The 144,179-nt window shown below is 35.4% G+C and overlaps 8 protein-coding genes, 2 long non-coding RNA genes and 3 pseudogenes across 17 annotated transcripts; 7 read left to right on the top strand and 6 right to left on the bottom strand.

Moving 5' to 3' along the window:
• Nucleotides 1-6,047: 6,047 nt before the first annotated feature.
• LOC146929188 (alanine decarboxylase-like) lies at nt 6,048-10,053 on the bottom strand (annotated as a pseudogene). The gene is made up of 5 exons (XR_015005971.1): nt 9,774-10,053; nt 8,156-8,387; nt 7,859-8,052; nt 7,572-7,708; nt 6,048-7,105 (listed from the first exon to the last, which is right to left on the bottom strand). The product of XR_015005971.1 is annotated as an alanine decarboxylase-like (transcript).
• Nucleotides 10,054-31,515: 21,462 nt separating this feature from the next.
• Nucleotides 31,516-44,058, top strand: LOC146929187 (putative disease resistance protein At3g14460). Its single transcript, XM_085701227.1, has 2 exons — nt 31,516-32,442; nt 40,100-44,058. Exons 1-2 carry the CDS (start codon nt 31,601-31,603, stop codon nt 43,461-43,463), a joined length of 4,206 nt encoding a protein of 1,401 aa, XP_085557353.1. The 5' UTR covers nt 31,516-31,600; the 3' UTR covers nt 43,464-44,058.
• On the bottom strand, nt 34,337-56,292 carry LOC146929184 (pyruvate kinase 1, cytosolic-like). Of its 4 annotated transcripts, XM_085701231.1 has the most exons (15): nt 56,119-56,269; nt 55,885-56,018; nt 43,996-44,162; nt 38,445-38,598; nt 38,126-38,206; nt 37,969-38,040; nt 37,782-37,871; nt 37,244-37,388; nt 36,924-37,012; nt 36,655-36,750; nt 36,442-36,509; nt 36,316-36,375; nt 35,071-35,252; nt 34,901-34,926; nt 34,337-34,763 (listed from the first exon to the last, which is right to left on the bottom strand). In XM_085701231.1, the coding sequence occupies exons 7-9, from the start codon at nt 37,845-37,847 to the stop codon at nt 36,984-36,986; spliced, it is 240 nt and encodes a 79-aa protein (XP_085557357.1). In that variant the 5' UTR covers nt 37,848-37,871; nt 37,969-38,040; nt 38,126-38,206; nt 38,445-38,598; nt 43,996-44,162; nt 55,885-56,018; nt 56,119-56,269; the 3' UTR covers nt 34,337-34,763; nt 34,901-34,926; nt 35,071-35,252; nt 36,316-36,375; nt 36,442-36,509; nt 36,655-36,750; nt 36,924-36,983. The 4 variants fall into 4 exon arrangements, with proteins under 4 accessions (XP_085557357.1, XP_085557355.1, XP_085557358.1 ...); XM_085701229.1 differs by having other exon boundaries at nt 34,901-35,252; XM_085701232.1 differs by lacking the exon at nt 43,996-44,162.
• Nucleotides 45,821-48,843, bottom strand: LOC146929186 (putative disease resistance RPP13-like protein 1). The gene has a single exon (XM_085701228.1). It carries the CDS (start codon nt 48,078-48,080, stop codon nt 45,948-45,950), a length of 2,133 nt encoding a protein of 710 aa, XP_085557354.1. The 5' UTR covers nt 48,081-48,843; the 3' UTR covers nt 45,821-45,947.
• On the top strand, nt 50,031-50,447 carry LOC146929185 (uncharacterized). Its single transcript, XM_085707237.1, has one exon. It carries the CDS (start codon nt 50,031-50,033, stop codon nt 50,445-50,447), a length of 417 nt encoding a protein of 138 aa, XP_085563363.1.
• Nucleotides 56,293-87,507: 31,215 nt separating the features above from the next.
• LOC146929180 (uncharacterized) lies at nt 87,508-111,143 on the top strand. 3 transcript variants are annotated; one of them, XR_015005970.1, is made up of 3 exons: nt 89,161-89,330; nt 89,425-89,563; nt 111,125-111,143. It is a non-coding gene; the product is annotated as an uncharacterized LOC146929180 (long non-coding RNA). The 3 variants fall into 3 exon arrangements; XR_015005969.1 differs by lacking the exon at nt 111,125-111,143 and adding an exon at nt 89,653-89,723 and having other exon boundaries at nt 89,162-89,330; XR_015005968.1 differs by lacking the exon at nt 111,125-111,143 and having other exon boundaries at nt 87,508-89,330; nt 89,425-89,723.
• LOC146929183 (uncharacterized) lies at nt 92,930-95,043 on the top strand. 2 transcript variants are annotated; one of them, XM_085701226.1, is made up of 3 exons: nt 92,930-93,290; nt 93,409-93,567; nt 94,443-95,043. In XM_085701226.1, exons 1-3 carry the CDS (start codon nt 92,961-92,963, stop codon nt 94,458-94,460), a joined length of 507 nt encoding a protein of 168 aa, XP_085557352.1. In that variant the 5' UTR covers nt 92,930-92,960; the 3' UTR covers nt 94,461-95,043. The 2 variants fall into 2 exon arrangements, with proteins under 2 accessions (XP_085557352.1, XP_085557351.1); XM_085701225.1 differs by having other exon boundaries at nt 93,409-95,043.
• On the top strand, nt 98,360-104,804 carry LOC146929182 (uncharacterized). The gene is made up of 2 exons (XM_085708219.1): nt 98,360-99,430; nt 104,550-104,804. Exons 1-2 carry the CDS (start codon nt 98,365-98,367, stop codon nt 104,561-104,563), a joined length of 1,080 nt encoding a protein of 359 aa, XP_085564345.1. The 5' UTR covers nt 98,360-98,364; the 3' UTR covers nt 104,564-104,804.
• Nucleotides 105,365-107,743, bottom strand: LOC146929181 (uncharacterized). The gene is made up of 3 exons (XR_015005967.1): nt 107,321-107,743; nt 106,525-106,711; nt 105,365-105,788 (listed from the first exon to the last, which is right to left on the bottom strand). It is a non-coding gene; the product is annotated as an uncharacterized LOC146929181 (long non-coding RNA).
• A 4,292-nt stretch (nt 111,144-115,435) lies between the features above and the next one.
• Nucleotides 115,436-126,801, bottom strand: LOC146929179 (uncharacterized; annotated as a pseudogene).
• A 2,875-nt stretch (nt 126,802-129,676) lies between these two features.
• Nucleotides 129,677-133,781, top strand: LOC146929178 (structural maintenance of chromosomes protein 1-like). The gene is made up of 2 exons (XM_085701223.1): nt 129,677-133,117; nt 133,356-133,781. The coding sequence occupies exons 1-2, from the start codon at nt 129,759-129,761 to the stop codon at nt 133,630-133,632; spliced, it is 3,636 nt and encodes a 1,211-aa protein (XP_085557349.1). The 5' UTR covers nt 129,677-129,758; the 3' UTR covers nt 133,633-133,781.
• Nucleotides 133,782-135,346: 1,565 nt separating this feature from the next.
• On the bottom strand, nt 135,347-138,368 carry LOC146929177 (equilibrative nucleotide transporter 1-like). Its single transcript, XM_085701222.1, has 2 exons — nt 137,754-138,368; nt 135,347-136,253 (listed from the first exon to the last, which is right to left on the bottom strand). Exons 1-2 carry the CDS (start codon nt 138,268-138,270, stop codon nt 135,526-135,528), a joined length of 1,245 nt encoding a protein of 414 aa, XP_085557348.1. The 5' UTR covers nt 138,271-138,368; the 3' UTR covers nt 135,347-135,525.
• Nucleotides 138,369-139,800: 1,432 nt separating this feature from the next.
• Nucleotides 139,801-142,005, top strand: LOC146929176 (uncharacterized; annotated as a pseudogene).
• Nucleotides 142,006-144,179: the final 2,174 nt, after the last annotated feature.

Here is a 144,179-nt window from a genome sequence, read left to right as displayed (position 1 = left end):
CCGGCGCGGTTGCCGGTGGTAGCACCACCGCGCCGGAGTTTGCAACTCCGCCAATTTAGAAACAAAACACATCGCCTGAATTCCTTTTTTACGCTCGTTTCGAAAATCACACAAGTTTTCACAAACAAACACCGCATAAACTTAGATCTACACATTAAGATTCGATGTTTTTAGCAAAGATGAACAGCAAGCAACAACAACACGCGTCAAAGAAAGAGAAAAGAACGAGTTACCTCTAATTTCGAATCGAAGGAGGAAAACATTGAATGGAAAACTTCTAAAATCTTTTAGCTCCGGTTCTAATCCTTCTCGTTTTCACTCGATCCTGCTTCTTCTTCCTTATTATGCTTCGGCTTTGGATCTTCGCTTGAAACGGTTTGCTTCACTCTTCAGATCGGTTTGTTTCTGTTTGAAAGCGGTTTGTATGTGTTGGACCGAGTTAGGAACGAGTTTGCAGCTGTTTGACCGATTCAGATTGTTGTGGTTTATATGAACACGAAAATGATGGCTCGGTGTTTCGAGTTTGTATGTTGTTATTGATGTGTCCTTGTTGAAATCAAACAAACTTCATTTTGGTTTGAAAAAAAAGTTGTGTTGTTTATGCATGAATCGGTTGTGTGGATGTGTATGAATCTCTGGAAAATAGTGTTGTTGTAACGAACAAAAGAAAATAAACAGTGATGATTTATTATGATTTTTTGTGATTTTTTTGATGAATGGTTTTGGTTATGATGATCAGATCAGTTTTGTGAATGGATTTCGAAAATCAAAGTGAGTTTGTATTGTTGATGATTGTTCTTAGTGGATCTGGAAAAAAGGTCGAATGTGTTCTTGAGGAAACAGTGAGAAGAAAAGAGTTTTGATCCATTTCTTTGTACAGCCGAAATTGGATAGTGTTTTTATGGAATTCAGTGCTGCCCCCTCCAATGATTGGAACAGTACTATATATAGTGATTAATTAGGGTAAAATGAAATTTCACTGGACCAAAGTGCCCCTAACTTGGGCAGCAACAACCTTGAGGACAAAATGACTAAAATGACCAATTAACTAAAAAAAGAGAATTAAAATAAATTAAACACTAAAACTAAATAATAAACAAAATAAAAAAATAACAACTAAATAAGATAAAAACTACAAACATAAAATACAATTAAAAAATAAATAAATAACTGCTTAAATTGCGACTAGAAAAGTTCTAACTAACTAATCAAATTAAATGATAAAATATTTAATTGCTTGAATAAAAGATGTTTTAACCAACTAGAATACGAATAAAAAAAGTTTAACTATTTAAGATACGACTAAAAATATTTTAACGAGCTAAAATACGAATAGAAATGTTCAACTGACTTAAAATACGAGTAAAAACAAAATGACCGATTTAAAAAGCGGAAAAACCTTAACTGGTCAAAATTTGGGGTATGACACGGTGTTTCAAGATAATCCTAGATTTTGAGGAGAATTTCAGGACTAAGAGGATCATATTCGATAATATGTGGATTAAGCCAGGATGTGTTACTTGTTATTGATGAGAGAAGTATACTTCAAACTCTTTTGGTCAGGTATAATCGGACGCCATAGAACTAGAACCGGAGATGTTAAGTATTTGTCGCGGCAATTATTGAGGAATCTCTAAATTTCGAGGACGAAATTTCTTTTAAGGGGGTAGAGTGTAATATCCCACTCGTCAATATTGGAACTGTATCAGAGCAATGTGTGTCAGAGAATAAATGTCCGTGAAAGATTATCCAACGCACAATGTGATCATGTAGTGACGATCAAACACACGTCCAATTACCGGTATCGAATTATGCGTGTTTAAGAATAAGGGTGTTTTGGGTACTTTCGCGGGAAGAATATATAAATGTGTTTGGAGTGGAAACCTTCATTTTTCAAGTTGCTCTCTCTCTCTCTCTCTCTTAAACTCCTAAGATCAGAATTCCTCCCTCTTCTCTCTAGGAAGCTCAGCCCTAACCCTCTTTCATTCTTTCCAATCTTCAAGTTTCACAAGTTTAGCAAGAGCAAGGCATGAATGACGGATGTACATGAAGATTATGGCAAGTGAAACTAGTTAGAACTTCTCAAGTTGAGAGATCATCATCATTGGAGATCATTGCATGTTCTAAGGTTTGGTTGTAGATGCTTAGGAGCTTGAAGTTCCCAGAAATCTATGTGAGTTCTCTAGATAGAACCCTTACCCCATGGTTGGTTGTGTTGTGTGAGAAATCATTGATGAATGTTAGTTTATATATGCTCATGCTACTACCCTTTTATGTAAATTGTTGTTGGAAACATGTTTGTTGAGCCATGCATTTCATTTGCTTTAGTTTTCATGTGTCCTGGATGATTATGGTGCATTAGGTTGCTTAGGATTGAGGTGAAATGTTGAAAATTGCATTTTCTGTACTTCTGCAATGAAGAAACTCGCTATTAGCGAAATTAGCTAATAGCCAAATTATTTGGCTAATAGCCAAATTTCCAGATAACCATCACAGAGCCATTTCGCTGATAGCAAAATTTTGGCAAAAATGGCATACCAAGTTCCACTATTAGCTTGCTTTGGGGCCTTGTATGCCATCTGAAACCACTTGTTTAACGCTAATTAACCTAAAGAAAACCCTCCATTTCTAAGAATCTAATTCACCATCACAAATGAGTTTTTAATAGAAATTGCATGAGACATATGAACATGTTTTCAAACAATAATGGCACTCATGAGAGAATATGGTTATATCGGGTAGCAATGTATGTCTAGGCATGGTGAATACTTAGAACCTCGACTTAGTTAGCCGAGAACATAAATTAGCACGTCATATAGGGCGTATGAAGGTAAGATTAAGGTAATGACTAAGTAAGCAAATACTAAGACAAGTTATCATATATAGTCAAGACTATAAAGTAAGATGTAGGTGTCGTGCCTTTACGTTATCCACATCAAGGGGGATACGAGAGGTTCTCGCCAGGGAAACGGGATACGCTCCGCAAGGTAGGCCCACACGTCACTAAGGGAGTCCAATGTACCTTAGCTAGGTTTTCATCGGTCAAGTAAGGGAATGTACTCGGGGTTACTCCACTCGATGCACTCTGTAAAATGAACCAAGATAATGTTGTTTGTTACATGCTAACTTCTAACATAAAGTTGAATATGATATGGTTACGATATGTTTCGAGATAAGAATAAGCTTATGCAATAGGACAAGTTATGAAGATATACTGTCGACGGTCTTAGTAACTCCCCGATCGTCCAGTTTAAGATCGTGTCATGAATGACTTATGTTTCCGTCTTGATACGTTTATCGTATCTCGACAAAGCGGTCCTATGTTCCCTTGACCGCCATGACATGTATAGTACAAGACTTATGAACTAAGATACAAAAGGCCTATGACGGATCTAGTATGCACGACCGTCTAGGTAAGCATGATCCACACACGTATAATAAACCGACAGGTTGTATAGTAGACACGTGGTGACCTTAGGTTTTCCCCTAGGTTACCTATAGCATAGGATTAGGTAGAACTCACTGAGACATTATCTCTCATCCCAATCCTTATTTGTTTCAAATCAGCAGGTTGGTATAGCAGGATTTAGCAAGCTTGTAGCCGGATGGATAATCAGCAAGTGCTCGTTCGTACCCGCTTCTGGATGTTATGGACTTTAAGGATGTATTTTTCTATGTTTTGGACGAGTAGTATTGTATTGATGATTGTACGAACGCGTATTGTTGTATATGATATTCATTCGAAGTCTTTATGTTGTAAATTTTAATGTATCCAGTACTAAAGATAATGCACATGCTAAACTTTCTAGATACGTTTAGTGTGGACGTTATAGGTCTGGTGAGTTATAGTGAGTATATGAGATATAAGTAAATTGTAGCCATGAATTTATGTTACAAAGGTTAATGACTTGCACAGCAGTCGTGAATTTAGCATTTTTAATTTTTCATCAAGTGTGCATTAGTTTTCTTTCGAGTTATCTTTATTATAAGCATTTGGCTTCCATAGAAACAATAGTACACATGGCACTTTAAAATGCAATCACTCATTTAATGCTTTTCTAACGTGCGTTTGGTCACTCTTCACACCATTAGTAGAATCTTTCAAGCTAGAAATGGAAGAAAAAGGTATGTCGGGTTTAGACATGGAAGAAAGAATTTTTTTTGGAAGGATTGATAGAAAGAAAAAGTGATTCAATTAAAATTGACGATAAAAAATCTCAAGAATCCAATAGATAAATAGAATAGATCAATGAAGCTTTAAACAAAATCTTCTTAAAAAATTTTGAGAAACAAATTAGCGGAATAATCATCTCTAATATCATATTTTTATTGAAGCTATTGAATCCAATAGATAAATAGAATAGATCAATGAAGCTTTAAACAAAATCTTCTTAAAAAATTTTGAGAAACAAATTAGCGGAATAATCATCTCTAATATCATATTTTTATTGAAGCTATTGACAAGTAAAAAGTAGAGAATAAGTTGTATGCAACACTTATATATAGTCTATGAGAAAACAATTAGTTTAACTAGTTAGTATAACTATTTTTATTTTTTAAAACGAAAACAACAAAATTAGTGTGTAATATACATCATATCATGTGGTAAAAAAGTCATCTCAACTTTGTTACCACCCTAAACTCACAATACACCATATGCAACATCCCAATAATATTATTAAAACTAGCGTTCAATGTCCATCTGTCCGCTTTTTCTATTGCGCTAATGTGTATAAATCATACACGATATGTTTTTTTCAAGTGGTTTACTTTTTCATGATATATATTGGACAAAATTATTAGAATTAAAAGAAATAGCATACACCTACTTGATAAATAAAATTGAACCTGGTAAAAAAAAATAAGAGATGATATATGTCCACTTTTAATACGTTGTAGCAATCCACTACTGAATTTTGATTAATCAACACTAAAAAAATCATGCTTGCCAAATTTTTTATCAATGTAAAGTCTATATTGTGATATTTAATCAATACTTTCAATATGTTGTAGTAATGTTAATCATATTGTTGCCACACATGATTGTGCCATAATACTACACCACCACTCACATCTCCATCTCATCACTTCTAAGCCTTTATCGTTCACCAGGTGTTTGTTTTCCATGTTATCTGCACATTCTCTTGAAAATTTCAACTATCTAATATCTTCTTTCTCGAGTTTGCTCTGATTCAAGAAAACTAAATCTCTCGAATTAATGAAATTAAAAAACTTCAATACATTCAAGAAAGAAGAAGACAATTATCAAAGAATAATCAATATCTGACCATGCCTGGCCACTATTGTTGCCACTTCATATTGTCTATTCCAGATCCATACAAAAATATTATTTATTTAGTGTTCCATGCAAAAATGGAAAGAAAACAAAGTTTAAGAATTTTTTTCAAATTGCTCTGTCAAGAAGCGTATAATCTTTTAAGAGGAGAAACATATAATCCACCTGGTTATCATGTTATTATATGACACAATGTGTGAATATTATAATGATACAATATATAAGCAAAAAATAAAAAAAATGTAGAAAGAAATATAAAATTTGAATCTATCAAATAGAAGAAAACCAAAGAACATTGAGAAATGACAAATTTTATTCCTCGTGAGCTTAGCTCAGTTGGTACGGACAATGCATAATCGTTATTGGCATATGATGTTTACTAGCTCTTCAACGGTTTTGAATTGTAATTGGCATGATTTCAACTCACATTAAATTGATGCAGCTGATATATTAATGGTTGAATTCATTTGAATATATAGAAGGCAAATATAAACTAGCGGTTATGGAATTTTGAAGCAACCAGCATTCAACATTTTAAGACTAATCAATTTTGGCTATTCATTGGTGTTGCTTGGCTGGTTCTTTGGATTGGAAAGCACTACAGAAACTCCTAATAAAATGTTACGTGTGCTTTTGTTTAGTTCTTTCTATTTTTAATAAATGTAAGGCTAATCAGCCATTTATTTATTTTCTTTAGATTAATATTAGGTATATTTTAATTTATTAGTGTCCTTTGAGTTCATGCAAGAGCTCTATAAATTGTAAGTTTTATTATGAAATAAGATATGTAGAATTTTGATAAAAATTACACTATGTGTGTTTTGAGTGAGAGTTTTCTCCTCTTTGAGTTCTTGGATTAGAACTTGTCTATCGAATCTTATCAATGGCTTCCTTACCATTGTGGCGATTCCTCCTAGCTTAGCATTCCTTCTTGGATTGGAAGTGAGTGTGACGCCTTCTTTCACCATTTCTTTCCCCAAATCCATCTTTTTATTTTACTTTTATTCCTATACAATTTCTGTCCTTCATCAGAGTGTAACAACAAACAAATAGTAACAAATCAAATCATTATAAAAAATAAAAAAAAACGATAATATGGGTGACCTAGTCTATTTCTAAGAAAACAGTCCCCACTCCCCAATACAAGAACTAATTATTTTTATGCAATATTACAGGACCGATGACCCTGTTAGCTGAGTCAATTATTTATTGAACATCACATAAATTTTAGCTAATGTGATAAGTTGTGCATCAAACAAGCACAATTTTTGGAACCAACATCATTTGCAATGCATAGAGGCCGAAATTGTTCATCTTTTGACCAAATGGATCGTTTTTCAATAAATTCATGAACAAAGGTGTCCAACATTTCAATAGAAATGTGCTGTAACACTACCACATGTGCAATATTCCCACTGCATGCCAAATTCCAGCTACGAATGAAGTCGTCATCAAGGGGCCTCTCAAATACAACTATATGTTGCCAAACTCGTTTAACATTGCACCAATTCCAGCATCACGTAGTTGATCAAATAAGTATCGTGCATTCATTATGCATTTATGCACTTCATTCCTAAGTCCTATTAAACCCTTTTTTTTCAGAGCATACCAAAGGAAGATTGGAGTATGCCCACAACGGCTTCCTGTGATTGTGGCATCCCTTGAAGCAATAATGCCAACATCTCTAGATAGTGCATTGATGTATTTCAAACGAGTTATCAGAACACCACAAGGAGGTGGGCATCCCAAAAACTTGTGACCTGAAATAGTTACACTGCCAATAGGTTTCTGGAAGCTAACCCTTAGAGCCTGTAAAATCATTAAAACAATATTTTAGATGAGATCAAGTAATCATTTATATGGGGTATATCCTTAAATTAAACATGAAGCCTTGCTTGAGTTAAGAATTCTACATAATAATAGTTTTCAAGTAAATTTGAATAATTTTCATTCAATTAGTTGTGTTAATACTTTTTCCTATATGAAAATGTTTGTTGTCAGTAATGTAAAGGATGACACTCTTCACCTTAAAAATTGATTTTGTAAGGTTGAGTTAGACTCAACCCAATATTTTAAAAACAACAAATATTTTGTTAAAATAGAAGAATTAATACATTGGTATCCTAGAATTTTGTTGGATATGATACCTAACATTCAATCGTTTAATGTCATATCATTTTTTTATATTTAATTATTTTGAAATAAATTTTCTTACAGGATACCAAAGAATTTAAAAAAAAAAAAAAAAAAGTTTGTGTAAATAATTTAAACTCACTTGTTTTATAAAAGGCAACATGATTCCAAATAGAGCTCCATCACAGTGAATGTAGAATCGATCACGAGTAAAACCACATTTCTTTAGTGTTTGTATTACAAGATCAAGATCATCAATACCTCCTTTCATAGTTGTCCCTGCAATAAAAAATATACGTTAGCCCAAGTCAATTTTTTGGTGGGGTCTAAGCTTAAGTTTATTAAGTGTGTTAAAAACTTTATTCAATTATGCAAGCATAAATGGTGCAGTGCGAATATATAGTTAGACATGGATAATAGACAAGAGACCTATGTTTAGATTTATGATGGCTGGTTTGTCCTTGTGGGCAAGTAGACTGGCCTCAAGTTCAACACAATCAATTTCACCTGAGAATAAAGAACCAACCTTCACACAGTGCATTCTATACATTCTTGCTATTTTGAATATCGAATAATGTGACTCTTGTGAAGTATATAGAATTCCATCTGGAAATTGTTCTCTCCTGTATACAAATGTATAAATCAATAATTATGCTTGTGTACTATACATGTTGTATATACTAATTATTTTAGATATATGAACAAGTTGTACGTAGAAAAACTGACCCAATTAAAATTCCATGAAGATTGCCTTCAGTTCCACCGGTTGTGACATATCCCCAATACTCACTTTTGTCTATGTTCCAAAGATTTGCAAACCAATCAAGCACGCTAACTTCAAATGTAGTTGAATTCAGAGAGAAACTACTTCCAACAAATGGATCACCCGCATTGTTCAAGTGAAAATGACATAATGATGTTAATTTGTCGTAGTTGAAGTCTTGATTAGTGGGATAGCCTTCAATATAATTTTTTTTCACGTTAGTAAGTGAAGAACAGTTATCCTCATAAAAAAAAGTAAGTGAATAGTTTTAGATAGGTAGATACTGATTCTGTTATGTTTTAACTGTCACTTATATATTTTATAATAATACATTTAAATATTTCAAAAATTGATGTGAATTAATACACTTCAGTTAAAGAAATTTTTTTCGTCAAATAAAATGAAAATAATTTAATACAATGCATAAAATCCAATATAATAATAAATATTATCACTACTAGTGTTCAGATTAACACTTTGTGTTCGTCTGTTCGCTCTTTTTATTGCGCTAATGCGTAAAAATTATGAGCAATATATTTTATGAAATTCTGATCAAAATTATAGACATAGATAATATATATTTTGCACTTCCATATTGTAACAAGTTATACTTATCTTTTTCGTTGGTATCAACAATATAACAAATATAGTATAAATTTTTATCTCTTTTAATAAACCAACAAAATAGCATTTTCCTCTAAAAGTAAAATAAAATAGCATTTTAATAGTCAAATTTGTTTAAGGGTATAATTAGACGTAAAAAAGTCAACCTAAATCTATGTATTCTCTTTTTATATAGTATAGATTCATACTTATTTGAATAAAATGGTCTGATAAATCTTTTTTGTAGTCTAAAGTCTAGTCTTCTTAATTAGCAAAATAGACTTCTAAAATACTTTTAGTAGTGTCTATTTAAAAGAAATTTGTCTATCTAGAGTCGGGTCAAGGGTAAGGCCATCAAAGCCCTCGCTTTAAGCCCCCAACAAAAAATTAAATTATATTTTAATACATTTTACAAGCAAAATGACCTTATATTCTAATAAAAAGACCCATATATATTCAACCTTGTTTTAGGCCCCACTTACTTTTAAAAATTATTGGGCCGATCCTCTGTCTATCTCGTGCTTGATGTAGTTTAGGTTATAAGCTTTTGTTGGCCAGTCTAGTCATATTGTCCCTAATCGTATCCAATTGCTGTAACTTTTAATTATTTGAAATTGGGTACCTCTTGTAGTCTTATTAATGCATTTTGATTATCTATAAAAATAGATAACTTAATAACTTTTTCAGGTTTGGGAAAGCGGGGGATTTGAAACCCGCCAAGGCAAAAGCCTCAAAACAAGGCAGATAGATCAAATAAAAAAGGAGAACTTCCCCTCAAACCTTTCTCTAACAAAATCGATCCCTGCTACTATCAATTAGAAGAAGTAGGGTTAAAGTAAAGCGGATATAGAGTTTTGGAAAGGAAAATGTGAAGAAAACAAAGAATTTAAACATCCAAGGGAAACAATATACCATACAGATCTAGTGAATAGAATGAAAAAAATTAATGAAGAAGAAAATGAAGCACCAAAATCCTACCTAAGTTACGTAAGTTGTACTTTTTTAAAGTCTCCGCATAGCGAGCAATTGTTGCATCTAAATCGGCATCTTTTTCGCCCATGCACTTGTTGATAGCAAGGTCCTTTCGTCTATTCTCTTCATCAGCATTTTCACGTCTCTCTTCTTCTCTTGAAAGCTTGGCATTGTCATTAACCATCAGCAACAACTCTGAATCAGGAATGAAAGCCATTGCCATGGTGTTTCCACCTAGGTTTTCCATTAACTATTATATACTTGTAATTTTTTAGTTAATTAATATGCGTGACCATTGTATATATTATTTATATATGGCGAAAGAAGGTGAATTAGTTAAGTATTTTGTGGATTGGATGTATTCTTGTGTACTTGAATCAATTATGTCCACAATTCATTTTGGTGTATATACTTGGTATTTTCCTATCACACACAAACGGATATTGGTCATAATGTCTTCTTACTATATCTGATAGTTTGTTTTGTTTGATGGTGATTGGGCTGAAAAAGAAAAATACCTAAGTTGGCATGACATATATAAAGAAAACCTAAACTACCAAAAAGAAAGACCTACCAAATATTAGAAATCAATGGAAAATATTGAAGTGGACAGACAAGACATTGACTTGCATGAAGAAAACTTTATATTACTTCCTTCAAGATAAAAACTTTAACGTTTTATAGATTGGACCATATCGGCAGATTCAGTTGTGAATTAGTCAATCCGTCGTCGATTGGGTTGATCCAAACTTTACCTTAGTCTTGTTAAACCAATTGAATTGTGCTTGATTCAATTGTTCAACCACAGTCAAATCATGATCCGAAAGTATCACTGATTTGATTTTCAATGCATCTTTTAAAGATTATTTAAATTGTTAAGAAAATACTAGTACTAGTGAAAATATATTTTATCGTGATTTTCTTACATCGTCGTCTCAATCTTGCCCGTTAGTTTAATAGACAGTTAAGGATTATGGTAGGGACCTAAATATGGTATCGGTCAAATAGTGAGCCTGCATTTGGGCATCCTCACCTTATTTTTTTTTTTTTTTTTATCAAATCCACAGTGCATGTGGAATAACTCCTCACCTCATGTTAGTGTCTTGAATTTGTAAGGTAAGAAAATATCTAAATTCTGCAACATGCGTACATATCATAAAATTCTTTAAAAAAAAAAATGAATCTACACAAAATCCTTTTTTTTTAGTTGTAAAATAAGATTGGTTTTACCTATATAAATTTCAGAAAGATATAGTTTTCTCTAAAAAAGTAGCAATATTTTTAAAAATATACTAACGTCAAACTTCAAAGTAGTATATATAAGTTTGAGTTTTTCCCTTAAAAAAAGTTTGAGTTTATACGTAAAAGATTATTGAGAATAATAAAATATAGAAGAAGATTTGATATAAAATAGAGTAATTGGCATGTAGTGCGACACATAACCAAGTGATGCAAGTAGCACCACACAAAATATATAATCAAAAGGAGAAATACAAGAAAGAAAGGGGGAACAGACCAATGACCTGTTCAAAAGTTAATAAATTTGAATTGGGGGGGACTAGAACAATGACCTGTTCAAAAGTTAAAATGAGTTCAATCTATTATCTTTCTCTAATTATGAAAATTAATGACATATCAAAACACAATTTTGCCCCGTCTTAATATATTGAAACCTCAACATATATTTATCTTTTTGTGTCTTTTGTAACAAAAGATCCTATTTAGCTAAGAGAGAAAATAACTTTCAAAAGATTGGTGTTATTTTGTAACGAAAAAAACTAAATTATTTTTTTAAAAAAATAATTTTAGTACGATAAACAAACACAAAATAGATTACGATTTTTTTTTTTTTTTTTTTTTTTGTAAATGAGTGACATTAATATTTCTCCAGAACCAATGAGGGATAGAATCATATGGCACTATGGGTTCAGCAATGACATCAAAGAAGGTTTATTTAAATTACACATATCAGGAAAAGCAATTCAGGAATCGTTGTTACCAATTCCTCGAATGTTCCAAAATATAATATTCATTTAGAAGACGGAGGAGGACCCAGAGAACGAGTCTGATAAGCAGCCTTACGCATTTTGTTCACTTTCTTTTTTGCGACTTGGAAATAACCGGCAAAAATGGTGTGTCGTTCTCTGCTGCCTTGGCCAACCAATTATTCATAAAGTTCAAATCATTTTGCAACGTAGGATCAACAGTAGCATCAGGTGCAACAACAATGCTACTAACATCTAAAGATTTGTCTGCTACCGGATATAAAATAGAATCATGTTCAGCCCCCAAGTTATTTCTAACCACTTTATCTGTAACATTCATGAGTTGCAAAGAAAATGAGTTTTGAGTTATATCATTGTTACGGTTTACCATAATATCCTGCTGATAAGTCAATAATTACTGATTTTAAGTGTTTATTTTAGTTCGTTTTATTTAGATTTTATGCATTTTTATTTGCTTTTAGAATTATTTTACTTCAAAATATTGTTTTATTATATTTCAGGATCAGATGGTGAAAGATTGTGTCTTGGAACAAAAGAAAGGGATTTTTAGCATGATTTAAGGAAACAAGAATCTGAAATATGATTTGGAGCTGATTTGGGCTAAAAATATGAAGATTATGTGCAAAAATACAGACACAGCCCGTGCCTTGAAGAGATAGCTCGTGCCTCCAACATTTTAAATCCAAAACACAAGTCAAAGACTTGGCACGACCCGTGCCACCAGCCACACGGTCGTGCCAACTCCACAACATCTCCTTTTGCTGCTTCTTGCTTCCTGGACGAGCTGCCTTCTAGTTTATTTCTGACCTAAAGCACATGGTTTCTTGTGGAACATTCTAGTGATGTATTTCTTGGGGCTTAAGTAGTTATAGACTATAACTAGAGCGGCTAGCAAACATATTGAATCATCTTTTGTTCTTGAAAATAAAAAGTGACAATTGTTTTGGAAAGAAAAATTCAGCCCAAAAGTGCTAAAAGGGGTAGTTTTTCTATATATATAATATAGAATAGTAAAGATATATACTCCCTCCATTCTTTTTTAAGTGTCGTTTTGAAATATTGACTCCAAAATAACGAAGTGTATTTTTGCACATTTTCTTTCTATTGTACCCTCATTTTAATCCATTGATATATTCCTATTTTTTTACACATTTTCTCTTTTCAATAAATTTAATATATTATCTTTCTCTCATATCAAACATTTGTTAGTTACTAACTTTTTCTCCAACAATTTGTAACAATTACTACTCATCTTATTTATAGAATTTTATTAACTATTCATGGAACCATTATTATAGACTAGCGAAAAGACGGGCACTCATGTGCCCGTCTTTCCGCTCTTTTTATTGCGCTAACGTTTGAAAATTATTAACCGTGTTTTTTTTATGAAATTTTGATTTGGATTAAAACTAAAAATATAAATTTTTGTTGATTTCAAGTTATAACAAACCAAACTAATCATGATTATTTATTTCAATGACACCAACAATATAACAAAAAAAATATAATCTAAATTCTTTTTTTTAATGACACCAACAATGATCTTTATTATAGAAAAAGTTACTTCCTCCGTTCCTTTTTAAGTGTTTTTTTAGAAAATTAACACCAAAATAGCAATGTGTATTTTGTTGGAACAAAATATGTTTAACAATGAACCTTAAAGAGTTTTGATGATAACAAGGTATTAAAAATTGTAAATTGGACTAGCTAATATTTGTTCAAGTGTACAGGACCACAGTTAAAAAGTTACATCATTAATTGGTTCTGAATGAGCAAATAAAGAGCAAAAGAAAATGAAGCTTAGGTGATTCTGAAGGCAATACGCTCCTGAAGTCAAGCTGCTCCTGAAGAAATAGCGCTTCTGAAGAATAGTGCTCCTGAAGACGTACAAGAGGTCCAGAAGCCACATTATCAGAAGCTGCATCATCAGAAGCTGAAGAAGCTGCACCATCAGAAGTTGCAGTAGTTGCTTCATCAGAAGCTGCATCATCAGAAGCTGCCTCATCAGAAGTCATTTCACCAGAAGCTGAAGATCAACTAGATTTGCAAAAGATTCAAAGATTGAAGAATCTACATTGCAAAAGCTGTCCATTGGATTCGAAAACACAGCAGAAAATTAGTGGAACATTGCAACGGTCATTTCAAAGGTGTTTGAAGGCATGTGCTTGCAATTTGGACGAAAGCGTTGACATTGTACTTTGTACGAATTGTACAACCACGTTCTCCACTACTCTGTTTTGTGTCCACGCTACAAGACAAGAAAACAGCTCCAGAATACAGCTTCGCCTGCATAGATGTTCCTTTGGATAAGGAATGGATTTCAAATTGGTTCTTCATAGGACAACAACCAAATCAGGCAAAATATCATTGGTGAAAGATCAAGCTTCAACAACGACTCTTTGGTGCGCTGGCAATTTCACAACGCCTCTTTCACATCTCTATATAAAGGAGTGAAGACTTAGAGTTTTGGTAATGCAAGAACGCTGAACGAAAGACTCACAACATTTTTACAAGTGCCAAACCTCTGCTGAAATTGTTCTGCATTCACTTAGAATTTCTGTGTCTCAAGTCATATCTTAGAAATTCTTAAGTCCATTGAGTCTGTATCTGATTTGTATTGTGAGCACCTCTGATTGTATATCAAGTGTTCAACCTTAAACAATTTTCTGTGTAATATTGTTTAGTTAGGAAGTCTCTTGCAATTGTGCTTGAGCAGGAAGTCTCTTGATTGTGTTCTTGAGCAAAGGAAGTCTCTTGCTTGTGTGCTTGAGCAAAGGAAATCTCTTGCTTGTGTGCTTGAGCAATTGTAATCAGATATTACTCTTAGTGAAATCTCCTTGGAAGTGCAAGGGGGACTGGACTACTTCCGGATTGTGGAAGGAACCAGTATAATTGCTTTGTGTCGTTCTTCTTCTCTCTCTCTGTTTTATTCCGCTGCATTTAGATTCTGATCATCACTTCAGAAGCCGTCTCACTTAGCTTCTGATCAGTGTTTTCAGTTGTTTAGGAGAAACGAAGAATTTTTCAAAACACAATTCAACCCCCCTTCTTGTGTTTTCTCACCTTCAATTGGTATCTAGAGCCTTGGTCTGTTGTGTAACACTTAACCGTGCAACAGTCAAAGATCTGAGAAAAACATGTCTATTCCTCCTCCTACTGGTTCTGGTGATACTAGCTATAAAAATGTCTCACATGATTATAGTGATAGTAAGAAATCCAGTGTTGGAAAAATTCCAAAGTTTAATGGAGATGCTGAAGAGTTCTCTTGGTGGAAGACCAACTTTTACAGTTACATCATGAGCCTAGATGAAGAATTATGGGATATTCTGGAAGATGGTGTTGGTGATTTAGTCCTTGATGAAGAAGGAGCTGCTGTGGATAGAAAGAAACATACTCCAGAACTGAGGAAACTTTACAAGAAGCATCATATTATCAGAGGAGCCCTTGTCACTGCCATACCCAAAGCAGAATACATGAAGATGAGTGACAAATCCACTGCTAAAGCTATGTTTGCTTCTCTCTGTTCAAATTATGAAGGGAGCAAGAAGGTCAAAGAAGCAAAGGCTCTCGTGCTTGTACATCAGTATGAGTTATTCAAGATTAAGGATGATGAAACTATTGAGGAGATGTACTCAAGGTTTCAAACCTTAGTTTCTGGGCTACAGATTCTAAAGAAGAGCTATGTTGCTTCTGATCATGTAAGCAAGATACTCAGAAGCTTACCTGCCAGATGGAGACCAAAAGTGACTGCCATTGAGGAAGCTAAAGATTTAAACACTTTAAGTGTCGAAGATCTTGTTAGTTCTCTCAAAGTTCATGAGTTAAGTCTTAATGAACATGAGTCTACTAAGAAGAGTAAATCAATAGCTCTTCCATCCAAAGGCAAGTCATCAAAAGCTCTCAAAGTGGTTGAATCTGAAGAGGAAGAACAGTCAAGTTCAGATTCTGAACCAGATGCTGCTGAAATGGCCATGCTCTCAAACAGACTTCAATATCTGGCCAAGAAGAACAGAAAGTTTCTCGCCAAAAGGGGTAACTCCAGAAGCTCAAGGAAAGAAGATCAGAAGGGATGCTTCAACTGTAAGAAGCCGGGACACTTCATTGCTGAATGCCCTGATCTTCAAAGAGAAAAGTCAAAGGACAAGTCAAAGAGGTCTACATTCAAACCAAGCAAATTCAAGAAGCAGATTAAGCAGAGTTTAATGGCAACCTGGGATGATTTGGGTAGTGAATCTGGATCTGATAAAGAGGAAGCTGATGAAGATGCAAAGGCAGCTGTTGGGTTGGTAGCAACAACAACTTCAGAAGCTGGATCAGATTCAGACTCAGAAGATGAAAACGAGGTATATTCCAAAATTCCCAGAGATGAACTTGTTGAGTCACTTAAAGAACTTCTTACACATTTTGAAGTAAGAACCAATGAGTTGAAGGATTTAAAAGAAAAATATGCTGATTTGGTACAACAGCAAAAATCAACTCTATTGGATCTGAAAGCTTCTGAACAAGGACTTAGGGGCTTTGACTTCATGTGTAAAACATATGAAGATCAGCTCAGGTTCTTATGTCAGAAGCTACAAGAAAAGTGTAATGAAAAACCTTTAAGTAATCATGAAATTGCTCTTGAAGATTTCATTATATCTGGCATTGACAGAAGCAGAGTAGCTTCTATGATTTATAGCATTTACAAGAACAATGGCAGAGGAATTGGTTTTCCAGAAGTGAAACTTGAGAAAACCAATCTAAAGTCTTGTTGTGAATGCATCAAGGAAGGTCTGAAAACATTCTTTGTACCAGAAGGGGCTGAGTTGGAAACTGTTGTTCAATCAGAACCTGAAGCTTCTAGTTCTAAGGCTAAGATTACTTCAAAGCCAAAGAACTCTAAGTCAAAGGCTATGATCAAATCTGATTCCAAGACTTCAAAGGTTAGGATCCTGAAAAGATCAGAACCTATTCCTCAGAGTCTGGTGAAACCAAAATCTGGGGTTCTGAAGTCTAAGTTTCAAAAGAAGACAGTTACTGCTTCTGAAGTACCAAAACCTAAGGTGATGGTTAATCAGAAGCAACCCAACTCACAGCACAAGGTACAAGAAGTGAAGAGTAAAGCCTTAAGTACTAACCTTCCAGGACCCATAGAACAATGGGTACCTAAATCTAAAAATGTCAATGATGCAGGTATGTCTAAGAGCAGTGCCAAAGCAAAGATCATGGTACCTAGACAGCGGTTGCTCAAGACACATGACAGGAGACAAGTCCATGTTCCTCAGCCTAACAATGAAAGAGGGAGGAAATGTGAAATTTGGAGGCAACCAGTCAGGCAAGATCATAGGTACAGGAACTATTGGTAATTCCTCTACCTCAATTAATAATGTATGGTTGGTAGATGGTCTTGAACATAACCTTTTGAGCATTAGTCAATTTTGTGATAATGGTTATGATGTGCTTTTTGAAAAACCCAACTGTACAGTAATCAACAAGGAAGACAAATCCATTGTGTTCAAGGGAAAGAGAGTTGACAATGTCTATAAAATCAATTTTTCTGAACTGGCTGATCAGAAGGTGATTTGCCTACTATCAGTGAATGATAAGAAATGGATGTGGCACAGAAGGTTGGGACATGCTAACTGGAGGTTAATCTCTAAGCTTAGTAAGTTACAACTTGTGAAAGGGCTACCAGACATTGACTATCATTCAGATGCACTCTGTGGTGCATGTCAGAGAGGGAAAATTGTGAAATCATCTTTTAAAACCAAAGACATTGTTTCAACCTCAAGACCTTTAGAATTACTCCATATTAATTTATTTGGACCAGTGAGTACTGCATCCTTATATGGAAGTAAATATGGATTAGTCATTGTTGATGATTACAGCAGATGGACTTGGGTGAAATTCATAAAGAGTAAAGATGTTGCGTGTGATGTATTCAGTAGCTTCTGCACTCAAATTCAATCTGAAAAAGAATCAAAAATTTTGAAAGTCAGAAGTGATCATGGTGGAGAATTTGAAAATGAGCCATTTGAAGCTTTTTGTGAAAAACATGGAATTTTCCATGAATTCTCTTCTCCTAGAACACCACAACAAAATGGGGTTGTAGAGAGAAAGAACAGGACTTTACAAGAAATGGCCAGAACCATGATTCATGAAAACAATTTACCAAAACATTTTTGGGCAGAAGCAGTGAATACAGCATGCTATGTTCAAAACAGGATCTATATTAGACCTATTTTGGAGAAAACAGCATATGAACTCTTTAAAGGAAGAAAACCCAATATCTCTTACTTTCATCAATTTGGATGTACATGTTACATTCTGAACAACAAGCTCTACCTAAAGAAATTTGATGCCAAGGCCCAAAGAGGAATCTTTTTAGGTTACTCTGAAAGGTCAAAGGCATACAGAGTGTATAATTCAGAAACACTCTGTGTTGAAGAATCTATGCACGTTAAATTTGATGACAAGGAGCTTGAAGATAAAACTTCAAAGCAAGGTGAAAGTTTTGCAGAGATACAGGTTCCTGAAGCTACTCCAGAACCTGATCAGATAGCTGAGTCTGAAGATAGTCCAGAAGCTGAACCCACATCAGAAGCGCAAGATGAAGCTGCCTCTGATGAAGCACAAGATGGCTCACATCAAGAAGATCCTCCCAGAAACACATTCAAACACAAGTCTTCACATCCTGAGGAGCTAATCATTGGAAACAAAGATAGTCCAAGAAGAACAAGATCACATTTCAGACAAGTGGAGTCAATGATTGGACTAATCTCAATGATTGAACCTACAACAGTTGCTGAAGCACTTTCAGATGATGGATGGATCCTAGCTATGCAAGAAGAGTTGAATCAATTTCAAAGAAATGATGTGTGGGATCTGGTACCCAAACCTCAGCACAAGAACATTATTGGAACAAAATGGGTATTCAGAAACAAGCTGAATGAGCAAGGTGAAGTAACAAGAAACAAAGTCAGGCTTGTTGCACAAGGGTATAGTCAACAAGAAGGCATTGATTACACTAAAACGTTTGCTCCAGTTGCAAGATTGGAAGCAATCAGGTTACTTCTTTCCTATGCAGTTAATCATGGCATAATATTATATCAAATGGATGTCAAGAGTGCATTTCTAAATGGTGTCATAGAAGAAGAAGTGTATGTCAAGCAACCTCCTGGATTTGAGGATATTAAATATCCTGACCATGTTTTTAAACTGAAGAAATCACTATATGGCTTGAAACAAGCTCCCAGAGCTTGGTATGATAGACTAAGTAATTTCTTAATCAAGAATGATTTTAAAAGAGGACAGGTTGATACTACACTCTTCAGAAGGACCCTTGGGAAAGATATTCTTGTTGTGCAAATATATGTGGATGATATAATATTTGGTTCTACTAATGCATCTCTTTGCAAAGAATTTTCTGAGTTAATGCAGGATGAATTTGAAATGAGTATGATGGGAGAGCTGAAGTTCTTCCTTGGCATTCAAATCAATCAATGCAAAGATGGAGTCTATGTTCATCAATCAAAGTACACAAAGGAGCTTCTGAAGAAGTTCAAACTTGAAGATTGTAAAGTGATGAACACTCCAATGCACCCTACGTGCACCTTAAGCAAAGAAGATGAAGGAGCTAAAGTGGATCAGAAGCTGTATAGAGGTATGATTGGTTCTTTGTTATACCTCACTGCATCTAGGCCTGATATTTTATTCAGTGTATGTTTGTGTGCAAGATTCCAATCAGATCCTAGAGAATCTCATATGACTGCTGTCAAGAGAATCTTCAGGTATTTGAAAGGAACAACTAATCTTGGACTCCTTTATAGGAAATCCTTAGATTATAAGCTAATTGGATTCTGTGATGCTGATTATGCTGGTGATAGGATTGAAAGAAAGTCAACCAGTGGCAATTGTCAATTTCTAGGTGATAATCTTATATCCTGGGCTAGCAAAAGACAAACTACTATTGTTATGTCTACAGCAGAAGCAGAATACATTTCAGCTGCAAGTTGTTGTACACAACTACTTTGGATGAAACATCAGTTGGAAGATTATCAGATAACTGCTAACAGTATTCCCATTTATTGTGATAATACTGCTGCTATTTGTTTGTCTAAAAATCCAATTTTGCATTCAAGAGCTAAGCACATTGAAATCAAACACCATTTTATCAGAGATTATGTTCAAAAAGGAATTTTAGATATACAATTCATTGATACTGAAAATCAATGGGCTGATATATTTACTAAGCCTTTAACTGTTGAAAGATTTGATTTTATAAAGAAAAATTTGAACATGCACTACGTGTCTGATTAGATGTTTGCTTGCTCCTGAATAGGATTTTAGGTTCTGAAGTTAGTTCAGAAGCAGTAGTCCATCAGAAGCTCTTTATTGAGGTTCTGAGGAAAACTCGCTTCTGATGATGACGTCAGCATCTGAAGTCCAGAAGCTGGATTTATTGCTTTCGAATAGTTGAATTAGTGGAAACGTTGGGAGTTACTTTTTAAAAGTAACTTCTGGCCCACTAACTTGGTAGTTACTCTGTGAACTTCTTACGTGGCCTGTATGTGTTGGTGTATAACTAAAAGGGCAATGATGATTTAATAGCTTTGAAAGTACTTTTCACGCGCCCCCAATTTTGTCATTAATGCTATGTTTGTTTGTCTCTTTTGAATTGCAATCGTTTTACTTTTAACACTTTGTCAATTCACACACTACTCACTCACAACAAACACATTTTGCTCTCAAACCTCTTGCGAAGTAAGCGCAAAAACCTTAGAACCCTAAATTCTCTAAATCTTCTTCAATCATCATCAAATGGCATCATCAAGCTCTAAAAAGAAAAGACTATGGGTCAGTCTACAAATCTACTTCAAGCAAGCAAGGCGCAACAGAATCTGGGTCAGTCTACAAAGAAAAGACTATGGATATTCCATGGAAATCCTTAATCGTCCAAGTAGAATCGCCAGTAGACTTCACTTCACTTAAGAAGTACGAAGTGGACATGGAAGGCTATGTAGAAACTCAGAAACTGTCCGGATACTTCAAGATGCTAAATGGGCCAACGTATGTGAACTTGGTCAAAGATTTCTGGTTAAGGGCTGAAATCTTCAATGGAAAGCCTGTGAAGGTAGCAGGTAAACAAGCTGGGTCAAAGAAAGGAAAGAAGGAGATTGAGTTGAATCCCACTTCCTTCAGTAGCCTTGAGATAAGGTCTGAAGTGATGGGTATTCCCGTAATCATCACAGAGGAGATAATTGCTAAAGCTTGTAGCATGAATGCAGAAGGAAGGTTTCAAGAAATAGTTAAGAAGGATGATGTCCTGCTGCAAAACTACTACAACACTCTTCTGGGTGGTAACAAAGATGCTAAGCCTTCTGAAATGGAGATTCACAACAGAATGTTGGTGAAATTCAGTAACGATTGCTTCTTTCAAAGAGCAGGTGGGTCTGATCAACCCAACAACCAACAGAAGCTAGCAATTTATTTCATGACCAATCTGGAAAAGATAAACTTCCCAAGATATGTATTGGATCATCTCTGCTGGGCTATTAATGAAGGCACAGTCAAAGGAAGGAAACAAGTGCCCTATGGAAGATTGCTCTCTGAGATCTTTTATCAAGGGAGAGTGCTGGATTTATTGAGAAGGACAAGGGATGCTTCTGATAAATGCTTCAAAGTTTCTACTGCAGAGAAGACTATCAGTAGCAAGACATTGCATTCTATGCACATATTCAAGACAGCCCCTAAAGATGAGAAGTGGTTGGAGATGACCACAGAAGAGTCTGAGATTATCAGGGACTTTCCTTCCATTTTTAAGGAAAGTAATCCTGAACACTTAGCTAAATTAGTAGCTGAGTACATCTTGGAGGAAGATGCGAGTTCTCAGAAGGAAGCTGCTCTTGCTAAAGGGAAAAACAAGAAGGCCAAGGCAGTTGCTGTGTCAGAAGCTGTTTCTGATGCACCTAAAGGAAAGAGAGCCAGAACTAGTTCAGAATCTGATGCTGCTCCTACTAAAGGAAAGAGGGCCAGAACTAGTGCTGAGTCAGAAGCTGCTGCTACTAAAACCGAAAAGCAAAGAGTTGCTAAGTCTAAAGCTGAAACTGTTTCTGCCAAGGATAAAGGAAAGATGCAAAAGGTTGGTGCTGCTTCTATTCCTCAGAAAAGAAGAAAGGGTAAGGCAGATTTGGTTATCACCGAAGAGCAGCTGGAGGAAGCTCTTTAAGAAATAGAGAAAGAAGAGGCTGATCCCAAGCTGAAGAAGAAGAAGGCTCCCCTTCAACTTGTGAGTCCTATGGTTGAGATGACTCCAAGAATGAAAAGGATGGCAGATGAACGTGCTTCTGATATTTTATCAAGCAAAAAGGAACGAAAAGCACAATACATTCAACAAAGAGATGACAAGCTCAAGGCTTTAGGTATGGAAGATTGTGATAGGTACTTCAAAGAGAAATTGGCCGAAGTAAGAAAAATTGCTGGTAAGACTGATGAAGACAACGAGGAAGATGAAATGATGATCATTTTTGAAGACGCTCAAGAAGATGGAACTTCAGAAGCAGTAGGTAACTCAGCAATGTTATCTAAGGTACCTCAAGTTTCTCACACATCCTCTATTCCTTCTGAAGACACTTCCCTTCTAGATCACCTAGAAAGTCATTATCTAGGTGAACTACCCCAATCTGGCTTTAACACAACCTCAGAAAAAGCCTCTGAGACAACTCCAGAAGCAGCTGCTTCTGATATCGTTGTTTCAGAAGACCCCCCACAACAAAAACCTTCACCAGTAAAAGCCTTTTCACCCCCTCAATCTTCACCCCCTATAACTTCATCACCCCCACAACAACAACCAACTGTTCCTGAACTATCTGTTCCTGAACAAATCACTCCTCAAAAGACCGTTCCTGAACATTCTGTTCCTGAACAACCAGTTACTAAACCCACTCCTGAACCTGAACCTGAAACTGCCGCTCCTGAACACATTGTTCCTGAGCTAACTTCTGAGGATGATCAAAATGATCATGTCTCTGATATGGTAGTTGACCCCACTCCTGACCAACCATCAACCAGCCAATCCGTAACTACAAATGACCAATCATCACCAAACCTACCAATTATTCACCTAGCCCCTCCAAAAACCTCTAAACAACCTTCACCTCCCACCATATACCTGGATTCTCAAGTTCTAAAGGATGTGTGGGAAGATATTGCTTCTGAAGTTCTCAGACTGATAGCAAGCAGAAATGATCTGGGTCATACAATAAGCTATCAGAAGCAATGGAGAAGGATCAAGGAAAGGGTCGTCAACCTAATATCAGCGCTGCATGATTCTTGTATTGAGGCTCAAGAGCAAGCCAAGCAGAAGCTGGAAGATTGGTTGAATGGCATAGAAGAAAATACTGGAGATGTTGAAGTTCTTGGTACTTGGGTGAAGACTCCACTCAGTATCAGAGGCAAAGCACCTAATGAATTCCTGCCTAAGGAACTGCATCTGAGTATTCCTTATGAGATCCTAGAGATGTTTGATGCACCTAACCTGGCTCTAGCTCAGGAGAACAAAGTGCTCAAAGAAGAAAATGAGAGGCTGGAAACAGAGCTAATAGAGCAGAAGCTGAAGATATCTTAGTTGGAAGCTGACATGCAAGAAGCCAAGATCAGAGAAGACAACTACAGAAGAGATATGGACAAGAAGTATGCTGATGTTCAAGAGCTTCTGAAGAAGATTTTAGAGAAATAAGCCAAACCCATAGTTGCACACTTTTAGCTTATTTTTCTGTCTTTTTAGGCTTTTGACATTCTTTGTTCAATTCTGATTCTGATTTCATTCTTTTTGCTTCTGATATTATAGGCTTCTGATATTTCCGCTCTTCCTGCTTCTGAATTTTTCCTGCTTCTGAAATTCTTTAACTGTTTATACCTTGTATGTTATTATTTGCTATGCCTGTTCATTTAATCTTTGAAGATGGTTAATATGCTTTAAAATGTTTTGAATTATGCTCTGAACCTTTAATCTTATGTTTTTCTCATCTCTTCTTTTTGTTTATGTCTTTTTGCTAATGACAAAAGGGGGAGTATATGTGATAGTATTTAAAGGCTCTGAGCCCCATTAAATAATGTTTGAAAATTTTGAAAATTTCTATCCTTTTTTATCGGTGTATCAAAAAGGGGGACTATCAAATTTCTAATAACAATTAATTGAACCATTCTTCTTATCTATAAGTCAATTCTTTCAATTTTTTTTTAGCTCTGATATTATTGTGCGAAAAATGAATTTAATTAACCTGGATAGAACTTAGGGGGAGCTTACAAACCTCACCTTAAAGACTATCAGACTCAGGGGGAGTTAGAGCTTACAAACCTCAGACTCTGAGCTTACAAACCTCAGAACCCCAAGGTCAACTTGTTAATTAGATTAACAACAATTGATCAATTTTAAATACTATTGTTTGTCATCATCAAAAAGGGGGAGATTGTTGGAACAAAATATGTTTAACAATGAACCTTAAAGAGTTTTGATGATAACAAGGTATTAAAAATTGTAAATTGGACTAGCTAATATTTGTTCAAGTGTACAGGACCACAGTTAAAAAGTTACATCATTAATTGGTTCTGAATGAGCAAATAAAGAGCAAAAGAAAATGAAGCTTAGGTGATTCTGAAGGCAATACGCTCCTGAAGTCAAGCTGCTCCTGAAGAAATAGCGCTTCTGAAGAATAGTGTTCCTGAAGACAAGAGGTCCAGAAGCCACATTATCAGAAGCTGCATCATCAGAAGCTGAAGAAGCTGCACCATCAGAAGTTGCAGTAGTTGCTTCATCAGAAGCTGCATCATCAGAAGCTGCCTCATCAGAAGTCATTTCACCAGAAGCTGAAGATCAACTAGATTTGCAAAAGATTCAAAGATTGAAGAATCTACATTGCAAAAGCTGTCCATTGGATTCGAAAACACAGCAGAAAATTAGTGGAACATTGCAACGGTCATTTCAAAGGTGTTTGAAGGCATGTGCTTGCAATTTGGACGAAAGCGTTGACATTGTACTTTGTACGAATTGTACAACCACGTTCTCCACTACTCTGTTTTGTGTCCACGCTACAAGACAAGAAAACAGCTCCAGAATACAGCTTCGCCTGCATAGATGTTCCTTTGGATAAGGAATGGATTTCAAATTGGTTCTTCATAGGACAACAACCAAATCAGGCAAAATATCATTGGTGAAAGATCAAGCTTCAACAACGACTCTTTGGTGCGCTGGCAATTTCACAACGTCTCTTTCACATCTCTATATAAAGGAGTGAAGACTTAGAGTTTTGGTAATGCAAGAACGCTGAACGAAAGACTCACAACATTTTTACAAGTGCCAAACCTCTGCTGAAATTGTTCTGCATTCACTTAGAATTTCTGTGTCTCAAGTCATATCTTAGAAATTCTTAAGTCCATTGAGTCTGTATCTGATTTGTATTGTGAGCACCTCTGATTGTATATCAAGTGTTCAACCTTAAACAATTTTCTGTGTAATATTGTTTAGTTAGGAAGTCTCTTGCAATTGTGCTTGAGCAGGAAGTCTCTTGATTGTGTTCTTGAGCAAAGGAAGTCTCTTGCTTGTGTGCTTGAGCAAAGGAAGTCTCTTGCTTGTGTGCTTGAAAAATTGTAATCAGATATTACTCTTAGTGAAATCTCCTTGGAAGTGCAAGGGGGACTGGACTACTTCCGGATTGTGGAAGGAACCAGTATAATTGCTTTGTGCCGTTCTTCTTCTCTCTCTCTGTTTTATTCCGCTGCATTTAGATTCTGATCATCACTTCAGAAGCCGTCTCACTTAGCTTCTGATCAGTGTTTTCAGTTGTTTAGGAGAAACGAAGAATTTTTCAAAACACAATTCAACCCCCCTTCTTGTGTTTTCTCACCTTCATATTTTTATACATTTTCTTTCTATTATACCCTCACTTTAATCCACCGATAAATTTCTATTTTTTTTGCAAACACTATATCTTTCAAATAAATTTACTATGTTATCTTTCTCTCGTAACAAACAATTGTCAGTTATTATCTTTTTCTCCAACAAATTCCTATTTTTTTGCGCTCTCTCTCTCATAACAAACAATTGTCAATTTTCTAAATATTGTTCACATTTTTTTAATTATTTTAAGTCGATATAAAAATTATACTGATGAAACTTCTTCTTCTTTATTGTCATCTTGTTCTTGTTCCTGTATCTTGTCAAATAAGTCTTCAACTATTGCTCCTTCTTCACCTCTCATCAACAATTTCAACGAGTCTTTCACTTTTTCTTCCTTTTGAACATTCATGGAGTCTTGTATTTTTCTTCTTTTAAATGTGTTCTTTTACTTTGCACTTAAAATTTTTAACAGTCGCTACTCATCATATTTATAGAATTTTAACTCTCCTTGAAACAATTGTTTGTTACAAAATTTTGTTTAAATTTAAAAATAACAAAAAACAAACTTTGTTTAAAAAAAAAACAAACTTTAGTTTTCCAAATAGATAGCATTAATTAGTTTTATTGAAAAAGATAAGAATAATTGACAAAGGGTATAATTGACAAATCATACCCTTAAAATATCAAAACGACAATTAAATAGGAAAGATAAATCCGCACTAAAACGACACTTAAAAAGGAACAGAGGGAGTGTGTGTGTGTGTGTGTGTGTGTGTGTGTGTGTGTCTACATATGTTTTTTTTTCTTTTATCATATAAAAAGTGTAACAAACTAGATGAGGATATTTATACTTACTTTTTCGTTATCCCAGTTATACCCTTAAACAATTTTTTCTATAATAAAATTGTTGTTGGTGTCATTAAAAAAAAGAATTTAGATTATATATATTTTGTAATATTGTATTATTGTTGGTGTCGTTGAAATAGATAATCATGGTTAGTTTGATTTTTTATAACTTGAAAGAAACAAACATTTATATTTTTTTTAGTTTTAATCAAAATCAAAATTTTATGAAAAATCACCGTTCATAATTTTCAAACGTTAGCACAATAAAAAGAGAGCAGAAAGACGAGCTCATGAATTCCCGTTTTTTCGCTAGTAAAAAATAATGAATAAGTGAAGTGTAAAATTTGAAGTAAAAAAATATTATATCAAAACTCAATATTTTTTATATTAGGTTATAATAAGGTTTTTTATAATGTCTAATATTGTTGAGGTTTGTTTCTCTTGTTGTTTTGTATTGTTCTTATATTATAATATTATACTAAAATTTTAAATTTTATTTTTTTAGGGGGAACTAAATTTTTTAATTGATAATTTAAAAAATATTATAAAAATGATAAAATAGTTTAAATGAGAGATATTAACGGAAGAAACAAAATTCAACCCAGATTTTTCACTTCTCCATATTTAAAATGTGGGAGGCTCAGTCACCAAACTACTTGACATAAAAAAAAGACCAAATACCACTTTTGGTCCTTTTAGTTTGACATAATTTCCTAGTTAGTCCTTTAAGTTTTGGAAGTTTCAATTAGGTCCTTTTAGTTTGACATAATTTGATCCTTGTATATTCAGTCTATATTTTTTTGTATTATATTAAATTGGTGATAAAAAGTTTTTTTTTTTTCCGAAGGTCAATAACTTTCTCGTTATCAATGGTTTAGACTAGGGAAATAGAAGTGTCGATTGGCTAGCTAATTTTAGCTTTACTCTTGATTCTTTTCAAATTCATGTTATGGAGACTCCTCCTACTGGCATTTAAGGTCTCCTTTTTGATGATATTTCTGGGGCTTACATGCCTAGGAATGTTGGTGTAAACATGTAGTTCTCTTTCTTTTTGGGCCTGGGTGATGAAAGTTTTAGTGTTTAGCCATAGATCAATAGATACAAGTTATATCATATCATCAATAATAAAGAGTGAATAAGGAATTGTGTACCTTGAATTAGGTTGATGAAGGATAACCACCGACAACTATGATAGGGATAACTACCGCCTCATTCCGTCAGCTTTAGGTTTTCACAATACTGTTCAGAATAATTAACCATCTAATGGGATGACGTTTAAATAGCTAAACGGCTGAGGGCTAGGACCTCTCATTGGGCTTATCTAAATGGTTCAACCCATCACGGTCCATTTAGTAACAATAGCCCAATCACTCAAATTCATCATATAATTAGTGCTTAACACAATAGACCATAATTTATATTATAAGATTAACTTATAATAATTGATTATTGTCAATCCATAATTGATTAATTAAATAATTAATCAAATAATCTCCCACTTGGATGACAATACTCAATTACTAAAAGAATATAATATTTCAATTGTCATAAAGAATTAATTTTAAAATTATATGTATGGTCAAAGCACTAATCATTCAAAAGTGAAGTGAGCTTTAATGCTGCAGAAATTGAATCCGATAGGGAAAACAAATCATACAGGTCAAAGACTCTCTTTTCAAACAAATGATGAATTTATAGTGACACAGTTGAATTAAAAGGAATGTGTCATTGAAGAATGGCCCAAGCATTTTAAAAAATGCTATAACAAACTCCCACTAACCCAAAATATCATAGACTTAATCAAATCATTATGAGTTACAATACTCGTATATATAAGTCTTTGGTTAGTGGTTCTGCCAATGAGTTTTCAATTCCATAAAAGTCATATATCCACATAGGTATAAGAATAGTAATTACTTATAGGGATAACCTATAAAGAGAGAGTAATTACATTTAGCCAAAATCGATAAATGTTCTACGACATTCAATTAATCCAAGTTTTATAAAAAAAAATGTGACTATGAAAATCCATAAAAGCAAAATAGGAAATTCAATAATCCCAAAATTGGATTAACATAGACACTTAGTTTAAAGAAAAAGATGTGGATTAATGTGGCCACTAGAATGTCAATAACAAAAGAACATTTATGATTATCTCAAATTATAAGTACCACAAGAACACAATATCATACTCGATAGGAGTATTGATATTATACATTGTACTTACTATTTATGACTTCAAAAAATGTGGAATGTTGGTAAAACAGAAGCACAATGTATATTTGCATGCCAAGAAGTTATTGTGCATATTCCAACGAAATTGACTTAAGCATCCAATTATGATGCTCATTGAGATTGATAGAATTTTAATATATATCTCAATATAATAGAATGAGACTAAAGTTTAAAGTCTCTTAAGCTATGCCATATTTTATAGTGTCCACAAGAGTATATGGAGATAACGAGAATAATATTGTGTACACATTTCTCTTGATCTCACATATATATAAACAAGAATGAGATTTCTCATTTGAGCTCATAATATATAATATTGTGTACACACTCCCACTGATCCCACATATATATAAACAAGAGTAAGTGGGATTCTCATTAGTGATCACTGATATAAAAATATTATAATAATATAATATTCAACAGTGGGATACTTAATTGCTAGTGCAAAATTATTAACATAAGTGGTTATATAATTTTAACTAACAGAGTTTCGTGAACTCAACCACATATTTTGCACATGAGCATAACAGAATTATTAACACAAGTGGTAACTCAAGGATAATATGAAACCCCCATACATACATATTTTATCAATGGCAGATATTATCATGAATTGGATTTCATAGTTAACCACATATTCTGCATTTAGAATTAAGGAGAATGTAAATTTTCATTCAATAATTTTATAACACAAGATCTCCTTTTTCACAATTAAAATTCCAAAGAATTTTATAGATATAGTAACCTTTATATGACAGAGTAAGATGATTATATAAAAAGTTTATTATTATATGAGTGAGATAAGTCTCTAATTATTATAAAATAGGATATAAGACTCTATTTACAATTTTAGTAACTCACTCAAAACTCAAATGCTACAATTATACTTCCACACATTTGAGAAAATATCAGGTTACACGCAACGGAAACACACGAGACTTATACTTTATTATTATTGAGGATATAAAAGAAAATAGTTATAAACTTCCATAAGTATTAATATAAGTGTGTGTCTGTGTGTGTGTGTGCGTGTGTCTTTTTATTTCTTTTACTGCTTTATATATCCAAAAATGCAAAAAAATTAGATTAGGGATTTTGTGGTGATCCAACGTCACTACAAAAATCCACACGCTTTTATTTTTATTGCTCCGTTAGTTTAATTTTCATTTATTATCAAAAACAACAAAAACATTCAAATAATCAAAAATCACAAAAAAAAATTTCATAATAAACCTTGATTTTCAATCAAGTGATCGTTCTTTTTATTTTCTTTCTTAATCAAATTTCAAATCAATTTTAATTCTACTTTGAGTCGTTTTTCTTTCAATATAAAAAACACAAACAAATTCTTTTTGCCACTTGGCTTTTTACTTTAAAACTTTTTCAAAACTAATAAAAAACACAAAACCAATCAAACGTCAATTTTTACCCGAACTACGTGATTTTGATCCTTCACGGGTACGTAGGCAAAGGACACTCGTCCTCTCAAATCAATAATATGTAGATAATTAGGTCTCCTTTTTTTTAATCATTTCAAAATTCCATTTTTAAAAAAAAAAAAGCAAGCAAGTTTATAGCACAAAAAGTTAAATAAAATCAAGAGGTTCTCGTAGAGTACTACGAATATTTAGGGTGCTGATACCTTCCCTAAATATAACCAACCCCCGAACCCTAAATCTTTTCAACATGGGGTGTTTGAACTTTTTTCCCCTTTTCTTAAAAAAATTAAATGTTCAGTCGTGAAATAAAAAAGTGAGTCAAAAGCTAATCAAATAGCCTTGATCTCCGAAAAATGACGCGACATATATCAAATTTGGGATGACTTAGCAATGCTAATAAGTTTATTTGTATACTTTTTAATTGTTTCAGACTCCTTCATTTTTTGCAGATTTCAAATGCCGAGTTGATGGTCATGATTCAATTGAAGATTTCTTTTGAGATAACAGCAAACAAAGAAGCTCTAGCTTTTGACTTTCTTGTTTTCCTTTCCTATTGATTTTTTTATTTGAGCCATTGTTGGATTGTTTGGCAAAGGAATAACTTCGTAGTCCTCCTCAAAAACTTCCTAGAGGTCATTTTACTTTAAATACGACTCCATTCTTGCTGCCCATATATGATAGTTTTCATCATCAAACATAGGTAATGGTAGTAGGGCTTTGTAGGATGTTTAAGAATTCATATGTTTGATGAATTGAAGAATAGATTTTATGGTGGGTTTCACTCACTTCACTCACAGGTCCCTTCAAGAAGAAGGCTCTACATACCAATCTATTGGTGATTAAATGTGACTCTTAAAATAAGGAAGAGGAAAAATTGAGCTTTATTGAATAGCAATCAGCTTTTAAATAAAAAGGTTTTTTTAGGGAACCTTTAAATGATAAGTTGTATCTTACATAAAAAATAAAAAGGTTTTTTTAGGGAACCTTTAAATGAAAAGTTGTATCTTCCATAAAAAGGAATTATTAAGTAACTAACTCCTAAACTTTAGCCACTACTTTATTAGCTAACTAGAATGCAGGGGCGGAGTTCGAACTCCGACACCCCACTTCTCCACTTTTAAATGTGTGAGCTTTAACGACTAGACTATTGGACGAAAAGAAAAACTAAAATATTGAAACAATGTCACCCAAAGACTTAGTCAATTAGTGCAGCTTCCAGTAACAATTGCTCATACACACATTCAACAATCAATGACATTCACATCATCACATGGTACCCGGTGACTCACAAAGTCAACGTAATAATCACAAATAGATATTACTACCAAATCCATTTTATCATACCTGTGTATCAATTCCATCTATTTTCTCATCTTTGAACAAAACAAAGAAGCTTTGCAATTTTGAAGTTTGAAATTTGAAATTTGAATAATGGGGAGAGCCTTACTTTCTGCTTTCCTTCATGATCAGTTAAACATCTTTCTCCTCCTCACTTCCAAACCTTTCACCATGAAACAACCCAAATATCAACGCAAACTCATCTCTACACTTCAGATGCTAGATACTCTTGTAGATGACGCTGAAGAGAAACAGTTCACATCAAAAGCCCAAGCCCATTCTATCAAGGACTGGCTTAACGCTTTACAGTTTTCTGTTTACAGTTTAGAGGAGCTTCTATGCCAGTGGCAGCAGCATGTTACCACCAAAGCGACTAACACAAATTTTTTTGGAGTATTAATCACAAAATCAAACAAGCCAAGCAAGGACTTAAAAGCTCAAATACTTGACATCATGGATAGGTTAATAGATCTTTCTAAAATGAAGGATAATCTTGGCTTAACTCGACGCGCTACATGGACGGAATCATTGCATGGATTGGTTTCATGTTCTGTTGTTTTGGATAACTATTTCTATGGAAATTATCCGAAAGATTATTTCTATGGAAGAGAACAAGAAGAAAAATATTTGTTTGATATCTTGTTATCAACAACTAGTGAACGGAATGTCAAAGTGATTAACATAGAGGGCAAAAGTGGAGCTGGTAAGACTGGCTTTACTGATGTAATTTACTTCAATCACAAGGTGAGGGAGTGTTTTGAACTTAGAGCTTGGGTCACTGTTCCTTACAAAGTCAAAGTTAGCTTTATTGCTAAGAAAATTCTTGAGGCTGTTACTGAGGAGTTTGTACCTGGAAATGATTTACATGAGTTAACTATGAAGTTAAAGGAAAGCTTTCAACGGAAGAAATTTCTACTTGTGTTGGATGATATCAGGTACTCAATTTGTCCTTAACTAGTGTGCTGCCCGTGCGACGCACGGGTGGAATCACCGTCAACCACAAACTACACAGTGCCACCATGACACATGAACAAAAACTAAAACTATGAAAGTTATAAATTTTTTGGATAAGTTCTTGCACCAATTCTTTTAGGATAACAATTACATTTATGACATTCCTTATATTATTCTTGTTCTATTTCGAGTTATGAAATTAATTTCAAGTTTTATAATGTGTTATGCGACTACTTGTAGTGAATTGAATAAGAACTATTGTTTGAAGGCGAAGTTTCACTAATGTGAAGAAAAAATTGATCGGTTTATCGATAGGCTGAACAATAATGCACACACACTACACACCACCAGTCCCCATGACACATGATTGCAAACTACAACTATGAAAGTTACAATTTTCTTGGATGAATTCTTGCACCAATTCATTTGAAATAACACAGGAAATATTTTCTTAAAAGTCATTTATGTATACGAAAGAAAACTCACAAGACAGACAACTAAATTACAAAGGAACTGTATAATATGAAATTACTAAAAGTCATTGGGGGAAAAAAACTACATTTTTTTGGCTTTTTCTTGCAAAGTCCACGCTATCCCAACATTTTAGGCTTTTGCAACCCCTGTGTCCGGTAAAACCACTTCGACCGCAAACACCATCCCATTAAAAAATAGAAGAGAATGAAACTTTGCTAGTCCTTAAGATTATTAGTTATTAATCAGTATAATTAAATTTTGATCGGGTATCGAACCAAACAAAGTAGGCATTCTCTACTTCTACTTAACAAAATTTGTGGAAGAATCGCACCAAAATAGGTATTCAATTATTTTTTTTTTTCATTTTTCTTTCTATAGACAGTTCTGCATTTCTTATATTTTTTACTTTATTTATATTATCTTTTTGCAAAATCTTGTGTCCCATATTTCTTCTTCGTTTTCCAAAATTAAGTAATTTGTTTTTTGGTTGTGTTAGATTTGAATTAGAGCACCAACTGATGTTCTCTGTTAAATTGATATGGTACATGCATTGTGTCAAATAGATGTATCCCTTGTGGAGGGAACCTAGGATAAGTATGTTAAATTGTTTTAGTGCTCTATGTTTTATTTTTCCCTCTTCGTTTATGTATTGTTCTTGAAAAATCAAAATTGAATCGACCAGACGCTTAGTTCAGTTAGTTATATAAGGACATTTTTGTTTTTTGTTTTTAATTTGAATATCTTAAGCCTTCTATTATATGAGACTACTATCGATTTGAGTTATAGAATCTAAAAACTGTGATTTTCCTCAGTTCATCTTAATGATTTTGTTTCAAATGTCCATGATAAAAATTTAGTTGTGTTGAAATGTTATATAAAATGCATTTAATCAATGCTATTGTCGACGAATGAACTAAATTTTACACTAATATTTATTGAATTCTTTTTTTCTCTAATTCTTTTTCTACTGGTGACATCTCGTAAATTAAATGATTTGTTCACTACTACAGAAATCAGTTTTCACATCAGTTGGAAACTACTTTTCACATCAGGTGGCAACTGATGTAAATTGATATGATGTGGAATGTGCATGTCATTTCACATCAGGTACGGACTGATGTAATAGCAATATTTCCACATCAGGCTTTTTTCCCATTGATGTGATACGTTGTTTTTAAAATTTAAGAACAGGGTTTTCACATCAGTTTTATGATAGAAACTGAAGTAAAATAATTATATTTATCATCAGTCTTCTATCCCACCGATGTGAAATCTACACTTTTTTTAAAAAAAAATTATGCTTTATTAATACTGCTTACAAAATCAGCTTGAGACCATGTTCTTTTCTTTTATTTATATTAGAAATATGAAAAAAAAAATGATATTTTAATGCCAAAAAGGAAGCTAAAAAGCTAACAGATACAAAATTTAATTTATAACTCGCACAACTACAAAGACATACAATTATCACTTCAAAATTGAAAAACTCCTATAAGCTAGAAGATCATCAAAATTTAATTTATAACTCGCACAACTACAAAGACATACAATTATCACTTCAAAATTGAAAAACTCCTATAAGCTAGAAGATCATCCCAACCAGGCCATAGTCTGCCACTTCAAAATCATCACTCAATAACAGAGAGGATGGAGGTGAATGTTAGATTTGTCTTGGCTTGTTCAAATATATAAAATGAGAAACTCACAGTTGGATGATAATAAGCATATATCATTCCAATTATCCATATGTATCAATCAAGCCCTGAGCGAAAATGCAATTCATGCAAGCGGGTAAAATGTGATTTAGATGGATCAGGATCAGTATAACCTGCAAGTTCAAAGAAATATTCCTGTAAGCATGATCTGCTGTGCTTTCATGTGTGCACCCAGGAAAAGACGGAAGATGTTACAGTCGGTACAAACCAAATGTGAATAGCAATGCAATAGTTCTGGGAATTGGTATACCTGAGCAAATCTTGCCATGCTAAAATCTTTACGTATATAATAATGTGAGAAGTTTCCAAATCCAGTCATCCAAACATATGCAGCAATGAACAAACGGATTGAATTGTAGATTTCAGATGCAGCAAAGTAATGGTACATCAAGAACAATACCTTTGTTTAAAAAAAAATACCTGTGTAAATTTCAAATGGTAGAAATGTGGAATGTTAGTCACATAAGAGTTGAATAATTGGGGTATATGATCTTTTTAATTAATCAAGTTGGCAGCTCTGAGGAATCTTCTGTATTTGCTCAAACTAGTCTATCTTGTATCACAAAACCTTCTCGAAATATGCTTTCCCGTGCCTTAATTGCCTGCAAACATAAACACTCAAGAAATGAGTATATTTTAATGAACGGTATATGTTCAAAACTCTTACTGAATCTTAATAAGATAGCATGGCCTAAGATGCTAGTTCTCTTTGAGTATGCATATTGACTTGAAAATGTTTAGCTGAGACACCATAATGTAATAATAATATTAATTAATATATAATATAATAAAATATTCCTAGTAAGGTTGAAGGTCAGATCAACAGCCAAATACAAAGAAAGTCACAATATAACACCCATCCATGATTCATGAGAAGAAAATAAACCTAATTAACACACAAATATAACCAAAAGGAAAATCAAACTTAATTAAACAAGCTCTACTACCATACTACTTCTAGTTACTACTAAGTACTTAGCATTAAGAAATACTAAGAACTAGTTAATAACACACACTTTTTTAACCAAGCTAGAATCACTCCCTTAGCAGCTTCAAGTTTGTTGTAATCTATGGATGTGGTGGTAAGAATCCAGCTCCAATTCCATTTCCAGTTCCAGTTCCACCAAGAGTTCCAGGGATAGTATTAGATATTTTAATCGTTAATTTTTAATCGTTAATGTTTTATATTATGTCTATGATTCAACCAAATAACATAGTATTAGATAAATTATAACTACTTATTTTTCTAAAAAAAAAACTATAACTATTTATTCAATGGTGAACACATTTTCATTTTCAATCTGTCATCTGTCATCTGCTCATATTAATATGGTGTAGACATTATGTCAAACCATCTGCGTTGGTGAAAACCATTAAGCAAATTTTATGAACATTTACTATCACCGTTGAAGTATCAATGAATGGCCCAACCAACAAATATTCAGAGAGAGGGTCCTTAAAAATCTTTATTATGTTGACAGAGGAGTTAATTACTACTCCATCCGTCCTTATATGTAAAGAATCCAAAAGAAAGTGAATTACACAAAAATGAGAAGGAATGAAGATTTTTCAGAGATTAAAACCTCCAAAGAACAATCTCAACAGAACACTAGCGAATAACTGAGGAAAGAACTACGACTGTGAATTGTGGAAAAAGAAACTTACAGGATGACGAGGATCAGCAAGCATGGGAAAGAGACCTCTTACAATAAGCGATTGACTTGCCTGTGTCACAAGTTTAATTCATTAGATGGAATTATTAAGGATATAAACAACAGTCAGGGATATTACCATGCAGCCCTTCTAGATGAAGTGAAGCAAATTATAATAGAAGCCTTCACCTTAATAGCAGCTCGTACCTAACAAGTAAAGATTTGCACGTAAGAAGCCCACTTTCAAAGATATATAGACAGGTTGGATTGACTCATTTGAAGTTATCTACTGACATAAGACAAAAGCACTAGCGAGACTATAAAAAGTAAGGAAACGTTCAGATGAAAGTACCGCAGAGGATGCAATAGGTTCCAAGTGGGTCATGGGTTCTCCAACATATTTGACTGTCCTCTTAAAATAAAGGTCTTGATTGAAAACTTTCTCAGCCTACAAGGACATGAAATGGAAGGCAGAAATATTAGTAAACAAATTCATTCACGCAACAGAGCCCATAGAGCAACATAAAAAAGAAAGTACGTGATCAGAAACCATAAAATCACAATAAAGAAATCAATACAAATTCAACATGTTAAACAAAATTAATGAGCTAATGAACTTACCTCTGAACAAATTCTACCAACGGTAGAAATAGTCTCAACAGGGTACAATCCACGTAAAGTCTAGGCACCCAGAAGAATTGCATCACTTCCTGTTTATTTATTAACAGTTAGACAAACATATCCATCCATTGAGTGGTTCTGACAAAAACACAGTACACACGCATTGGAAAAAGAAGCAACAAAAAAAATGCCAAGAAGCACAAATAGCCCGTTTTCGTCACTTCGAGAAGGTCATATCAATTAATAGGCAAGCCAAATATCAACCAGATTGCCTAGTATTCACCAACCAAAAAAGCTGCATCAGATAACCAGCAACTTACCATCTAAAACAGCATTGGCAACATCAGTGGCTTCAGCACGAGTTGGTCTTAAGTTATGAGTCATGCTGTCCACACCACGTGTAAGCACGGCAGGTTTCCCAGCCATATTACACTTGTGAAGGGCAGATTTTTGAAATAGAAAAACCTACAAACACAAATGGAAGTTTGATAAGTTATATTAACATCAATGCAACAGTAGGTCTTATAACTTTTCAGCATCCACCAATTGGAGGAGACAGTCTCTAGAATATAGTTATCATGAAGGGCAAATTCATAGGTAGCAATTTTTTAGCTGATTTGACTCAATTAAACAATCTATTCCATTAAAATTTATAAGTATGCAGCATAGATAGAGAAAAATCTCTTCTTTTATTTGGGAGCTTTTGGTCTATACCTCTAGACCCCCACCATAGATGTCTGGAATGTATTTTTTAAATGTGGAGTACTAGTTAGACCAAAATAAACTTATTTATTGTTATGAGAATGCAAGACAACAAGCACGACAAACTACAAAAAGAATTTCATCAAGAAAACTAACCTTCTCTGGTGGAAGATCAATGCCCAAATTTCCACGAGAAAGGATAATACCATCAGCTTCTTGCATAATCTCATCAAAATGGGTCAATCCCTAAGAAATAAAACAGATGTAAATGTATTTATATACAATTGACGAAGCCTAGCCAATAAGAATATAACTTAAACCAAAATGAAGATATGTAACTCACCTCAACATTTTCAATCTTCGCAAAAATTTGTGTCTGGCTAAGATCGCCTAACTTTGAAAGGAAGTCCTGAGCCTGCATTGAAATAACATATGAAGGCCTCTTAATACTTGATATAAATTGAGTATAAGGTAACCAATTCAAGTAAACAATCTGTTACCTCGCGGACATCTTTAGCATGCCTAGTATATGACAATGACAGAAAATCAATTTTGTTTTTAACTCCCCAGGTGCTTATAACCTGAAAAGATAATTACATTGACCGGGTTATTGTTCACTTTGCATGCCTCTCAAATTCACATTGATTTACCTACCCTTACGGAGAAAGACAAGGAGGTAAGTTCCATTTTTCATTCGATGTGTGAATTATAAACATTTTACGACACATGTGTTCGCTGTGTCTAGAAGTTTTGGGGTTAATAATAAATAATATCAAACTCCAACTATCTTAAAATCTGATAAAATCTGATAAAGCTTACAGATTGGTAAAGCTTCACGTCACCAAATTTCCAAGCGAGGTTTTACGTCTGTTAATGGCAGGAACGACGACGATGTTTGTTCGTGAAAGCAGGAAAACGGATATGATGACAGTTCAGCGAAAGACTACAACAAATCTCTGAAAACGGTCCAGATCTGTGAAAACACAAACACTATGAGAAAATGAATAAATTGATTAACTACAACTCCATCAACTATCACATATCTATATATGAATAATCGAGTTCAGCAAAACCATCAAAATTGTTAAAAACAAAACACAAACACCCTAAATTAGGTTTTCAGTTGCCAAATTCAGAACACGAAAATACTGAAATCGATGAATTGCAATTGAAACAAGAGCAAGAGAGAAAAAACAGATCTAGAAATTGGAAGTGAAGTTGAGAAACCTAACCAAACAATGAAGGTAAAATCGAAAAAGGAGAGGCACCGTATATGGCCGCGAGAACCACCCTAAGAGATGAAAATTGTGCCGTAAGAGTGAACATATAAAAAGGGATCTGTGAAAATGGCGATGGATCTGAGGTCAGGTTCTTGTTCGACGGCCAGTGAGAGAGGTGAGAGAGAAAAAAAAATATGAGAATTGTGTTTTAGGAGGAGAGGCCAAAGGAAAATAGTGATAAATTGGTTTTCCCCTCATGTGTTTTTCTCCACTGATGTAAAATACCAAATTTACTCAAATTACGAAAATGCCACCGCGTGTTTTTCCCTTCATCTCAATTATGCACTGATGTAAATGGTATATGCTACTAGGAATTCCCTTCATTTGCTTATGCCAACTGATGTTAAAACTCACACTGTGTATCTTTCCCTTCAGATATTTCCCCTGCTGATGTGAAAACTAAAACCCCCTTGATGTTAAATGTGTATTTTGTAGTAGTTTAAAGACTTAGTCCTGTTTAGAGTTAATTTGCATATTAATAAATATGAATATCACTTATTTGTTGGTTAACATTTAAGACTATTTGAATATCTCTCAAAAAAAAAATTTAAGACTATTTGAATAGAATGCATAGAAAGTTTTGGATAAGAAGTAAAAAATGATTTGATCATGTACATAAACCTTTGAAACCTTTGAAGCTAACCTCACGAGTTTAGCCTATTAATTTTTGTGGGACCATTAAAAAATTATAGAAAAAGAGGAATCAGGCAAAATTGAAGGCCTACAATTCATAGGCTGCAATAGGGTTTTTTGTGGGACACCCCCTATGAAAAACTTTGAGTTGAATATTTTATTCAACTTTAATTGTGGTGTCTTTGTTAGTGTATTTTCTTCAATCTACAGTGGATTTGGCTATTCTCAATTGTATAAGAGTTTGGATTACAAGATCATTAATTATAAGAATTTTTCATAATGGCTTATGAAAATAAGTTGAAACAGCTTATGGACATGTCATAAGTTATTTTCATAAGCTTTCACAAGTGATTTAATAAGTTGTTAGTAGGTAGGTAGTTAGTTTTTTTAATTCTTTACAGTATCTATGTATATATAGCATCTCATGTACTCATGTCATATGTTATCTTTTAATCAATCAATATGAAATTCTAAGGAGTTTTTATCTCTGTCAAGTTCTCAAGCTTATTTATCTTGCGAAATGAATCTTGATCTTCTTATTCCTTTCATTTGTAACATTAGGATTGAACATGATGATGAATCCGAGAATTGGAACATGCTCGTTGATTCTTTGTCTGAAGCAGCAACAGAAGGGAGTGCCATAATATTCACCTCAAATCCTGATGATTCACTGCATGTGCCACACGCTAATCATACCTTCCATCTAGGTCTGCTGTCATCAGAGAATTCATGGTCAATATTTTTGGTGCATGCTTTTGGACAGATGGATCTTAACAAGCATCCAGAGCTAGTAGCAGTTGGAAAGGAAATAGTCAACAGATTGGGAAACCTTCCCTTGGCTGCAAAAATGATTGGGAGCCTCTTACAAGATAAGGTACATCTCAGTGAATGGGTTGATGTATTGAGGAGCAAATTAATTGATGAAGGTGATTTGAATCTACCTGTTCCCGCTTTTCTTGTACTTTGTTACCTTGATCTCCCTGCAGAGCTTAAACGTTGCTTTGCTTATTTATCATTGTTTCCAAAGGGTTATGAGTTTAAGCAGAAAGAGGTGATCCTCTTGTGGATGGCACAAGGCTTTCTTCAAAACTCAAGCTCTAAATCCAATCACAAAAGCATGGAAGACATTGGTGATGAGTATTTTGGTTATCTAATAATGAGGTCATTTTTGCAACCCTTTGGTTCTGGTTTAAGTTTTACAATGCATAATCTGGTTCATGATTTGGCAACATATGTGTTTGGAGAATCATACAAGCACCATTTGTCATATTTCAGAAGCACACAGGATTTTCCAGAATCATTTGTCGATACAAAAAGAAAACTGTTAAGAACTATTTTGCCGGTATGTTTGCCTCTTGAGCGGGCTCCTAGCCATATCGACCCATTTGCATTGGAGGAAAGTATAAAGTATCAGTTGAATCCACATTTCTTCCGGACCCTTTCTTTGTCACACTATGACATTACTTACTTACCTAATTCCATTGGAAGATTAAGTCATCTTTGTTACCTTGACCTTTCTCACACTGCATTGGAGACCCTTCCAGATTCCATTTGTGATCTCTGTAATTTGCAGACACTTATGTTGACAAACTGCAGTTCTCTCACTAGTTTTCCTCCAAGAATATGCAATTTGATAAACTTGCGTTGCCTTGATGTCAGAGATAGTGGTGTGCAAGAGATGCCTTTGGAAATGAACAAAATGACAAGTCTTCGGACATTGACTGATTTCATTGTATCTAAAAAAGAAACAAGACTCGGAGGTTTAGCAACTCTTTCCAATCTCAAAACATTGACCATTTCAAAGCTCGAAAATGTGGATTTAGCTATAGATGCTTCAAATGTCAAACTCAAAGAGAAAAAGAGACTTGATGATCTTATGCTTCAATGGGGAAATGGTGAAGATTCCAACGGTCATGCAATAGAAGTACTTGAATATCTAGAACCACACAAAGGCTTAAAAAGACTAACAATTGAGTCTTATGGAAGTGAAAAATTCCCAAGTTGGTTGGGGGATCCATCTTATTGGGCATTACAATTAGTAGATCTCCGACATTGTAAAAATTGCGAGTCATTGCCAGCACTTGGGCAGCTGCCACTTCTTAAAGATCTCTTTATTGAGGGGTTTACCGAAGTTAGATCCATAGGCCATGAGTTTTATGGAACTGTGACTGCTTCACATAAGCCATTTCAATCTTTAGAGACTCTGCAATTTTGGGATATGATGGAATGGAAAGAATGGAACATATTAGAAGGTCTTGAATTCCCTTATCTCATTGAGCTTTATATAATAAGGTGTCCCAAGCTAGAGAGAAGTTTACCAAAACAACTTCCTTCTTTACAGAAGTTGGAGATATCTGGATGCCATAACCTTGTTGCTCCACTTCCAACGGTTTCAAATACATGTGAAGTGTTTGTACATGACAGTAATGAAACACTGATGAGAGATGTTGTTAATACTCATTCACAAGCATCATTGCGCCGACATGTTGTAATTTCTGAAGAAGTACAGGAAATCACCCCACAATCCTATTCTGGTTTTCCTAGCAATAAGTATACAATTGGCTCTTCTTTAGGTGAGATAGAAGAAATTGCTCACGAAGAAAGGATGGAAACTGAATTCCCACGAAGCAGACTACCTCCTAACCCTGCATCATTCGATTCAATAAGAATCCCAAAACCACGACAACTAGTTTCCTCTAGCATACGCAGTCTACAAGTTGGAACCAATGATAATTCTAGCATCCAACAACAAATAGATCCACAGTCCTCTTCATTGGCTAAAGATAAAATTCCAATGACCACTCAAGCTGATACATCAACAACGACAACAGTCAATGACCGTCCATCACAAGATATTGATGATGAACGATCGTCTTTTGAAATACTAAAAGTTACAACTGTATCACAATTGAGGTTATTGCCGTCCAATCTGCAAAGCCTAAAAATTGAAGGATGTGAATTATTAGAGTTCCTTCCAAGTGATTTGCTAGGTGGATTACCCGTTCTTCGAGAATTATATCTGATCAATTGTTCTTCTCTTAGATCCTTCCCTTACTCAGCTTCTTTAGAAACACTTTACATCCGAAACTGTAGACAATTGGAACTTATTCCATCTTTAGAATCAAGAAAGAAGCTTGCTTTTCTCCAACATTTATTCATAGGGAATAGTTGTGATTCACTCACTACCTTGAACTTAAATTTTCTCCCTAAACTCAAAATCCTTTGTATATGGAATTGTTCCAATCTTTCATCATTTGAATTTAGAGGGGAATTTAGTGGTGATCTTGCATCACTTGAGTCTATAGAAATTAGAGATTGCACGGGATTGAGGTCTTTCCCGGATGAAGGACTACATACACCAAATCTAGAATCCATGTTCCTTTACAATAGCAAAAATCTTACCAAATTGCCCAATTTCATGAACTCTCTCACATCTCTAAAGTCATTATATTTACATAGATGTCCACTAATTGAATCTTTCCCATTTGGGGGCCTGCCTTCAAGTTTAACTCTACTTTCCATTTCCTATTGTGACATACTTACTCCACAAAAGAATTGGGGGTTGGAAAATCTTGAATCTCTCACTCATTTTGAGATCGAAGGTGGATGCATAGGCATGGAGTCATTTCCAGATGAGAAAATACTTCCTAGAAATATCATTTCTCTGCGCATCAGCACATTGAAGTCTCTGAGGAAGCTTGACTACAATGGATTTCAACACCTGAATGCACTTCATACACTTGAAATTAATTGTTGTGACATACTACGGTCTTTGCCGGAACAAGGGTTTCCTTTCTCCTTAGATCATTTAAGTATCCAGGAGTGTCCAATGTTGACTCCAAGACTTAAACCCAAAGTAGGAAAGGAGTGGCACAAGGTAGCTTGTATCCCGCACATACAAATCGATGACCAAGTACTCTCTTGAGTTGAATTCTTTCTAAGCTAGGCATTTGGATTGGTTGATTAAAATGCTGCGATTAGATAAAAAATTGTTACTAGGGTCTTTTGAAAACTGTATTGCATTGTAATTTCCAAAATGAACTGATAATTCATTCCTTTAGACTTCACTTTCTCTAGATAACTCCGTAAACTAATATCTGTTTCACTCATTACTTCTAATATTTTTGTGCATTTACATAGCATAGAAGAGGACAATGAGTAGATTTGTCACTTACTATATGACAATCTGTGACCATGTATCTAACATTTCTGCATATTACATTCTGAGATTTATTAGTGTGTCATGCATAATGTTCCATGTTCATTATGATTGAAAAGGACCACATTATTGTAAACTATAAAATTGTTTTGTTACATAAATTCATTTTGTGGCTAGCTGTGAAGTTGATAAATTGTAAATGGGAGGTGCTTTTTTTAATAAACAATACCACTTTGCGCTGCAAAGCTTGAAGTATAAAGTAGAAAAATAATTCGTACAAGTGCAATTTGGTTCTAACCTGTTGTTAGTTAGAATCTCTAAGTACAAAATGAACGGGCTTCTGCTTAAGCTTCCTTCAAAATCTGATTTTTGTTTTGTTTTGTGGTCTTCATTTTGGTAGAGAGAAAGAAATGATGATCATTGTGTGACTGTAAATCGATCTTAAAAAGCTAGATTTCTCAATTCCTGCGAGTATTGGAAAGGTTAAGTTTGTGCATTTTCTTCATTTCATTTGCATCTGTTTAGTTTCTATTTATAGAGGTATTGATTTATTTTCTTTTGTTCGCCTATTTTGTTTTCATGTAGATTGTAAATAATGGTAAACAACGTTTTCTTCCTTTGCTGCTTAAAAAAAAATATTCCTCCTTAACTGAACAATAGGTCACATGAAATTTAGGCCGCGTGTACTAGATTTCTAAGCAATAAGTCATTTCAAATACATTTCATTTTCTCTTCAGCATTCTACATTTCAGCCAGTGTTTATCAGCTTTAGAATTAGGTTTATTCTATGGTCATTCATTTAAATTTCAGTTTGATCTATTTTGACATGCATCACAATAGCAAGTTTAGAATTATATATATGCTATGGTCATTCTGCATTTAATTAACCAATTTTGATGTATGCATTACAAGAATTAGCATATCATCTATATATAGAGGGTAGACGTATTTTGACCAAGAAGCGTCAGTCTGATTCATTTGTCGCATATCATAAATAGTATTAGTGGCAATTTAAGGGTGCTGCTATAGTGTTTAAAGTTAGAAGCTTCTATAGTGTTTGTGGTCATTGCACACATTGCTAGCATAGCTTAAAATGGTTAATTTTTGGTTTTTTCTGTTTTTATTAGTAATGCATTTGAGTTAGTATTAATTCACTTTTTATACACCTCATTTTTGTGCAGTTTATTTGTATGCTTAATTGATTTATTTCTACGGATCTACCGCTGTGTAACTTTCACTATCATTTCTACATTGTTATGTTAGAGAACATTGTAACAAACCATTATCACATCTAATTTTGTTACTTCAGTTTTTCAAGTCTTCAATCTATGCCTCTCGAGACAACATTTGATAGTATTGATTGAAATGTCATTGTTCTCTGTTAGTAATTTCATATGGTTTTTATGTAAATTGAGTAATGACTAATGAATGTGTTTTGATTATAACAATATTGCTGCTGTTGTTGCGCGATCTACTAGAACATGCTGATATTTAGCCTTCTATTGTTGATCGCTTTTTTATCAATGTGAATTCTACCTTCTCCTCTCACTATCAGGCTGTTGTTTTGGATATTAGTGCAACCATCAAGTCCACAATACTATAATGCCTTTGATTTATGGATATGGAAAAGACTTGCTTAAATATAGTATTATCCTTAAGCTTCTCTTAGACTTGCTGCTCTATTATCTTTTAGATTGCTTCTCTTTTACTTCTTTGACTTTTTGTAGTTTTGATTTCATCTTCGATAATGGTAAAGTTATACAAGAAAACTCGTTTCAATTTTAGTTATATTTTCAGCAATCTTGTTTTATATTTAGAATTATGAGACATTCCAGGTTTATATAACGTTGTGTTTGCAGAAACAATTCTATACTTGAACTTATGAATTGGAGTTTTCCGTTTCACATCTCCTTGTGTTTTTTCTGTAATCTTTTGATTCAAAAGATTTTTCGAATTTTAAAAATAGGGGATGTTTGTGTGACAGTATGAATGTAAACAAAACTCGTTTTAATTCTTTAATAATTTGTTCGACTTTTCTCTATTATACTCTCTTTAATTTGCTAAAATCATTTAGTTGAAGTGCTGTTAAATAGCAGCCATGAAAGAATGGCATGGCAATGATATGCAAGAAGAATTGCTTTCAATAAATTACTAAACTTTGAAGTTATTACAATACAAATATATCTTGAATATACATTGAAACATTGACAAGATACCTAAGATATCCAACTAATGCATCTGATCTAGTCTTCAATGATTCTGAAGGGTATGCGAGAGACCATACTCCAGTATTCCCGTGTCCTTTTTACATAGCAGTTTTAACAATGGACATGCTCTGATAGTAAGATGAGAAAGGGAGTTAACTAGTGTGTCTAAAGGAAGAGATCCAAGGTTAGCACAAGCTTTAATCTTCAGAGTTTTGAGAGATGTTAGGAACTGAACTCCTGTATTCTCTAGTGAAGTGAGACTAGGAAGTCCACTGATGTGAAGAGAAGTTAGAGATGTCATTGTCTGAAGACACCATGCACTCTCAGATGAGAAATCAACGCATTTGATGATAGAAAGTGACTCAAGTTTTGGAGCATGCAACCCTCCTTCAGGAAAGTGAGACAGTTTGGAGCACTGTTTCAATTTTAACTTCCGAAAATATGGGAGAGTACTGTTTGGAGCACAAGAAATAAAATTGAGATTGTTACAATTTTGTACATGTAAATCTTCAAGTTTGTGGAAAAGGGATAGCGGAAATGAGACCAGAGAATCACAACATCTTAAGTGTAATTTTTCAAGGGAAAAATAGTAGTGAGATTCCAGCATCAAACTCTGGGGATGAAATAATTGTAAATTTCTGCACTCATAGATTTCAAGTGACTTTAGCGTACTTGGTAGACCGTTCATAGCGATTGTGACAAGAGATGAGCAGTTGTTTATGGCAATGATTTGTAGACATTTATTTCCCTGCATCATTTTCTCAGATAATGATACTAATGTATCACAACCGGTCAGCGCTAATTCTCTCAGTCTTGGAACCCATGGCATTGGACTTGTTAGAGCTTGGCATCCAGTGATCACTAATTTATCTAAGGAAGGAAGGTGGTGAGGTAGCTTTTTGGTGAATTTTGGACATCTCTCTATGTAAAGCTCTAGGAGTGAAGGGAACTCCACATTCTCTTCAAATCTATGGGTTGACCATTCTTCCCAACTGGGCATGTCCTCAAATTTCATAATTTTCAATGATTTGAATGGCTCAATTGCATTCCCATAGAATTCAAGACCAACCTTTTGTAAACTTTTCATCTTTGATATACAAAGTTCTTCGAGGCAGGACAATTGTCCAAGTGATGGCAGTGACTTGCAATTTTCACAACTAGTTAGTTGTAGAGACACCATACTAGAAAATGGAGAGTTCCCTAACCAATTTGGCAATTTTTTGCCGCCAAAATTCTGGATTAGAAGTCTCTTCACATTTTCATGTGGCTCAAGCATGTCGAGTACATTAGTTTCACTCTCTTCATCATGAACTGTAGTTGACCACTTGAATTCTAGTTCATGAAGATATTTCTTACTCTTCAACTGCGCATTAGAAGCTTCTATTGCATCAATTACATTTTGTAGGCTCCCAATCGAAAGTGCTCCGTGGAGTTTTGAAAGCTTCCCTAGCTCACTAATTTTCGATCCCCTTGCATTGCCTACTGTAAAATTGGTCAAAACTTGAAGAGACTTTAATTTACCAAATTTTGGAGGCATTGATGTAACGGTGCTTCCACTAATATCAAGTTGGCGCAAGTTGATGAGGTTGGACATGTTTTGTGGTAATATAGTGAGACAACGACAACCGGATAACAACAATGTCTCCAAGTTATACAAAGTGCTAACAGAATCAGGCAAACACTCAATTCCCGTGAAAGAAAGATCCAAATACCGCATATGCATCAAAATTCCAATTGAATCTGACAAGTTTGTAATTGGATAATGAGACAAAGAGAGCACGCGCAACCGTTTCAATTTTGGTAACAAAATTGAAACCATGCTAGTAATTGAAGAGGAGTAAACAAAGTATGAGAATTTGAACGGTATGAAGGTTCTAAGCTGTTTAAATTCAGAGAAGATCTCAAACTTTTCTGGATCATCATATATGCCTTGTAAATAAGATAAATGGCGAACACTAGTCGTGATTTTTCTTGGATTGTTATCATCTAAGTTGTAACAGAATTCGCCTGCAACAAATTGTGCTACATCATGGATAAGGTCATGCATCATATAATGTGATGCATGGTAGGTTGATTGATAAAAGAACGATCTAGATAGTAATTCTTCAAAGCATTCTTCTCCTACATCTTCCATTCTCTTATCCGTTCTTTGTTGTGGTAGGATACCTTCAGCCATCCATAAATAGATCAAGTTCCACTTTTTTATTTCATATCCTTTAGGAAATATGGAACAATAAGTAAAACATCGCTTTAAATGAGAAGGTAGATGACTGTAGCTCAGTCTTAAGGCAGGAAGAATGCTACACTTATCAGTTGGTAACTCCCATATCCTACTATAACATATACTTTCCCACTCCCCAACATCTTTTGTACGTAGGAGACTTCCTAGAGCTTTTGCAGCTAGAGGGAGACCATTGCACTTTTTTACTATTTTTTGGCCAATTTGAGCCAAGATTGGATGCTCAGTCGGGTTCACTGATTTGAATGCATGACTAGCGAATAACTTTCAAGTATCTTCATGAGATAAATGTGAGAGGGGATGATTTATATCAGCACCGATCAATGTTGCAACACTTTGACTACGCGTTGTGACAATGATTCTACTACCATAGTTTCCTGATAGAAAGGGTCTTTGGAAGATATCCCAGTCAAGAAAGTTCTCATTCCAAAACCCATCAAGAACAAGTAGAAACCTTTGTCCGGCCAGTCTATCCTTAAGTTTGATTTGGAGTATATTCAAGTCTGAAATATTAGAATACAACAAAGTGAAAGACTCAAAAAAATTTCTGGTTATTTCATTCACATTTGAAGTCTCTGACACCGAGGCCCATGATCTAGATTGAAAATGGTTCGTCACCCGTTCATCATTGTACAAAATTTGAGCAAGAGTAGTCTTTCCTACCCCTCCCATTCCAACAATCGCTACTACCTGCCAACATCTCAATTATTTGATCCATAAGTTGGAAAGTCAACATGATTTTCCATTTGACAACTAGATTTGGGAGCGATCTTCCCAAACCAGGAAATTGCTTGCTTTCAATTAGTTGACTAGTTCATCTATGCAATAGAAAAAGTTAAATCTAGTTATTAGGGATTTAGGTCACTCCTCCTATGTCTAAGCGTCAAGGAAACTGATTAGATATAACCTGATCATCTTATAATTTTTTCTGGACCAGCCATTTTGCTTCAATTGTTAGGGAAATTTTTTCCAAACTTCCAACATAACTTTGAAGAACACAACCGGGAAAAAAATAACAAACATGAATTTGTGCCATCTGTGCTCTATCTTTAATTTAGCTCAGGGCAACTTAGCATTAATGAAGAAACTTTTTGGAATAATGCCAGGTAAAGGTAATAAAATTTTAAAGGAGTGATATCTCCTATGAGGCTATGAATAGGAATAATGGATGGAATGGGAAAAAAGCAATTCAGAAAAAAGGGCAGGTTTCTGTCGGCTTGTAATTCAAACCTTAATCATGTTTGTTTAGTTAGGGTTAGTTACTTGTTTCTTAAGTAATTAATTGTTTTTCCTATTTTCTAGCTAGTTTGTTACACCTTTGTTTGTTACTTGGTGTGCAAGTATTAGAGGAACACCTTTGTGTGTGTCTATATATATATATATATATATATATATATATATATATATAATTTGATTCCTCAATGAATAAAGCTAATGCAATTTCATAATTCATCTTTCCCTTAATCTCTTAATCCCTCATTCTCTCTGTCCCATAACTGTTTTCTTCATTCTCAAGTTATAAACACATAAACCCTAATCCATTTGTTTCCCCTAACAATTGGTATCCAAAGCCATACATTACTTTGATCCAAGAAGAAGAACAATCATGAATTCCAATGGGAATATTGTTGCGCACTTACCAATCCTTGATGGAAAGAAGAATTGGGACAGGTGGGTGAAACAGATGAGAGTCATCTTTAGATTTCAAGATGTTCTCGAGATTGTTAGCAATGGAATTGAAGCACTTTCAGAAAACCCCATTGATGTTCGAAGAAACGTACATAAAGAAGCTAAGAAGAAAGATTGCAAGGCTCTCTTTTACATTCATCAGTGAATGGACAACAAGGTGTTTGAGAAGATTGTTGAATCAGATAGTTTCAAGGAAGCATGGGATACTCTTGTGGAGATGACGAAGTAAAGAAGATTAGGCTACAGTCATTGAGAAGACAATATGAATTGCTTCAATTGAAGAAAGAAGAAAAGATGGAAGATTATTTCTCATATATCCTAGCAATCACAAACCAGATGAAAATATGTGGTGAGACTCTTTCTGATAAAGCAGTTATGGAGAAAATCCTGAGAACCCTTCCATTTCAATTTGATCACTTGGTGATAACCATTGAAGAAACCAAGGATTTGAACGAAGTAAAGATTGAAGAACTTCAAGGAGCATTAGAAGCTTATGAGATGAAAATTACTGGTAGGAAAGAGGAGAAAGATGAAGAACAAGCACTTCTTGCAAGATTCAAGCTAGAAGAATCCAAGAAAGAATTTTGGAAGAAGAGAGCGGGAAAGAATCATTAGAAGCTTGGTGACAAGCCTGAATTTTCAAAGAGTGGAGGTGAATATTCAAAGAATCAAGGGAAGAAATTTGACAAGAAGAATGTACAATGCTTTAATTGTGATAAGTATGGAAATTATGCTTCTGAATGCTGGTTCAACAAAGATAGAAAGGGAAAGAACAAAAAGCAAGAAGCAAATGTTTCTCAAGAAGATTCACATTTTGATGATGATACAGTCATGTTAATGGCTACTACAAGTGATAAATAATCAGAAGCAATATCAGATACTTGATATCTTGATACTAGATGCTTAAATCATATGACTGGTAAGAAGGAATGACTAAGTGAATTTGATGATAGCAAGAAAACAAGTGCGAGATTGGCTGATAGCAGAAGTATGAAAGAACAAGGTATGGGGAATGTAACCATACAAGGCAAAGATGGAAAGAATGCAGTGATAGAGAAGGTGCTCTATGTTCCTAGAATTAAGTGTAATCTCATGAGTGTACGTCAACTCATAGAGATAGGTTATTTAGTAACAATGGAGAATGATACATTGAAGCTGTACAATCAAATGAAGAAGCTTATACTGCAGTCAGATCTTACAAAGAATAGAACTTTCAAAACCAACATAGTGATTAAGGAGAAAATGTGCTATAAAGCTTCAGTGAAAGATGATGAATCTGAACTTTGGCACAAAAGGTATGGACACTTGAACTATAGAAGCTTATGTTTACTGAAAACTAAGAATATGGTGATTGGGGAGTTAAATGTGAAGATCTCTGGAAAATCATGTAGCATATGTTTAGTAGGGAAGCATTCTAGATCATCTTTCAAGTCTGAATTGAAGATGAGTGTAAAGCATGTACTGAATGTAGTGCATTCTGATATATGTGGACCTATAGAAGTTCCTACTTATAGTGGAAATAGATATTTCATCACATTTGTGGATGAATACTCAAGGATGTTATGGTTATACTTGATAAAGCTCAAGAGTGATGCTTTGGAAGTATTTCAGAAGTTCAAGGTGCTATCTGAGAAACAAAGTGGTATGAAGCTTAAGAATCTTAGAATAGATGGAGGTGGTGAATATACCTCTAGAGATTTTGAATCTTACTACACAAATTAGGGTATAATCCATGAAGTTACAGCTTCTCACACTCATCAACACAATGGTCTTGCTGAAAGGAGGAATAGAAGTCTGCTTGATATGGCCATAAGTATGTTGAACGAGAATAAGCTACCTCATGAATTTTGGGGTGAAGCAGTAAACACTGCAAACTATATTCTAAATAGATGTCCTACTAAGAAGATGAAGGATAAGGTGCCTGAAGAGATTTGGTCAGGAAGGAAACCTTCAATTAGTCACTTGAAAGTTTTTGGTTCAATTTGCTATAAACATGTTCTATATTCTAAAAGAAAGAAGCTAGAGGACAAAAGTGTAAGTTATGATTTTGGTTGGATATATATCATAACCCTGGAGCATATAGATTGCTTGATCCACACTCTAAGAAGATGCAAATAGTAGAGATGTGAAAGTGTTAGAGGAAGAATACTGGGATTGGAATTCAAATGAATGTAGTGTGTCTGAGAAGCAAGTTATCATTGAAGATAACAAAGATCCTGATGAGCTTGTCATAAATAAAGAAGCTATTATTGAAGAGGCATCAGATGAGGAGCCAACCACTATAGCCAGACCACAGAGAAACAAACAAATCCGAAAGAGATTGCAGGATTCTCAAGTAACTGGTGATGATGAGATAGGTTCTGATGGTGAGTTAGTGCATTTTGCAATGCTTGCAGACATTGACCCATTAGGTTACAAAGTTGCATTATGTGATAAAAATGGAAGGAATCTATGATAGATGAGTTGAATTCTATTGAGAAGAATCAGACATGGGAACTGATTCAACTTCCTGATGGTCAGAAAGCTATAGATGTCAAATGAGTTTTCATGTTGAAATTGAATCCTGAAGGGAAAGCTGTGAAGCACAAAGCTGGATTAGGAGCTAGAGGTTTTCTACAGAAGGAAGGTTTTGATTATACTGAAGTGTTCTCACCAGTTGTAAGACATGAAACAATCAGACTGGTTATAGCAGTAGCAACTAGCAATGCCTGGCCTCTATATCACTTCGATGCAAAGTCTGCTTTCATGAATGGTACACTAGAAGAAACTGTGTATGTCACTCAACCCTCTGGCTTCATAATCAAAGGGAAAGAAGAAGACGAAAGTATTGATTTCATTGGTTCATTCAGACACTTATGTCAAAGCAGACCAGACATAAGCTACTCAGTTGGAATTGTTAGCAGATTCATGAGTAACCCTCACAAAACTCAATTCTTAGCAGCTAAGAAGATTCTAAGATACAAAAATGGTACATTGTAGTATGGAATTATATTCCCTGAGGCACAAGAAACTGAGCAGCTTAGCATGATAGGCTACTTAGATGCAGATTGGCGTGGGGATAAAATAGATAGGAGGAGCATTACATGTTTTGGATTCATGCTACAAGGAGCACCTATTTCCTGGTCATCTAAGAAGCAGTCAATTGTTGCTCTCTCAAGATGTGAAGCTGAATATGTTGCAGGCTCATTTGCATCCTGTCAAGCCAACTGGTTGCAGAATGTGTTAGAAGAATTGATGATCAAGCTTAAGCCCCCTATTAAGCTTCTAATAGACAACAAGTCTGCTATAAATCTAGCTAAAAATCCTATTGCACATGGTAATTAAAAGCAAACACATTGAGACTAGATTCCACTACTTGAGGGATCAAGTGAACAAGTGCAAGATCAAAGTTGAATACTGCTCAACATTGAATCAAGTGGCTGATATATTCACTAAACTTGTCAAAAGGGCCCAGTTTCTGAAGCTTAGAAGAGAATTGGGAGTAGTTTGCTTTGAAAGTTTGAATTAAGGAGGAATGTTAGCTTGTAATTCAAACCTTAATCATGTTTATTTAGTTAGGGTTAGTTACTTGTTTCTTAAGTAATTAACTATTTTTCCTAATTTCTAGCCAGTTTGTTACACCTTTGTTTGTTACTCGGTGTGCAAATATTAGAGGAACACCTTTGTATGTGTGTGTGTATATTGATTCCTCAATGAATAAAGCTAATGCAATTTTACAATTCATCTTTCTCTTAGTCTCTTAATCCCTCATTCTCTCTTTCTCATAACTGTTTTCTTAATTCTCAAAGTTACAAACACATAAACCCTAATCCATTTGTTTCCCCTAACAATTTCCACCAACTTAAATTCTCAAGATTTTTTGAAAACAACTTTTGGTTAGATAATGGTATTTATACAACCTTTTTAGACAACTCTATTTCATACTTGTTGTGTTCTTATTCCTCCTCCCTCTCTCTCTCTCTCTCTCTATTGTTGTTGACCAATAAGAAGAAAGAAGAAGAAGGTTGTTTCAAAAGTTGTCACAATATGATTATGATTGTACAAATATCATTACTATTTTGTTTTATTTAGAACAGAAATTATTTTCTCCTCCATTTCTTTGTAAAGTCTCGACTCATATAAAAACTTTTTCCAAATGTTTGATATCAATGATTTTTGCCTTTACGAAAAAATTCTATCCCCACGTTGAAAAGTAGCCAGGCCATTAGCAAAAAAAATGAAGGAGAAAGTAATTTACAACTTAACAAAATTCAGACGTAGTTAAGAAAGAGATTCACTCTGATACCATCTTAAAAATCGTGTGTGGATATAAATGGTGGTTGACCCGATAGTGGAAACCTGATAGCAAGTGACCCAATGGTTTTTGGAGAAGACTCTGATATCATCTTAAGAATCGTGGTTGGATCGTACATAAGTCCACAAAACCAATTTGTGAGGTGAAGATTGTTGAAATTTATCATCATCATATTTACATACACAAGATCGAAGTGGACGGACTCTACTGTATGTTTAATGAATCTATAAATAGTTATATTACATTCATCTTATGGAAGGAAGCAATGTTTAAATACTTCTAAAAAATAAAAAATTAAAAGGTAAGAGTGAGTTAAGCCTCAATTTCAACCGTGTGAATGGTTGAAAGGACTGTGCAATCGTTTTGTTCTTTGACAGCTGAAATGCTAAAGCAAGTCCACTCTGATCTCTTAGAAGGAACTCATGTCAATTGGAATTACACACAAAAAAGCACTATTTTTAAATTCAATTAACTTTATTAATTAAAATATTAAATTTTATTCGTACAGATTTCCTCTGGTTATTATATATGTCAAAACAAATTTTTATGCCTCAATATGAAAATTAATGATTATAATCAAAATGTAAACATTAAGGTAACATTTCTATTAAAAAAATTATGCAAAACACCGTTAAATATTGCACTACTCTCTCGTTGTTGATATTATGCAATTTCAATAATATAAATATCTCTTTATTAAATTTCCACAAATTGTTCCGTTTGATGGTCAGGATAGGGAGGCATGATATGATACATTAATCATATCCTGGTTAAATCTCATGTTTGATGCACCAAAGAGATAGGATAAAATAAACCATTTCCCAATCCTATCATGACTTTCCTTTGTAATTTATATCTTGAGTATAGGCTGAGTTAGAAATTATCCTGATGGGACTAGAATATCATTCCTTATTTATTATCTTGATATTCTGTCATTTTTAAAATATTGTCATTTTTAAAATAATGATAGCATGTATTTTCTATTATAATTAATAACATACCATTTTTACAATATTTAATTAATTTTGAGAGCAAATTTTTCATTTAATTATAATGACATTCTGTTTGTTATCATGTGCGCATCAAACACATGATTGAATTAATGTTTATCATGTCCATATTATATCCTATCTTTATCCAACTCTCTATCCTATCATGCTTTTATCCTATCCTGACCATCAAACGGGCCGTCTCCATCCCATACTTCTAGTTCAATATTTAGAATTTCCACAAATTGTTTAGTCTCCATCCGATACTTCTAGTTCAATATTTAGAATGTTGTTCATATCTTAGTTTTTGATTCTACTAAAATTTTACCAATTGCAAATAGGGAAATAATATCTAGACAAGGATCTAAATAATATTATTTTATTTCTTATTTCATTTTATTACCATCATCTTCCATCATCTTAGAAAGATGAGTACAAAATCCATAACTATAACGTCTGGAAAAATAGATAGAAAAAAATATAATTAATTGTTCCCAACATAATAACAAAAGGGTTTTGCTAGAAGACACCCATGAAGGTGTCTTTTAGCAATCCACACTTCAAGGTGTGATTATCAACTTTTTAGTTATAACTTGCTAAAAGACATCTTCATAAAAGTTTTTTTGACAAACACCTTCATAAAAGTTAGTTGGTGTCTTTTAGCAAATGCCTATAGGATAACTTGCTAAAAAACACCTTCATAAAGGGTGTCTTCTAGCGAAACCTATAACAAAATTATAGGTCGTGGAATTTTTTAGTGAAAACTTACGGTCGCTCAAACACAGCTACAAGCAAGACGAAAGAATTGGGGAGCATATTCCAGCAGAATACAATCTGGTTTGAAAGGTAATTCACACGCATATGCTTGACAATCAGAATGTTGTAAGCAGTCAGTATACTCCGCTGTAATGAAAAAATAGAATAAAATGGTATAAATTAATTTACATAAAACATTATGTAGTAAGTAACGAGAGAAATTTGAAAAGGCTAGAAAACAGCTTACTGTCATTACTCAATGCAACAACAAATAGGGTAAGAAATATAAGCATAACATTAACTAACTTCGTAATTTCAACCATATTTTCTCCCCTTTACAAATAATGAATATTGTATGTTTTTATCAATTTAAAATTTATAATACATTCTTCATACATACATTATATAGATTTTAGCTCTTGTGGAGTTAGTAAAAAAATCTTATGATTAAAATAACAATTAAGTGACTGTTAAGTACATATAGGTGTTGTGTTTGTCCCTTCAGCGCACTTAGTAAAGAGGTCACACAAAAAAATTACCAATCATAATAAGTTATTCTTATTTTAACAGTTTTATAACTTTTCATGATGGAAAAGGATAATAACAAAAAGAGAAGAAATATTGTTTGATTTAATGTGAGACTTAGCCTATAGCAAATCTGTAGCTACTTTATGTTACACTTCAAATTCATTAATTATTCCTCCATAGAGCATAAAAAGTTAAGGGCTAATAATTTTTTTGTCCTTAAATGTATAAGGAGTACTCAGAATGGTCCTTGAATGTATCGAAATTGTAAAATAGTTCTTGATTGTGAACTTTGTTAGTCAAAATAGTCTCTAGCGTTAAACTATTTCGTCAATATTGTCATATCAGTCCTAAATATACTTGCTTAGTATAATATCAATCCCTAAAAATATTTACTTATTTTCGCATCAAACCATATAAAGAAAAAATTATTGTCAACATCGATGGACTATTTTAACGTCAGTGACAATTTGACTAGCAAAGTGCACAATCAATGACTATTTTGAAATTTCGATACATACAAGGAGTATTGTGGCTTTTTTTTTTTGGTTTAAATATGATATTGATCCCTGCACTTTTACCATTTTTTGACTTTGGTCCCTGCACTTTTTTTTGTTTGGCTTCAGTCCCTGCAGTTTGTAAAAATTTTGTTATTGGTCCTTATGTCAACTTTCAGTTAAAAAAAATGTTAAAACTAATGGTGTGCCACGTGGACCAGTTATTTCACGCCACATGGCACACTAAAAAACAAAAATTCTATAATTAGAATAAATAAAATAATATAATTGATTTTTAAATGGTTTTTATATTATATAGAAAGAAAAGAAAGAAATGAAGCGAAGGGGGGGAGACCCATAGAAAGAAGGAAAGAAATAAAACGCTGAAGCTTCCTGAAATGGGAAAAATGGCTTTTACAATTTCAACTTGAACCACCTCAAAACGAAAACAAGCTTCCAACGAAAAAACGCAGCTCATAGTAAACAGAAATTCAATGAAAATGCGAACGGAAACTAAAATGAGAATGCAAAATCTATCTGATAAATGATGATGGATGTCGAAATCGAAAGGTAAGGCAAGGCAACAGATCAAATTTGGTTCCGGTTGAAACCAGCGGCGAAGCTCGCAAAAAATTTATGCAGGGGCCAACTATAAAGAAGAATTTTTTTGAAAACAGACGTATTAAATTTAAGGATAAAATATATTTTTAGTCCCATAAATTATAATTTTTTAGGTTTAGTCCATAACAAAAAAAAAAAAGTGTTTTTAGTCTTGAATTTAATCTACTATAACAAAAAATTAAGGACTAAAATTAACAAATCTTAAAAACTTAACATAAAATCGCTATTTTAAAACGTTGGGCAAAATGCATTTGAAGAACTCAATTTCATCAATAACTGCATGTTTAATACTACCTCCGTCCCTAATTATAAGACCCTTTTGAGAATTTTTTTTGTCCCTTTTTATAAGACCCCTTTGCTATTTCCAATTACATTAATTATTTTTTTACATACATGCCCCTATTTATTATACATCTTTTTCTTCAATAAGCAATAAATAACATGTTGAAAACATAAACCAACCATCTCTCTTAAAGGATAAAATTGTAAAACCAATAGTAATTACAAACATATTTAATACAAATATCCACTATCTTAATTCCCGTTATTTTTTCAAAAGGGTCCTATAATTAGGGACGGAGGTAGTAATAGATTAATAATGTCTTTTCAAATGTAAATAAATAGGTTATTTGCAAGATACTCATTGTCCATTTAATTTGTATACGACTATTGTCTTGATAACTTTTATTGTTGAAAAAGGTTTGTCATTGTTGTTATTGAGACCGAAAGTATCAAACCAATACAAATAAATCTATCAATTTTGTAGTAGTTTTTTTACTTTATTATTTATACTAATTTTTGCAACTAAACTTGCTTGGGGTAGCTCAATGTTTATTATTTGGAGTAGCCGGATATAAATACATACCGACTAATTCAAGAATAATATTTTTTTTTGGGTAGCCAAGGCTACCCCTCCCATATGAAGGGCTACGCCCCTGGTTGAAACCGTACAAAGCCATTTTCCCCCATTTTATCAGAGCTTCTGCCTTTCTGCGTTTCTTTTCTTCTTTGTTTCTTTATATCTTTTTTCTTTTTAATTTTTTATTTCTAATTAATTAATAATAGTAATATAAAAACCATTTAAAAATCAATTATATTATTTTATTTATTCTAATTATAAAATTTTGTTTTTTAGTGTGCCACGTGGCGTGAAATAACTGGTCCACGTGGCACACCGTTAGTTTTAACATTTTTTTTTAACTGATAGTTAACATAAGGACCAATGACAAAAATTTTACAAACTGCAGGGACTGAAGCCAAACAAAAAAAAGTACAGGGACCAAAGCCAAAAAATGGTAAAAGTACAGGGACCAATATCATATTTAAACCTTTTTTTTTTAAGGAGAGACTATTGTGTCTATTCATTGCACATTTAGAGACCAAAATGACTATCACCCTAAAAAGTTTATGATTGACGACGATGATGTATGTAACACCCAAAAATTCTTCAATGTTTGCTTTTAGAATTTAGTGAAGGTTTTGTAGGGCTTAAGTGTATAAGTTGTACTAACATTGTGTTTACCGATGTTTTTAGTAAACAATAAGACTAGTTTTGATTATTACAAGCAGGATCAAACCATATATCTTATGACATATTGTGCAATCTTTTTCCAGAAAATATATGAATGTTCATCATATTCATAGGTTGCTTTATGAACAGGATGAAGAAAACTAATTTTTCTATGAAGATAACTGCCTTTCGACAGACGCAAATATACATCATACAAAGGATTTAGATGATACTTCTTCAATAAGTCCAAACATGCATAATTAATTTTTCAAAACATCGCAGTGGAATAATATCATAACATCTCATCAACATTAACGGATAATAAAAATCTCCAAAGTAGCCATGCAACATATATCATAATACATCATCAAATATAAATCTCAAATCTAAACATATTGAGTAATAATCTCACAAAGACATGAAAATAAACGACATAAAACTAACACCTTAATCAGAGCCATAAACTAAGACTCCCAAAGCAAATAGACGATGTAGCTCCAAAGCTAGCCTCAAACATACTCACAAGAAAAACAACTAATCCTAAAAGTCGTCTACTCAATCATACAAATAGGCAGGCGGTCAACGAAACAACCATTGGGGGTGATGACAGGTCATCTTACGTTATTCTTAGCATGTTTTTCAATTATTTTCAGTAGGTTTTAGCAGCAAAAAGGAGGAGTATTAGAGCAATTGCATATGACTTCGGAACTTTTGTAATGTTTTCTATATTTGAGTCTGTAATTCTAGTTTTCCTGAAACATAGCAATTTTAGGGGGTTTTTGAAGTAATTCACGAAGAAATCATGCAAATCGGCAAATCTAGAACATCTGAAGAATTGTGAAGACTTTGGAAGACCAAGATTGAAGATTCAAGAGGCCTTAGAAGACATACAAGAGGGAAGAATTATGTTCTCAAGTTCTGAGGCAAGTTATTTGAAGATGAAAACTTAAAATGACGGAAAATCGGAGAATTTGGGCCCAGACACCATGCGCCTAGTACATGGGAAAAATGCCTAGCACATGAAAAAAGCCTAGGGCATGGAATTCAGACACCATGCGCCTCGTGCATTTTTCATGCCCCTAGGGCATGGCACACTCACATGCGCCTCATGCATTTTCCATGCGCCCCGTGCATCCAAAAATGCAGGGAGCAAGCGTCTTTTCCGACTTCGGTTTTGGGTAAATCCCGCACTTTTAGCCCAAACTCAGTTAGAAACTCTCACTTCGGGATTTCTCGTTCGGGATTTCTCGTTCAGAACTGTAGCAATTCAAGAGGAAGGCAACTTTGGAGCTTCAGGAGAGTTTCTATCTTCTCCTTGATTTTCTAGGGTATGTTTTTACCTTTCGTAATTTGTTTTTAGTTCCATGTATAACTTTTTATTTTTTTTAACAAGCCATGTATAACTAATTCTTTTTAGGTTAAAGTTTTAAGATGAACCTCTGTTTATTTTTGTTGGATAATTATTTAATTTAATGTCGTTTTTATTTTATTTATCTTTTGTTCGCTATTAAGTTTTATTTAGGAATTATTTATTTCAAAGAAACGTAACCCTAGATTAGGTACTTAGGTTGTGACAGGGCCTAATATTGTTATTACTATCTTGCTGCTTATATCTTGATATTTATAGCATTATACTAATAATTATATGTCTAGGAAGTAATTAGTTAGTAGCTAGAGAAAGATGCCGAAAGCGAGTTGACCCTAGTAGTAAGTACTTAGGAGATGACAATATTAATATTGAGTAAAATCTGCTGAGCCTAGGAGGTAACTAGTTAGTAATTAAGGAAACAAGTGACTCCGGGGAATAAACCTAATATAACCATTCTTTTAAACCCTTGGTAAGGTAGACGAGACATGGCTGCCCATTTGTAGAACTACTGAGAGAGAGAGAGAGAGAGAGAGAGAGAGAGAGAGAGAGTGTGTGTGTGTGTGTGTGTGTGTGTGTGTACCCGCGCGCGCGTGTGCTATGAGTGTCTTAAGATTCATAGATGGGCATACCTACAGGAACCTTGGCCTTCATTTCCTTGGGAAATCTTGGAAACTCCATTTAAGTCTATGCTTTCAATTACCTCAGAGACAGTAAGACCCCACACGTAAGGATCATCATGTGATCAGCAAGTGCAACCAGACTTAGGAGGGATAGGCCTAGTTAACCAAGATTTATAGACCCCACACGTAAGGATCACTGTGTGATCAGCATGTGCAGTTTCCAACCTTCTAGGTTAGTCACGACCCAACGGCCTCATCACTTGTATAGTCTACCTAAGATAAATAAACGCGACATGACTGTTGTTTAATATCCAACAATATAAACAGAGGGGATTCGACCAATCCTAACCGCTGCTTACTTTTCTGCAACCAAAAACATGTAAACTTGCTCTTTTGCAAACAGATAAAAATTGCAACTCTCTAACCCTTATCTTTTATTATATCGTCAACTTACAAAAATAAGTAACACGGATTGTTTGGATGAATAGACAATTCATGTGGATACGATACTCTACTTATCACTTTATTACTTGGTAAACGATTTGGTATACTTGTCTAATCCGCACATCAAGTTTTTGGCGCCGCTGCCGGGGATTGTTAATATTTTTGACTAAGCAATTCAAATTACTTATTCCTATTTACTATGAGCTGGAATACACACTATTACAATACTATGGGGGATGAACCTGATCCCTTATGTTTTATCTTGGTTTTCGGGTGTCAAACATTGATTACGTTTGAACCTTTTTAACCGGTGATATCTTATTTTTTCTTGGGAAGGGAAAAAGTAAGCAAAACCCTTGAGAATCGAGGTCCGGGAGTTGTTTTCGCTACGGGAAGGTGTTAGGCACCCATAACGACTATAGTATCCTATAGGAACCGTCTTTAATTTCTACGCGCGCGCTCTATTTGTAAATGCTATTTTGAAAGTGTTTATTTAAACCTAAGAGTTTCTAAGTGAAGAATTGGAGGGAGAAGAATGTTTTTGGATTTTTATTTTAGTTGAATTGAAGGAATTTTGTTCCTTGCCTACGTACCCGTTTAAGGGATCAAATCCACCGTAGTTCTCTTCCAAAAAAATGTTTTTGTTTTTGTTGGTTGATTTTAAGTTTGAAAATTGGAGTTTGAAGAATAGAAAGAGGCCTCAAGGGCATGAGATTGTAAAAAGTGGGGTTGGATTAGTCATTTGCAAAAGAAGTCAAATATGATTATTTTCATTGGATTTTTGATTAAGAAAATAAAAGGAAAATTCAATGGGGTTTTGGACCCCAAGGTTTATTAAGAAAAAAAGCTTGAGTGATATTGTTTATACTTTTTGGAAAATGATTTTTCTAAGTATGAATCCTAGGCATTCATCTAAACATACAATCCTAAACATACATCTAAACATGCATATTCTAGCTATATACCTAAGGTGATGTGTGTGCATGTGTCGGTGCTTGTGTCGGTGTACATCATTAGAGTCCATTGTCCTTTACATCATACCCTAGATACATTCTATGGTCTTGCAAAAATTTAAATGACATGAAAGTAAAATACAAAAAGTCCTAATTATTACATTCTAATTTTTGCATGAAATTGAAACTTAAAGTGCAAGAAAAATAAAAACCAAGGATATAGAATGGAGAATGAGATGAAGATGATGAAAGATGCTCATGAAACATGGAACAAAATGGTTAGTAATATAAGGCATAGGATAGTAGAAAATTGGCAAAGAAATAAGGCATGATAACATAACAAAAAATGGCAAGAAAAGGTGACAAAATACACCTAACGAAATACCAAAATCCCAAGCACACAAAAGACTCATAACCCTCATATTATGACACTTTTCAAGGGGTTTTGGGGTCAGCCCTAATATGAGGGACACAAGAAAATCACAAGCCAAAGGGTCATGGTATACTCTTAGGTCTATTTTGCACTAATTCACACGCTAAAAATTCAAGTAACTTGCCATATAAGAAACCAATCATCACATATCACAAACAGCGCCAAATATTTCAGATCAACAACAAATAATGCCCCAAAATTGCTCTTCAAGCACCAATTATTCATAAGCCAAGATATTGGGATTAAAATGTGCGAAAGACTTCACAAAATATGATAAGAAACAACACAAATCACTCACAATTGCACATGTATTTTTTCTAACAGTTTTCAACATGTAAAAGATCACAAGAAACAAGTCTTAATCACTCAAAACAAATGTAAAAGAAATCACAAGGTTTTTTACAAGTTTTTCATCAAGATTTTCAACAAAAATTAAAGAAAAAACAATAAACCAAAGTAAAAATAATTCTCCAGTATTTCTTGATCAATCTTGACATGTAATATGTCAAAATTGATCAAAAGGTACAAAGAAAATTATAGGAATTTTTTAGGAATTTTTAAAGGACTTTTTGAACACGCAGGGGTGCAATTAGCAAAATATAACACACACACGCAGGAAAGGGGGGTGTGAAAAGCATACTGGAAAAAAAGAGCAAAAATTCGTTGGGCCTTAAGTGCTGGAGCGGGTATGGACATGGATCATGAGTATGGAGCGGTTAAGCATCATGGGTGAAGTATAAAAATTTTGGTACAAGCTTCTTCTTCCTGAGATAACTTGCAGCGCTACTTTTTCTTTCACCCTCCATGTTCAAAAAACTTTACAACAACCAAACACTCTCTTCCTACTCCTAATCTCCATTTTCTTTGAAAAAAAACAAATCAAACAAGCAAGCAAAATTCATCCAAAGCTAGATCTACAAATCAAAGAAAATATGCCATGAATCAAAGATTACCTTTTCCTCTTGCTTTTGATTTCGGACTGAATCTTCTTCCTCCCTGACTTTGATTTCGCCTGAATCTTCTTTCTCCTGGACCTTGATTCTGATCACTTCCACTTCGAACAAACAGCCACCACTTTCGGTTCTTCGAACAGCTTCGATTCGAAATTGTTTACACTTCCTTTATCTTCTTCTCTTCCGAAGTTGTTGGAATGAGCTTCCTCCTTGAAACGAAACAATTTGGTGCCGTTGCTTACTCCAAGAACAGTGGCGAATTTGAGATTGTCGTGATGGATAAAAAAGGTCACGGTTATGAAGGCTTTGGATGATGATATTGTATGATTTGGAACGTTGAATAGTGGTGATTGATGTTAATTTGTGTTGCGAAAATGGATTGAATTGGTGAGTTTGTGAGGAATTTGAGAGGTTATGGAAGTTGTTGTGGTGGTTGTTGAAGTATGAAGTGGATTGTGGTGGTGAATTGAAGGTTGAAGATGATGAGTGTTGGTGGAGTTGTGGTGGTTATGGAGGATGAGAAAGTTGGTTAGGGTGATAGAAGTGGTGGTGGAATGGGTTGTTAGAGTTTGTTAGGGTGGTTGAGGTGGTGGAGGGAAGGTTGTTATGGTGGAGGAGTGGTGGAGGAAATGTTGGTTATGGTGGTGAAAAGAAAAGGCCACGTGAGGAAGAAAAGAGGAAGAAGAGAAAAAAGATTTTTTGTGATTTTTGGATTTTTTGTGAAATAATGATTGGTAATCAAAAATTGACCAAGACTTTGACTTATATAGGTGTCATGGTAAGCTTGGACCAATGAGGAAATGTCACATGGACTTGGACTTGTAACAAACTCTTAAGGACCAATAGCATTTGGACACATGGCACTTGGACTCTAACAAACTTAAAAGGGATTAAAATGTAAATAACAAAAGTACGAGGACTAAAATGAAAATTAAACTAAAATTGAATTGAAAAAGTAAATTGAAAATTAACGTAAAGCGATACGATTAAAAACAACAAAGCAGATTAAAATGAATCAGCAATTTTATGTGAAATGACCAAAATGCCCCTAGGGGCTTAAAACGACTAAAAATGACTCAGATGAAATTTTAAAATGGATTTTTTAACAAGGGATTAAAGCAAGAGTTTATACAAGCGAATTAAAAGACTCAGAGACAATTTTTAGAATTTAAACAGGGTTTTAACACGTGAAAAGACTAAAATGCCCCTAGGGGCAAAATTGACTCGAAATGACTTTAAATGCAATTTTTGAAATGGATTCTGACATAGAATTGAAACGAAGACTTATTCACACTATTTGAAAAGACTCAAACAAATTTTTAAAAGACTGAAAGAAATTTTATCACATGAAATGACTAAAATGCCCCTAGGGGCTAAACTGACTAAAAAATGACTCAACTGATGTTTTCTGAAATGAAATTTGACATGAGGTTGAAACAAGGACCTATACAAACCAATTTAAAAGACCCAAACGATTTTCAAAGATTAAAATGAGTTGAATGCAGGAAATGACTAAAATACCCTTTTTCATGAATTTTGCAAATAAAATTGAAATAAAATGCAGAGAAAGATGCAATTGATCAGAGACAGTTCAAATGACCTATAATGCAAGAAAAGAAGAATTGAGTTAGTATTTTTAGGTCCAAAATTAGGGTATAACAGCTGCCCCTATTTAAGTTTCTTTGTCTGGGGAGTCAAGAGACGAAGTCTTAGAATTGACGGGACGAAGATACTTAAATATTAACATTTGCACTGCTTTTGGACATAAAAATACGTTTTCAGATTTTCAAAAACATGAATGCCATGCAACATTTCATTTATGAATGCAAGACAATCGAACCGGAATCTACGGGCTGTGTCACACCACCAAGGGATTTATAGACATCAAGGTAGAAAGAACGGGCAACAAATAGACAGGTACAAGCTGTTCTTTGGATCGAACCTGCCACTTGACCGAGAGATACAAACAAGAGATGGGTACAAGCTGTTCTTGGGATCGAACTTGGCACTTGACCGGAAACATAGACATATAGGCAGATACAAGCTGTTCTTTGGATCGAACTTGACACTTGATTGAAAATACAAACAGATAGGCAGACACAAACTGTTCTTTGGATCGAACTGGCCGTTTGGCCGGAGATATAGACAAAAGGGTTGATACAAACTGTTCTTTGGATCGAACTTGCCGCTGGATCATCACCTCATCATGTGGGTAGGTGCAAACTGTTCCTTCAGATCGAACTTGCCGTTTGACCGATAACAAAGCATAAGCTGGGTACAAACTGTTCTTTTAGATCGAACTTGCCGTTTGACCGATAACAAAGCATAAGCTGGGTACAAACTGTTCTTTTTAGATCGAACTTGCCGTTTGACCGATAACAAAGCATAAGCTGGGTACAAACTGTTCTTTTTAGATCGAACTTGCCGTTTGTCCGGAAGTATAAGTATGTAAGCAGGTACAAGTGGTTCTTTTTGGATCGAACCTGGCACTTGACCAGTGACAAGATACAAATTGAAAGTCTGGTTTAACAAGATACCAATTGAGGGTAAATTGTCATTGACTTGATTTGAAAATAGACATGACCATTTTTGTTGGCCCAAAAGTAAATTGACATTGATTTGAATTGAATTGAAAGTTGAATTTGACATTGACATTGACATTGGCATTTGACATTAACATTGACATTGACATTGACATTGACATTGGATATTGACATTGACATTGGCATTGGCATTTGACATTAACATTGATATTGACATTGACATTGACATTGACATTGGGTATTGACATTGACATTGGCATTTGACATTAACATTGACATTGACATTGACATTGACATTGGATATTGACATTGACATTGACATTGACATTTGACATTGACATTGACATTGGATATTGACATTGAAATCGACATTGACATTGAATATTGACATTGACATTGGAGATTGGAAATTGCTTCGAATTGACATTGAATTGAAATTGAAATTGAGATTGCTTCGAATTTGACAGTTGACATGATTTGAAATGCAACATGTATGTATGGTATAGCAAGATTATTGGATGTATGAGCACATAAAATGCATGATTATGCATGTATGAATGCTTGAAATGCATGATTGGTTTGTAACTTGACAAGAAAGTTTCACAAAGGCAGACAAGACATTGGAAGATTGGGCACGTAGTGGCTCGTGCTGCGACATATTCACAGGGGAAAACCTCTTTGGAGAGACCGTCGTTGAGACGTATCAAAACCATGGCTGAGGGCAATAAAACTTGTAAAGGAGGACCCTTGGAAGGTTCTTGGATACAGGTCGCCGTTGCTAGGCGTGTCAGTGCTGGGTAAACATTGGATGTTCGCATCTGTGGTCAATGCTTTTATATTCTTTTCATTTTTCATTTTTCAATCCCACTTTTGCCTGAACCGCCCTTTCGGGTTTTCGATTCACCGGGGAATAACATTCTTTTCATTGCCCCATTTTTGCCTGAATTGCCTTCATAGGTTGTCAATCAGCGGGGTGCTCATTTTTGCCTAAGCCGCCCTTTCGGGTTTTCGACTTAGCGAGCTTTTCATTTTCATTTTTTTCATTTTTCCATTTTCATTCTGTTTTTTCATTCTTGTCATCGACCACAGATCATCCTGGGGAGTAACCTGCTTGTAACATGTGTTGAAATAGACATTGACACTCATTTATTCATGCATGTTTCATTGAAATGTACCATGTTGCTCAGGTTTGCTTTCAAAATAGACAGGAAAAGATTTTTCAATTTTCAAAAGATGTTTGTTTCAGACATTGACATTATCAAATAGAAAAGAAATATTTTGTATATAGCATTGAAAGTAGAAAGAAAATTAGAGTTCCAAACAAATAGCACAGGCTCAAATCGATGTAGAAGAGTGAGGGTCAGCCAAAGGCATGACTTCACGGATTTACAAAGCTTGGAAAATGGTAATTTTATTGGTTGGTGATACATTGAACACGATGACCGCTACATTTCATAGAAATTTTGAATTCACAGGTACAGAAGCTTCTGATGAAGACGATCATTGACAGTTGCAGATGCCCCAAGGGGTGATGGTGATTTGCCAGATATAGTTACTTGTCTTTTATTGTCAACCTCATTTTTGCATGAACCGCCCTTTCGGGTTTTCGGCTCATCGAGGCGCTCATTCTTGCCTGAGTTGCGTACAATCTCAGCGAGCTCTTACGTATTCATTTTTTGTCCCTAACTTTTGCCTGGATCGCCCTTTCGGGTTTTCGATCCACCGGGAAGCGCATTTTTGCCTAGGCCGCCCTTTCGGGTTTTCGACCTACCACGCTGTTCTTTTCTTTTTAGACAAAGTATTTCTTGACTATATCGGCATTAACAGGATTTGGGAGTTCAACACCATCCATGTGTGTAAGAATCAAAGCACCACCAGAGAAAGCCTTCTTGACAACATAAGGACCTTCATAGTTAGGTGTCCACTTGCCCCTTGGGTCGGGTTGCTGACTTATCCTTCTTTTCAATACAAGTTCGCCTTCCTTGAATTCTCGAGGTCGGACTTTCTTGTCAAAAGCATTCTTCATTCGCACTTGATACAACTGTCCATGAGTCATAGCATCCATACGTTTCTCTTCAATCAGATTCAATTGATCATACCGACTTTGACACCATTCAGCCTCAGTTAACTTTGCCTCCATGATCACTCGAAGAGATGGAATCTCCACTTCCAGAGGGAGAACTGCTTCCATACCATATACCAGAGAGAAAGGAGTTGCCCCGGTTGAACTGCGCACCGTAGTGCGGTAACCATGCAAGGCAAATGGTAGCATCTCATGCCAGTCTTTGTAAGTAGTGACCATCTTTTGAACAATCTTCTTGATGTTCTTGTTAGCGGCCTCAACTGCACCATTCATCTGAGGTCTATACGGAGAAGAGTTGTGATGTTCGATTTTGAATTCTTCACATAAAGCTTGCATCATGCTATTGTTCAGATTGGAACCATTGTCAGTGATGATCTTGTTGGGAACACCATATCGACAGATGATGTTATTCTTGATGAACTTGACAACCACTTGCTTGGTCACATTTGCATAGGAAGCAGCTTCAACCCACTTGGTGAAATAGTCAATGGCCACTAGGATGAAACGATGTCCATTGGAAGCTTTTGGTTCAATTCTTCCGATCATGTCAATGCCCCACATAGAGAAAGGCCATGGGGAAGACATAACATTGAGAGCATGTGGAGGCACATGGATCTTATCAGCATAAATTTGACACTTATGGCATCTTTTAGCATGTTTGTGGCAATCACGCTCCATGGTGATCCAGTAATAGCCGGCTCTTAACAGTTTTCTTGACATGGTATGACCCGAAGCATGGGTTCCAAAAGTACCATCATGTACATCATGCATCAACTTCTCAGCTTCTTGTTTGTCCACACATCTCAGCAAGACCATGTCATAGTTCCTCTTGTATAGGATTTCTCCGTCCAGAAAGAATCTGCTAGCCCATCGTCTCAAGGTCTTTTTATCCCTGTTGGAAGCACCAGGTGGATATTCACGATTCTGCAAGAATTGCTTGATGTTGTAATACCAAGGCTTTTTACCATTCACATCTTCATCAGCTTGATCTGGCATATTTTCAATAGTAAACACATGAGCGGGTCTATCAAGACGCTGCACTTTGATTACGGGCACATCATTCCAGTGATTGACACGAAACATGGAAGACAAGGTAGCAAGAGCATCAGCCATCTGGTTTTCATCCCGAGGGATGTGGTGCAGCTCAACTTTTGTAAAGTATGTCAACAGACGTCTTGCATAGTCACGGTAAGGGATCAGCTTCTCATGATGAGTTTCCCATTCACCCTTTATCTGATTAATAACAAGTGCAGAATCTCCATAGATGTCAAGGTGCTTAATTCTCAGATCAAGGGCTTCTTCAATGCCCAAGATGCATGCTTCATACTCAGCTATGTTGTTTGTGCATTCAAAAGTTAATCGAGCGGTGAAAGGAATGTGGTGCCCCTGTGGAGTTACAATGATGGCCCCAATTCCTTTACCATAAACATTAACAGCACCATCGAACACTAAGCCCCATTTACTATTGGGATCTGGCCCTTCATTGATCAGTGGCTCTTCACAGTCTTTTGCCTTCAGATACATAACTTCTTCATCAGGGAAATCAAACTTAATTGGCTGGTAATCATCAAGAGGTTGACAAGCAAGATGCTCAGCAAGGATGCTTCCTTTGATTGCTTTCTGAGCTTTGTACACAATATCATATTCAGACAACAACATTTGCCAACGTGCAATCTTTCCAGTAACAGCAGGCTTCTCGAAGATGTACTTGATTGGATCCATTCGGGATATCAACCAAGTTGTATGATTCACCATATAATGACGTAGGCGTTTGGCAGCCCAGGCTAAAGTACAACAGGTCTTTTCAAGCATTGTATACCGAGTCTCGCAGTCGGTGAACTTCTTGCTCAGATAGTAGATGGCATGCTCTTTCTTACCAGTCTCATCTTGCTGACCGAGAACACAGCCCACTGAATCATCTAACACTGACAGATACATAATCAAAGGCCTTCCTTCCACTGGTGGGACAAGGATAGGTGGTTCCAACAGGTATTCTTTAATGCTATCAAAAGCTTCCTGACATTCATCATTCCATACAATAGGCTGATTCTTTCTGAGCAATTTGAAAATTGGTCCACAAGTAGTGGTCATGTGAGATATGAATCTTGAAATATAATTCAGACGTCCGAGGAAACCTCTGACTTGTTTTTCAGTTTGAGGGGCTGGCATCTCTCTGATGGCTCGGACTTTGTCAGGGTCAACTTCAATGCCTCTTTGACTGACAATGAAGCCTAGCAATTTTCCAGATCTTACACCAAATGTGCACTTGTTAGGATTCAACCGCAGCTTGTACTTTCTCAATCTTTCAAACATTTTTTCCAAATACACAACATGCTGCTCTTCATCACTTGACTTCACAATCATATCATCAACATATACTTCAATCTCTTTGTGAATCATATCATGAAACAGAGTGGTCATACCCCTTTGATAGGTAGCACCAGCATTTATCAAGCCAAACGGCATCACTTTATAACAGAACGTTCCCCACGGAGTGATGAAGGACGTCTTTTCTCTATCTTCCGGAGACATTCGTATCTGATTATAACCGGAGAAACCATCCATAAAAGAGAACACTTTAGATTGAGCAGTACTGTCAACAAGCACATCAATATGAGGCAATGGGAAGTTATCTTTTGGACTGGCTTTATTCAAATCTCTGTAATCAACACACATTCGAACTTTCCCATCTTTTTTTGGTACTGGTACGATGTTGGCAATCCACTCAGAGTATTCAGCTGTCATGAGGAAACCCGCATCAATTTGCTTTTGCACCTCAGCCTTGATCTTAAGAGCCATGTCTGGACGAGACCTTCTCAATTTCTGTTTGACAGGAGGACATTCAGGCCTTGTCGGTATCCGATGTTCCACAATCTTGGGATTTAGACCCGACATATCTTCATAAGACCATGCAAAGACATCTGGATAATCATGGAGAAGCTGAGTGATCTTCTTTTTCACTTTTGGCTCAAGTGCAGCACCGATCTTGATCTCTCGCTTGTTCTCTTCAGTACCCAGGTTGATAAGTTCAATCTCTTCCTGGTGAGGCTGAATGGCTCTTCTTTCTTGCTCAAGCAGTCGAGTGATCTCATACGGTATCTCTTCATCATCATCCTCATCTTCAGCTTCATATACAGGGAATTCAAAATTTGGAGGAACCATAGGGTCACTGTGTTCAACGGGTTTATTGTGGTTCAATCTGCATAATATGATTGGGATGATTTTTAGAAAAATGTTTTTTTTCATGCAGATTTTTAAAATTAATAAGAAAATACAGATGTTTTGGTTTTTTCTGGCATTACCATTATTTCCAAGAAAAAGGCACTAAAAAAGTAAAAAAACAAAGAGTCGTGAGAAAGACGACAACTTTTATTGATAACGGCAATGCCGAAACAAACATGCCCTTACAATGATATCACTTTCGCCTTGGGCAGAGCGAAAGGATTGTTATTTTGAAAACGAAGAAAACATGAGCAACAAGACACATTACATGGAAGCATGCATAACTAAAGGAACATCAATGGCCTCCCAATTTCTCACAGTGCCTCCTGGTACAACAAATGTAGGCACGTAACCACTTTCATCAGCATCTTCAGTAATAACATTGATGAACCCATCACTGTAGAAAGTTCCTTTTGAAACACCTGAGGTTGGGGAGAATCCAAGGCCCTCTTTACGCTTGTTTTCCAGGATCTGGATCACTTTGCTCCAGCCAGCAGCTTGCCCTGCTTGAACAGCCTTCTGGGCGTCCTTTAGTGAAGCCATGCTAGTACCAGCCCTCCGGGGTTCTGCACCCTCAACGGTCAAGCCTTGGAATGACGTCCCTTCAGCGGACCCTGCTTCAACACAAGAGAAAAATGACACTTGGCTAACCAGATATGCTTCTTCACCATGTACAGTGACAATCTTACCATTCCTCACAAACTTGAGCTTTTGGTGCAGAGTAGAAGTTACTGCCCCAGCGTCGTGAATCCACGGTCTTCCGAGGAGACAACTGTAAGAAGCATTGATGTCCATGACCTGAAAAGTAATTTGAAATGTCTCGGGACCAATGGTAATCGGTAGATCTACTTCCCCAAGAACATCTTTGCGAGATCCGTCGAAAGCCTTAACCAGATAGCTACTTCCCCTCAGAGAAATTCCATGATGACTCAACTGCCTTAGGGTAGACTCAGGCATTACGTTCAAGGATGATCCAGTGTCCACCAACACATTAGATATCATGTCAGACTTGCAGTGCACCGAGATATGTAAGAGCCAAGTTGTGGTATTTCCCTACTTCGGGGAGTTCATCATCACCAAACCCCAAGTTGTTGCAGGCAGTAATGTTACCCACTATTCCATCAAACTGATCCACAGAGACTTAATGATCAACATAAGCTTGTTCTAGTACTTTCATCAACACCTTCCTGTGAGCCTCTGAGCTCAAGAGCAGGGACAAGATGGATATCTTTGACGGAGTTTGCAGCAGCCGGTCAACAATCTTATAATCGCTCTTCTTGATGAGCCTCCAAACCTCGTCCAGATTAGACTCCTTAATGGGCTAGCCCGAGGGGCTGGCATTCTCTTCCTCAAGGTTAGCCATGTTTCTTCTGTTGTACAATCTTGTTAGATGAATTTTAGCCGGTTGGTAAACCTTACGAGCACGAGCCACCTTTCAGACTGCGGCGGAAAAACCAGGAGGCAATGAGCACGAGAAGCCGTTTGTGACCGATGAATGATGCATATGATGCATGATATGCAAATGCAAAAAGACTCTTTTTTTTTGTCAGAAGACTTTTCAAAGTGGTTGTGAACATCACGGAGAAACACAGTTTTATTTGAAGATCTTGAGCAAAACTAGAAGTTTAGTTGAGATGGTATTACTTGGTGTTCACATCCGTGATGTTCAAAAGATGACTTGTCTGAGTCCTCCGATAAATGCATGGAAAAAGTTTATGCATGTATGCATGTATGCATGAATGCATGATTATGTTCAAGTTCGGAGAAAACATGGTGGGTTTGAAGTTCAAAGTCGAGGAGTCATGGGTGGACACGGTGTCCGGTGAATCTAGGGCTTTAGGATATAGTAACTGGGTTCTAAAAAAGGTTCCCAAGTTGCAACCTCTCCGATGTATATCACGGTGTCACGAGACAACACTCGCTCCATGATTATCCGTGGAAGGTCTAACTTGAGTGTAGTATCGCGTGACGACTAAAACTCGAGACAACACTCGGTTTAGCCTCCGCACTACATCCTAGAAAATGGCCATGGATGGGTTTGGTTATCTACGGTTCATAGCGTCATAGAACAATTAGAAGTAAAGTGCCTAAACGCGACAACACGCGCCGACAACATCACCCCCAAAATGCCTCAGCTATGTGGGATTGATCGCATAATCCAAAACATGAGGCAACCCCCGGAATGAATTGTCGATTATATCCCTCCTAAATCCTAAGTTCACTCAGCCCGGGTGCAGGACTTTTGATATTCTCACCCCACACGTTTGCAAGAAATTAAACATTTATTCACATAGGAAAGCAAGTAAAAGAAACAAGTAAAAAGAGCGCAAGCGTGGAAATAAAGACTAGGCGTAACTCTCGAATCTCCCCAGTGAAGTCGCCAGCTGTTTTATCTTGGTTTTCGGGTGTCAAACATTGATTACGTTTGAACCTTTTTAACCGGTGATATCTTATTTTTTCTTGGGAAGGGAAAAAGTAAGCAAAACCCTTGAGAATCGAGGTCCGGGAGTTGTTTTCGCTACGGGAAGGTGTTAGGCACCCATAACGACTATAGTATCCTATAGGAACCGTCTTTAATTTCTACGCGCGCGCTCTATTTTTAAATGCTATTTTGAAAGTGTTTATTTAAACCTAAGAGTTTCTAAGTGAAGAATTGGAGGGAGAAGAATGTTTTTGGATTTTTATTTTAGTTGAATTGAAGGAATTTTGTTCCTTGCCTACGTACCCGTTTAAGGGATCAAATCCACCGTAGTTCTCTTCCAAAAAATGTTTTTGTTTTTGTTGGTTGATTTTAAGTTTGAAAATTGGAGTTTGAAGAATAGAAAGAGGCCTCAAGGGCATGAGATTGTAAAAAGTGGGGTTGGATTAGTCATTTGCAAAAGAAGTCAAATATGATTATTTTCATTGGATTTTTGATTAAGAAAATAAAAGGAAAATTCAATGGGGTTTTGGACCCCAAGGTTTATTAAGAAAAAAAGCTTGAGTGATATTGTTTATACTTTTTGGAAAATGATTTTTCTAAGTATGAATCCTAGGCATTCATCTAAACATACAATCCTAAACATACATCTAAACATGCATATTCTAGCTATATACCTAAGGTGATGTGTGTGCATGTGTCGGTGCTTGTGTCGGTGTACATCATTAGAGTCCATTGTCCTTTACATCATACCCTAGATACATTCTATGGTCTTGCAAAAATTTAAATGACATGAAAGTAAAATACAAAAAGTCCTAATTATTACATTCTAATTTTTGCATGAAATTGAAACTTAAAGTGCAAGAAAAATAAAAACCAAGGATATAGAATGGAGAATGAGATGAAGATGATGAAAGATGCTCATGAAACATGGAACAAAATGGTTAGTAATATAAGGCATAGGATAGTAGAAAATTGGCAAAGAAATAAGGCATGATAACATAACAAAAAATGGCAAGAAAAGGTGACAAAATACACCTAACGAAATACCAAAATCCCAAGCACACAAAAGACTCATAACCCTCATATTATGACACTTTTCAAGGGGTTTTGGGGTCAGCCCTAATATGAGGGACACAAGAAAATCACAAGCCAAAGGGTCATGGTATACTCTTAGGTCTATTTTGCACTAATTCACACGCTAAAAATTCAAGTAACTTGCCATATAAGAAACCAATCATCACATATCACAAACAGCGCCAAATATTTCAGATCAACAACAAATAATGCCCCAAAATTGCTCTTCAAGCACCAATTATTCATAAGCCAAGATATTGGGATTAAAATGTGCGAAAGACTTCACAAAATATGATAAGAAACAACACAAATCACTCACAATTGCACATGTATTTTTTCTAACAGTTTTCAACATGTAAAAGATCACAAGAAACAAGTCTTAATCACTCAAAACAAATGTAAAAGAAATCACAAGGTTTTTTACAAGTTTTTCATCAAGATTTTCAACAAAAATTAAAGAAAAAACAATAAACCAAAGTAAAAATAATTCTCCAGTATTTCTTGATCAATCTTGACATGTAATATGTCAAAATTGATCAAAAGGTACAAAGAAAATTATAGGAATTTTTTAGGAATTTTTAAAGGACTTTTTGAACACGCAGGGGTGCAATTAGCAAAATATAACACACACACGCAGGAAAGGGGGGTGTGAAAAGCATACTGGAAAAAAAGAGCAAAAATTCGTTGGGCCTTAAGTGCTGGAGCGGGTATGGACATGGATCATGAGTATGGAGCGGTTAAGCATCATGGGTGAAGTATAAAAATTTTGGTACAAGCTTCTTCTTCCTGAGATAACTTGCAGCGCTACTTTTTCTTTCACCCTCCATGTTCAAAAAACTTTACAACAACCAAACACTCTCTTCCTACTCCTAATCTCCATTTTCTTTGAAAAAAAACAAATCAAACAAGCAAGCAAAATTCATCCAAAGCTAGATCTACAAATCAAAGAAAATATGCCATGAATCAAAGATTACCTTTTCCTCTTGCTTTTGATTTCGGACTGAATCTTCTTCCTCCCTGACTTTGATTTCGCCTGAATCTTCTTTCTCCTGGACCTTGATTCTGATCACTTCCACTTCGAACAAACAGCCACCACTTTCGGTTCTTCGAACAGCTTCGATTCGAAATTGTTTACACTTCCTTTATCTTCTTCTCTTCCGAAGTTGTTGGAATGAGCTTCCTCCTTGAAACGAAACAATTTAGTGCCGTTGCTTACTCCAAGAACAGTGGCGAATTTGAGATTGTCGTGATGGATAAAAAAGGTCACGGTTATGAAGGCTTTGGATGATGATATTGTATGATTTGGAACGTTGAATAGTGGTGATTGTTGTTAATTTGTGTTGCGAAAATGGATTGAATTGGTGAGTTTGTGAGGAATTTGAGAGGTTATGGAAGTTGTTGTGGTGGTTGTTGAAGTATGAAGTGGATTGTGGTGGTGAATTGAAGGTTGAAGATGATGAGTGTTGGTGGAGTTGTGGTGGTTATGGAGGATGAGAAAGTTGGTTAGGGTGATAGAAGTGGTGGTGGAATGGGTTGTTAGAGTTTGTTAGGGTGGTTGAGGTGGTGGAGGGAAGGTTGTTATGGTGGAGGAGTGGTGGAGGAAATGTTGGTTATGGTGGTGAAAAGAAAAGGCCACGTGAGGAAGAAAAGAGGAAGAAGAGAAAAAAGATTTTTTGTGATTTTTGGATTTTTTGTGAAATAATGATTGGTGGGTGAAAAATTGACCAAGACTTTGACTTATATAGGTGATGAAAGGGATGCTTGGACCAATGAGGAAATGCCACATGGACTTGGACTTGTAACAAACTCTTAAGGACCAATAGCATTTGGACACATGGCACTTGGACTCTAACAAACTTAAAAGGGATTAAAATGTAAATAACAACAGTGCGAGGGCTAAAATGAAAATTAGAACTAAAATTGAATTGAAAAAGTAAATTGAAAATTAACGTAAAACGAGACGATTAAAAACAACAAAGCAGATTAAAACGAATCAGAAATATTATGTGAAATGACCAAAACGCCCCTAGGGACTAAAATGACGCGAAACGACTCAAATGCAATTTTAACATGATTTTTTAACAAGGGATTAAAGCAAGAGTTTATACAAGCGAATTAAAAGACTCAGAGACAATTTTTATAATTTAAACAGGGTTTTAACACATGAAAAGACTAAAATGCCCCTAGGGGCAAAACTGACTCAAAATGATTTCAAATGCAATTTTAAAATGGATTTCGACATAGAATTGAAATGACAAATTATTCAAACTATTTGAAAGGACTCAACCAAATTTTTAAAAGACTGAAAGAAATTTTAACATAGGAAATGACTAGAATGCCCCTAGGGGCTAAACTGACTAAAAAATGACTCAACTGATATTTTTGAAGTGAATTTTTGACATGGGATTGAAACAAGGACTTATACAAGCCAATTTAAAAGACTCAAACAATTTTCAAGGATTAAAATGAGTTGAATGAAGGAAATGACTAAAATACCCTTTTACGTGAATTTTGCAAATAATATTGAAATAAAATGCAGAGAAAGATGTAATTGATCAGAGACAATTCAAATGGCTTGTAATGCAAGAAAAGAAGAATTGAACAAGTATTTTTAGGTCCAAAATTAGGGTATAACACCTTAGTATAGTACGAACAGGCCAGATACTAGTTAATGAAAAAGGCTATATTAACTGTATATGCTAAAGTCAATAAACGTATTGAGGAATTCGGAAATGTCATTAGGGAAGGAGAAAAGAAAGACTTGGAGGAAATTAATCGTGTAACCAACATGGTTTGTAAAACTTGCATCTACTTCAGAGAATTCCTTGAAAGGACACAGAGTAACACGTTACAAAGTGTCGACTCAGGCGAATTGCAAGAAGACGAGTTAACAGCATCTCAAACTGAGCACTCGGTTTCCCTACATTCTATTAATCCTATTAACGACAGTATCCAAGTAATCTGGAATGAATATGACCCCTTTGAATCTGTTAATGATAAGCCTTCCTCTACAGCAAGGCCATTCTCGGTTATGACTATTAATAAAAACCCCGTTTCTGACTTCTCTAGCACTAAGGCCAATGAGCATGTGTTTACCGTGATTTTTGGTAAACAACCGCTGGTTTAAAATTAATTACTTGCAAGATTAACCAGTAAACCTTAGGACATACTGTGTTTGTTAATTTCCATAAATTGATGAATTTTCTTGATGTTCTTATTAAAACAATGAAGATAACCGTCAAATTTAACAAGGTTAAATCCGTCGAAGTTATTTTCAGTAAAAAAGGCGAAAAATATTTAAAGAAACAAGTAAATTGCAACGAAGTTTAAGAAAAAACTTAAATTGCATTGATTGAAAGTAAAATGGTACACATATTCAAACATTTTAACTTGTAACTCATTTCTCTCTGAATGCAGATAGTTTGAGTGTAAGTTTTCTGTATGTTTGAATTGTGACCCTTTTTTCCTATGAGAAACGACTATTTATACTAAAAACTATTTACACATATACATTTGAAACTAAAACTGCCACTAACGGCCCAAAACACCTCTTCAATTTTGAATTTCGAAAAACTTGCCTCAGTAGTAACAGTTATTCAATCCTATCCGGAACCAATCTTCTTGACAACTTCAATATCCGTTGAATAATGACCTTTGTAATGCCAAATTTTGCAAAGTTTATACCTTCGAAAAAACGACAAACAATCCTTCATATTCTTTGAAGTCGAACATATCAACTTTTCCTCCAAAACACAAAGTCAACTCTTTTGACTGCATTTAATTTTAGCCTGTCGAAAATATAGGCTAACAAATTGCTCCTCAAAAATGTCTTTTTCAACTGATTCCTCATAAAGGAAAGAAAAATATATTTTTGAACTTTGTTGAATATATGTCTTCTCCGTCGAACATTATGACATCACCATTGAAACTGAACAAGGCAGTTTAAAAAGCACTTTATGGCGTCATCAAATCAGAGTTAGTGGGCCACGTTCCAAGCATTGGGAACTACCATTTTCTCACTTTGCCATAATTGTCAACTTAAGATGTTGATACCTGTCAATATCTAAATGACTATAAAAGGGTCTATACCTTTTTTTTTTGTCTTCCTATTTCACTTTTCACTTTCCATTTTTCCTTCTTCTCCTTCAGAACTAAAAACGCCATTTTTATTCCTTTAAGCTTTCAAAAATCTTCACCCATAATTTTTTTTTTGAATCTTCCGTCTCAATAGCAAAGAAAAACTTCTAATTTCTTCGAAGCCTTACCAAGAATCATGACGATTGAAGCAGGAAACTCTTCAAACTCTGAACAAAACACCGCGCCGATTAATATATCAGTGCAAGTTTAACCTGGGAACTGAAAATTCATTAAAGAACTGGACCTGAAGGAAGAAAGAGCTCAAATCTGGAAATCTCAGGTATTAATTTCTGGCCCTAACTCAACGCATGCATACTTAGGACCATTTCCTGAGGGAGCTGACAACGATGAACTTAAGGAAATCTTTCCTTGTTATAGAAAACGCTCGCTCATAATCTTCACCATAGGCCCTTACGACCTTAGCTATATATTAGCCCCAGAGTTTGACAAAGAAATCTATACAAATTGGCTTAACATAGTCGAAAAGAAGAAAGGGGATTTTTGGAAAACCCTAGGAATTTTCGACTTCATCCAACTGTCGGAACATGGTCCACAATACCAAAAACACATGTTAATTGCTGCATTTCACTTTTGGAATGTGTCGACTAGCAGTCTCCGCCTGAAATGTGGAATGTTTACACCTACACTGTTGGATGTTGCTGCCATTACTAGCTTAAAACCCACTGGTGGAATTTTTGATTGTGACAACACTTCATCATATTTCCATTTCGATTTCAAAACGGCTGCTTTTGGTCATTACATCGAAGACCATCATGACACTGATTCTGAAGAAACTACAGACGAAGAACATGTAGCCTTCTTAACTTTTTGGTTGTCCATGTACATTTTTTGTACGAGATCTATCCAAGTGGATAAGAACTTCAGAATTTTAGCTATTCAAATCCATGAGGGAAGGCCAGTTTACCTAAGCAAACTCATTATGGGTTGTCTGTATTAAAGTCTTAATCAAGGAGCTACTGAGATGAAAACCCAAGGAAAAAATTTGTTAATTTCTGGTTTTATCTGGTTGCTTCAATTGTGGCTTCTTGCCACTTTTAAGTCGAAGTTCGATCTATTTCTCCCTAAGGATTTTCATGAAGAAAGTGAAAAAAGATCAACTGAAGGCATTGGACTTGCATTTCTTCGATATAGAGAGATCAATAAGACCAGTAAAGCTCTTTTCTCTTAAGCCTTTAACACCTTCTTGCATTGTGATACGTTTACATCCTCTTTAGCCCCGTTTTCAACAAGAAATTGTGAACCAGAATGGTTTACAAGGGAATTTCCTACGAAGGATGTTGAACATGAAGAAGAAACCAATGCCATTTTGAAGGCTTATCTAACACCCACTTTCCTCTCTAGTAGGATATTCCCTACTAAATCAGCAGAGTTTTGTGGGTTGTATTGTTATCAACCAAACTTAGTGGCAAGACAATTTGGTTTAGTACAACCTTGACCTTGCTCACTTTACAAAACCAAAGAGGACCTAAGGAAACCAAAGAACGAAAACACATGGCGAACACTCCTTCAACAAGTTGAAGAACAAGTTCCAGCTTTCAACTATGTTGCCTTCGACCTTTCATTTGCATGTACCGAATCAATTTTTAGATGGTGGCGAGGATATTATATCCAGCAGTCTGCCAAAGTAGATCAACCAACTTTGTTATCCAAACTGTTTTCTGCTTTTCATCCTGTGCAGACAACAACGGTAAAACAAAAAGGTACGCACATTTGAGAAATTCAAGCTTTTCAAAAGTATTTCAAAACTCTATATGACCCTTAGCATCTTAGTCGGACTGTTTGTGACGCTGAAAAAACTTTAAAGTTTAAACTTAAAGAAAATTCCAACAATGAAATTTCCTCCTTTTGTCACCAACAAATATACTTTGCTTTGCATTCTAAAATTATATTTCCACCATTTCCTTCTAGTAAACTAGCACTAGCATTTAGACCACCATATCCAAAATGGTTTGTATGTGGTTCTTGGATGGCAATAACACAAAGTCTTATTACTAATGAAGCCAAACAAATAACTCTGACTAAGCACGACATACACACGTATAGGGGTCGACTTCATTAGGTCTACACCAAGTTCAAATCACATCTCCTATGGGGATAGGTAAGATATTTACAAAAAATCTTTAGAATAAAAAATTATTATTATTTTTATGCAAAGCAATACTCACCTTTTATGTGTGTTTATAGTTGTACCTTTAGAATCTAGGCAATAGGCTGATGCAGGAGCAAAGGAAACGTCGAAGATAAAAAGCAACAAATCTTCGAAGTAAAATAAAACTTACAAATCAGAGAAAAAATAGGTAGTTATATATTTTGACTCTTTTTATATCTTTTCCCCCTTCGACATCAATATTTCTCAACCAAATGGTATTAAAACAGGATCGAAAAAGAAAAGGCAGCTCTGCTCCTGAACCTTCTTCAAGAAATCCAAACAAAATGAAGAACAGGATCTTCAAATTCTTACACACATTGGTACTTGTATTTATCTTAGAATTTGCTTATGCCAATTTTGATTTTTGGCAGCCTGATGCTCCAACCAAGACTGTCGAAACGGTCATAGCTTTTGATGTTCGACTAGAAAAAGAAAGAAAAAGGAAGCATGCTCAAGAGCCTTCAAAAAAACCATCTTGAGGACAACTCTGTCGAAATAACTTAAAGTGCAAAAGATGTCGGCAAGAACCGAGTTGATGAGGCAACCTCTGGGAAAGCTTAAAGGAAGAAAAGTCGAGGCCACAAGGATAAAAAGCCTACCAGCGCGAATTCTTGTGTGGGGGATAATGTGAAAAAGGTATTTTAAATAAGATTAAAAAAATTACTTATCCCCAACATAATTTCTTTACTAACCTCGACTATTCTTGCCTCTCATAGCGTTAAAACTAGTAATGCTGAAACAACAAGGCAACAGACGCCTCCTTCGACCATCAATCCTTCAGTCGATGCCATTCTTGAGGAAGATGTGATTGTCGAATCCCCCAAAGGACAATGAAAACATTGATCAAAAAAACTTTGATCCTCCTCAGGATTCAGGCATCAAAGAAATGGAAGATGATCAATGCCAATATGATAATGACAACCTCAATGAAAATCAAAAGAGTTCTTCTTTTGTCAAAAGTGGAGAGAACAAAACCAAGCAAAGTTCGCACTCTGGTGATGCTAGTCGTCAGTCTAATGCTGATGGGAATGGATATGAAGACAAAGATGAAGAATCTAAAGGGGAGTCTGAGCATGAATCACTAAGAATTATCACTCCTACCAAGATAACTCAATCAACAAGTGTGACTGTCAGTCAAGAAAAATTTGAAGCACTTAAAGAACAAAACCCAGTTGAAGCCTTTGAACTTATGATAAGTGGTGGCCTTCAAAGACAGATCCAGGGTCTTCAACTGTTTGTGCAAGTGAAATCTCAAAGACATCAAAGGAAGATTTGCTCGAAGAATTTCACACCAAAGTACTCGAAGTTGACCTGTTCAGTGTGATAGAACAAGATTATACCATTGTTCAAGAATAAAGAATCTGCTTCGCAAATTGAACAAAGCATCTTTTGGTCAACATTTCGTTGAATTTACTGTCAAACTGGAACCTCTCTTGGACCAAGTTGCTGTTAACCTCCAACAGAAAAAGGATGATCAGCTAAAACTCGATGGTCAAATAAAACATCGAGATGAGTCTTTGGCTGCGATCGAAGATTCTAAGAGCAAAATCCTAAACTACCAGCTGCAGATCCCAGAAGACAAGAAAAATTTGAAAGAATATGATCTTACCATTTTAAAATATCAAGAAAAGATCAAAGAATTGCAGTCGAAGAAAGAGTCTATCTTTTAGAAAGGAAATCAACATTAATCGTGAAGCAAGCCTCGCTATTAAGAATGTCGAAAAATCTAAATAATATGATGTTGAGGTTTCCAAATTGGTAGAAGAAGGGAAGCTCCACGACACCAGACTAACTGAAAAGCTTAGGACTGAATTTCATATTTAGAATTACTTTGTAATTTTGTTTTGTAATATTTCCAAACTCAGTCTTTCTTTTCTTTTGATTACAATGCTTTCAACTTTTAACGATTTTTTGGTCCGTTTTATGCCATTGTTATTTCGACCCATCGAACATTTTCAATTATCTCTATTTTGCTACAATCTCGACATCTAAGTTAAGTTTAAGAGTCCAGTTGAAACAATCGAAACTCATAAGAAGATAGAGGCAAACATTATGCATAGGTTCATTCTATTTGAAGATGTATTTGGAGCATGAAGTTATTTGAGTAATTATTGTTTTTTATTCAAAGAAGATGATGACGAATAAAAGGAAAAATATTTGGTGTTGATGGTTCACTTTAGATACAACAAACTTTCATGATCCAACGATCCTCTCTTTAAAAAATAATGATCAAATGGTTTAAATTAAATAAATTAATAATGTTTACGGTGGACCACCTACAATGTTAGTACAACTTATACACTTAAGCCCTACCAAACCTACATTAAATTCTAAAAGCAAATGTAACAGCCCGATTTTCGTTAGATTTATTTTATTATTTATTATGTGTGTTTATATATGCTTGCATGTGATTATTTGTCTATGTGTGTATTTTTGGTGGGATTTGGTGTTGGAAGGGTATTTTAGTCATTTTGGACTTAGGGGTATTTTGGTCATTTGGGAGAAAGGGAAAATTGGTAATTTTACTGTGAGGATTATTTTTAGTGTTTTAAGTGGGAATGAATATTTTTACTAAGTTACTAATGGGTTGTGGTAACTAATTAAGAGCCGGTAACTATTCGTTATTTTTATCTGTAAGTGAGTAGAAACTTTGTGGATTAGTTAATGAAAACTTTGAGCCCATTAAGACATTTTGAGGGTTGAGCCCAATTGTGTAGAGCCTATATAAACTCCAGTCTTTAGGGAAATTAGGTCATTTACACACTATGCAAACTTTTGAGAGAGGTAGAGAGAGAAAAAGCTAGAGAAGGAGAAAATGGGTTTTGAGAAGAGAGGAGCTTGGAGAGGGAGAAAATGGTAGAGATTCAAGGAGCAAAAGTGAAGCTAAGGCTAGGATTTTCATGTTGTGAGGTAAGGGGGATAGTGTTCATTCATAATCTTTAAGTAATAATCTCTTTTCTACTTAAATTCATAAATGCTTATTGTGAAAAGTGATTATTGTGAATTTAAGTGGTGAAATTCGTGATCTTCTTTCTATGCTATGTTTGGGTATGTGAATTTGATGATAATTAAGTTGTTGATGTTGAATTTACATGCTTAAGTTGTATAGAAATGGGTACTTTGTTGTTTTTGTTCAAATTGGTGAAATGTGATGTTGTTGTTGGATAAGCATGGCAACAAAACCCGTGCCCATGGGTGCCCGCCCAAACCAACCCCGATTTGACGGGTTTTCCCCAATTTGACTGGGTTTGGGTATGGGTTTGGGTTTTCCCCGATTTCAAAATACGGGTACGGGACGGGGGATATATGTATCCACCCTGAACCCATACCCAAACCCTACCCGAATGTAGAAAGGTCATATTTTTGTTTTTGTTGAGGAGGTTGATAATGATATGCCATGCTATTTGTTTTGATAATTATCATGATATAAGAACTTTCATTGATAGTTAAAGGATCAACCGAATTATTCGGTAAGGAAATGTTAAAATGAGCGCAAATTGTTGGATAATGCATTACAACATTACCATTGAAGCTTAAAAAAACTCTTTTTTTATTAAAAAAAAAATTGATTCACTGCGGGGACGGGGACGGGGACGGGATGGGAATACCCGAACCCATTAAGGACGGGGATTAGATTCAATTTCTCATCCCCGTTGGGTATGGGTAGGATAACGGGTAAGTATATGGGAGTAGGGGATGTGGATGGGTAAGGAAAAACTCGTCCCCACCCCGCCCCACTGCCATGCCTATTGTTGGATTCTGAATGGATTCATAATTATGTGATATGGTTGTTGTTGATTGTTGATGATAATGTCAATTCATGGATTGGGTGTTGATAAGTTGAGTTGTTATTGTGATTGTGTTAATTTTTAAAAGAGGTGAATTGTTGTTGTTGAAAACTTTGGTGTTTTAAGAAAATCATTTTCAATTGTTTTCATAAGTCGTTTCAAGTGTTGTGAAAAGAGCGTATTCGATGTGTTTGAACCTAGTGTTAAGTCTTTAATCATTTTGTGTAAATGGGGGATCGAAATAAGCACTTTTGGGGTAAAATTGACGCAAACCCGTGGCCGAAACACACGAGAACGCGTATTTTTGCAGTGATGCGCCTGAGGTAGGGCGCTAGGCGCCTACTTCCAGAGAGCTAGTGCTAGGCGCTACACTCCAAGCGCCAGGCGCCCATACAGGGACATCACGCGTGTTGTTCCGTGTTCAGGTGCTTGGGGGCCAACGTGTAGGGGTCCTATGCACTTGTTTAAGTGTGTTCTTTTGTTGTTTTCATTAATATAACTACTGGAACATGTTTTGCTTGCTCTCACTTTAGATTTCTTAAAGGATAAGAAACTTGAATTGAGACGAAATCGGTTTTCGAAAACAATCGGAAAATAGAATTTTTGTGAACAAAGGTGATTACATGGTTGGTCTACAGTTCTAATGGACTTATATGAAGCATGTAAGTTTGGTGCAAAGCCATAATTGTATGAAACTTGGTTTTTGATAAAAAGGTGGAATAGACGAACTTAGGATTTTCTCAAATGAGCTTTGGTGAAACTTTGAACTAAGACTTGATAGTTTTTAAGTGGCCTATGTTCATGATTATATGATTGATTAGGATTGAATTGTAGGTTTGCATGCTTGGAATAAGTCATCTTGCTTTGAAAAATGTCAATTGGTCATTTTTGTGAAAGTGAGACGAACTTTGCGAATTTTAAGATTTTGTCGTATTTGACCGGTGAAACGCACATGTATACACAACTGCACTTATATGTGATTTACGTGTGTACATAGTTGAGGCAATCGAGCTTATTTATTTAGTTTTGGAGATTTAACCGGAAGGGTGTGAGTTTTACCGAAATAGAAGAACTTGGCGTGATTTTGTGATTTCTTGGAATTGGCCTAGGATACTCATATGCCTAAGCTACTATGAACATATGTGAGTAGTGCATGTGTTTTGTTGAGGCAGTTGTATATGTTTACTTAGTTTTGGTTGAACTCCATAATAGTGACTTCCCTTGGAAATGTTAACTTTGATGACTATATATGTTAATGATGTTGAACTTGATGAGGGTGTTTATGTCATTGTTTATGTTGATAAATTATGGTATGATAATTACATTGTTGGTGGTTAGTGTGTTGCATTTATACATGCTAAATGTTGATGATTGGATGCGGTGATTGCATGTATTGAATTATGTTGTTGAATTATTACATGCTTATGAAGGTGAAAATGATGGTGTGTTTCTTGTTGAGTATGTGCATAGTGTGTCATATGTACATGCATCATAAGTCGTAGGATATTTATATACAGTTGAGGTGATCGAATACTTTGTATTCAAATGTTGGTGATATGATGTTTTTGTTGCATCATGAGGTGACGACCTTGTTGGTGATTGGTACCACATGCATATAGGTGTCGTGTCTAGGCGCATTGCATATTTTGTCTTAATTGTTGATGTGCTTGGTGATAAATGTGATTGATGAATTGTATACTTGTGATGATTGCAACTTAATTGTGTTGAGGATTAATATTGAAGTTGAATGCTCTTTTGCTTAAATCAATTGAAGTTTATTTTGATGAAAAACTTTTCAAATTGTTTATGCCCGACTATGATGATGTGAAGCTAACCTCCAGTGGTCTTTGGTGGACCGCCTACCTATTTGTATGAATGGGTGGACGGCGTGCAGGAGTAGTTTTGTTGCTTGCTTGGTGAGTGCTTGAGGATAGCGGGAGCTACCTCCGTTATCTGTTTTTGGAGTCTTTAAATTAAGGCTCTGAGTTAGGATGTCGGTCTTTTATTTTTTTTATTTTACTATGTTGTTGAGACTGGAGACTTGTTTTATGATGTATGTATTACGCTTATCATATGGCTATTTGGAGATGTAAGTTATTTATCCACTGTGACATTTTGAGAAATCTTAGTATGCATGTTTTGAGAACAATCGAAGATGTGACGTCTATTTCTTGAATATTTGTATTATTCGCGTGTTTTATCGCTTTAATAGAAGGAGTATTTATAAAGTATTTATAAATTTGCTATAGGCTAAGTTTCACATTAAATCAAACAATATTTCTCCTCTTTTTGTTATTATTCTTTTCTATCCTGAAAAGTTATAAAATTGTTAAGATAAGAATAACTTTTTTTATAAAAAAAAAAAACCAAAAATATATTAGAAAACACATCCAGACACTCTCGCACAAGGGGTGCAAAAGGGCCTAGACAAAACAGAGTTAAACAATCTGTACAATCACCTCAACGGAGGATGGAAGAAAACAGTGAAAAAAGAAACAAAAACAGAAGAAACAAGCTAAAAGACAGACATTAAGCAAGCTACAGGACTCTGCCGCCACAATTGGTAATCAAAATCGAATGTAACGTATTTCGATTTCAACCACCAAAAAGACTGAAGCTGTGCCTTTCGCTAATTGCTTGAAGTTGCTCTTCTCTGAAAAACTCTGTTATTACGCTCTTTCCAGATTGTCCAGACAACTGACATCCAAATCATGTGCATGGATTCAATTGACCTTTTCGAAGAGCCACGCAACCCTCCAAATTGATGGTGATGATGCTGAAAAGAGCCATGCAAAGCTGTTGAGAATCCTAACCAAGCCACAATATGCTGCCAGATACCTCCAAAAAAAACCTCTATTTAGAAATAAATGGTCTATGTCCTCATTTAGGCCACAGTTAGAAGGACAACTCTGATCGGACTCCCCTAACACACGCATTTGAAACAACTTGTCTCTAGTTGGTATCTGATTTAGGAACAGACGCCACGCAAATATAGATACTTTTAAAGGCACCGCTTTCAACCACATGAAGTTGTTGTTATTAATTTGATCCTACCCGATATATGTTTATGTTAAAAAAAGAATAAGCAGAACTAACAGTGTAACAGTTAGAAGTATGCAGAGGCCAAGTCCATCTATCGACCCTCCCAACCTGTAATGTAACATAAGCAAGTCTAGCTGCACACTCCCCTAACAACTCCTCCTCCCAAGCAAAAAGCCTCTGACGCCACCTTCAAGCCTCCCCCTCACCGCTCCAACCCCTCGCCATCATATTAGCTACCGACTCTAATTTATTCTCAGATAACTCAAACAATCTCACATAGACCTTACACAAGGGTTCCCCGTCAAGCCAAGGATCTGTCCAAAACAAAGTGGACTTACCATCCCCCACTTGACGGGTTATATTATCTAGCAACCACCCTAAATCAACCTGCCCCACTCCATCTCTAACACTCTGAATCATCCTCCACCACACTGATCCCTCCTCCCCTCTTGAACAACATAACCGTCCCCTTCCTCCCCATACCGGGCACATAACACCATGTACCATAAACTTCCCCTCTCATGAAGAATCTGCCACCACCATTTACCTAATAGAGCAAGATTAAACTCCTTCAACCTCCTAACACCCAAACCTCCCTCCTCCTTTCTCAAACACACTGTATCCTATTTAATCCAAGTAATTTTCCTAATATCCTCACATTCCCCCCAAAAAATGCATTAAAAATAGAATCAAGGGTAGAAATTATATCTGAGGGGGGCCTTGAAGAAGGAAAATAAGAATAACTTATTATGATTGGTAAGTTTTTTTAATGTAACCTCTTTACTAAGTGTGTTGAAGGGACAAACACAACACTTATATGTACTTAAGAGTCATTTAATTGTTATTTTAATTATAAGAATTTTTTTTTACAACTCCGTAAGGGCTAAAATCTATATAATGTATGTATGAAGAAGGTATTATAAATTTTAAATTGATAAAAACATACAATATTTATTACTTTGTAAAGGGGAGAAAATATGGTTGAAGTTACCAAGTTAGTTAATATTATGCTTATCTTTCTTACCTTACTTGTTGTTGCATTGAGCATTGACCGTAAGCTGTTTTATATCCTTTTCGAATTTCTCTCATTACTTACTACATAATGTTTTATCTAATTTAATTTATACCTTTTATATTTTCATTACAGCGGAGTATACTGACTGCTCACTACATTCTGATTGTCAAGCATATGTGTGTCAATTACCTCTTAAACCAGAGTGTATTCTGCTGGAATATGTTCCCCATTTCTATCGTCTCACTTGTAGCTGTGTTTGAGCAATGTGACCGTAAGTTTTTGCTATAAAATTCCACGACCTATAATCTTGTTATTATGTTTGGAACAATTAATTAGATTTTTTTCTTTCTATTTTAGCAGACGTTATAGTTATGAATTTTGTACTCTAAGATGATGGTGAAATGAAATAAAAAATAAAATAATATTATTTAGATCCTTGTCTAGATATTATTTTCCTATTTGCAATTGGTAAAATCTTAGGGCAATTATATGGTGCAGTCAGAAAATTGACCTTTTGGAGAAAAAAAAATTATATTGTTTAGCCAATAGTATAACTTTGATGTCATGTGCTAGTGTACTGTTGGTGGATGACTCTAAGTCTAAACTTTTCCTTATTACAAATCAGTCCTCATAGAAAACATAAATTACTTTTAATTTATTAACTTATTTTATTTAAAATAAAATCATTTATTAATTATGTACAAACTCTTTAATCATTTTTAAATTACAATTTCCCTTTCCTCTTTCTTTGTCTACTCAGAAGGAGTGTTCGCCTTCTTCATACTTTTGTGGTGTTCTTCATTCCATGGTGTTCTTTTTATCCTCCAATTCATATGCTTCATTGTTTTCGTTATGACTAGCGGTAACAACTCGGTGCCGCCACCGCCGGTGTTAGATCCAGCGTTGAACACTGTAAGTACGTACTATGTTCATCCTAACAAAATCCAACAATTTCTCTAGTTACGAAACTCTTCACTCCCAGCAATTACCATTCATGATCACGATTGATGCGCAAGGCTTTGATCGGAAAGAACAAATTCAAGTTCGTCGACGGTTCGATTCAGGCTCCTGATCCTTTTCATCCAAGTTACGATGCTTGGGAGAGGTGTCACAATCTTGTCCATTCATGGATTATCAATTTTGTGTCTTGATGACACTCTGTCATCTCTCTTTTGTTAGCTATTTTTTAGTTAGTTTTTATGACAATTCATTGTAATTTTGGAGCAAAAAGGGTCTGAAAGTGCAGGAAGCAAGAAAAGCACAAAGGAGCAAATTGGGCCCTGAATCCTCACATTTGGGCGCCGATTTTGATGCAGAATTGAGCTATCTGACTCGACATTTTTCGGGCCCCGAATTAGGCAATTCGGGCGCCGATTTGACTGGCTTGGGGAACGCGTTTTGTGTCTTCGGGCACCGATTTTGTGGGCTCGGGGGCTGTTTTTCAGAGGTCTATTTATAGAAAAGTGCGTTTTTTACCTAAGGGTTCACAATTTTAGAGAGAAAAGGCATATTTTGGAGCGGAGGCTTTGCAGATCTGGTGGAAGACCATTAAAACTCATAGTCAATCATTCAATACTCGTATGAATCCTTGTTTTTATGGTAGTTATCTTTTACTTTAGCTATGAGTAACTAATCTCTTTGTGGTTGAGACTTAGATGAATCTGATGTAATCTTATGGGAACCCTAATTTGTTGAACTTCTTTGAATATCAATGAAAATCTAGTTTTAATTCATAATACTTTATGTTTAATGCTTTTTGTATGTTTATCATCGACTACTAACCCTAGCTTTACGAATATGCAAATTGATCTTAGAGATTGAATGACCACTAACCCTGGCTTTTGACTCTGACCTAGGTAATAAGTTTAACCTACGTAATCAAGCTAGAGATAGATCATTATTAGGTTATGATATAGGGATTAACGTTCTGTTAAAACTTCCAACGGATTCGAATGCACTTAAGAGATTAAGGGGTTGTCACTTGCGAGGAGAATTCTAGGTCAAGAGATTGGGTAGAATTACTTTGTTAATCTGTCGTTGAACTAGATAATCATTGCTTGAATTAGGAGTGCAAATTACCATAAGAGAACTTCGGAGGATTCGAAGGTCTTGACCATATTTCTCTTTAATTTCCAGAACCAAGCTTTTATCTGTTTTTAATCAGTTTATGTTACAAAACAACTCAACTACCTAGGACAACCTTTGAATTTAATACATCCTTTTTGATAAAGAAATTGCTGAGTAGAAATTAACAACGGTCCTCGTGGATATGAATTTATTTATTACTTCGATAGTTTTGGTTCACTTGTCAAATCTCTATCATCTCTCCTTCAATTGCTCAGAATAATCTACAAATATCTTACATCTAAGACATGGCACAATCTCAAACAACGTTTCGCTTGCGTCGATCGCATTCGTGTTGCAAATCTGAAGTATGAACTCTATCAATTGAAGCAATATTCTCTCTCTGTGACTGATTTCTACACTGAAATGAGTGTTCTTCTTGAAGAATTGGAAAACTATCGTCCAATCCCTAATTGTTCATGTATTGTTCCTTGTTCGTCTTCCACCGTCATAGATCTCAAATGGAATTTGATTGATTTAAGATTAGCAATTTTCATGGAGGTCGCCAAGATTATTGATTTTCATCGTCTTCCAATTTCATGGAGGTCGCCCAGATCAGGGATTTTCATCGTCTTCAAATTTCAAAGTTGGTATTTTACCCAATTTTGATTTACAATTACAAAATAAAACAAAATAATAATTAAAATGTTTAACTTTGATTTAATCAGGGATACAATTGCAATAAGTAAATATATAATGACACACCTTATGTGCAAATGTGCAATACACCATATAATCTTACGTGACATGGATTAAATACACAAATACTCAATGATTGCCCATAGGGTTCACTTCCACCAAAAAAATCACATGACTTAACCATAGAATTTTCCAAAATCTTAAGGATCATTGAGTAGAATAAAAAAACTAAGATATGAATAACATCCTAAATATTGAATTACAAGTGTGGGATGCAGACTAAACAACTTATGGAAATATAATAGAGATTTATATTATTGAAATTTCATACTTGGAGATGATGAGATCGGTAAAGAATGGAAGAAAATATTTATAGTTTGAATGATTTAGGAAGAAATGTCTACCATGATAGGTTATGCTTTCTAAATTTGTGTAAGGATTTTAAATAGAATGCCTAACATTCTCATCAGAGCCTTCTATATTGGTACCTATTTTAATACCACCCCCTTGCAAGCTACTCGTGTTACGATGCAGTGGGAGCCTTTGACCTTGATTTTGTGAGTGCATGTTGCAATGAAAGCTTATTTATTTGCCTATGTTAGTTTTCATAAGCTAAAAAATAAGTCATTTCAAAGGGGGTCCTTAGAATCTGTTTGGTAATGCGTTTGGATAAGTCACTGGTCCCTCTCGAGCTATGATTTTAGAGTCCTGATAGGTATACCATCATAGGTGGCAATACCACTCCTACACCCACATAAAAAAATGACATGTGGCAATGTGGGCCCCACACTCCACTAATTGTCTCTCTTTTCCTTTTTCCTTCATCCCTCTCTTCTCTTTTCCTTTTTTCCTTCTTCCTTTGTCTCTTTTCTCAACCACCAACAATACCAACAAAACGCGTTACCATGGTTGTTAAGATGATGAAATGGCGTCCATGGCCCCCACCAATTTCCCGTAAATTCGAAGTCAAACTTCTCATCAAAACTCTCTCCGGTGGAATCGATCTATCACCGAAGAATACATTAGCCATTGAAATTCGTTGGAAAGGTCCTAAACTTGCTCTTAGTTCGCTTCGCCGGAACGCGGTTGTGAGAAATTTTACTGGTGAGGCTCATCCTAAGGGAGATGAAAACGATGTCGTTTTGTGGGATGAAGAGTTTTGTAGCTTTGTTAATCTTTCTGCTAATAAAGAGAATGGTTTTCATCCTTGGGAGATCGTTTTCACCGTTTTCAACGTATTTTTCTTATACCCTTTTTGTTCAATTTCATTGTAATATGTTCTAATTCCATAAAAATTGAATTTTTAAAATTTGGGATTTTTCTTATATCCTTGGATTTGAATTTTTGTTGCAGGGTTTGAATCAGAGGGCAAAGAACAAGATTCCCGTGGTTGGAACAGGTTCATTGAATCTAGCTGAGTATGCATCTGTTGTTGATCAGAAGGATTTTGATTTGAGCATTCCACTTACAATTCCTGGTGGTTCTGCTGTTGACCCTTCTCTTTCACTCACTGTATGTTCAACAATCTCTATCCACAATTTCATTTTGACTTATTTTAAGCTTTTTATTTCATTAATTTTTACTAGAATGGTTTTTATTTTGCTGACTCAAAATTAACACTTTCAATTGCAATTTGTTGTTGGATAAACCATCAATTTTCTCTTGAATTTAATACCTAAAATATATAAAAATTATAAGTATTGTATGTGAAATTGGTTAATTTAGTCCCTGAAGTATATGAAAATTCATTATGTTATGTTAGTCCCAAACATCTTAATAGAATAGACTAATTATATTGAAAGTGATGTTAAAGGATAGCTATTGAAATCTTCTATTGAATTGTGAGTTTGAAGTTGTCCTTCTTCCCATGAACTAGTTCCATAATCATCAGATTTTATAGCATTTACTTGGAACTGAAAAAATGGGTCCAATTTGTTCTCTGATCCATCCCAACAAAACCCTGCATTATTATTTTCCATCACAGTACTTCTCATTTGAGATGGATAAATAGTACTCATATTTGAGCTATTGCTTGAATTGCTTTCTTTCCCTTGATCATTAATGAACAATGAGCTGAATTTTGAAGCTGAATTGTTGTCTGAAAACTCTGTCATGGACACATTTGCGTGATCCGAATTTGTTAGACTCGGCATTGAAGTGAATCCATAGCTTGAATTAAGTCCGAATTGACTCTGATCACATGGTTTAAGGCTTGTGTTAAACCTTTGTAAAATTCTCGTTATTTGCTTCACCTATTATTGCTTTCACATCTCTCTATTTGTCAATTCAAGCAGCTCAATCTTCACTATAGTGCAGCCAATTTTTTTTCATCGTAACCTTGTGTTCTGGTTCAGTTTCTGGTGTTGTATTATGGGACTGTTATGCAGGTGTTAGTGTTGAAATGATGGCCTCTAATGTTGTCATATTGAGCTTGGGAGAGTTAATTGGCTAGAGTATATGGTTGGTGTTGTGATTCATTTATTTGGCCAGAGTACGATGGCCTTTTATGGCTGGATTTTTAACAGGCTAACATGCCAAAGAAAATTGATGATAACTTGAACAAGATGGGTGCAAGAATACCAAATGTGAAGCTTGGGGATTCTACAATATAATACCAAGCAAAGGTTCGGGTATCCACATGATGAAGATCATCAAATGTATCAGATGATGAAGATCACCAAGCATTAACCGTGTTCACTCGAATAAAAGACAAGTCAAGAAATCGTGTCAAGAGCGGGGTTCTTGGAACACCGTGGGTGAAGAGTGATACGAGGAAGAATAAAAATAGTGTAGTGGCGTAATCAAAATTTAATGTAAATTTTTTTATGCTCTTTTAAGCTTGTAATGTACTATTCCTTCTTTTACTAACTTTCTTGAACAATACTATAGTATGGTACTCACTAAGCTTGTAATGTACTATTCCTTCTAATCGCACTATGTATGGTTTTATGGTTCTTAAGATAGATATTGACAGAGTATGAATATGAATATGTTTTGTGTGACCACATATTTTAAGGTGCGTGACCACTATTTTTTCAGAAATTAGAACTTGTCCGTCTTTAGGTGTGATAAACTCGCAGATTGTAAAATAAGTTATTTATTGTTGGAATTGCTTTTAGTGCAGTGATCAAATTTAGATTGTTTGTTTGATTCTCCTAAAACAAGATTATTTATACCTGGTAAATATAAACTAGCCAAATAATATGGTATGTGTGACCACATTTTTTAATATGCGTGACCACTATTTTTTCAGAAATTAGAATTTGTCCGTCTTTAGGTGTGATAAACTCGTAAATTGTAAAATAAGTTATTTATTGTTGGAATTGCTTTTAGTGTAGTGATCAAATTAGATTATGTGTTTGATTCGCATAAAACAAGATTATTTATACATGGGAAATATAAACTAGCCAAATATATGGTCTGTATGACCACATTTTTACAAATACGTGACCACTATTTTATCATAAATTAGAACTTGTCCGTCTTTAGGCGTGATAAACTCGCCGATTGTAAATCAGGTTATTTATGGTTGGAAAGGCTGTTAGTGTAGTGATCAAATGAGATCATGCGTTCGATTCGCCTAAAACGATATTATTTACACCTGGGAAAGAAAAACTAGCCAAATATATGGTCTGTATGACCACATTTTTACAAATACGTGACCACTATTTTTTTCATAAATGAGAACTTGTCCGTCTTTAGGCGTGATAAACTTGCTGATTGCAAAACAGGTTATTTATGGTTGAAAATGCTTTTAGTGCAGTGATCAAATGAGATCATGCGTTCGATTCGCGTAAAACGATATTATTTACACCTGGGAAAGAAAAACTAGCCAAATATATAGTCTGTATGACCACATTTTTACAAATACGTGACCACTATTTTATCATAAATTAGAACTTGTCCGTCTTTAGGCGTGATAAACTTGCCGATTGTAAAACAGGTTATTTATGGTTGGAAATGCTTTTAGTGCAGTGATCAAATGAGATCATGCGTTCGATTTGTCTAAAACGATATTATTTACACCTGGGAAAGAAAAACTAGCCAAATATATGGTCTGTATGACCACATTTTTACATATGTGTGACCACTATTTTTTCGTAAATTAGAATGTCTCACTGACAATTGGCTTGAATTGCTTTTTTTTTTGCACATGTAAGTTGTAACGCCCGTCTTAATTATTTGATTATTTAAAAATATATTTATATATATAATTTAAGTGATTTTCATGATTGATATGTGTGAATTTTATGATTCATGAAGTTGAGTGGTTTATATGATTTATAAATGAATTATGTGGGGTATGTTGTTGTGGTGAAGTTGTTATGTTGTTATGACTTATTTTATTATTAAATAAAATAAGATATGATAAATAAAATAAAAATATTAGAAGTTGGGCTGTGATGTGTAAAGAGTAAGTTTAGAGGTGAGAAGAGTAATACGAAAAGATAAATAGGGCAAACATAAGTTAGAAACGTTTTTACGTGAAACGCTTTTGGAGAAAAGGGAGAAAAGTCAGAAAAGAGGAGAACTAGAGGGAGAGCTGCGATTTCATCATAACCAGGTAAGGGTGAGACTAATTTTCAATATTATTAAGGGTATAATTCTATAGGATGAATTTAGCATGATTAGGTTAAGTTTTGGTGAGAATTGAGAATTAGGTTTAAGATCAATTTTGATGATTGAATCATGAACAGATGTTAGATTGATGCAAAATTAGTGTACAGACCTTAGATATTACTTAAGATGATAATTAGATGCTATTTGGATGAAGGAATCATGAATATAGGTGAAAAGTTGTGATTTTTAGGTTTCTGGCCGTACTGACATTCATCGCTCGCATCTGCGAGCTAGAACCCAGAGCTCGCAACTGCGAGCAATGCAACTCGCAACTGCGAGTGACCAGTAAGCTCGCCATTGCGAGCAGAATAACTCGCCACTGCGAGTAAGGACTTAGGAACCCAGAATGCACGCTTTTCTCGCCATTGCGAGCAAAGTTACTCGCCACTGCGAGTTAGGTTGTTAGTCGCCCAAAATTGTCCCGATGCCATCCTTTCGCACTTGTAGTCTTGAGTTGACCTTAGAAGTAAGTAAGAGAGCTGTTTAGGATACTTTCATAAGCTCCAGAAGTTTGTTAGGTGACCGAGATTAGTAGTGTTGTTGCATGAATGATATTATGATGCTTTATGATACTTATGTTGATGTAATTCATTCCTTAGATGATGTTAACGCATTCAAGTGTTATTAAATGTTGTATCTTGCTGCTGTTTCCTGCTATTGACTGTTAGTGTCTTGAAGTTGCATGAGTCGGTCTATGTTGTTGGAATTTAAGAAGTTGTCCATGATTATGAGTCGTATGAGTTGTTCATGTTGTTGTCTAAGTTGTTGGAAGTTTGAGTTCATTGCATACTCATTAAAGTTGGGGGCTTTAGGCCCGGCAGCCTTTGTGCTCATTAAAGTTGGGGGCTTTAGGCCCGGCAGCCTTTGTGCTCATTAAAGTTGGGGGCTTTAGGCCCGGCAGCCTTTGTGCTCACACGTTGAAGAGCCTATTATGCTCATTTTGTTGTTGAATGGTACCACATGCATTTGCATATCAAGAAGTTTCATGTTGTTTAAGTTGTCAAGTTGATAGAGTTGCATGGTCAAAGATGAGTTGTGTTGTCAAGTTGAGTGTTAAGTTGATTATGATTTGCGATGAAAATTAGTAATGGTATTTGATGATTGTATTTGTTATGAAATGAAAAAATATGTTAATTGTTAATTGTTGATATGTTATTAATGTTTAAGTTGTTAAATGCATTTTATTGGATTATATGCTTAATGTATTGATTATGAAATCTCACCCCTTCTGCGTATATGTTGCCTCGACCGTGGGTAATGTGCAGGTAATAAAGATTTGAGGCGTTCATGAGTGGACTCTTCACTTGGTGTCTAGGTGCTCTGATACGTAACGGGATGGGGGCTTGCTTTTACTTCTATTCCTTACGTGTCTCTTTTATGAACTAATTTATGAGATTTTCCAATAAGGCCTGCGTGCCAAGACTTTTAAATGTTGAACTATTTTCCGCTGCAACAGTTTTAAGATTTTCATGATGTTGAATTTGAAGGATAATTATTATTATCTGTTTTGAGACGTTAAAGTAGTGTGTGACATTCCGTTATGAATTAAATACTCTGATTTTAAATGAAATTTTTACATTGGGAAAACGGGGTGTTACAATTGGTATCAGAGCAGGTCGGTCCGTCCGGCCAAGTAGTGATTCGAGTTGTGTCTTTAGCAGTTGGAATACCACTATTATGATATTCTAAATGTTGTGTGTTGTGCAGAGAAGAGACCTGGAGGCTGCGAATCTTATTTGCTATAAGAGGACTAGAATGGCTGGAAGAAATGATGCTGCGATTGCTGCTGCTTTGGAAGTTGTAGCCCAAGCTGTGGGACAACATCCAAATGCTGATGTGAGAATATTGGAGACCTTTCTGAGAAATCATCCTCCTACTTTCAAAGGAAGGTACGACCCTGATGGAGCACAGACGTGGCTCAAGGAGGTTGAGAGAATTTTCAGAGTTATGCAATGTACTGATGATCAGAAGGTGCGTTTTGGAATGCATATGCTGGCTGAGGAAGCTGATGACTGGTGGGTGAGCCTCCAACCTACCCTAGAGCAGGATGATGCAGTTATTACTTGGGCTGTGTTTAAGAGAGAATTCCTAAACAGATATTTTCCTGAGGATGTTCGCGGGAGAAAAGATATCGAGTTCCTTGAGCTGAAGCAAGGAAACATGTCGGTGACAGAGTATGCAGCAAAGTTTGTGGAGCTGGCTCAGTTCTATCCACACTACACGGGGGACAATGCTGAGTTCTCTAAGTGTATCAAGTTTGAGAATGGTTTGCGTGCTGATATTAAGCGAGTCATTGGTTACCAACAGATCCGTGACTTTTCTGCTTTGGTGAGCAGATGCAGAATCTATGAAGATGACAGCAAAGCTCATTATAAGATTATGAGTGAGAAGAGGGGTAAGGGCCAACAAAGTCGCCCAAAGCCTTACAGTGCTCCTGCTGACAAGGGAAAAGGAAGAGCTAATGATGAGAGGAGGTCAAATAAGAAGGATGCTGGTGCTGAGGTTGTTTGTTACACTTGTGGCGAGAAAGGCCATAAGAGTAATGCTTGTACTAAGGATATTAAATGGTGCTTTCGTTGTGGCAGTAAAGGACATACACTTGCAGAGTGTAAGCATGGGGACATTGTGTGTTTTAACTGCAAAGAAGAGGGTCATATTGGGTCTCAGTGTACGAATCCGAAGAAGACTCAGATTAGAGGGAAAATGTTTGCTTTGACTGGTACTCAGACTGAAAATGAGGATCGTTTGATCAGAGGTAATTGTTATATTAACAATACTCATTTAGTTGCTATTATTGATACTGGTGCTACACATTGTTTTGTTGCTTTTGATTGTGCTTCTAAGTTGGGTCTTGCTGTGTCTGATATGAGTGGAGAAATGGTTGTCGAAACTCCAGCTAAGGGTTCGGTGACTACTTCTCTTGTTTGTTTACGATGTCCTTTGTCTATGTTTGATCGTGATTTTGAGATTGATTTAGTTTGTCTGCCTCTGAGTGGAATGGATGTAATTCTTGGTATGAACTGGTTAGAGTACAACCATGTTCTCATTAATTGTTTTAGTAAGTCGGTGCGTTTCTCTTCTGCTGAAGAGGAAAGTGGAGCAAAATTTTTGTCTACTAAGCAGCTGAAGCAATTAGAACGCGATGGGATCTTGATGTTTTCCTTGATGGCATCCTTATCTTTGGAGAATCAAGCAGTGATTGATAAGTTGCAAGTGGTGTGTGATTTTCCTAAAGTTTTCCCTGATGAAATCCCTGATGTACCACCGGAGAGAGAGGTTGAATTTTCTATTGACCTTGTTCCGGGAACGAAGCCTATGTCTATGACACCTTACCGTTTGTCAGCTTCTGAGTTGGCTGAGTTGAAGAAACAGTTGGAAGATTTGCTAGATAAGAAGTTCATAAGACCGAGTGTTTCACCTTGGGGAGCGCCGGTATTGTTGGTTAAGAAGAAAGATGGAAGTATGAGGTTGTGCATTGATTATCGACAACTGAATAAAGTAACTATAAAGAATAGATATCCACTTCCTAGAATTGATGATTTGATGGACCAGCTAGTGGGTGCACGTGTGTTCAGCAAGATTGATTTGAGGTCGGGTTATCATCAGATTAAAGTAAAAGATGAAGATATGCAGAAGACAGCCATTAGGACGCGATATGGTCATTATGAATATAAGGTGATGCCTTTTGGTGTGAGTAATGCGCCTGGCGTGTTTATGGAGTATATGAATCGTATTTTCCATGCATTTTTGGATCGCTTCGTGGTTGTATTCATCGATGATATCTTGATTTACTCTAAGACAGAAGAAGAACATGCAGAACATTTGAAGATTGTCTTGCAAGTGCTGAAAGAGAAGAAGTTGTACGCTAAATTGTCTAAGTGTGAATTCTGGTTGAATGAGGTAAGTTTTCTTGGCCATGTTATTTCTGGTAATGGTATTGCAGTCGATCCATCTAAAGTTGAAGCAGTATCACAATGGGAGACTCCTAAGTCAGTTACAGAGATTAGAAGCTTTTTGGGTTTGGCAGGTTATTACCGAAGATTTATAGAAGGATTTTCTAAGTTAGCACTTCCGTTAACACAGTTGACGTGTAAAGGTAAAACCTATGTGTGGGATGTTCATTGTGAGAACAGTTTCAATGAATTGAAAAAGCGTCTGACGACGGCTCCAGTTTTGATTTTACCAAAACCTGATGAACCTTTTGTGGTGTATTGTGACGCGTCCAAATTATGCTAGGCGGTGTGCTTATGCAAGATGGTAAAGTTGTTGCTTATGCATCAAGACAGTTGAGAACTCATGAACAAAACTATCCTACTCATGACCTTGAATTAGCTGCAGTCGTATTTGTCCTTAAGATTTGGAGACATTACTTGTATGGTTCGAGATTTGATGTGTTTAGTGATCACAAGAGCTTGAAGTATTTGTTTGATCAGAAAGAATTGAATATGCGACAGCGGCGGTGGCTCAAATTGTTGAAGGATTATGACTTTAGTTTGAATTACCATCCGGGTAAAGCTAATGTTGTTGCGGATGCCTTAAGTAGGAAGAGTTTACATATGTCTGTTATGATGGTGAAGGAATTTGAAATGCTTGAACAGTTTAGAGATATGAGCTTAGTTTGTGAAATGTCGTCTCGGAGCGTTAAGTTAGGAATGCTGAAAATTGAGAATGATTTCTTAAAAGATATTAAGGATGCGCAGAAAGCTGATGTTAAGTTTGTGGACTTGTTGGTTGCTAGTAATCAAACTGAAGATAGTGACTTTAAGGTCGATGATCAGGGTGTGTTGAGGTTTCGAGGTAGGATTTGTATTCCAGACAATGATGAGATAAAGAAGATGATTCTTGAAGAGAGTCATAGGAGTAGCTTAAGTATTCATCTGGGAGCTACAAAGATGTATCATGACTTGAAGAAGTTGTTTTGGTGGTCAGGATTGAAACGTGATGTTGCACAATTTGTGTATTCTTGTTTGATTTGTCAGAAGTCGAAAGTAGAACATCAGAAACCTGCTGGGTTGATGACACCGTTAGATGTACCAGAATGGAAATGGGATAGTATATCCATGGATTTTGTGACGAGTTTGCCAAATACTCCTAAAGGGAATGACGCGATCTGGGTGATTGTTGACAGATTGACGAAGTCGGCACACTTCCTTCCGATTAATATTAGTTTTCCTGTGGCTCAGTTGGCAGATATTTATATTCGAGACATTGTGAAGCTGCATGGTGTTCCTTCAAGCATCGTGTCAGATAGAGATCCAAGATTTACTTCTAAATTTTGGAAGAGTTTGCAAGAGGCTTTAGGCTCTAAGTTGAGATTGAGTTTGGCTTATCATCCTCAAACAGATGGTCAGTCGGAAAGAACAATTCAGTCACTCGAAGACTTGTTAAGAGTTTGTGTACTTGAGCAAGGTGTACTTGAGCAAGGTGGAACTTGGGATAGTCATCTTCCGTTGATAGAGTTCACTTATAATAACAGCTATCATTCAAGTATTGGGATGGCACCTTTCGAGGCTTTGTATGGTCGGAGGTGTAGGACTCCGTTGTGTTGGTTTGAGAGAGGTGAAAGTGTGGTTTTAGGACCAGAAATTGTTCAACAGACTACTGAGAAGGTGAAAATGATTCAAGAAAAGATGAAAGCGTCGCAGAGTCGACAGAAGAGTTACCATGATAAGCGTAAGAAAGACCTTGAGTTCCAAGAGGGAGACCATGTGTTCTTGAGAGTTACTCTGACGACCGGCGTTGGTCGTGCATTGAAGTCAAAGAAGTTGACTCCGAAGTTTATTGGTCCTTGTCAGATATCTGAGAGAATTGGCACGGTGGCTTATAGAGTTGGCTTACCACCGCATTTATCGAATTTGCACGATTTGTTTCATGTGTCGCAGCTGAGGAAGTACGTTCCAGACCCGTCTCATGTGATTCAGAGTGATGATGTGCAAGTTAGATACAACCTTACGGTAGAGACCTTACCCTTGGGGATTGATGATCGCAAGATGAAGACGTTGAGAGGCAAGGAGATACCTCTAGTGAGAGTTGTTTGGAGTGGAACGACTGGTGAAAGCCTGACATGGGAGCTAGAGAGTAAGATGATGGAGTCTTATCCAGAGTTGTTTGCTTGAGGTAAATTTTCGAGGACGAAAATTCTATAAGTTGGGGAGAGTTGTAACGCCCGTCTTAATTATTTGATTATTTAAAAATATATTTATATATATAATTTAAGTGATTTTCATGATTGATATGTGTGAATTTTATGATTCATGAAGTTGAGTGGTTTATATGATTTATAAATGAATTATGTGGGGTATGTTGTTGTGGTGAAGTTGTTATGTTGTTATGACTTATTTTATTATTAAATAAAATAAGATATGATAAATAAAATAAAAATATTAGAAGTTGGGTTGTGATGTGTAAAGAGTAAGTTTAGAGGTGAGAAGAGTAATACGAAAAGATAAATAGGGCAAACATAAGTTAGAAACGTTTTTACGTGAAACGCTTTTGGAGAAAAGGGAGAAAAGTCAGAAAAGAGGAGAACTAGAGGGAGAGCTGCGATTTCATCATAACCAGGTAAGGGTGAGACTAATTTTCAATATTATTAAGGGTATAATTCTATAGGATGAATTTAGCATGATTAGGTTAAATTTTGGTGAGAATTGAGAATTAGGTTTAAGATCAATTTTGATGATTGAATCATGAACAGATGTTAGATTGATGCAAAATTAGTGTACAGACCTTAGATATTACTTAAGATGATAATTAGATGCTATTTGGATGAAGGAATCATGAATATAGGTGAAAAGTTGTGATTTTTAGGTTTCTGGCCGTACTGACATTCATCGCTCGCATCTGCGAGCAAGAACACTCGCAACTGCGAGCTAGAACCCAGAGCTCGCAACTGCGAGCAATGCAACTCGCAACTGCGAGTGACCAGTAAGCTCGCCATTGCGAGCAGAATAACTCGCCACTGCGAGTAAGGACTTAGGAACCCAGAATGCACGATTTGCTCGCCATTGCGAGCAAAGTTACTCGCCACTGCGAGTTAGGCTGTTAGTCGCCCAAAATTGTCCCGATGCGATCCTTTCGCACTTGTAGTCTTGAGTTGACCTTAGAAGTAAGTAAGAGAGCTGTTTAGGATACTTTCATAAGCTCCAGAAGTCTGTTACGTGACCGAGATTAGTAGTGTTGTTGCATGAATGATATTATGATGCTTTATGATACTTATGTTGATGTAATTCATTCCTTAGATGATGTTAACGCATTCAAGTGTTATTAAATGTTGTATCTTGCTGCTGTTTCCTGCTATTGACTGTTAGTGTCTTGAAGTTGCATGAGTCGGTCTATGTTGTTGGAATTTAAGAAGTTGTCCATGATTATGAGTCGTATGAGTTGTTCATGTTGTTGTCTAAGTTGTTGGAAGTTTGAGTTCATTGCATACTCATTAAAGTTGGGGGCTTTAGGCCCGGCAGCCTTTGTGCTCATTAAAGTTGGGGGCTTTAGGCCCGGAAGCCTTTGTGCTCACACGTTGAAGAGCCTATTATGCTTATTTTGTTGTTGAATGGTACCACATGCATTTGCATATCAAGAAGTTTCATGTTATTTAAGTTGTCAAGTTGTTGTTGAGTTGATAGAGTTGCATGGTCAAAGATGAGTTGTGTTGTCAAGTTGAGTGTTAAGTTGATTATGATTTGCGATGAAAATTAGTAATGGTATTTGATGATTGTATTTGTTATGAAATGAAAAATATGCTAATTGTTAATTGTTGATATGTTATTAATGTTTAAGTTGTTAAATGCATTTTATTGGATTATATGCTTAATGTATTGATTATGAAATCTCACCCCTTCTGCGTATATGTTGCCTCGACCGTGGGTAATGTGCAGGTAATAAAGATTAGAGGCGTTCATGAGTGGACTCTTCACTTGGTGTCTAGGTGCTCTGATACGTAACGGGATGGGGGCTTGCTTTTACTTCTATTCCTTACGTGTCTCTTTTATGAACTAATTTATGAGATTTTCCAATAAGGCCTGCGTGCCAAGACTTTTAAATGTTGAACTATTTTCCGCTGCAACAGTTTTAAGATTTTCATGATGTTGAATTTGAAGGATAATTATTATTATCTGTTTTGAGACGTTAAAGTAGTGTGTGACATTCCGTTATGAATTAAATACTCTGATTTTAAATGAAATTTGTACGTTGGGAAAACGGGGTGTTACATAAGTTACAGATAACCAAATAAACGAACAATATAACCATAATTTGTCAAAGGCGTAACCATTTTTTCGTAAATTAGAATGTCTCACGACTAGTTTTAAACACATGAAAGAAAAAAAACATGGTTACGCCTTTGTAAAATTGTGGTTACACACTTCAAATATTTGGTTATACATAATTTTCCTGTGAAAACAATATTATTTTAAGGCGAGTTATCACTGAAATATCAAGAGTGATAAAATGTAGTGAAAACAATATCATTTTAAGGCATTTTAAGGCGATATATGTATTCGAGTTTAAACTATTTACTCATTTTTTGATGATAATAAAGTGAGGTGAATGATCTTCATTGTTTGACAGACTTTATGAAAACTATCCAAAAATGATCTGCGTTTAACCATTTTTTAACAAAGGTGTAACCACATTTTATTTTCATGACCAAATTGTCTTTATCACTATTTCACATGATATTAAGAGTTCAAGAAACATAGAATCTATATCTTTTGATATTTCAGTGATAAATTTCCCATTGATTTACAATAAATAAGGAAAGTTTACAATACCTTAATATTACACATCCAAGTCAAAACATTACAAAGAAATCTGTCAATTATCAAAGAATCACTCATTCTTTCTTGAGCCACTATATCATGTTATGGTCCTTCCCATACACTTTTCATCTTTTCTTCTAGTACAACCAATCCCTCCTCTTTGTTAAACTGGTAATACAAGACCTTGACTTTCATGATTCCAAGATCTTTCTTATCTTTCACCTTGGGTATATCAAGTCATGACAATTGACAACAACCTAAATTGAATCTTCTTTTCAGTTTGTACTTCCAGATCAAGGGGTAATATTATAATTCCATTCCCAATCGTTTATATTGCTCAATGTCATCATTAAAAACCTGAAGTGTTAGTTATTTAGTCTTCTTGCAATCAACTAATTTGCGGAGCCCAAACAACAAACACATTACTAATCATTATCAAATGCAAAATAAAATATGCCACAAAACAACTCCAAAAATGAAAAATTACATACGGGTCCAATTTATATCAAAAACAATCACATTAATATATGTACCTTGTTCCAAGAAACTTATAGAAACTGCTATTCAATTTCATACCAATGATCATCAATTGCAGAAATAGGAAAACTGAAATCCTCTAAAACATACATGTAGTACTTATAACATGAGTTATATGTGAATAATTTTCTATATTTGACAAACTTCTTCATTCCAATTAGTCTCCTTCTCACTATTTCTACGCGTATTTTCTGCGCAATGCCTACATCTGAGGCAATTTGCGGGATCTTAACTGATATGCAGGGTTCATATGTGAACTATTGTATAACTTTCTATATCCGAGTTAGGAAAACTAACAAAAATTGTGCTAGAATTCACCATTATTTTTCAAATGAGTTACCCTGTGTGAGATGTGAATTACTAAAAAAAAAGATTGAGAATGACTGAACCATGGCAAACAAAATGCTAGGTCCTTAGATTCACTATATTCAAGCCAATCATACAAATTAAACCAATTCTTGTTAAATCGACGTCTTGTTCCACCAAAATCAGACCAAGGATAAACAAAGTTGCTAGAAGGTTGATGACGACGAATTTTTAAGTTAGCTTTACGTACCTCATCTTGGATATCAGGATGATAGCTTGAAATTGGAGGCCTAATTCCTGGATCCGTTTCCAACAATTCATAATCAACAACTTTAATACCCTCATTGGTCAAGTTGGGAGCAATATCCGTGTTCGATGCTTGACTAGCCGAAGAACTAGCTTTGTCTCTAGACAACACAGGAAAGAATTTCTTCATCCTATAAACACCATTGTACAATAATCAATTATCATAAACAAGCAATTTTTAAGAAGGTGCACTTATTTAGAACGCACAGTAGCAAAACAAACAAAGAAGGTGCACTTATTTAGAACCCACAGTAGCAAGAATTTTATAGCACTAACTGTTCTTGCTAAAAGTTTAAGTCTTTAAACATAACATTCATATATATATATATATATATATATATATATATATATATATATATATATATATATATATATATATATATATATATATATATATATATATATATATATATATATATATATATAAGCTGAGGTTGCAATTTGCAAAACATAGTGGCAAAGACAAGTAACCTTTTTAAGACATTCAATTGATTTTCCTACAGTTGTCAACAAGGAGCACTAAAATCATATCAACGGCACCAACAAGGGTGTGTGCTACTGCCTCAATACACATCAATCATCACTCACTACATTTTTAAGAATTAACAAAATACAATTCAATCCAATAACACAGAAAATCTCCAATTCAAACCCTAAAAAAAACCCCAATTCTAAAACCCTAAAAAAAGCAATTGTAGAATGAATGAGAAAGTAGAGAATCAATTGACTGTTTGACTTACCTTGCAATTTGTTTGTTAAGAGGTTGTGATTTGTTTGTGAGAAGAGAAGAAGTTGAATGTTGTTTTATTTCTGAGAGTAGAGAAGAGAAGAAAGATACGCGATTTTGTTTTGTTTGTGTGTGCTGTGTTTCCCACTTTCCCTTATGTTATGTGTATAAAAAAATAAAAAATAAAATTGGGCAGGAATCTGGTGTGGCAGCTGCCACACCATGCCTCAGTGTAGTTCCGCCCCTGAGTGTGAGCCTACGGTGGTTGTGAGGAGACAGCGGTGGGAGGAGGTCGTAGTTGTTGAGGGAAAAGGAGAGATGGAAGAATGAGCTTAGAGAGATAGAAAGAGGAGAAGATTATGTGGTTGTGAAGGAAACTACCAAACTACCCCTTATCACGTGAATTTACCAAACCACCCCTGCCACATCAGCGGGTGTACCAAAAGAGTGGTTCACCAATCTTTTTCCATGATTTTATAAGTCATTGGTACCTTAACTTGATTGTCCTCCACACACCTATGGTGTGACACGAATAAACACATGATCACCTTCTTTAAATTCCAATGGTCTACTCCCACTAGTCAACTCTTCTTACAATCTTGAGAACCCTTCATTTTTTTTCTCTCTATATTTCTTAACCTTTTCTCTAGCCTGTTGAACCGTTTTGGGTCATATGATCAAACTATCACCATCTTGTTACCAACTCAATAGTGTATGGCACATACGTCCATAAAGAGCTTCATACAATGATATTCCAATGCTCACATGAAAACTATTGTTAAAACAAACTTCATTGAAACAATGAACATATAACCCTAGCTACACTAAAATTGTAGATCACATTATACCAATGATTACATCGAGTCAACTCATCCCTTACCTTAGATTGAGTGGTGTAGCCTTTGTTTCCTCGTGTTTTTAGCCTCCGAGTCTGACTGATTTGCTTCGTGGTTGACAATTCACCTAGGATACGAAACATCGAGTAATTTAATTCTATAACAAAATATCAAGATAAAAGGGTTCAATACAAAAGACACCATTTTAATTTTTAAATGACAAGAAATATTACTCAAATTTTGGTATTCAAAGAGGAAAGGGACAATATTTACCAATGAATGGTAAGAAGTACAATAAACGTGGTGGTGCTTGATATATTTTACCATTACAAAGTCTGTCTTAGCCAATGATTAATGAGTCATTAATAGTTGTTTCATAGTGTTTCAATTATGACATATTTAGATTTAGATTTAGATTTTTTTTTTTTTGGTACAAATTTAGATTTAGATTTAGATGATATAAATTGAAGTTTTTGGGTAGAAATTAACATAGGTGATTAATGATTAAATGGTGAATTTGGGTTTTCACATGCTTCACATAGCCAAACAATGACGAGGAACTATGGTGATGTTCATTGGTTTCCAATGTATGAGTAATAATAGGGTTTGAATGAATTTCTCCCGAAATCACTTCATAAAACCTTGAACTCATAGTTTCACACACGTTGTTACTCTAATTATATATGTGAGTTGTTACTCTATTTATATATGTGAAGTGGCTTAATAAAGGTTTCTAAATTATCAATCTTTCGCGTACCCAAGAATCGTTGAACTTTCACACATGCAAGAGGAAAACACAGAAGTTTGCATATACGCGTTACATCCAGAACATTAAATTTCGGTTTAATTGGAAATTTGGCCCCTTAATTAATTTTCAAGTTTCGTTTTGGTCCCTTATTTATCAGTTTCCATTTATAAGAAATAACAACCCATATTTCAATTAAAAAAAGTGGTTATTATGAAATAAATAATTTCCCAAATTTAATAATATTTTTTATGGGATTTCAATTAAAAAAATGGTTATTATGAGATAAATAATTTCCAAAATTTAATATTATAATTTTTATGGGTTGGAAGGAGTTGTATGGTATGAAGTTTGCAGATTGATTGCAGTATGAGTGGCACACGACACGCACCCAACACAACACAACACAACACAATTAACCAACAATGATGTTTTATTATGGCTAACCGAGTTGTTCGGTGAGAACGGATGAGTAGCAACAATGACTGATAATGTTTTGGCGTGACGGTAATGGTGTAACACCCTGAACCCTTAAAGCGATAAATCACGCAAATAATACAAAACATACAAGGATTTAGATGATACTTCTTCTATAAGTCCAAACATGCATAGATAATTTTTCAAAACATCGCAGCGGAATAATATCATAGCATCTCAACGACAGATAATAAAAAAATCCAAAATAGTCATGCCACATATCTCATAATACCTCACCAAAATAAATCTGAAATCTCAACATACTGAGTGATAAAATCTCATCAAGTCATAAAAACATAAACAACTGACAGACATCCTAATCAGAGCCCGACACACTAAGACTCCGAAAGCAAAAGACGATGTAGCTACAAAGCTAGCCTCCAGCATACTCACCAAGCAAAGCAAAGCAACTAATCATGCACATCGTCTACCCATTCATACGAACAAGGTAGACGGTCAACCAAACGACTACTAGGGGTTATATAACATTCCACAAATATATTATAATCAAACGAAAGTAAAGTGACATGATTAATTTCAAATGATTAAATAACACTTCATTAAGTTATTCACATCAACCCAACATCATCATTAAACATCAAGCATACAAGCATAATAATACAATAAGTACATTTTCAACATCTTCACATATTCACCAATTTTCACCAAGCACATAATTCACCATGTTCACCAATGCACATAAATCTCCAAGTTCACCAAGCACATAATCAAAAATGACACATTTAACCAATTATCAAATGTATGTAATGCGCCTAGACACGACTCTATATACATGTGGTACCGGTCATCACCTCAAGATACAACTGTATCGTAGTCGTCGTCATTTGAATACAAAGTATTCTGGTCGTCTTCGTTGGATATAAATATCCTAGTCATCTTCATTGGATATAAATATCCTACTTATGAATGCATGAACATATGACTCAATAATATGCATGTGCTCAACAACAAATCGTCAACATCAACAATTTTCAACACATGCATTTCACCATCAAAAATCGTCACCATTTTGCGTGTAAGAATTCGTCATCATTAATAAATCATCACCATTAAGATCATCATCATAATCGTCATAAAAAACAATCACCTCAAAGAAACAACACTTTTCAAAGTCACATTTTGCATATAAGACGGACAAGAACCAACATCATGACATCCATCATATTAAACACCCATTCATCACCGATTCATCTTTATTTAATCATGTTATTATGTTTACAATGCCATTTGCAAGCTATCACAATTTATCCTATCAACGATATTTTATAGAAATTTTCGTGTAAATTAAAAACGATATTTTATATAATTTTTTTTATATAGATTAAAATTATAAGTATAGATATTTGTGACATTCAAATGTAACAAATTCAACAAACCATATTTATCTTTTTCAATGACAACAATAATGTAACAAATATTATAAAAATTCTTATTTTTTTTAATAACACAAACAATATAACATTATATAAGAAAATTTGTTTAAAGGTATAACTGGAATAACAAAAAAGTCAGCCCAAAATCTTCCCAAAACCACCTATTTTCTTTATATATAGTATAGATTCGGAAGAAGAAAAAAAAACGGAGTATTAGGTATGCAGCATAAACCTATAGATAGAAACTTCAGAATCCGAAATCTAAAAACAAAATAGATTTATATAAAAAGACATTGATCGATTTACATTGTACAACACAATTATTAAAACCTTAATAACCAACACTATTGAAGTCTTCTCTCCAGCTATAGAGCAAGAGCCTAAAAAGACATTGAAGATCAACAAGTCAACACATAGTTCAGGTAGTCTTTATCCATCTCTTTTTATGTTTCAGAATGACTCATGTATCCTAATGTTGTCTTGGTATTGTGTTTATTGTTTATTCTTGATGTTTTTTTATTGGTTACATAGCTAACAAAACCAGAAAAGAAGAACAGAAGAAAAAACAGGAAAACTAAGCTCTTAGGAACAGAGTTCCAAGAGCATCTGTCCTTAACAACGGACGAAGATTATTAGGCGGTTGAGAGTGCACTACCAGTCTATCATTGGAAGAAGCTCCAAGCTTGGCGAGGAAATCAGCGCACTGGTTACCTTCGCGGAGAGTGTGATTTAAAGAAACGTTCATCTGAGATAACAACAGTTTAATTTCATGGATAATCACTGCGTAGACATGGAACTTGGAAGAGGCTTCCTTGATGGTATTGATGGCAAGGAGAGAGTCTGAATAGCATGCCAAAGGTGCAATTCCCAAGTCTTTTGCAGAACACAATCCGAAATAAATGGCAGATAACTCAGCTTGCAGGATGTCAGTAGAAGCTGGAAGAAACCCTGAAAAGCCTGTAATATAGTAACCAGCACTGTTACGAATCAAACCTCTGAAACCTGCTCTAGTTGGATTGCCAATACAGCTCCCATCTACATTGAGAATGTTGCCGTCGAAATTGTTATTATTCCACCGAATGTGACGATCCATATGGACAGTCTGATGAGAAGGAAAAGCCTGTGCAATACTTTGCGATGAATTTCTGATGTTTGCTGCCACTCTATGAATCGACATCTGCTCATTATTTATGCACATAGAGTTTTGGCTCATCCAGACCCACCACAGACCTGCAGCAAATGTTGTAGCGTGAGGACCCTTCGTGCCTTCTTTAATCCAGTCCGCAACCCCCTCCACAGCGAAAAAACCAGTATCGTTGAAACCTATGTGCTGCCAAATGTTCCTGGAATAGCTGCAATCACGCATACAGTGGAAGAAAGTTTCGTCCTGCAAACCACACCTCTCACAAGTTTAAGAAGGAGCAATGTTGCGGTGATTTAACACTGTTAAAGTGGGAACAACATTATTGCAAGCGAGCCAGATGAGGAACTTATATTTCTCAGGAATTTTGAGTCTCCAAATCCAGGACCATGATTGATTTAAATTATTTGCTGAACCAGATTGTGAGAGTAGCCATTTATACCCACTTTTAGTTGTATAAACACCATTCTTGTTTTGGGACCAAATAAGAGCATCTTCAATCTCGTCGTTGAACATGAAGCGTTGTTGATGAACTCTTGCACTTCTTGTGGGAGGTTGGTGTAAAGCATTTGAACTCTATTCCCCTCGGTGTTGAGAACATCCTTTACAGAGAGGTGGAGGTCATGGATGTCTATGATTGGGGTTTGAGCTCCGAGGCAGCCAAAAGTACTCCAACGACTAAACCAAAAAGAGGAGGAACCTGAACCTGGACGCCAAGTGAAACCATTAATCAAGACATTTTTTGCACGGATGATGGAGTTCCAAATGGCGCTGCTGCTGTTGGAGGTCGCATCAAACATGTTCGCCCCTGCTGTGTATTTATCTGATAGCATATGAACCCAAAGCTTGTTGTTATTTTGTATCATGTCCCACACCAATTTCCCAAGAAGACAAATATTTGCATCTCTCGCCGATCTAATACCGAGGCCGCCAAGATACTTTGGTTTAGCAATTTTTTTCCAACCAACCAGATGGATTCCCTTATCATTAGACCCCCTCCAAATGAAATTCCGAGTAACTTGATCAATATTTTCACAAATGCTTTCTGGGAGCCAATTTATCTGCATGTAATAAGCTGGAATAGAGGAGAGGACAGAGGTAGCAAGTGCCAATCTACCAGGTTTATTTAACAGCTTACTCTTCCAAGATGCAAGTCTAGTATGCATTTTATCAATAACAAAATAAAAGTCACTTTTTTTGGGACGTCCTTTGAGGATTGGGAAACCCAAATATTTGTCAAGGGATGTTGTACTACGAATGCCTGAAATGGAGGTTAGATTTTGAATTTTTTGATGAGGGATACCTGATGAGTAGAATGCTCTAGATTTTGAAAGATTAATCTTGAGTCCTGATGCTTTGCTGAAACGATCAAAGAGGTCCTTGATGAATCTGATTTGAGACTTTTTGGCTTTAGTGAAGAGAAGCACATCATCCGCAAAAAGAAGATGAGAAAGATGTGGACTTGTGGCGGACATTCTAATTGGGTCCCAATCACCTTGGCGGACTGAATTATTGATAGCAATCGACAGCTTTTCCATGCAAAGAATGAAGAGATAAGGTGACAAGGGGTCGCCTTGTCTGAGACCATGAGTTGGCTTGAAAGGATGCATTTTGTTCCCATTCCACAAAATGGAGTATGTGGATGAAGTGACACAATGCATAATGAGCTTGATGGTAATGTCAGGAAAACCGAAATCTTGGAGGCAAGCACATAAGAATTCTCAGTTGATATTATCAAAAGCTTTCTCAAGATCAAGTTTAAAAGCTACATAGCCTTTTTTCTTCTTCGATCTCCGCATAAAGTGAACTAATTCCTGCACAACAATAGAATTATCAGAAGTGCCCCTACCTGGCAGAAAACTGCTTTGGTAGGGACCAATAATAATATTAAGGATAGGCCGGAGGCGCATGACAAGGACTTTGGTAATAATTTTGTAGATGATGTTGCAGAGGCTGATGGGCCTAAAGTCTTTGTAGGTTTGTGGGGGGTCAATTTTGGGGATGAGGGCAATGAGGGTGTCTGACATGGCGGGGTTAAAATAACCAGTTTGAAAAGCATTGTTAACAAGATGGAAAACATCATCTCCGACAATGTGCCAATACTGTTTGAATAAAATGCAATGGAAACCATCTGGGCCCGAGGATTTATAAGGCTTCATGGTGTTTAAAGCGGCTGATACTTCTTCTTTGGTAATGGGTTTGGTGAGAGAGTTCTTACCGTCTTCATCAATGGTGGGGTGAATGCCTTCTTGGAAGTGGCGGTTATGTTGGTGTTGTGCACTGTTATACCCTAATTTTGGACCTAAAAATACTAGCTCAATTCTTCTTTTCTTGCATTTCAAGTCATTCAAAAATTTCTCTGATCAAGTGCATATTTCTCTGCATTTTATTTCGATGTTATTTGCAAAATTCATGAAAAAGGGTATTTTAGTCATTTCATGCATCCAAATTCATTTTAGTCCTTGAAAATTGTTTGAGTCTTTTCATTTGGTTTGTATAAGTCCTTGTTTCAATTCCATGTTAAAATCCATTTCAAAAATTACATTTGAGGTCATTTTGAGTCAGTTTAGCCCCTAGGGGCATTTTAGTCATTTCCTATGTTAAAATTTCTTTCAATCTTTGAAAAGTTGTCCCTGAGTCCTTTCAATTGGTTTGAATGAATTTTTGTTTAATTCCATGTTAAAATCCATTTCAAAAATCACATTTGAAGTCTTTGAGTCAGTTTAGCCCCTAGGGGCATTTTGGTCATTTCCTGTGTTAAAATTCTTTTTAATTCCTAAAAAAATTGTCTCTGAGTCTTTTAATTTGCTTGTATAAACTCTTGCTTTATTTCCCTGTTAAAAAACCGTTTTAAAAATTGCATTTGAGTCATTTTGAGTCATTTTAGTCCCTAGGGGCATTTTGGTCATTTCACACGAAATTTTGACGGATAGAGGTTACTTTGAAGTACCTCATTTCAGTAATTGGTTCATTTTAGTCCGTTTTATTATTTTTAATCGTTTCACTTTACGTTAATTTTCAAATTACTTTTTTTTATGCAACTTTAGTTAATTTTGCATTTTAGTCCTCAAGTTGTTAAAATTGCATTGTAATTCATTTTTGTCCAAGAAGTTAGTTACGCCACATGTCCTACTCCTATTGGTCCAAAAATTCACACATCACCTATATAGTGGGTCCCATGGTCAAAGAGTCAACACACTAATCATTTTTTCACAAATACACAAAAATCACAAAAAAATCAATTTTCTTTCCCTCTTTCTTCTCCAAATCGCAACAACCTCCATCACCACCATAACCAACTTTTTCCACCACCTCAAACCACCATAACAAACTCATTCCACCACAATCTTCATCTCTAACTAACTTCTTCCATCACAATCTTCATCTCTAACCTCTCTCCAACCACCACAATCTTCTTCATCCACCATTAAAATTCACCACTAACTCCATAACCACCACAACCTTCATCTCTAACAAACTACAACCACCACAATTAACCTCAAACCTCCACAAATCCTTTACCAAATTCAAGGTTTCATCCAAAATATTCATCAACACAAACCTTCAATTCCACAAAAATACATCCATAAACAACTACCTTCAATCAATTCCATTAACGACGAACCGGAATCGGACGAAGGAAAGAAATCCAATTGAAGCAAAGGAAGAAGAGAAACAGCACCAAATTCGAACATATAAGAAGAATCCGGAGCCATTCAAAGCTTCGTCAAGCATCACGGTATTGTTCTTGATCCAAGCTTTTTATTCCACTCTTTTTCCTCAAATTTGCGCGGTTGTATGTGTTAGATTTAGGTGGATTGATTGTGTTTTGAATGTTTCCGAGTTCATATTCGAAAAGAGGATAACGATCCGGTTTTAAAAGTGTACAAAAAATTCGAATCAGAGCTCGCCGGAATCCGGAAGTGTCGCCGGAGTTATGAATTTTCCGGCGAACCTTTGAAGATTCCGGCGAGTTTGATGAACTTTCCGGTGACATTCATAAGGTTGAAGATGAACATTTAAGAGAGAGAAGAGAGAATTCATGCATGCTTTGGCTTTAGAGAGAGAAAGGTGTGTTGTTGTTGTTTTTTTCTTCTTTCACGTGAATGGTTTTCTAGTCACCACTTGTTGTGTGATTTTATCCTATGCGCGCATGACCACATTCATTCCATGCTCCTTTGCCTTCTTGATCGTTGGATCAAGGATTGATCCAATTGGATCAATCCTACGGTCCCTAATGCTTTCTGTGTGGATATGGATCTTGTGTGTTCGGGCTTGGACTTTTGTCACTACTTTCTCCTTATTTTCTTGCTATATGCACACTATTTCTTGCTATATACACCTTTGCATGCCTAAAATCTCTTTGAAAAATTCTAAGAAAATTCCTATAATTTGTCTAGTATATTTTGATCAATTTTGATATATTGCATGTCAAGATTGATCAAGAAATACTAGAAAATTATTTTGCCTTGGTTTAATGCTTTTTCTTTTACTTTTTGTTGAAAAATCTTGATGAAAAGCTTGTAAAATTTGGTGAGTTCTTTTTGCGTTTGTGTTGATTGATTTAGGATTGTTGCATGTGAATTTTTGTATGCTGAAATTTGTTAGGAAAATATACTTGTAGGATTTGTTGTGATTTTGTGTTGTTTTGTCCAAATTTTATGAAGTTTTTTGCACTTTCTAATTCCAATACTTTGGCTCATAATGATTGTGTTTTGTTGCATGATCTTGGAGTGTTGTTTGATGCTTGATAAGTAGTGTTTGGGGCTGTTTTGAATATGTGATAATTGGTTACTTACATAGCAAGTTACTTGATGTTTAAATGTGTGAATTAATGCAAAATAAGCTTAATATCATACCATAGTTTCTTGACTTGTAATTTTCTCATAACTCTCACATTGGGGCTGAACCTAGACCCTTTGAAAAATGCCAAAATGGAGAGTTATGAGTCTCTTGCATTTGCCTTGGAATTTTGGTGTTTTATTAAGTGCATTTTTGCTACTTTTTCTTGCATTTTTACCATGTTTTATGCTTTATTTCCTTGCCAATTTTTCTACTATCCTATGCTTATTATTACTAACCATTTGTTCATTGTTTCATACATCATGAGCATTCCATACTTCATCTCCTCCTTCACTTTATTTCTTGCACTTTAAATTTTACCAAGAGTTAGGATGTAAAAAACTTAGGATTTTTTGTACTTTACTTTTATGCAATTTTAATTTCTTGCAAGACCATAGAATGTAAACTAGGGCATGATGTAAAGGACAATGGACTCTAATGATGTACACCGACACAAGCACCGACACATGCACACACATCACATAGATATTTTTAGATGTATGCTTAGGTTATGCATGTTTAGATGTATGTTAGGATTGCATGTTTAGATGAATGCTTAGGATTTACACTTAGAAAAATCAATTTTCCAAAAAAACTTGAACAACATCACTTGAAAACCTTTTCCAAAAAATATAGGAGTCAAAACTCCTTTGCATTTTCTCTTTATTTTCTTAATCAAATTTCAATGAAAATTAATCATACTTTGACTTTCTTTTGCAAAATAACTAATTCAACCTCACAATTTCACAATCTTATGCCCTTGAGGCCTCTCTCTCTCATTCTTTAAAATTCCAATTTTCAAACTTAAAATCAACCAACAAAAACAAAAACACTTTTTAGAAGAGAACTACGGTGGATTTGATCCCTTAAAAGGGTACGTAGGCAAGGAAACAATATTCCTTCAATTCAAATAAAATAAAAACTCAAACATCTTCTTCTCCCTCCAATTCTTGACTTAGTAAACTCTTAGGTGTAAATATCACTTTCAAATAGCATTTAAAAATAAAGCGCGCGCGTAGAAAATAAAGACGGTTCCTATAAGATACTATAGTCGTTATGGGTGCCTAACACCTTCCCGTAGCGAAAACAACTCCCGGACCTCGTTTCTCAAAGGGTTTTTCTTATTTTTCCCTTCCCAAGAAAAAATGAGATATCAAAGGTTAAAAAGGTTCAAACATAATCAATGTTTGACACCCGAAAACCAAGATAAAACATGCACTACAAAACAACTTTTTGAAGAAAGTTTGCGCCTCCTCTTGGAGGATGTCAGCATCTGAAGACCAATTACCATTAGGAAGCTGGAGCTGGTGAATCCGGTTTTTCTTTCTTCTAATAATAGTTTGAGCATGAAAGAAAGAGCTGTTTTTATCACCAAATTTCACCCAATTTTCTCTTGACTTTTGATACCAAAGCATTTCTTCTTGGAAGAGGATGTGACTATATTCCTGCTGAAGCTCTTTTTCAATGATAGTATGTCTTTGGGAGTCAACTCTTTCTAAATAATTTTGAATCCCCTTGAGCCTTCTTTCAATATGCTTTTTTCTTTGAAAGATGTTGCCAAAGACCTCTTGGTTGAAGTTGATTAAATTCTCTCTAACTTTATCAAGTGCAGCGGTAATATTATAGTTAGAAGAATTCCATGATCTATTCACCAATTCAGCATATTCCTCATGATCAATCCAGGCTGCTTCAAAACGGAACGGTCTAGGGCCCCTGGCAAGTGGAAGACCACCAAACCGGAGGAGAAGAGGATTATGGTCGGAGTGTAATCTGCAAAGAACTTCCACAAAAGCTTCAGGAAAAGCCAGTCTCCAATTTATGTTAGCGATGGCTCTATCAAGCTTCTTAGAAAGAATTCGAAGACCATTATGGTTACGGTGCCAAGTAAATTTCCCTCCGGTTGTTGTAAGGTCAAGAAGGTTGCAATTGCTCATAAGATTGGAGAAGAGGGTAGCTCTATTGTGGTTGTAAATTCCCCCTCTTTGATCACTAAGGAGGATTGTAACAGCCCGATTTTCGCTAGTTTTTATTTTATTATTTATTTATGTGTGATATATGTGCTCTTATGTGATTATTTGCCTCTGTGTGTATTTTTGGTTGGGAATTGTAGAATTCGGTGTAGAAGGGTATTTTAGTCATTTTGGACTTAGGGGCATTTTGGTCATTTTGAGAGTATGGGTAATTTTGTAATTTTGCAGGAAGTTATTTTTTTTAGTGTTTAGTGAGAGTTACTATTTTACCAAGTTACTAGAGGGTGTAATAATTATTTTGTTTACCGTTAAGTGACCGTTAGTGTTATATTTTACCGGTAAGTGAGTAGTAACATTTTTGAGGTTGAATTAGAAATGGGTTAGGCCCATTAAGGGTGGTGAGATAAGCCCAATTAAGTGAGCCTATATAAACTAATGTTAGTGAAGAGATAGGGTTACAAACATTTTCACTTCATTTTTCCTTTTGAGAAGAGAAGAGATAGAGGCTAGAGAGAAGAACAAGAACAAGAGCTAGAGCTAGAAAAGAGGATTCATCATCTAGGAGCTAAATTGAAGCTTGGGTTAGAGAATCTTGGTGTTAGAGGTAAGAGGGTTAGAGTTCAACCATAATTCACATCTTTTTCTCTTTACCCATTTTTGTGAAATTGATGACTTGAACCTAATTGTTGTTAAATTCGTGCATACTTGTTGCTGTTATATTTAAGAGCATGTTTTATATGATAATTGCATGTTAGTATGTGAATTAACATGTTTAAATGCATAGTTGTTGGTGCCTTGTGTTCTTGAGCAAAATTGATGAAAAATGAAGTTGTGATGTTGAATTGTGCATGAATTTGTGTTCATTAGTTGTGGTTGATGGTTGTTGAACTGTTAGAATCAAATTGGTATGACTGGAATCGTTATTTATGGATTCATGAGGAGATTTGTGGTTATGTTGGTGTTTTTGAGAAAATTCATGATTTTGATAAAATAAGCCCAATTGTTGTTTCTAATGCATGATTCATGTTTGTTTAAGTGTATTGGACCTATTTTGACCCATAAACACTTTCTGGAAGTTGATTTGGGAGTTGGGGGTTTGAAAATTGGGATTTTGGGCAAAAATGGTGTGAAAACCCGAAACTTCTGCAGAATTTCGCAAGAACGGCGCTAATAGCGAAACTGTCTGGACAAGTTTCGCTAATAGCGAAAATTTCGCTAATAGCGAAATTGTCTGGCAATTTCGCTAATAGCGCAGATTTCGCTAATAGCGAAATTGCCCAGAAACAGTTTTCTGTTTTGATTGTTTTGAGCTTTGGGGGACCAATCCAATACTTCTAAAATGTTTCTTTGGACATAATTAACATCTGTTTACACCTTTAATCCTACTGGAACATGATTTGAGTTGGTTTGGACTTGAATTTGTGAAAATCGTCTAACTTTTGTAAAAACGGTCCAAACGTCAATTTTTCCAAAAACTCGTTTTCTCCGGAAATTGAAGTGGGATTAGAGTTGTGTACTGTTTATATGATTTTTAAAAATGAATGTGATTGGTTCTATCAAGTTTGAACTTGTTTTGCTTTGAAAATGGAAAATTTTGTGAAAAGTGAAAAAGTGAGACGAACTTTGTGATTTTTATGAATTCGTCGGATTTGGCCGATGAAATGCTTACGTATCCTCTACTGCACACACATGTGGACTGTGAGCATACAAGGCATAGGCTATTGAGCTTGTTTACTTGGTTTTGAATTAATTGTTCAATTAATTTTAAGTTATGACTTGGAGAGACGAACTTGACTAAAGATGACTTTTGAGAACCAATTGATTGTGAATCCTTTATGGAGAATTGTTATATGGTATGTGAAGATGATTGGTGGTGTAATTATGTGACAACTTTATGTTGTGTGATTTTTGAATGTTGTTGGTGATTGTCTATATGATATATTGGTGGTGAATTATTGATGATTGCATGTAATATCCCGCCTGACAGTATCGGTATATTAACCGTTGACCGTGTCAGATGAATTTAATTCATGGAAAGTAAGTTATTGGAAATATTTATGACATGTCAGCACAATACGGATAAAGTAACAGTGTCGTTTTAAACACGCTTGAGGCAAGGGGCATAATGGTAATTTCATGGAAAATGTTATTTAAATGTTTTTGGATGGAAAATATCTTATTTTCCCTTATCCTTTCTCTCTCTTCAAGTGTTGGGAAAAACATTTCTCCTCCTTCTCTCTTCTCTCTCACGCCTCTTTTTCTCCTCTCACCATCAAGCCTTCCAAATCTTCTTTCCCTCATGGTAAGCTTCCAAACTTGTTCTCTCATGATCACTTAAGATTAAGGAAGTATGGATTTTGTTTAATTTCTCTATTTCTCCTCTCCTTCATGAATCTAGGGTTTGTTGTTAGTAAAGAGGAAGCTTGGGGTTGTGTATGTTATGGTTTCATCTTAATCAAGGAAATAGTATGAAGTTTGGAGTGAGATGATTTCACTACTCCTTTTCCCAAAGAGTTCTTTTTGAGTTTAAGGTTTGAGTATGTGATTTGGGGTTTGAGGTTTGGAGCATGGTTTTGAGATTGATAAGGTGTCTTGGTTTGCAAGAAAAGGACAACAAGATTGTGTGGCATGAGCTAAGTTTTGCAAGAGAATCAAGTTAGGGTTTTGAGGCTTGGGCTTGAAAGCTTGGAAATGTTTCAAGAAACTTGCTAGGTGAGTTCCATAGATAGACTTCCCACCCCTTTGGGATTGTGATTATGCTATGTATGTATATTATGAATGATATGAAATTCTAGGGTTCAAGTATTAGTCTAGTAGCCCTTTTTATGCCATGCATGCTATACATGTTAATTCTTGCCATATGCATGTTTTACGAGTTTCATATGATCAATTATGTTCCAAAATACTTAGAGACACTTGGTTTGAGGTTTTTGGGTCAAAAATACCATTTTTAAGTGTTCTGGACTGTCATTACTCGCCATGGCGAGCTATTACTCGCCACGGCGAGTTAGAAGGTCGAATGGGGGGTACCACTCGCCCTCTACTCGCAACTGCGAGCAGCTACTCGCCACGGCGAGCAAGATTACTCGCGAGGCGAGTGGACAGTGCACAGTGCACTGTTTGCTCGTTTCGCGTATTGTTGGCATGTCCCGGCTCAAGATTTCTTCAAGCAGTCTTTTATAAAAGTAAACCCCTCAAACCAAGGTCCTAAATGATGATCAATGAAAGCAAGATCCTTATGATAAGAGGCAAGTATTAAGCATGATAGTAAGGCAAGGCATGTGAGAGAATTAGGTCTTGAGTCGGGTAGCAAATTATTCATTAAGCAAGGGAAAACTAGAGCCTCGGCATAGTCGTCGAGAACTAGCTAGTTAGCAAGAATCCTTAGCATGATAAGGCGTGAAGTTTAAACTCTTCGCATATATATTTTAAGAGTATTATCTTCTTGAAGAAGCAAGGGCCATACGAGTATGGCAAGACGTGAATCGATTTTATATCCATTCACAAAGTAAGTTAAGCAAGCATATAGTTACCTCTAGTGGGATCGTCTAGGGATCCGAGGTAAAAGAGTTAGTATGATTAGGCATATCCTTCATACATGCATAAGACCAAGTTTTAATAAGAGTGTTATGTCTCTTGTAATCCTTCCAAGGTTGGATTCAAGGGGTTCCCTAAGGGGAATGGTTAAGCCGCAAGGGAGCCGCATTTCACTAAGTTAAGGTGTCGTGTCTTTTGTATACCTTCCAAGGTTGGGTACAAAAGGTTCTCCAAGTGGAATGGGGTAAGCCGTAAGGGACCCGCACGTTCACTAAGGGAGTCCGGTGCGCTCTTGCTAAGCCTTTCACCGGTAGTAAGGGATTATCTTCCGGGGTTACTCCACTCGGGACTAATCCATAAAATGAACCAAGATAATTGTTTGTTACACGCTAACATAATCAATGAAGCTGACTATGCATATTCATCATACATTTATGTGTTATGTCATAGAGCCTTGGCATAGACTGTCAAGAACTAGAAAGAATATAGAAGTAAATAGTCAAGAACTAGCAACCTAGAAAGAGTCACTTTTGTGGCAAGAGATGATATGTTGTTAGATGCAACATATTCAAGTAAGCAATTTAAGAGAGTTATACCGACGACGATCATAGGTTTCCCCTAATCGTCCGGTTTAGAGTTGTGTCATGACTTTAGCAAGTGAAGGCCTTGATGCGTAGATCGTATCTTGGCATTGCGGTTTTAGTTTTCCCCTTAACCGCCATGACACGTGTAAGATGAGAAGCCTACAATAAGTAAGATCAGCCTTTGACGGGTTTAGGATGCACTACCGTCTAGGAAAGCAAGACCCCACACACGTATAATCAACCGCCAGGTTGTATTGTAGACATGTGGCGACTATAGGTTTTTCCCCCGAGGTTGCCTATAGCCTAGGGTTAGGTGGAACTCACTGAGACATTATGTCTCATCCCAATCCTTATTTGTTTCAGATATCAGGTGGGACGTCAAGGTAGTAGCCGAATGGATTTTTCAGCAAGAGCAACGTTCGTACCCGAAGCATGGAGAATATGGACCTCAAGGATGTATTTATTTTAATGTATCCAGTACTAAATTCAACGCACGTGCTAGACTTTCTAGATACGTCTAGTATGGGTGTTACATTGCATATATACATGTATTGGTGATGGTGAGGTGATTATTGTTTGTGTGAACATATGCATTTGTAGTTGAGTCATATGTTCATGCATTCATGACTGATGGTGGTGGATTTTATATCCAAGACTGATGGTGGCGGATTTTATATCCAATTGAGGTGAGTACGATGTTTTTGTTGCATCGAAGGTGACGACCTTGAGGTGATTTGGTACCACATGCATCTAGATGAGTCTAGAATCATTGCATCATCTGTTGGTGGATTGAATTGCATTTGCAAGGTGTTTGATGATAGTTTTGATAATTGTACTTGTGAATTGGATTATTGATTGTTAATTGTTGATTGACAAGGTGAAATGGTATATGTGTATGATACACTTGTGGAGATGAACTTGGAATGATAATATGCATGAGTTGAGATTACTTGTGAATAATATGTATGAATTGCTATTCTTGAATATATCCTTTCATTTCCAATGTTCATAATAAATGTTTTTCGTGGATTATGATGATGTAATGCTAACCCTCAGTGGTTTACCACCTACCTTTCTGTATGGACGGGTAGATGGAATGCAGGATGCTTAGTTGTTGCTTGTTGATGTCGAGGAGTGGAGTTCCTCTTTCTCATGCAAGTGTCTAGATTAGGGCTCTGATCTAGGATAGTCTTTGCATGTTGTTTATTTGACTTTGTATTTTGGAGTTGTGGAGGTATCCTGTTATTTGAGATTTGGAGAATACATTTGTATTATGTTTGGAGATCCAGAGATTTTTATGAATTTATCTGTTTGTTCCGCTGCTATGTTGTGTAACATGATCTTTATGCATGTATGATTTGTGGTTTATTCGGAGACGTAACATCTATTTCTAGAATATTTCTGATATATTCGCGCGTTTTACTGCTTAATAGAAATAGGGTGTTACAAGGATGGTTTCATTGAAGTCCCCTATCAACATCCACGGATCGGTGATGGTTTGGCCAAGATTAAAAAGGTAGTTCCAAAAAGGTGGGCGCAAAGTGTGGTTGGGGCTAGCATGGACACAAGTACAAGTTGTTTTGGCAGTGCCTCGGCTGATAGTAAAGGTTATTGAGTGTTGGTTAGTGTTGTGTATGGTTGTAATAGTGGTATCTGCTAAATGTTTAAGGAGCCAGATACCGCCTGAATGGCCAGAAGCTTCTATGATGTGGACCGGAGTGTAGCCAATATTGGTCCAGAAGGAGGCAAGTCTTGCGAAAATAACGTGAGTTTCAAGGATAACAAGAAAAGAAGGTCTGTGTTTTCTTATCAAATCTTTCATATGTCTTTTGGCATTGCTGTTTTGGGCCCCTCTTATGTTCCAAGAGAGGAGAGTAGTGTCTGTAAGGGCTTCCATAACAACAAATACGGTATTTTTTGTGTTTGCAATTTGGATAAAGTTTGTTGCCTTAATTCTAGGCAAACAAAATATTGGTTTGTTGTTTCTTAAAAAAAAAAATATTGGTTTGTTGTGATGGTTTGCTACTTTGGATAGAAACATACATCATCGTAAATTTGGAACAAGTGTTTTTGATCAATGATCGTGTCTTCAATTTGGAATAAGTTCTACCTTTTTTTGAGTAAATAGGCAATTACCCCTTGAAATTGTAAGTTTCGTCAATTACCCCCTGAAATTAACAAAACTTCAATTATCCCCTTGAAATTGCACAACGCTACGTTTTGCAAATACCCCCTGAAGTTTTGCACTTATGTGCAAAATGCCCACCAAACTTGAAAATTTATATACTTTATGTTGAAATGGGAATTGCTATTTTGTTTTTTATTTCAAATAATTGAGTTATGAACAATTAATTTCAAAACAAAAAATTATTTGATTTAAAACTAAATAACATCAACAAATGAATTCAAAGTTTGATATGATCAATTACTTTTTTAATAAGATATATTATTAAAAAGAATGAATAAAATATGTCCAAAAAATCAATAAAAATAGTTCTGTTTTTTCTTTTTTATGAATAAATTTTATTCAATTTTAGTGTTTTACTTTTAAAGAGACTATTTAGTTTGAGGGACAAAAAACACATATTTTGTAAAAAAATGGTTTCAAAACAAGGATAAGAAAAAACACACATATAGTAGTATTGATATTTCTTCATCTCCTCTTCCACATTTGTCAAGGATAAGGAAAAAAAATATATAAATTTTTAAGTTCGGGGGGTATTTTGCACATAAGTGAAAAACTTCAGGGGGGGTATTTGCAAAACGTCATGTTGACTAACAGAAGAATTTGACAGAGGGGGTAAATTGATTAACGTTGTGCAATTTCAGGGGGGTAATTGAAGTTTTGTTAATTTCAAGGGGGTAATTGACGAAACTTACAATTTCAGGGGGGTAATTGCCTATTTACTCATTTTTTTTATAAACAAAAACAAAAAAGTAGTTTAGTTGGTGCTATTGCAAAATTGTCTTATAGCAAAATCACACACTATTTTGAAATAGAGATTATAATGGATATATATTATTTTAACTGCGAAGAGACCGGCACTCACGTGTTCGTCTTTCCGTTCTTTTTATTGCGCTAACGTTTGAAATTTATGAATGGCTTTTTTTTTATGAAATTTTGATTTTGATTAAAACTTAAAATATAAATGTTTGTTGCTTTCAACTTATAACAAACCAAACTAATCATAATTATCTATTTCAATGACACCAACAATATAACAACAAAATATAATCTAATTTTTTTTTAATGACACCAACAACAATCTTTAGATTATGTTGTTGGTGTCATTAAAAAAAAATTAGATTATATTTTTTTGTTATATTGTTGGTGTTATTGAAACAGATAATCATGGTTGAAGAAAGGGAATAAAAATATTTGATGTCATTCAATGACAACGTAAATAAAAATATTTGTGAGATTGTGATAATTAAACGATTTGAAATTAAATATATAAGTGATAAAAAAATAATAAAATTAAATGTAACCTCCTTCAAAAAAATAATTAAATGGACCAGTTCAAAACAATAAAATTAAATTAAATGGAAGAAAAAAATATATTGAAATATAATATTAAAAAATAAAAGAAAAGGTTCCCATCGAGAGTTGAAGAAAGGTGTCTGTGAAATAAATTGTCGAGAAGTAGTTTTTTGAAGTAGCATTCAACAACTTTTGGCCAAAGCATATTCCATTCAATTTTATGCATTAAAAAATGTACTATTTTTAGTAAGTACTTAATTGATATTGTGTTTGGCCTAGCTTCTCCTTAAAAATGTAGAGAACTTGAAAAAAAAACCGGGTCAAACGGTACCTAAAAACAAAATAGATTCCTATAAAAACATGTTGATTGATTTACAATCTACAACACAATTGCTAAAGCCCTAATAACCCTTTCTTGCAAAATCACTTACTCAATCCTTTCTTCAACCAACCTAGGGTTTTGGTTTCCACCACAGCATCCAACCATGTCATTGGGGAAAATTCACTGTCTGGAGATACAGAATTTCAAGTCAAACAAAGGTTCTCAAATCATTTGTGTCCCTTCGCCGGCTTCACAACCATCACCGGCCCTAATGGTGCCGGTAAATCAAACCTAATGGACGCTATCTACTTCGTTCTTGGTGTTAGAACCATTCACCTCCGTCTCAACTAAAGGATCTTATCTACGCATTCGTTATAGCGAGAAACAGAAGAACGAGCATTATGCCTTGGTTCGATTGATTTATCAATTCGCAGACAAATCTGGGATTCAGTTTGCAATAACCATCACTGCCACAGGCACAAGTCAGTACTTCATAGACGACAATGTGGTTACCTGGGATGTCTACAATGCTAAATTCATATCCCTTGACATTCTTGTCAAAGCTCGCAATTTCAGAGATTAAAATAATAATAATTAACTTTGTGTTTGTTTATCGTAATAATAATCACTTCTTTAAAAAAAAACAATTTAATTTCTTTAGATACAACTATATAAAATGATTTTCTTTCAAAAAAAACTATATAAAATGATTTGTTTATTACAAAATTATCTTCTTTTTTATACTTATTTTCTTCCCCTCTCTAAAAAAATCTGATCTGTTATTTTTTTTTTAAAGCTGCTCTTAGTATCTTTTTATTTGAAGTTGTTTTCATATTTTGGTAGATCATGGTTTAAAAAAACTATAACAAACAGATATAATGCTCTTGAAAGTGTTTTTTTAGTTATAACAAACAATCTCATTCCTTAAAAAAAATGACATCATAAGGACCATTTGTTAGGGTTAAAATAAAAATGATTTTGACATTTAATAATTTAGACTTTTTTTTTTGGAGATTTTATAAAAAGAAAGAATTTATTTTGTGTTTGTTTATCGTAATAAAATCATTTAAAAAAAATTAGTTTGTTTAGATACAAATATATAAAAGCAATATTTTGTTACAAAATAATCTCAATCTTTTTACTGTTATTTTCTCTCTCTTCTAAATATGATCTTTTGTTAGAGAAGATACAAAAAAGTTCAAACATGTTGATGTGTCAAATAATTAAGATGGGACAATATTGTATTTTTGTTAGTCATTAACTTTCATATATAATAAAGAATAAATTTATTTATATAACAGTGTTATGCGATTTCAATTCATATTTTAATTTCAATTCAAAACCTCTTTATTGTTTGTTACTTACGTATTTTACTACTTGTTGGTTGCGGCTGTTATTCCTGTCGTGCGATTCAATATTATTGTGTTTATTATTGCTGTTATGCCATTCAATTCATGTTGTTGCTGCTAACTCCTCTACTGCCGCAGCTGCTATTTTAATTTAAAGTTACCAACTGAATACAGGTTCGGCTCTTACTGCTCTTTAGTATGAATTCATCAAAAGTTTAGAATATTATTGTATCATGTTTGAATGGTTTACTTTGAGTCCGGAATGTGAGCATCGTCACACCAATTGATTTTTTTTATTAAAAATTACTTTTTTCAAGTATGAGTCCGGAATGTGAGCATCGTCACACCAATTGATTTTTTTATTAAAAATTACTTTTTTCAAGTAAGAATTAATTATTTTTCAAAAATAGGATTTCGTAGGTGTAATTCGTACCACGCGAAAGCGGGCAATTACAAGATTCGACTTTTGGCTCCGCGTGCGTTAGAGTAAGCAATATCTTTAATTTAATTATTTCCTGCGAAGAAAAATTTCTTGTTTTACTTATAAAAGTACGGTTCGGTGAGTACAATGAGAACTACATTCTGTTCTCTTGATATTGTTATTAAATTAAATTCAATACTTTATTTCTACGCGCAAAACCAAATTGTTTTGAACTAGCCTTAGATAAACATAGGAACGATAGATAGTGCTAGTTGTAAACTGGTCTCTGTGGATTCGACAAACCTTTTATACTAAAACTGACATAGTCGTATAGTTGTGGTGTATCAAGTTTTTGGCGCCTTGTCGGGGACCGATTTTTGCAAAATCACAGTCCGTTCTTTTACAATTTAATTTGTTTGGATACAACTATATAAAACATGTTTTAAAGAAAACTATATAATATGGATTTTTGTTACAAAATTACCTTCATCTTTGGATAAAACAATTTAATTTAATTTGTTACAAAATTAACTTTAAAATATATATTTTTTGGAAAGGTACTTTTAATATTTTTTCATTTGAAATTGTTTTTAGATTTTTTTTTCTAGATCCTGACTTTTTTAAAAGTGATTTTTTAAAAAAGTTATAACAAACGGCCTTGTAGAGCTTGTTTGTTATGGATTAAAAAAAATATGATTTTAACATTCAATAATTAACTTTAAAATATATATTTTTTGGAAAGGTACTTTTAATATTTTTTCATTTGAAATTGTTTTTAGATTTTTTTTTGTAGATCCTGACTTTTTTAAAAGTGATTTTTTAAAAAAGTTATAACAAACGGCCTTGTAGAGCTTGTTTGTTATGGATTAAAAAAAATATGATTTTAACATTCAATAATTTAGAGTCAAAATCTTTAAATTATTGAATGTCAAAATCTTTTTATTTAAAAAAATAAAATTAATTTGTTTTTTTCTTGTTACAATTTTAATTTGTTTAATACAATTATATTAAAGAATGTTTTTTCACTACCAAAATATTAAAGAAAGTTTTTGTTACAAAAACAGTTCAATCTTTTACAAAAACAGTTCAATCTTTTGACAGTTATTTTGTCTCTCCTTTAGATATGATTTTTTTTGTTATAAAAGAACATAAACCTATAAATAGAAACTTCAGTCTTTCAGCCTGAAAAGATTTGATTTTGATTCCTCTTGAATTTGATTTCTGAAAACAAAATCGATTCATATAAAAACAAGTTATCGATTTACATTGTACAACACAATTGTTAAAACCCTAATAACCCTTTCTTGCAAAATCACTTACTAGAGTTTTGGTTTCCACTACAGCATCAAACCATGTCACTGGGGAAAATTCACCGTCTGGAGATACAGAATTTCAAGTCATACAAAGGTTCCCAAATCATCGGTCCCTTCTCCGGCTTCACAGCCATCATCGGCCCTAATGGCGCCGGTAAATCAAACCTAATGGACGCTATCTGCTTCGTTCTTGGCGTTAGAACCATTCACCTCCGTGGTTCTCAACTAAAGGAACTTATCTATGCTGCCTTCGATGACAGCGAGAAACAGAAGAATGAACGTTCTGCCTTGGTTCGCTTGGTTTATCAACTCGCAGACAAATCTGAGATTCAATTTGCAAGAACCATCACTGCAGCAGGCGCAAGTCAGTACTTCATCGACGGTAATGTGGTTACCTGGGATGTCTACAATGCTAAACTCATATCCCTTGACATTCTTGTCAAAGCTCGCAATTTCTTGGTCTTTCAAGGTGATGTGGAATCCATTGCATCGAAAAATCCAAAGGAACTTACTTTACTTTTCGAGCAGATATCTGGCTCGGATCAATTCAAGAGAGAGTACGAGAAGTTGGAAGAAGACAAAAATTCTGCTGAGGAGAAATTGAAACTTGTTTATCAGAAGAAAAAGACTATTTTGATGGAGAAAAAGAAGAAGAAAGAACAAAAGAAAAAGGCAGAGGAACATATTCGGTTGCAAGACGAATTGAAATCTATGAAAAAGGAACATTTCTTGTGGAAGTTGTTCAATATAGAGAATGATTTTGCTAAAACCACTGAGGAACTTGAAGTTGATAAAACAAGCTGTGAAGGTGTTGGTAAAGAGGTAGAAAAATTTGAACATGAAGCCAATGAAAAGGAAAAGGAGCTAACCAGATGTGATGAAAAGATTAAGCTACTCGAGAAGAAAATAACTGCGATAAGCAACAAACTTGATAACAAGACTCGACCCGATGTTATCAAGTTAAAGGAGGAAATATCTCGTATCAATTTGAAAATTGAAAAAACGAAGAAGGAGCTCAGCAAAAAAGGTGAAGAACGAAAGAGGCATGCTAATGATATAGCAATGCTACAGAGAAGTTTTCAGGATCTTAAGGCGAAAATGGATGACGTAAAGGAAAAGGGTCGAAATGCTGGGGTCGAAAAGGGTCAAGATGGCAATGACTTGGAAGAATATAGTAGAATAAAAGAGGAAGTTAGGATAAAAACTGCAAATCTTAGAGAGAAAAAAGAATTTCTTGATGGGCAGCAACGTGCTGATAGTGAAGCTCAAACTAATTTGGAAGAAACTCTTCAACAATTAAAAAACCGGGAGTCGGAGCTGGATTCAAAGGAAAAACAGATGCGAGAAAGGCTTGATAATTTTGCAAAGAATAAGGATGACCTGGAAAACGCGAAGAAAGAGCTGTGTGTGTTGCAGGAAAAACAAAGAGATTTCAAGCGAAAATATGATGTCTTGAAGAAAAAAACTGATGATGTAGTAAATGAACTACATGAATTGAAATCTGATAGATATGAAAACGAGAGAGATGCTAAGTTTGCTGATACTGTGGCGACTCTAAAACGCTTGTTTCAAGGAGTCCATGGTCGCATGATTGATCTTTGTAGACCAACACAGAAAAAGTATAATCTAGCCGTTACCGTTGCTATGGGTAAATTAATGGATGCAATTGTTGTTGAGGATGAAAATACTGCGAAGGAATGCATCAGGCATTTAAAAGACCTGCGGATTCCTCCCCAGACATTTATTCCTCTACGGTCTATTCGTGTGCAGCTAATAATCGAAAGATTACGCTCGTTAGGGGGTACCACAAAACTGGTTTTTGATGTGATTCAGTTTGATCCTTCTTTGGAGAGGGCAATTCTCTTTGCTGTTGGGAACACTCTTGTTTGTGAAGATCTTGAGGAGGCCAAAATTTTAAGCTGGACCGGTGAGAGGTTAAAAGTTGTAACTGTGGACGGAATTCTGCTGACACAGTCTGGCACAATGACTGGTGGCACTAGTGGTGGAATGGAAGCAAGGTCAAAAAAGTGGGATGCCAAGAAATTTGAAGAATCTTCCCAGAAGAAAGAAAAGTATGAATCAAAGTTGGAAGAGCTAGGATCAACTAGAGATATGCACCATATTAAAGTGTCTGAAATAGAGGAGAAAATTAGCGAACTCAAGAAGAAAGCTCAATATGCTGAGATTGAAAAGCAAGGCATTGAAAAGAAGCTTTCAACATTGAGCGATGAAAAGGGGACTATCAAAAAAGAAATTGAACGAGTTAGTCCAGAACTGATCAAGTTAAGAGATTCTGTTGAAAAGAGAAATGCAGAAATACGCGAGCTTGAGAAGAGTATAAATGAAATCACTGATGAGATATACAAAGACTTCTGCAAATCAGTTGGGGTTGCAAACATTCGCGAGTATGAAGAAAATCGACTCAAGGCTTCTCAAAATGCAGCAGAGGAGAGACTGAACCTGAGTAGCCAACTTTCAAAATTAAAATATCAGTTGGAGTATGAGCAAAATCGGGACATGAGTTCTCAAATTCAAGAATTGGAATCTTCGCTGAGTGCTTTAAAGAATGACTTAAAGGGGCTACAGAACAGAGAAGCCGAAGCAAAGTTAGCAGCGGAGAATGCTACAAAAGAGATGAATCAGTTGAAGGTTGAATATGAAAAATGGAAATCCAAGTCAGAGGATTGTGAAAAGGAAATTCAGGAACGGAAGAAGAGGGCTTCTGCAGCCAAAACAAACTTATCCAAACTTAATCATCAGATTAAGTCAAAGGAGGAACGGATTGAGAAGTTAATGGGGAAAAAGCAGGAAATACAAGAAAAGTGTGAGCTGGAGCAGATTAACCTTCCAATCATATCAGATCCTATGGATACTGATAGCTCGACAGGTCCAGTTTTTGACTTTGATGAGCTCAGTAGGACACTAAGAAATAGGAAACACGGTGACAGGGATAAAATAGAGGTAGAATACAAGAAAAACATGGATGCATTGATGTCTAAGATCGAAATAACAGCACCAAATTTGAAGGCCTTGAAACAGTATGATTCCCTGGTTGAAAAAGAAAGACTTATAGCTGAAGAGTTTGAAGCTGTCATGAAAGAAGAGAAGGAAAAAACAGATAGATTCAATGCGGTTAAGCAGGAGAGATATAATTTGTTCATGGGTGCTTTCAACCGTATATCTGGTAACATAGATAAAATCTACAAACAACTTACAAAGAGCAACACACATATTTTTGGTGGAACAGCATACCTATATTTGGAAAATGAAGACGATCCATTTCAACATGGCATCAAGTACACGGCTATGCCTCCCACAAAGGCATTCTACGACATGGATCAACTTTCTGGTGGCGAAAAGACAATTGCTGCGCTTGCGTTGAGATTCTCCATTCATAGGTAGAGTTGTTTGCGCTTGCTGCATTTTTGGTTTGAGAAAGTATTTTGTTTTTTACTTTTTAGTTATAAAACTGTCCTCATTGTTTTTACTTTATTTCCTATTTTTAAATATTTGCATATGTAAACAAAAAACATGTTATTTAAATTTTGAAGAGTTCAACCAAGTAATAAATATACTTAAACATCTTGCCTATAAAGAATGTCTGCTAACATGGTTCCCACTTCCTTATCTTTTCAGTTATAAGCCTTCACCATTTTTCATACTTGATGAAGTTGATGCTGCATTGGACAACTTGAATGTTGCGAAAGTTGCTAGCTTTATTCGTTCAAAATCTTGTGAAGGAGCGAGGGCTAATCAAGATACCGATGATGGAAAGGGTTTTCAGGTAATTCAAATATCACAGAAAGATCACTTCTATAACAAAGCTGACGTGTTAGTCGGGGTTTGCAGAGACTCTAAAAGTGGCAGTTCGAGAACTCTCTCGCTTGATCTCACTAAATACCGGGAGTCCTAAATTTCATTCAATCAATACATTTTGTTAGTTAAGTTCTTTGTAATGTACGGAGCTCAATTTTCTATGTATAGAAATCCTTCACTTGGGTTCTTCCTTTCTAATGGGAGTTCATACTGCTTCATCTATATCTATACTTTATTTTACTCTCATTTATCTTTCAATGTCTGAGTGGTTTACTTGCTATTTCTAACCATTTTCTAAACATTAAAATAGTTCTTAAATTGTATCTGTTTTGGACCTCAGTATCTGTATTATCTAATTCATATTCAATTAATTTCTTTTCTATTTGTTGTCACTGATTGATTTCTGAATCTGTTACTTTTTTCCTTAAAAATAGATTTTGCCTCTATAGATGTACATAGATTAGTTACCACTTACCAGTGTGGTTAAATGGCACTCATGGCGCCACAATGGCGGAATCACATGGTGGATTTTCGGACAACCATCATAGGCAATTTGTAAAGGAATGCCAACCATTGTGGCACCATAGGTCGCAATGACGTGTTTATATGGCGGATGTTTGGCTTTCTCCTATATTCTGTCATACACTGGCGACAAACATCGTTAGTTACGAAATAACCTGAAAGTTGAAGTGTTAGTTTGGATTTACGAGGACTCTAAAAGAGGCTGTTTGAGAACTCTCATTTTATCTCACTAAGAGATCTGGATAGGTATATGTTAGCAAGTCCTACTGTCAAATATATGTGGAGCAATATAATGTGGCTTTGAAAGAATTATTTAGTTGTAGTTTGGGTGTGCAATATAAAGTGGAATTGGGTTAAGCTACTGTGTGATGTAACTTTCATCTCACAACTTTTGAGTTTGGCTCACTAAGAATTATTCTTGTGGTAATGAGCTTTATATCGGGAGCCGTAACCTTCACCCATTTGATACGTTATATAAGTTAAGTTGCTTGCGATGTACAGAGCTCGATTTGCAATTTTACAATAATAATTATCAGAAAGTGTCGTTATTCTACACGACTTTTATATTTGTTGGTTCAACTAACAGGTAGAGTATTTTTTTTTTTATATGGAAAATGTTAATTGTTCTCTTTTTTTTCTTGTGGTTTTTGGTTCAATTCTAGAGCTGTTTTTTTCCCAGTAATATGGGTGCTGTTAAGGTCTAGCATGGTATTTGCCTTGTTTTTTAAGTAAAGTGGATTGTACATTAAGTAAAACTAATAAGTGATGTTTGTCATATTGTAACACTAGTTGGAGTAAAACAGGTAGAGTATTTTTTTTTTTATATGGAAAATGTTAATTGTTCTCTTTTTTTTCTTGTGGTTTTTGGTTCAATTCTAGAGCTGTTTTTTTCCCAGTAATATGGGTGCTGTTAAGGTTTAGCATTGTATTTGCCTTGTTTTTTAAGTAAAGTGGATTGTACATTAAGTAAAACTAATAAGTGATGTTTGTCATATTGTAACACTAGTTGGAGTAAAATGTGATCTCAAACTAGTATTTGTGTTTTTATTTCTATATTAAATTTTTTTCTGCAACAATTTGTTGGGATTCAGGGCTAAATTGGATCCCTCATTCCTGTTAAAGAATTTTTCCCAAAAGCTTATTACATGATTACAAGGGTTTTTAGTTAAATAATTTTACGGAAAGTATAAATATTTCTTGCAAACATATAGACGGATCTTAATCTTTCAGACAGATCCTACCTGCTTAGGCTTTACATTTTGTTAGGACATTTATCAGCAAAGAAAGAATGGAACAAAGAAAAAGGGACCAACATGGTGCCTTTAAAAGAGATTTTACAATTAAAAAGAAGGGTATTCCTTCCTATACATTTCAAAGGTAAGCTTACAAGTTTTCATGTGTTCGGAAAATAAATTAAGGAAGCCAATACAGAGGTTTTGGAGTCCCTAGATATATACAGATTTCCAGGTCAGATGACCCAAAACCAAGCAATAATAGAACCAGAAGCCAGACCGAAAACTAAGAATAACACACTCACAATCCCAGCAGTCTCGGCATGCTGTAACTTTACGGTTTTAGGAGCTAAAATCATCAATACACTGGTAAGGTATCCATTTGTAAGCCCCAAGAGACAAGTCAGTATTGTGACAGGAATCTCTGTCCGGAAGAATTTTGGACCGTGTAGGCATCCTAAGAAGAGAGGGAAAAACAACAGTCTTGCTATGCAACAACCAATAGCAATTTTTGCATTCTCAAGAAGGTATACTGCAGTAAGGCTTTTGCCGACTAGGTCAAAAACATTAAAGCAAGTAATAAGGAGAACTGGATACCAATCCTTAAGAAGTTGAGAGTGGACATCCTCTGTAATGTAACCTGGAAATATTGCGAGTGTCACAACATAAATGAGCATTAATGCAACTCCATACCACTTAATTGTTCCAACGGTATCCCACACAGTTGATCTCCAAACAGATCCAGTCAAAGGACTGTTGTCATCTTCCACAGCGACTGCCTGAATCTTTAGGTCATCGTAGTACTTCATAATGGGAAGTTTGTGAGCTACATTGTACAAAACCATGCATAGGAACATAATCACAATTGATACCGCAAAGTAGAGATTTGCACTCTTTTGCAGGCCGGAGACATCTTGTGTGTAAACAGCTTTTGTAAATATTCTCAGGAAAGAAACAAGTACCCCTGAAGTCAAAAACATGCATAATGTGAAGAGAAAAACCATTTACCTTTCCAAAGTTCAATAAAAAAAAGGAATATATCGAGTATCAACAATTCCTTACACATTATTTTCCATTCAAACCTAAATCAAGTTACTCAAGATTCATAAAAAAAAACTAAAACAAAAAACAAAACATGATATCAGATGGACTCAGCCTAATTGGTCGGTATGCAAAACTACAAGGTCACTTGACAGACATAGAACATAAAGTTTCAACTCAGAATCAAGCTCCATTTTGTCTACATGATTGTTCTTAATAATTACCTTATAACAATAAAAGAAATGTGTAGGCAAAGAGAAACCCGAGATGCCCAAGTAATACTAACTACAAAGTATCACATACCCGAGATGCACAAAAATGCTTAAGAAGTTTCCAAAGGTACACAATAAAAATGTAATTTTGAAAGAAAAAAAAAATAAAGTTCCTAGGAATATAAGCTGCAAATATCTGATTTTATTCTAGGAAAGGTACATTTATCACACAAACAGTATCAATATAACATATCAGAGAAGAAGAGAATCACTTCAAACTGAATAAAATGAATGCCTAATTGGTTTCACACTCCCATTCTCACATCATATATATGATCTATGAAGCACCACACAAACATGACCACCGGGCACAACATTGCCATTGATATGCACACCCGTATAATAATTTTAAAAATTAAAAGTGACCAGTTATTGAATATAATCACATTCATCTGAAACCACCGACATATGTCAGACACTATACACTCCTTCAATCTATAATGATATCAAAATATTAATATCAAATCACACACAAATCAAACAATGCATCTATAATCTTTACAAAAAACAAAAAAAAAAAAAAAAAAAAACAAAATGGGTGTCGGACAACGAAACGACACCGACACATGTGATTGCATTCAAAGTGTCGGTGTGAGTCAAGTGCATGTTTCACTACATAGAAAGCAAAATATAAAAGTAAAAAAAAATGAAAACTCAAAATAGTAACAAAGTTGAGGGGTGAAGACTTATTTATAGACCTCAATTACACTAACTAGATAGTAACTAACTATAACTCTCTGACTAACACTTAACCAATCCTAACTACCTTAACTAATTTCATCTATCTTCCAACTATTTTAACACACACTCCCATTCTCACATCATATATGATCTATGAAGAACAAACACAAATACTACCACCGGACACAACATTGGCATTTGACACTAATATATAGACAATGTTGTGGCCCAATTCAATCCCTCACAACCTATGAAGCACAGACACTCCTCAGATTAGGTGTGTCCCGGTGTCAGACACGCATCCGTATATGACACGACACTGACACATATGATTACACTGATTATGTCATTTTCTCAAATTATCATCGGTGACAGGTGTCGTGTTTGGTGTCCGTGTCTATGTTTGTGCTTCATAGCTGACAACAAATAAACTCAAAATAGTAACAAAGTTATGGGTGTGAAAACTATACCAGAAGCAGCAGTGCCAGCAATGACAGCTTGCATATACCTCTCAGGCAACTCACCAGCAGATCCAACAATAGAACCCTGCACCAATGCATCAGCAACACCGGAAAGTCCAACAGCACCAACAGCAACATAAAACCCACCATAAAACCCGACCCGACCCTTAACATAAAAAACATCAATCAAAGGAACAAGAAGCAACGAAACAACAAAAAGTGCAAGACCCAAGTTAATCCTAACATAAGCATGAGATTTATGTCTATAAAGAATAATCACAGTAAGACCAAAGAGACCAACGAGCATGTAAACAACAGCGAAGATGCGATCAACGCTTGCTTCAGGGTAAAGATAAGAGAAGTAATCAACGGCTGTGATGAATGCGTTCCATGGAAGTAAATAACCGAAACCGAGGATGAAATAGGTTATGTATGCTAAATGGTATTTGTCTTGTGGTGCTTTTTTGGTTGTTGCTGAAGATGATGATGGTAGAAGAAGTGTTGAATCGGAATCGGAGAATACCATTGTTGTGTTTTTCGGGTTTTCCGTTCGGGTCCGGGTTTGGGTTGATGATGATGATGATGCTGATGCGTGTAAACTTACTTTCCTCTTTTTCTGTTCATATCTTCCAAGGAGAGATTTATTATATTGCAATTTGCAACTAACTATTGATATTGACTCTACCTAATCCTAGTTGTAATGTAATGCAAGTAAAATAATTAATTTATTCAATCTTTCTCGTTTATAAATGTTTCTTTTTAAGTATTCTTTCAAAAAAAAAAAAATTAAGTAAAAAAATATATGTTTCTTTTTCTATTTTGATCCCTGATTGGCCGTAGTTTAGTTACACACCAACCAATAATGTAGTTTTATCATTTTTTTCAAATGAATTTTTTAATAAATAAAACAAACATGTGAAATTAGATTATGAATTAAAAAGAGATGCATTGTCGATATAAATCAATTTTACGCATGCATTCAATAACAATATGATCGTACCTGATCAGAAGGTGACTGCCGGTGCTTTGAATGCGGTGGTTTGAACGGTGGTGGAATACGTTAGAATGCTTCTTGGAGCGAATGGGGTGTGTACCTGCAAGCACTCCGACGCTCAAGTCAGTAGAGATCAGAGAGTGAGGGTTTAGAGGAAGAGTTAGATTCTACCTTCGGGGCTGCCATGAGTCCCCTATATATAGAGGTGGAGGGCTGCAGAGCCGTTGTAATGGCACACTTGGCTCTGGCGGTTACGAAATCATGGAAAGTGTAACCGCCAGAGAGTTTATTGCGGGAACATGCAGAGAGACATTGTGGTTCGTTTGAACCGGTCTCGCTCGCTCCGTGCACCCCCTTGCGGGGAAGGGGTGTGTCGCAAGTAATGTTGGCAAAACGTGATGTTTGGGATTTGAATTGTATTGGGTCTAAGTAAATGGGTCAAAGGTCCTTTTAGCCGGTCCATAACACAATTCATTATAAACTTGAAGAATTTGGTTTAGCAGTAAAACGATATAATTTAAATATGAAAGTTATAAGTTCGAGCATTTGAATTAAGGTAATTGTAAATACATTTGATAAGAAATCACGACTTGTTGGTAAAAAAAAAAAAAAAATCACAACCTGCTTCTGAAAGATATTTACTTCTTATGAATTAATTTTTTTTAATTTTTCTCTTTGATGAAGCTAATTTTTTGTTTTTTACTTTTCTCCATCATATGTGTAAACCTCGATATTTCCTAGTTGCATGAACAACTTGAACTTCAAGAATATTTGCAATTGTATTCTGATCATTTTGAGACATGTTAAAACTAAATAAAAAAATTCAGTTTGGCTGGATGACGCCTTATAAGTATCTAAAATATTTTCACAACCATTTCTTCATTGCTGCAAGCTCTGAAAATTAAGAAAAAATTCATATGCAAAGAAGAGCTGAGAAATGATCGCAAGATTCCTAAAAATATTGACTCGTGAATATATCTTATTGCTTCAACATGCCTAATAAGAGATTACGATACTTCTACGATAAGGACACCTTTTTTTTTTTTAAACCATAATAGAGAGATGAGAGCGAGAGACAGAGAACTTGAGAGTGAAGCTCGCCTGCAATACCATCGCAGGCAGGCTTACCGGCTCTCCTTTTCGCCGGACGTGAGGACAAATTGGGGGGGAAGGGGGCCAAGCAGGGTGCCACCAAAAGGGGGGGATGGGGAGGATTGGCTTGATGTGAGACCGAGAAGAAGGAAAGCGCGGCGACAGGGTGATCGAGGACAGGATTGGAAGCTGGAGGCAAATCGGTTCAGGGATTGGGATGAAGAAGGCGACCGACAGTCTAGATTCAAGGATTCACGTCTGGGTTACTATGAAAGCGGAGCGGGGTACCATCAAGACAGGTTTTCTGATCGATACGGAGGGGAATCAAAGGATGAATGGGTTCGTGGAAATGTAAGGAAACGTGCAGGCTTCTCGCGACAATGGAGTTCAGTCCATGTGCGTGGGAGGAATAAGGAGAAGAGGCAAGCTGATGATGGTGGAGGTAGAACTGATGCGAAACTTGTCAATGCCAAGAACAAGGCTCCTGCGAATGGCCCTCAATTGCGACGGTTTGTTACCTTTTACTTTACGAATTTTCCGCCGCAATTGTCAAATTTTTATTTAAGAAAAGGCTTCGAAGTTTGTGGGATGCTGGAAGAGGTGGTGGTTCCGAGACGGGTTAATGTGTATGGGGAACACTATGGGTTTGTCCGTTATTCCAATGTCCGTGATGTTTGTAAGTTGTTGAAAGCTGTGAATGCTGTCTGTTTTGGTCACTTTCAAATTAAAGCAAAGGTTGCTAATTTTGATAAAGCAGCGGCGGTGGAGGTTGAGAAGGGAGCCGAGGGTGTTGGTGGAGGGAAGGTGGTGTCTAAGGTGCCTTTGCAGGATGTTGGTGCTAAGGAGACGGATGAGGGAGTTATAAAAGTGAGCAAGGGGATTGTGAAGGGTGGTAGTATGGTTGAGGGTGAGGGATATAAAAGTGAGACAATGGGTTTGGTGAAAGGGGGTTCGGTAGTCTTGAATAGATTGGAACCAGTGGTGGGTGTTAAGGTTGGAGATGTGACAGTGAGGTTGGAGAAGGATCGAGGTAAAGGAAGTGGGCTAGGTGGTTCGAAGAAGGTGATTGGAACTATTGGGGCTGGTAAGGCACAATCAGAGGGGCAACCTTCAATCCAAAAATTGATGAGAAAGTATAGATCTTGTGAGGAAGACTTATTGTGGGCACGATGTGGAGTTATTGCTACAGTGATTAACGGTGAGTCAATTCCGGTTGTTCAAAATAGAATTGCGGACGCGGGTGTCGAAGATATTGATATAATTCCATTGGGGGCTGACCAAGTCTATATTCGCAGCAATTCAGAGGTTAATGTAACTACTATTTTGCATGATGCTAAGGAGTTCTTTGATCATTTTTTTACTAATATTGTGCGGTGGGAGAAGAATGTTGTTCCGTTCCAACGGGGTGCTTGGTTGAGGTTATACGGGGTCCCCCTACATGCATGGAATGAATCATTCTTCAAACTTTGCACTCTGGATTGTGGTAGATTTCTTCGATCTGACTCGTGTTCGGTGGAAAGAGATAGATTTGATTATGCTCGGATCTTAATTGCTACATCCAATTTGGAGATAATAAATAGTTCAGAATCTGTTTTGGTAGATGGTGTAATGGTGACTATAAAAATTGTAGAGGAGTGAGGCTTTAATATTGGTGATGATGCATGTTTGTATGAAGAAGGGGAAGGGTCTGATGGTGAGCAAGCACAGCAGAAGGACTGTCGAGTGGAACAAGATGTTGATGTTAATGCCGATGCGCTAGTGGATAAAATTGTGCAAGAGTTGGTGGAATCAGAGGGTAACCACAAATTAATTGATGATATTGAGCTACAGGCCGGTTCTAACTTCAACTCAAGGAAGCTGGACAGCAATCCATCGCAGAAAACTCACGATAGCAGGGAATATGAAGAGTCAGCTGCGACAAATGTGCAACCTGCTCTATCTAATCCGCTTGCAGCTGAGTCACAAGAGGATCCTGTAGCTGTTCAACAACACAATGGTATGAAAATAAATATTGAGTCTTCTGCTGAGGTAAATACGTGTTCTAAGTTTCAGCAGCGCCGCTCAAAATCTTGTCCACCGCGGTCAGACCGTTCTTTGGTCTCGGGTCCGTGGAGCCTGAAATGGTTGCACGCCAAACATTATAGTGATGTGCGGGCTGTTTCTTCATCGGCGTAGGATGTAACACCCATACCAGACGTATCTAGAAAGTCTAGCATGTGTGTTAATATTAGTACTGGATACATTAAAATTTACAACATAACTTACATGCGAATGAATAATTATACAACAAATTACGTTCGTACATAAATCACATAAACAGCTCATCCATACATTTATAAATTACATCCTCAAAATCCAAGTATCCTGCGGCGACACGAACGCACACTTGCTGAAATATCCATCCGACTTCAAGCTTGCACAGTATCATGCTTATCTGAAACAAATAAGGATTGGGATGAGACATAATGTCTCAGTGAGTTCCACCTAATCCTAGGCTATAGGCAACCTCAAGGGGAACCTACGGTCACCACGTGTCTACTTTACAACCTGACGGTTGATTATACGTGTGTGTGGACTTGCATACTTAGACGGTAGTGCATACTAGAGCCGTCATAGTCATATCTTAACTTGTTATAGGCTTCACTTCCTATACGTGTCATGGCGGTCGAGGGGAATCTAAAACCGCATTGCCAAAGATACGCTCTACGTATCAAGGCCTAAACATACATAATCATGGCACGATTCTAACCGGACGAATAGGGGAAACCTAAGATCGTCATCGGCATAACATACTTACTTGTTCTCTACATAACTTGCACATGTCTTATGGCATCTAATGCCCTTGCTCATAACTTAATCATACTTGTAATCACTCTTACATATTCATGAACATAATCATAAACATAACGTACATAGTCGTGCATAAGTTCATTTATTAGGTTAGCGTTGAACAAACAATTATTATCTTGGTTCATTTTATGGATAGTCCCGGGTGGAGTAACCCCGAAATCAATCCCATACATGACCGATGTACGTACATCGGACTCCCTCGGTGTCGTGCGGGTCCCTTGCGGCTTGAACCGTTCCCCTTAGGTCGAGAACCTCCCGTATCCCCCTGGCGTGGATAACAAGAGACACGAGCACCTACGTCTTGTTAATTTCGGTGACATGCGGGTCCCTTACGGCTTGAATCGTTCCCCTTAGATCGAGAACCTCTTGTATCCCCCTGAAGTGGATAGCAAGAGACATGCCACCTACTTATTAATCATAGTCATGTCGTACGTATACATAAACATATTCATACTTGCTTGCTTAATACCTCGGACCCTTGAGTCGATCCGGTTAGCGGTAAACTTATATATTCTTAATCTTAGTGGAGAGATTAACTAATCAATCCATTACTTAATGTTCTAACTAATCATACATGATCATATGCGAAGAGAATACACTTCGCGTCTTACTTAATTAAGATCATTCCTATACTTAACATACTTAGGGATTTCATGCTAAACTTGCTAGTTCTCGACTACTATGTCGAGGCTCTAGTTCTTCCCTTTCTTAGTACTTACTACCCGAATAAATCAGCTTAAACTCTCTTGTGCCTCTCTTAATGTACATGTTAAGATTACCATGATTCTTGATTCAATGATTGCTTGATGTTATGTGCATTGATTCGGTGTTGTTTTGGGGTTACAAAGTCGTAAAACGTTGAAAGAAAAGCATCAGAACGCACCACGGACCCTGAACTGGGCCAACAGGCCAAAGCAAGTTGGCCAAGTCCAGAGAGCCACGCTATTGGCGCAGCTGGGGCGTAGCCCTTGCTGGGGAATTTCGCTATTTTTGACCCAAAACTCATCCTAGTCGTTCCTGCAATGCACCAAAACATCCAGCAACATACATATACATTATAAAACATCTTTCACAGCCATATTAACATGTACAAAGCAAGATCAAGGCAAGGGGATAAAATTCCCATATTTTCTAATCTTAGCATAATTCTTGTTTTTGCTTGTAAATAAACACATAATCCCAATGGTGGGTTCTATCTAAGAACTCACCTAACATAATCCTTGCTCTTCCTTCAATTCCAAGCTCAAACCCTAATCTTCAAATTCCTCACATCATGCTAAAACCTCTTCCTTTTGATGCTTTCTTGCCCAAGAAGCTTCTTTGATCCATGCTTGATCATAAATACCATGACTTTGGAAGGCTTGTTGGAGAAAGATTGAGGGAGAGGGGCCGATCCATAGAGAGAGAGAGGAGAGAACACTTTCTCTAAAAACCTAGAGAGAGAAAGAGAAGTGGAAAATGATTATTTTGGCTCCAAAACCACTTATATACCCCCTTAC

Source organism: Medicago sativa, chromosome 4 (assembly GCF_051527215.1).
Source record: "Medicago sativa cultivar Bolivia chromosome 4, Bolivia_mono, whole genome shotgun sequence".
NCBI lineage: Eukaryota > Viridiplantae > Streptophyta > Magnoliopsida > Fabales > Fabaceae > Medicago > Medicago sativa.
Note: the sequence above shows the minus strand (reverse complement) of the source record. Positions and strands in the feature narration are given on the sequence as shown.

Coding starts and splice junctions, on each gene's coding strand:
- LOC146929187 (XM_085701227.1), top strand. CDS start 31,601: ATGGGGAGAGCCTTACTTTCTGCTTTCCTTCATGATCAGTTAAACATC. Junction 32,443..40,099: donor CTTGTGTTGGATGATATCAG/GTACTCAATTTG, acceptor TTGTAACATTAG/GATTGAACATGATGATGAAT.
- LOC146929184 (XM_085701230.1), bottom strand. CDS start 37,847: ATGCAAGAAGCTGATGGTATTATCCTTTCTCGTGGAAATTTGGGCATT. Junction 37,389..37,781: donor TTGATCTTCCACCAGAGAAG/GTTAGTTTTCTT, acceptor TTGTGTTTGTAG/GTTTTTCTATTTCAAAAATC. Junction 37,013..37,243: donor TGCCAATGCTGTTTTAGATG/GTAAGTTGCTGG, acceptor ATAAATAAACAG/GAAGTGATGCAATTCTTCTG.
- LOC146929186 (XM_085701228.1), bottom strand. CDS start 48,080: ATGGCTGAAGGTATCCTACCACAACAAAGAACGGATAAGAGAATGGAA.
- LOC146929185 (XM_085707237.1), top strand. CDS start 50,031: ATGGGATACTCTTGTGGAGATGACGAAGTAAAGAAGATTAGGCTACAG.
- LOC146929183 (XM_085701225.1), top strand. CDS start 92,961: ATGGTTGTTAAGATGATGAAATGGCGTCCATGGCCCCCACCAATTTCC. Junction 93,291..93,408: donor TCGTTTTCACCGTTTTCAAC/GTATTTTTCTTA, acceptor TTTTTGTTGCAG/GGTTTGAATCAGAGGGCAAA.
- LOC146929182 (XM_085708219.1), top strand. CDS start 98,365: ATGTTGTGTGTTGTGCAGAGAAGAGACCTGGAGGCTGCGAATCTTATT.
- LOC146929178 (XM_085701223.1), top strand. CDS start 129,759: ATGTCACTGGGGAAAATTCACCGTCTGGAGATACAGAATTTCAAGTCA. Junction 133,118..133,355: donor TTGAGATTCTCCATTCATAG/GTAGAGTTGTTT, acceptor TTATCTTTTCAG/TTATAAGCCTTCACCATTTT.
- LOC146929177 (XM_085701222.1), bottom strand. CDS start 138,270: ATGGTATTCTCCGATTCCGATTCAACACTTCTTCTACCATCATCATCT. Junction 136,254..137,753: donor TGCTGGCACTGCTGCTTCTG/GTATAGTTTTCA, acceptor TTTTGACTTCAG/GGGTACTTGTTTCTTTCCTG.